General features: G+C 44.8%; 4 protein-coding genes across 6 annotated transcripts in view; 1 reads left to right on the top strand and 3 right to left on the bottom strand.

The window, feature by feature from the left end:
* The window catches only part of LOC123994590 (lipase maturation factor 2-like), a 14,115-nt gene extending 5,246 nt beyond the window's left edge, over positions 1-8,869 (top strand). For both annotated transcript variants that reach the window (XM_046297369.1, XM_046297370.1), the window contains 11 exons: positions 1-94; positions 1,752-1,930; positions 2,463-2,601; positions 3,163-3,288; positions 5,099-5,204; positions 5,379-5,475; positions 5,722-5,904; positions 6,116-6,284; positions 6,731-6,842; positions 7,141-7,249; positions 7,547-8,869. The exon at positions 1-94 is cut by the window's left edge and continues 97 nt beyond it. In XM_046297369.1, the coding sequence (XP_046153325.1) occupies positions 1-94; positions 1,752-1,930; positions 2,463-2,601; positions 3,163-3,288; positions 5,099-5,204; positions 5,379-5,475; positions 5,722-5,904; positions 6,116-6,284; positions 6,731-6,842; positions 7,141-7,249; positions 7,547-7,870 (1,638 nt within the window). In that variant the 3' untranslated portion in view covers positions 7,871-8,869. The remainder of the gene's footprint in view (positions 95-1,751; positions 1,931-2,462; positions 2,602-3,162; positions 3,289-5,098; positions 5,205-5,378; positions 5,476-5,721; positions 5,905-6,115; positions 6,285-6,730; positions 6,843-7,140; positions 7,250-7,546) is intronic.
* A 16,359-nt stretch (positions 8,870-25,228) lies between these two features.
* LOC123995807 (protein Wnt-16-like) lies at positions 25,229-35,543 on the bottom strand. The gene is made up of 4 exons (XM_046299487.1): positions 35,047-35,543; positions 34,674-34,900; positions 32,494-32,783; positions 25,229-26,482 (listed from the first exon to the last, which is right to left on the bottom strand). The coding sequence occupies exons 1-4, from the start codon at positions 35,139-35,141 to the stop codon at positions 26,018-26,020; spliced, it is 1,077 nt and encodes a 358-aa protein (XP_046155443.1). The 5' UTR covers positions 35,142-35,543; the 3' UTR covers positions 25,229-26,017.
* Positions 35,544-37,944: 2,401 nt separating this feature from the next.
* Positions 37,945-137,274, bottom strand: LOC123994589 (cadherin-like and PC-esterase domain-containing protein 1). Of its 2 annotated transcripts, none has more exons than XM_046297366.1 (21): positions 135,946-137,274; positions 119,238-119,409; positions 115,650-115,747; positions 114,922-115,003; positions 110,242-110,296; positions 109,907-110,063; positions 104,287-104,417; positions 104,122-104,197; positions 102,367-102,531; positions 102,121-102,225; positions 100,124-100,278; positions 98,851-98,921; positions 96,279-96,465; positions 95,332-95,503; positions 46,983-47,103; positions 45,907-46,043; positions 42,292-42,512; positions 41,606-41,707; positions 41,391-41,478; positions 40,745-40,891; positions 37,945-39,536 (listed from the first exon to the last, which is right to left on the bottom strand). In XM_046297366.1, the coding sequence occupies exons 1-21, from the start codon at positions 136,240-136,242 to the stop codon at positions 39,294-39,296; spliced, it is 2,982 nt and encodes a 993-aa protein (XP_046153322.1). In that variant the 5' UTR covers positions 136,243-137,274; the 3' UTR covers positions 37,945-39,293. The 2 variants fall into 2 exon arrangements, with proteins under 2 accessions (XP_046153322.1, XP_046153323.1); XM_046297367.1 differs by having other exon boundaries at positions 46,983-47,100.
* A 2,882-nt stretch (positions 137,275-140,156) lies between these two features.
* LOC123994588 (inhibitor of growth protein 3-like) overlaps positions 140,157-144,179 on the bottom strand; it is a 5,845-nt gene continuing 1,822 nt past the window's right edge. Inside the window, exons 5-11 of the mRNA XM_046297365.1 lie at positions 143,773-143,869; positions 142,822-142,893; positions 142,376-142,659; positions 141,870-142,078; positions 141,370-141,562; positions 141,241-141,279; positions 140,157-141,113 (exon numbers count right to left, since the gene is read on the bottom strand). Coding sequence (XP_046153321.1) covers positions 140,997-141,113; positions 141,241-141,279; positions 141,370-141,562; positions 141,870-142,078; positions 142,376-142,659; positions 142,822-142,893; positions 143,773-143,869 — 1,011 coding nt within the window. The 3' untranslated portion in view covers positions 140,157-140,996. The remainder of the gene's footprint in view (positions 141,114-141,240; positions 141,280-141,369; positions 141,563-141,869; positions 142,079-142,375; positions 142,660-142,821; positions 142,894-143,772; positions 143,870-144,179) is intronic.

Raw genomic sequence — 144,179 nt, 5'->3', positions numbered from 1 at the left:
TTCTGGCTGGCCCGCTGGCTCCTGTTCCGCCTCACCTTTGGCTCCGGGGTCGCCAAACTGGCCAGCCACTGCCCCAGCTGGTGGGGGCTCACCGGTGAGACAGGGGAACCTCTTATGACGCAAAACTGTACTGTTCAATGTACACGGAACAAAAATATAAACGCAACCATTTCAATTAGGTTACTGAGTTACAGTTTATATTAGGAATTCAGTTGATTGAAATGAATTCATTAGGCCCGAATCTATGGATTTCACATGACTCGGCAATGGGTGGTCCTGGGAGGTCATAGGGGAGTGTGGAGGAACTTGGGAGCCAGTGTGAGGGGAAAAATGATGTGTTGACCTTATTGGTTTGAGATTAATAGTTGACAATACATACTTGAATAGTCCTATTAATGTTGTGGTTTTTATGGTCTCCACTCTAGCTTCCTGCAGGTAGTCTGGGAGTTGGGGACATGGGTTTTTACTAGAGATAGCTTGAAGCTGACAATTGATTGATGGCTTGGTGATTTTTTAAAATTTATTTTTTAAAGCAGCCACATTCCAGCCTATCATTAGGGGTGCTTGTGAGACATATGTCTCAGTTCTAACTGGGCCTGCCTTCTATAGATATAGAGACCCTGAAGGAATAGAAGAAACATTTCAGTAGAATACCCCACTGCAGTTTTAGGTTTGGTATTTAAAGACCTGGTATTCTCTGTATGATTCAAGCACTCGGTCCGACAGTCAAGACTGTTGGATTGACGGCTTCTTTATTGCAATAATTAAGCAATATTGAATAAAGATGATTGTTTGAGGAAATGACCGTCTCTCTCACTTGAATAGAATTTTCAGCACAGGAGCCAGGCCCAGCCAGTCAGTGAGTTTTTTTCCCCACAAAATGTCTTTATTACAGACAGAAATACTCCTCAGTTTCGATCCCGCAGGTGAAGAAGCCACGTGTGGAGGTCCTGGACTGGTGTGGTTTCACGTGGTCTGCAGTTGTGAGGCCAGGTGGAGTACTGCCAATTCTCTAAAATGACATTAGAGGTGGCGTATGGTAGAGAAATGAACATGAAAGTCTCGGCAACAGCTCTGGTGGACATTTTTTTTTGTGGTCTTCTTTTGTCCCCAGCACAATGTGCACCTGTGTAATGATCATGCTGTTTAATCAGTTTCTTGATATGCCACACCTGTCAGGTGGATGGATTATCTTGGCAAAGGAGAAATGCTCACTAACAGGGATGTAAACAAATTTGTGCACAAAATTTGGTACAAAACATTTTGTGTGTCTGGAAAATGTCTGGGATCTTTCATTTGAGCTCATGAAACATGTTGCGTTTATATTTTTGTTGAGTATAGCTTCGGGACCACAACTAAATGGGAGTCTGTAGTGACATTGGGCTGAAATTGGGACTCCTGATCCCAATGTCAGACCAGTTTCCCAACAGACTCTCAATTAGTTGTCGGTGCAGAAGCTATGTTCAATGGTATGAGAAATGTTGCTGTACAAAGACTGGTTGAGTAATGATAACATTGGCTATGATTGTGCATCATGTAATGGGTATGTTCCTCGCCCAGCGGCAGTATGCGCATTCGCTTCCATGATGATGATCATGATGATGCCTGGAGCCTCACTACACATCAGTATTCAGGAAAAGTGTAAAACATGTGATCTCAAAAAAGGTGTGCAGTATTATGGGTCAATCTATACTCATCCATGTCTCATACCCTTCCCTCTGTCACCCCATCAACCCCCTCCCTCTTCCCAGCGGTGAACCACATGTTTGAGGCCCAAGGCATCCCCCTGCCCTGGTCCTGGTTCATCCAGCAGCTGCCAGACTGGTACCTGAAGCTGGGGACTGTCGGTCTGTTGGTGACAGAGATCGCTGTGCCCCCCCTCTACTTTTCCCCCATCCGCAGCCTCCGACTGGCAGCCTTCTACATTCAGGTGTGTGTGTGGTTACACCAGCAGCTGCTAAACATGGGCATGGAAAATGTCGGTTGAAGGCTTGAACACGCAGAAATATAGGCTTCCAGTTTGTTTCACAGTTTCCACCGTCCGCCTAAATCGCCATCAAGTGTTGAGGTCTGGTTGAGAGAGGGGAGGTTCAGAAAGACACGTGAATAACCAACTACCTACAGTACAATTGATCTAGTCTGTTATCATCCAGGGAATCGCCAGACCACGATGCTGCTATAAGGCTCGTGTGTGTGTGTGTGTGTGTGTGTGTGTGTGTGTGTGTGTGTGTGTGTGTGTGTGTGTGTGTGTGTGTGTGTGTGTGTGTGTGTGTGTGTGTGTGTGTGTGTGTGTGTGTGTGTGTGTGTGTGTGTGTGTCTTTTGTATGTTTGACACCTAACTATACACACGTCTTAAGGGATTTTGAATGTTGCAGGGTTGCGACCCCACACGTGTAATTTGCATGATGCCTTTTATCTAACTATATCTACTGTACCTACTTCTCTCTGTAACTGATAACCAGGCAACATACCAGGTGAAGTTGATGTTCTTGGGGAACTATGGCTTCCTCCCCTTCCTCTCCCTGGCTCTGACTTTCTCCCTGTTGGACGACGACCATATCAGCTACTGGCTGGGCCACGGCAAGAAGAAGAGAACCAAGAGTATGACCTCATTCTCTTCTTATGCAACCTTCAACTCTCACATTTAACACCAGAGTAGACGTTCAGGCCAGCTTTCTCCCTAATACAGCATTATCCACACCCGGTATGGTGTTTTAAGCTGGTGGAAGGTACTAGAAAACATAAAGGCTGTTACAGTAATGATCAGCTTCCTTTCTTCTCCTATTCTGCCTCTCCAGTTGGCCAACATTGACATTACAAAGTGAGGGGTGCATTGTTGAGTGCCTGCCAGCAGAACACTGGGTCAGTTCCGATGGGTGTCCTTGTGTCTTGATGGTAGGGAGAGGGAAAAAAGAGAGGGGGGGGGATTTGTTTTATTCTCGGGCAGAGTGGTCTGATCTGGCAGGATGTCAGGTGTTGTCTTGTTTAAACAAAAGACATCACAGAAGTACTTAACTGCAGTTAACATTCCTAATGTCCTAAAAGGTAACCCCTTAACTTAATTTACAAAGTACGTTTTTAGTAGCTGGACAAAAACAAATGATGGGCTCTGTTTGTGATACTAAGAGTACCTAATCTAATTATTATTATATTTTTTTGCAGCCTGGCCCCAAACCATAATGTCATTGCTGGTTGTACTGGCTGTATTTGCTGTCATCATCTATGGAACTAAAGTGCTCTTCACACTGGAGATGGACTGGGATGCCAGGACTATAACCTCCAAAACCGGTAGGTTATCATCGAAATACAGTGCATTCGGAAAGCATTCAGACCCCTTTAACTTTTTCCACATTTTGTTACGTTACAGCCTTATTCTGTTTTTAATTGCTCAATCTACATACAATACCCCATAATGACAAAGCAAAAACAGGTTTTTAGATTTTTTTTTGTGCAATTATTTTATTTTTTAAAGATCATATTTACAGAAGTAGGTTTTCATCAAGGATCACTCAGCACTAAGGTCTGTTCATATTTGTCTTGATCCTGACTATTCTCCCAGTCCCCCCTGATGAAAAACATCCCCACAGCATGATGCTGCCACCACCATGCGTCACCTTAGGGATGGTGACAGGTTTCCTCCAGACGTGACGCTTGGCCTTCAGGCCGGAGTTCAATCTTGTTTCATCAGAACAGAGAATCTTGTTTCTCGTAGGTGCCTTTAGGCAATCTCCAAGAGGGCTGTCATGTGTCTTTTACTGAGGAGTGCTGCAGAGATGGTTGTCCTTCTGGAAGGTTCTCCCATCTCCACAGACGAACTCTGGAGCTCTGTCAGAGTGACCATCTGGTTCTTGGTCTCATCACTTACCAAGGCCCTTCTCCACCAATTGCTCAGTTTGACCGGGTGGCCAGCTCTAGGAAGAGTCTTGGTGGTTCCAAATCATTCCCATTTAAGGATGATGGAGGCCACTGTGTTCTTTGGGACCTTCAATGCTGCAGACATTTTTTTGGTGTCCTTCCCCAGATCTGTGCCTCGACACAATCCTGTCTTGGAGCTCTACAGACCATTCGTTCGACCTCATGGCTTACTTTTTGCTAAGACATGCACTGTCAACTGTGTGACCTTATATAGACAGGTGTGTGCCTTTCCAAATAATTTGAATTTACCACAGGTGGACTCCAATCAAGTTGTAGAAACATCTCAAGGATGATCAATGGAAACAGGATGCACCTAAGCTCAATTTCGAGTCTCATAGGAAAGGGTCTGAATACTTAATAAGGTATTTCTGTTTTTTAATAGATTTGCAAAAAAATCTAAACCTCTTTTTGCTTTGTCATTTTGGGGTATTGTGTGTAGATTGCTGAGGAGTTTTTATTTATTTGATCCATTTTAGAATAAGGCTGCAATGTAACAAAATAAGGAAAAAGTCAAGGGGTCTGAATACTTAACGACGGCACTGTAAAACAGTATACCTAGTGACTCTGTAGGTTAACATCTACAGTGCCTTGCGAAAGTATTCGGCCCCCTTGAACTTTGCAACCTTTTGCCACATTTCAGGCTTCAAACATAAAGATATAAAACTGTATTTTTTTGTGACGAATCAACAACAAGTGGGACACAATCATGAAGTGGAACGACATTTATTGGATATTTCAAACTTTTTTAACAAATCAAAAACTGAAAAATTGGGCGTGCAAAATTATTCCGCCCCTTTACTTTCAGTGCAGCAAACTCTCTCCAGAAGTTCAGTGAGGATCTCTGAATGATCCAATGTTGACCTTGATGACTAATGATGATAAATACAATCCACCTGTGTGTAATCAAGTCTCCGTATAAATGCACCTGCACTGTGATAGTCTCAGAGGTCCGTTAAAAGCGCAGAGAGCATCATGAAGAACAAGGAACACACCAGGCAGGTCCGAGATACTGTTGTGAAGAAGTTTAAAGCCGGATTTGGATACAAAAAGATTTCCCAAGCTTTAAACATCCCAAGGAGCACGGTGCAAGTGATAATCTTGAAATGGAAGGAGTATCAGACTACATTATTGATACATTATGTTCATGGTTAAGTGATTGTCATGTATTTGTCCTGTTTTGTAGCCTTCACCCAGCAGCAGTTTGGCAATTTGTTGAAGCTTGTGACAGGACCCACTATCTGGGTAGGAGTTCTCTCTCTCACCTGGGAGGTGGTGGCAGCCATGCTGGGGTGAGTAGCCTATTTCATACTAAAACTGTATCTGGAATTCAAAGACTGTGGTAGATCTAGTTCCTTTTCGTTGCATTTTCTGACCCCAGAACAGTGGTCTGCCCGATGCGGTGTGAGTCATCCTTGTTTTGCGTTAATGTCCACTGATCTCAGATCTGTGTTTACTCCCGCTAGGTGTGTGTGTGTTAGAGGGTGCCTCTGGAAGCTCTGGGGCCTCATCCAATGGGCTGTCTTTGCCTCTGCTGCAGTCGCCGTGTTTGCTATCAGTGTGGTGAGTCACACCTGTCAATCACACGGGGAAGCCTTCTGATTGGTTAACTTTTTCTTTCGTACTTGCATTCATCTACTGAGTGAAACCCATCTAATTACTTTAAGTCTGTGTTTTGTGTAATAGTGAATCACTAATGAAGACGGCATACATCTACCGAATTGGTCTGTTGCAGTTACTATTGGTCTAGTAGATAGAATCTTATAAAAAGTGCTCTCTGATTGGTCATGGTGTTTTCTTCATCCCCAGGTGCCCTACTCTTCCATGGAACAGGTGTACAGCAGTAAGATTTTACCGGAGGTGAGACAGGCCTACAACCTAGTGGAGCGCTACAGACTGGTCAGTGCCTACAGCCTGGACAGCAGGATGACAGGGGTGGCTGGGAGGTCAGAGGTCATCCTAGAGGGCAGCATGGACAAGAACACCTGGACGGTAAGAGAGTGGGGACCAAAATAATAGTTATGGATGAAAAGTTTTCAGTTTATTTTATTTTTTCTAATTTCAAAATGTTAGATAGGGAATGTCCTCAATCATGTTATCTTCCTCAACTACATGACTTTCTTCAAGTAAAACAATCGGGTATATAGTTCTGCAAAAGGTGTATGGTGTGTTTCAATGAACCTTTTCCCATTGGCCCTCTTAGGAGATAGAGTTCATGTACAAGCCGGGGAACGTGGGCGTGGCCCCTCCAGTGGTGGCCCCCCACCAGCCACGGTTAGACTGGCAGATGAGCCAGGCAGCCCAGGGACTGGCCGAACAGAGCCCCTGGTTTACAGGCCTAGTGCACTGCCTACTGCAGGGCAATAAGGATGGTATGTACTGCCCTCTGACTTCTATTTTTCAATTAAAGTATAAGAGCACATACGTCTTTGTTTTCATGAGGAAAGGTTGCATCTGGCAGACTACTTGTATTTTGGCTCTTGGTGGGGGGTTTTAGGCCTGTGGTCTTTACTAGGATCAGCCCCCCCCCCCCCCCCCGTCTATTTAATCTTATTGATTATGGTCTTAAAGGAAAAACTGATCCTAGATCAGCACTCCTACTCTGAGACGCTTTATGAATACGGGCCCAGAAGTTGACTGGTATGCGCCTGCCGTGTAAAACCGCTAGTCAGTGTGAGGTGGGCGTGATTTACTCACACATTGTAGATCATTAACCGTCCAACAAAGAGGAAATATCAGCACTCACTCAGATGACCACATACCTGCATGCTGCACTATGTCGCTCACACATGACTCTGTATCTCTCCCTGTGTCCCAGTGGTGAGACTGATCCAGGCAGACTCAGCCCAATACCCATTCAGCCAGGCCCCCCCGGTCTACCTCCGAGCCAGCCTCTACCGGTACTGGTTCACCCAGACCACACAGGACGGGTGAGCAGCCTACGATATCCACTACAACAGTGGGTGTGCTGGGGAGAGTGTTAATGGGTTAACCCGTGAATTTCTAAGATCATTCATTCATAAAATCAGTTAAGATATACAAGTGAACTTACATATTCGCTATATTAAGTAATGTTGTTCAGAATGCCCACAATGTGCAGTATGGTATACTTACAGTATGCTAATTGTCAGAATTCGTTAAAGCCACTTGATACAGCTATTCAACCAGAAACAAATCAAATCATTTTCCTATGGTATTGAGTGGTGTATTGGTTGTCTTCCCTGTCAGGTCTGGTCCTAATGAATGGTGGAGGAGAGACTATGCAGAGGAGTTCTATCCTGCAGTGCAGCTGGGTGACCCTACCCTGGAGGACATGCTCAACCAGCACGGACTCAAGGTAGCTAAGCCTTTTTGCTCAACTGGGTTATGTTGTAACTTTGTATTGTGCTAATAATATCAGCACTGTGGCTTGTGGTGATAGCCCCTCAATTTCAGATGTGGTGCCACATGGCGTGCATCTGTCACATGGCGTGCATCTGTCACATGGCGTGCATCTGTCACATGGCGTGTGTGCATGTGGTGTATGGCCAGGTGCCCCAAATCTGATTTCTCAGACACGCATACCAACAACACTCCCACTCCTACGCGTCTTTGTTGTGTATGTACATGTGCTTACATATTATCTTATGTGCAGGAGAAGTTCCCGATCCAGCCCAGTCCTGACTCTCCTCTGGCCCAGGTTCTGAGGCAGGTGCGGGGCCACGTTCAGACTCTACCTGGCCACCTGGTGCTCTGGTCCCTCCTGGCCACTGTCGCCACCATCTGGCTCCTCAAAACCCTGCTCTCCGGGGTCCTGGGGGGCCGAAAGGCTAAACCCACCCCAGCCGAACCCAAGGCCAAGAAGGCTAAGGACCAGCCAGCAGAGAAGAGTGCCTCGGCCTCCAGTCTCAAAGCAGGGAGGGAGAACTCTGAGGAGAGTAGACGGGATGCTGACAAGAGCCCTAAGAAGAGGAAGTGATGCGGGACTGCTGCCATGGGACTTCCTGTTACGTTCTTGTTGTTGCCCCTTGTCTCGGGATGGAGGGCGGAGAGAAGGGGTGTTACCTACATGTAAATCTCAGGTGTATCTACAGTAACTGCCAATCCGACCAGCTCTGTGACTCGGAGACCACCACTGTGGCCTTGTATTCAGTCGGTTCTCATCTGTCTCTCACACACACACACACACGCGCGCGCACGCACGCGTGCGTATACTGTACATACACAAGCAAAAACCGTCTATCTTCTCTGTGCCTCCTTCCGTCACCATATTCTCAGGTCCGCCTATGGATGAGTCTTCAGACATGCCAAGGTGAGTCCCTGACATTACAGTTCAGTGGTGCTTTTACATGAGCTGTTTTTGTGCTTTGCCATGTTCTTCAGGGAACACTTTATCTGAATTCTGGGAATGCATTGATCCATTTTAACGGTTGTTGTCCAACAGCTGTTTAATCTTGTGCGCTCTGTCTTTTGATGTGATATTCAGCGTCCACAGTCGTGCTGAGTGCAGTTATTGTACCTCAGTGAACCCTTTTCGTGGACCGCTGAGATCAGTTTTACTGTATCAGGCAGACTTTTTTTTTTTTTTTTGTCAAGTGGTTCCATCTTTTGATATCAATACCCGGGCCCTCTATCCCGACCACGAGAAACTGTATAGCGACATCGTCACGAATACTGTATTCTGAGAGCTTTGTCCTGCTAAACCCTTTGCCTTAAAAAATCTGCGGATTGCTTTTCTTAACTTTCAAAAACCCTTTTGTCGCATTCTTGAACAGCTTAAAATGCATAACTGCTACTAACAAATCTCTACATTCCACATCTGTGTATATTTGAGACGTAGTATTACTTAAGCTTTGTGTATTAGGTTAAAGCACTACTGCAGAATGACTGGGCTTTAAGGAGAAATTCCAAGCCCTATGGCGCTATTCAGTCTGTATCGCCGAGTCATTACACATTGCGTGATAAAAATGGAAAGATACTTTTTGCTGGTCAGTGTTTTTTATTCTTTTATTCTTGGCTGTATGTTGAAACTGAACACTTAGATTTGACAAATAAACTACAGATGAAAAAGACTGAAACATTCTGTGTTTGTCAGAAACCTGACTTTCTATCTAGTTGAGAGGTGTGCTTGTGTCCAATACCATACTAACAGGTCTGTATGTTATGTGACGGAGTCTGTGGCTTGGAGCTTCAATCCTTTATAGTGATTCCACCCGGGCTGATTGTTCCAATGACCAACAGGTGGTGCTCTTTGTGTTTCTGCATTTCTTCATGACAAATGTACAGAGACATGTTCAGTGTGAAATAGCCAGTGACTCTCTGGTAAGGATCTCACCAATGAAGTATGGGGTTGTAGGGTCAGCTCCTGAGTGTGGCTGTGTTGGTAGATGTCATGGGGGTGAATTGCTGGGGTCACCTATAAAGAGTAGTCAGTTATTGGGAAAAAAAACCTAGGGGGATAAAGCGGGTACTTTGTTTTAAAAATATATTCTCATTTAAACAAAGTGCTTAATTACGGTAGTTTCCCCTCTATAACCACTGCTATTTGCTGTCTGTGAGTCACGGGGGTAACCCCAAGAATTTCCCCTGTCTGCTTATGTTATCACACCCTTCAGCCAATGCCACCTTTATGAGGAAGCCACTCCAAGTGGCCTTGACTCACTGACCTGCAGAGTCCTCAGTAGGCAACAATGCCCCAGAGTTCAAACCTACAAACCCATGCTAATGGGGCGAGATCATGACACCAGAGCCGGACTCATTCATGCTTGTGCTTTGCTTCATAATTTGACACAGAGTTTGGTTGATATGTATATTTGGCTGTGGTTAAACATTTTGTTGAGTGTGTAGGTTGGATGAACGGGAAGGTTTGCTCAAGCTTTGCTTCAAATGTTTTATCAACAAAGACGGTTGCATCTGGTTATCTCCGTTTCATACTATTAAAGATTTGAAATTGTGGGTAAGTCCTTTTTGACAGACACTTCAAATACTTTCTTTGGTTAATTTAACATACAAAAGATACATCCCATTTAAAGATCGGTGTAAGATTTCTTTCACGATTATGCCACAGGTAGACTGGTAACATTACTAGACAAGGCACTGAGATTGAGTCCATAATGAGGTTGTTTTGTGGGAGACTGAGTCCCGTTTGTCCTTCCTAAGGCACTGTCCAACTCAGAGGAGAAGAGTCCAAATGAGGTTGTTTTGTGGGAGACTGAGTCCTGTTTGTCCATCCTAAGGCACTGTCCAACTCAGAGGAGAAGAGTCCATAATGAGGTTGTTTTGTGGGAGACTGAGTCCTGTTTATCTCTTCCAAAGATGGAAGTCTTCGGGCTCGATTCAAGCTGTTTATCTCTTGAGATGTGACGGTAATGATCCTGCATTCATGGTAAATGCTTCTGATATTGGCGCAATCGGAAATGACCTTTTACTTTGCAATATTGCCGAACTTCCGCGATGCTGATTAAATTGAGCTCTTGATAGTCCCACAGTGCTGCCCTCCACTGGTCAACACGTGTACAACATGCAGCAGCATTGAGGGCTGTGACGTGTGTGTGTCTCTCTCAGCAGTCCTGGAGCAGGTCATACGGGACTCTCCACCTGGTGTTTGTCCTCCTGTTAAAACACATGTCATCTGGAGTTATGGTATCACCCCCTATAGAGCAAAGGTGCTACTACAACACGTATAGTTCAGGGGCATTCATATTCATGCACATATTTTCTCTCCAGTAATTGGTAGACAAAGAAAATGGGGTGGAGTCACTTACAGGAAGCTCAGATGGAACTGGTTCACTTATGGCAGGGGCGGAGACACAAGTGGGGTTAACTATGCTAGGGTAGCAGTCTGGAGGTGTCTCGTCCTCATACAAGTGGGGTTAACTATGCTAGGGTTGCAGTCTGGAGGTGTATACTAACTATGCTAGGGTAGCAGTCTGGAGGTGTCTCGTCCTCATACAAGTGGGGTTAACTATGCTAGGGTAGCAGTCTGGAGGTGTCACGTCCTCATACAAGTGGGGTTAACTATGCTAGGGTAGCAGTCTGGAGGTGTCACGTCCTCATACAAGTGGGGTTAACTATGCTAGGGTAGCAGTCTGGAGGTGTCTGGAGGTGTCCTCATACAAGTGGGGTTAACTATGCTAGGGTAGCAGTCTGGAGGTGTCACGTCCTCATACAAGTGGGGTTAACTATGCTAGGGTAGCAGTCTGGAGGTGTCTCGTCCTCATCCTGCAAAAGACGGCAAAGGTCAATTATCAAGTTTGAGGTCCCCCTCATCCTGCAAAAGACGGCAAAGGTCAATTATCAAGTTTGAGGTCCCCCACGTTTTATTGTACATTGCTTCTGAACAAACAGAATAGCAGTACACAGCTGATTGCCTGCAATGAGACAAAGGCTCATTGTTGAATGATGTCGGAATGTTGTACAACAAACACACATTAAAGTAGTGGAACTGGAATGGTTTGTTCTTGTGGGAGTAGAAGTGGTAGGCTAGGAACCTAGCCCTAGCCATCAGCATGATCAGTAGCACAACTCCAATCCCCATCCCTGCCTTATGACCCATGTGGAGCTGAGGGACCAGTCACAGATAGGGTCAGAGGTCAGACAGGAGTCTACCAATACCTGACCATACCAACTGATTTAGGATCAGTTCTCACAATTTGAGTCAGTCCTAATCTTAACCATAAACATCTCGTCAGAGATGGAGAGAAACTAAACAGAAAATTACGTAATAATCTCACCACTAACCAAGGGGGTGGGGCTTTGAGGGATCCCTGCAGCACATGGATGATCCCATTGGATGCCAGGATTTAAGAGTCGACGATGAAGCGGCCGTTGATATAAGGGGAGGAACTCTACAGAGAGAGACCAGGCTGGGACACGTTTGAGCTCACTGAGACTACAATCATGAAGTCAAACTTTATTTTCAGTGGTAATCTCTGTTCTATAAAATACATATATGTGGTCTATGAGGCTGATTAAGTAGCAAATTTTCACATTTTTGCAAACATTTTAGTCCAATCTAGGAGACCCGGTTAAGCAGAGCAACATATAATACATTCACATAACAGGGGAAACGGCTGCCGTTGGTCAGGTCCTTCAGGGCCAAGGCCCGGCCCTCTGAGAGATGGTACTCCATGCCCCTGTGGGTCAGTGTCTGGATAATACAACACAGGACAGTGTGTATGAGTGGGTGTACATATTTATACATAAACATACAGTGGGGAGAACAAGTATTTGATACACTGCCGATTTTGCAGGTTTTCCTACTTACAAATCATGTAGTCTGTAATTTTTATCATAGGTTCACTCACAACTGTGACAGACGGAATCTAAAACAAAAATCCAGAAAATCACATTGTATGATTTTTAAGTAATTAATTTGCATTTTATTGCATGACAAGTATTTGATAACCTACCAACCAGTAAAAATTCCAGATCTCACAGACCTGTTAATTTTTCTTAAAGAAGCCCTCCTGTTCTCCACTCATTACCTGTATTAACTGCACCTGTTTGAACTCGTTACCTGTATAAAAGACACCTGTCCACACACTCAATCAAACAGACTCCAACCTTTCCACAATGGCCAAGACCAGAGAGCTGTGTAAGGACATCAGGGATAAAATTGTAGACCTGCACTGTACCAGAACCAGGTACAAGAACACACACTATGCACAACTGGTGAGTCTCAATCAGTACATTTAGCAATCACTTGCTTTTCTAAAGTCTATCAACTCTACCATGTTTTATTTATTTTTATTTTACTAGGCAAGTCAGTTAAGAACAAATTATTATTTTCAATGACTGCATAGGAACAGTGGGTTAACTGCCTGTTCAGGGGCAGAACGACAGATTTCTACTTGTCAGCTCGGGGATTTGAACTTGCAACCTTCCGGTTACTAGTCCAACACTCTAACCACTAGGCTACCCTGCCACCCCAAGATAATTAGACAAGCTAGCTACTCAAGGTTGCTGGAAATTGGTGATATCATACGCGTTGATCCAGAGCATCCCAAACATGCTCAATGGGTGACATATCTGGTTGGTATGCAGGCAATTGAAGAACTGGGACATTTTCAGCTTCCAGGAATTGTGTACAGATCCTTGCGACATGTGACTGTGCATAATCATGCTGAAACATGAGGTGATGGTGGCGGATGAATGGCATGACAATGGGCCTCAGGATCTCGTCACGGTATCTCTGTGCATTCAAATTGCCATCTATAAAATGCAATTGTGTTCATTGTCCATAGCTTATGCCTGCCCATACCATAACTCCACCGCCACCATGGGGCACTCTGCACACAATGTTGACATGAGCAAACCACTCGCCCACACGACGAGAGCACACTTCTCCAGCATGCCAGTGGCCATCAAAAGGTGATCATTGGCCCACTGAAGTCGGTTATGACGCCAAACTGCAGTCATGTCAAGACCCTGGTGAGGATGACAAGTACTCAGATGAGCTTCCCTGAGACTGTTTCTGACAGTTTGTGCAGAAATGTTTTGGTTGTGCAAACCCACAGTTTCATCAGCTGTCCAGGTGACTGGTGTCAGACGATCCCGCAGGTGAGCCGGATGCGGAGGTCCTGGGCTGACGTGTTCTGCGGTTGTGAGGCCGGTTAGACATACTGCCTTATTTTCTAAATAACATTTTTATTTTATTATTATTTTGTATATTTAAACAGGACAAATCTGACAAATCTCTATGGGCATGATGCCTCTTGTGGTAATGAATGTACAGAGCTGTATGTGACCAGCTGTGTGAGACAGTGCCTGCATATGTCCGGTGGTAATGTACAGAGCTGTGTGTGAGCAGCTGTGTGAGACAGTGCATAAATATGTCCGGTGGTAATGTACAGAGCTGTATGTGAGCAGCTGTGTGAGACAGTGCATAAATATGTCCGGAGGTAATGTACAGAGCTGTGTGTGAGCAGCTGTGTGAGACAGTGCATAAATATGTCCGGTTGTGCATAATGCACGTCAGTGTGTGTTCTTGTACCTGGTTCTGGTACAGTCCAGTATTATCAGGTATAAACAGAGCGGACTGGATGGTCAGGTTACTGAGGCGCTTCACAAACTGGTTTCCTGACTCTGACATCTGGGAGTATTCAGGATTTGCTTGCAGATAAAAACAACACTGGATCAGTAACAAACCATTGTGAGTGAACATACCGTAAATCAAAACCTGACTATAATGATATATCTTTCCACTCTTCCTCTCTGAGGATGGATATGAGCACTTTCCTCCTGGTTGTTGTTGTTGTCACACAGCACTCAGCACTGGGATCCAGTGGCAGTAGCAGCCAAGTACAGTGCCTTGCGAAAGTATTCGGCCCCCTTGAACTTTGCGACCTTTTGCCACATTTCAGGCTTCAAACATAAAGATATAAAACTGTATTTTTTTGTGACGAATCAACAACAAGTGGGACACAATCATGAAGTGGAACGACATTTATTGGATATTTCAAACTTTTTTTAACAAATCAAAAACTGAAAAATTGGGCGTGCAAAATTATTCAGCCCCTTCACTTTCAGTGCAGCAAACTCTCTCCAGAAGTTCAGTGAGGATCTCTGAATGATCCAATGGTGACCTAAATGACTAATGATGATAAATACAATCCACCTGTGTGTAATCAAGTCTCTGTATAAATGCACCTGCACTGTGATAGTCTCAGAGGTCCGTTAAAAGCGCAGAGAGCATCATGAAGAACAAGGAACACACCAGGCAGGTCCGAGATACTGTTGTGAAGAAGTTTAAAGCCGGATTTGGATACAAAAAGATTTCCCAAGCTTTAAACATCCCAAGGAGCACTGTGCAAGCGATAATATTGAAATGGAATGAGTATCAGACCACTGCAAATCTACCAAGACCTGGCCATCCCTCTAAACTTTCAGCTCATACAAGGAGAAGACTGATCAGAGATGCAGCCAAGAGGCCCATGATCACTCTGGATGAACTGCAGAGATCTACAGCTGAGGTGGGACACTGTCCATAGGACAACAATCAGTCGTATATTGCACAAATCTGGCCTTTATGGAAGAGTGGCAAGAAGAAAGCCATTTCTTAAAGATATCCATAAAAAGTGTCGTTTTAAGTTTGCCACAAGCCACCTGGGAGACACACCAAACATGTGGAAGAAGGTGCTCTGGTCAGATGAAACCAAAATTGAACTTTTTGGCAACAATGCAAAACATTATGTTTGGCGTAAAAGCAACACAGCTCATCACCCTGAACACACCATCCCCACTGTCAAACATGGTGGTGGCAGCATCATGGTTTGGGCCTGCTTTTCTTCAGCAGGGACAGGGAAGATGGTTAAAATTGATGGGAAGATGGATGGAGCCAAATACAGGACCATTCTGGAAGAAAACCTGATGGAGTCTGCAAAAGACCTGAGACTGGGACGGAGATTTGTCTTCCAACAAGACAATGATCCAAAACATAAAGCAAAATCTACAATGGAATGGTTCAAAAATAAACATATCCAGGTGTTAGAATGGCCAAGTCAAAGTCCAGACCTGAATCCAATCGAGAATCTGTGGAAAGAACTGAAAACTGCTGTTCACTAATGCTCTCCATCCAACCTCACTGAGCTCGAGCTGTTTTGCAAGGAGGAATGGGAAAAAAATTTAGTCTCTCGATGTGCAAAACTGATAGAGACACACCTCAAGCGACTTACAGCTGTAAACGCAGCAAAAGGTGGTGCAACAAAGTATTAACTTAAGGGGGCTGAATAATTTTGCACGCCCAATTTTTCAGTTTTTGATTTGTTAAAAAAGTTTGAAATATCAAATAAATGTCGTTCCACTTCATGACTGTGTCCCACTTGTTGTTGATTCTTCACAAAAAAATACAGTTGTATTTTTTTATGTTTGAAGCCTGAAATGTAGCAAAATGTCGCAAAGTTCAAGGGGGCCGAATACTTTCGCAAGGCACTGTACATGTCTGAACTCGTCATATCAAGACTTTCCCTCAGTCCCCACAGCTTACTGTGTCACGGCACCACCAAAACACGAGCACATACGAGAACCCTCTGTTCCATAGCAAGCCTTTAAAAAGAGAGCATCTGGGGGTAAAATAGGGATTTCAGTAATGATGTTACCACCACCAAAATGGTTTGTCTTTTCATCTGGTGTTGCTTTCCTCATCAACGAGGCTTGATGACTCATCGATGAGCAGCAGTGAGGGATTGCAGTTATTGGATGCAGTGTGTTGTTTTACTCACCGATGCAATCTGGTCCCCCAGGACCTGGACAGCAGTGGGGCTCAACCACCTCCTTATAACACTCATGAGAACAGCCCTTGATAGACAACACCGGACTAGCCATGGGACTCACACTGTACCAACAGAGAGAGGGATAACATATTGCTAGGAGATACCTGCTGTAGGGTACGGTGCTACAGAGGTCACAATGCTCTGTACAACATATCTGGTTGTGTCATATGTTAAAGCAGAGACATTAGATGTTACGTAGATACTACTAAGAAATAGCCCCTTCATCTATTCTATTTCTCCCTCACTCCCTTCCCTATTCTGTCCCCTTCTCCCCCCCATATCCCTCTTCACCCTCATTTACGTCCCATCACTCTTTTCTCTGTCTCTCTCCATCTCGGTCTCCTTCAGTTCCGTGATTGTGCTCTGTAGCTCATGTCCTGTGGCCACTACGGTCCCCCGTCTTTGCCGATACAGATGACACCGGTCCAATGGTAATTGGCTGCAGACGTCGTGGAAACATTCTGCCAACACCAATGTATGATCTTCATTTGAGCCAGTTTGCTATAGCAGGAATAATCCTGCAGCAACAGGAATTGTGAATTGAATGAACTGTTATTTTTGTAGGGGTTGATATATTTTTCGTAAGGGAAAATCAATGACATTTTTTTACGTGGAAATTACAAACTTCAGAAGCCTTTTTAAACTTCATGTTAAACTACATGTTAAAATATCTTAATGTAATGTTTAAAATACATCTGTGACTGTCATCGTGGACAGACCCATTGTTCAATCTCCACTGGAACAGATATACACTAAAGCCAGAGGACACCATACATAGTTTTAAAGTTCTACAATATTATTACCTGACATGACTTGGACATCTGCTGTGTGTATAAGCCTTTACAGACACTATTTTAATCGAATTTGACAGCAAACAAATGATAAGCTTCCAGTCGTTTCAGGAAATGGTAAGCTTGTTTGACCCTTAACCTCCTTCCAACCCCTTCAACCCATAACATTTTATCCATGTATGTCATCTGGCTCTCAGCGGCTGCAAAGGTCAAGGCTCAAAAAGCATTTCTGAAAAAGAAACCACTCTGTCCTACTCCTTTGTCACCAGATTTGCTGAGATTACTTCCTGATTAGTCATCCCAGTAAGAGCATCTATCATCCTCAATACAGGATTAGGCGTTTCTGAATAACAGCAACATCTTTAAAAAGAGGATTTCTTATTTGATTTAGTGGATTGCCCCTGGTAAATATGGGGGCATGTTCATTAATTTTCTCTAGCAGGTCTGTCTTTGGCCACATTATCATGCAATGCCTGCATTTGAACTCAAGAGGGCAGCAGAGAGTACAGAAGGAGAGCAGTGCTGTAAGGACCTGTTGAAATAATAGACTATAAATGCACTGCTCATCATTGGAGGCTGGTGGGAGGAGCTATAGGAGGACAGGATCATTATAACGGCTGGAATGGAATAAATTGAATGGTATCAAACATATGGAAACCAAATCATTTTCTCCGTTCCATTTGTTCCAGTTCAGACAGTTGAATGAGCCCATCCTCAAATAGCTCCTCCCACCAGCCTCCACTGCAGCTCATTTTATAATAAGAAAGATAGTGAGTGAGATATATCTGGAAGAAATGCAGAGAAAGAGTGGAAAGAGAGAGGAAAAATAAAGAGAAAGGGAGAGAGATTGAAAGAGAGGGGATACCACTCATTAGGCAGAAATAGGAATCAAGTCGAAAGTCGAGGAGAGGGAAGAGTGAGTGTTGTGTTGAGAATCTTAAGAGTGATGATGTATCCTCTGGATGCCTGCCTTAGGGTTAAATGTCACTGGCACCAAAAATGCTCCGTCCAGCCAAACTCCTAAGGGTTGAACCCATGCCGGCTGGCAGGGGTTGCGATGGACGCCACTGTGAGATTCCGGACAAATGAGAACACACAGTCGAGGAAAGACACAGTCTGAAAAGAACATGAAACTTGGCTCAGTCTACTAGTATGTCAAATCCAAACAGAGACAAAACAGGACTTATGGTCCACATGTGAATGCGTCCAATTCTGTGGGGATGGATGGAGCACATCAGCTTCAAACAAAAGACAGCGTCACTGGGTTTTCACTGGGTGCCAATGCATTTTATTAAGCAGATATTACTATGCTGTCGGGGCTCTCATAGCGCCTTTGAAGCAAATCCTCACCCCCTCTGTGATTGGCTAAGAAATAACACTCAGAGAAAAACTAGTCTGGAGTTGACTTGTTTTCAGCTGTGGATCTCCTGTTGAATCAACCCAGAACATTATCCATTCATATTCACTCTGTTTTTCATTATATCGTATATAAACAGATCCCCAAGGCTAAGATATGAGAAAGGAATGAGTGTTGACCTACAATATGAATCGATTGTCATGTTGACTGAGGCATAGACATACAAGGACACAATTAAGACTGAGAAGTTCAGAAAGATTAGATACATGAGAAATAATTTCTAAATAACTTTTATACCGGATATAATATCCCTGTGTGCAATCCCATGTGGCTTAGATGGTACATCATGGTGCTTGCAACACCAGGATTGTGGGTTCAATTCCCACAAGGGACCAATGCAAAACTGTATGCACTCACTAAATTGAATCAAATGGATTTATAAAGCCGTTCGTACATCAGCTGATATCTCAAAGTGCTGTACAGCCTAAAACCCCAAACAGAAAGCAATGCAGGCGTAGAAGCATGGTGGCTAGGAAAAACTCCCTAGAAAGGCCAAAACCTAGGAAGAAACCTAGAGAGGAACCAGGCTATGAGGGGTGGCATGTCCTCCTCTGGCTGTGCCGGGTGGAGATTATGAGATTAAGATGCTGTTCTTCCACTAACCTCATTGCAACTCCCCTCCAAGTCTCCGACCACTACCTTGTATCCTTTTCCCTCTCGCTCTCATCCAACACCTCCCACACTGCCCCTACTTGGATGGTATCGCGCCGTCCCAACCTTCGCTCTCTCTCCCCCGCTACTCTCTCCTCTTCCATCCTATCATCTCTTCCCTCCGCTCAAACCTTCTCCAACCTATCTCCTGATTCTGCCTCCTCAACCCTCCTCTCCTCCCTCTCTGCATCTTTTGACTCTCTATGTCCCCTATCCTCCAGGCCGGCTCGGTCCTCCCCTCCCGCTCCGTGGCTCGATGACTCATTGCGAGCTCACAGAACAGGGCTCCGGGCAGCCGAGCGGAAATGGAGGAAAACTCGCCTCCCTGCGGACCTGGCATCCTTTCACTCCCTCCTCTCTACATTTTCCTCCTCTGTCTCTGCTGCTAAAGCCACTTTCTACCACGCTAAATTCCAAGCATCTGCCTCTAACCCTAGGAAGCTCTTTGCCACCTTCTCCTCCCTCCTGAATCCTCCTCCCCCTCCCCCCTCCTCCCTCTCTGCAGATGACTTCGTCAACCATTTTGAAAAGAAGGTCGACGACATCCGATCCTCGTTTGCTAAGTCAAACGACACCGCTGGTTCTGCTCACACTGCCCTACCCTGTGCTCTGACCTCTTTCTCCCCTCTCTCTCCAGATGAAATCTCGCGTCTTGTGACGGCCGGCCGCCCAACAACCTGCCTGCTTGACCCTATCCCCTCCTCTCTTCTCCAGACCATTTCCGGAGACCTTCTCCCTTACCTCACCTCGCTCATCAACTCATCCCTGACCGCTGGCTACGTCCCTTCCGTCTTCAAGAGAGCGAGAGTTGCACCCCTTCTGAAAAAACCTACACTCGATCCCTCCGATGTCAACAATTACAGACCAGTATCCCTTCTTTATTTTCTCTCAAACTCTTGAACGTGCCGTCCTTGGCCAGCTCTCCCGCTATCTCTCTCTGAATGACCTTCTTGATCCAAATCAGTCAGGTTTCAAGACTAGTCATTCAACTGAGACTGCTCTCCTCTGTATCACGGAGGCGCTCCGCACTGCTAAAGCTAACTCTCTCTCCTCTGCTCTCATCCTTCTAGACCTATCGGCTTCCTTCGATACTGTGAACCATCAGATCCTCCTCTCCACCCTCTCCGAGTTGGGCATTTCCGGCGCGGCCCACGCTTGGATTGCGTCCTACCTGACAGGCCGCTCCTACCAGGTGGCGTGGCGAGAATCTGTCTCCTCACCACGCGCTCTCACCACTGGTGTCCCCCAGGGCTCTGTTCTTGGCCCTCTCCTATTCTCGCTATACACCAAGTCACTTGGCTCTGTCATAACCTCACATGGTCTCTCCTATCATTGCTATGCAGACGACACACAATTAATCTTCTCCTTTCCCCCTTCTGACGACCAGGTGGCAAATCGCATCTCTGCATGTCTGGCAGACATATCAGTGTGGATGACGGATCACCACCTCAAGCTGAACCTCGGCAAGACGGAGCTGCTCTTCCTCCCGGGGAAGGACTGCCCGTTCCATGATCTCGCCATCACGGTTGACAACTCCATTGTGTCCTCCTCCCAGAGCGCCAAGAACCGTGGCGTGATCCTGGACAACACCCTGTCGTTCTCAACCAACATCAAGGCGGTGGCCCGTTCCTGTAGGTTCATGCTCTACAACATCCGCAGAGTACGACCCTGCCTCACACAGGAAGCGGCGCAGGTCCTAATCCAGGCACTTGTCATCTCCCGTCTGGATTACTGCAACTCGCTGTTGGCTGGGCTCCCTGCCTGTGCCATTAAACCCCTTCAACTCATCCAGAACGCCGCAGCCCGTCTGGTGTTCAACCTTCCCAAGTTCTCTCACGTCACCCCGCTCCTCCGTTCTCTCCACTGGCTTCCAGTTGAAGCTCGCATCCGCTACAAGACCATGGTGCTTGCCTACGGAGCTGTGAGGGGAACGGCACCTCAGTACCTCCAGGCTCTGATCAGGCCCTACACCCAAACAAGGGCACTGCGTTCATCCACCTCTGGCCTGCTCGCCTCCCTACCACTGAGGAAGTACAGCTCCCGCTCAGCCCAGTCAAAACTGTTCGCTGCGCTGGCCCCCAATGGTGGAACAAACTCCCTCACGACGCCAGGACAGCGGAGTCAATCACCACCTTCCGGAGACACCTGAAACCCCACCTCTTTAAGGAATACCTAGGATAGGATAAGTAATCCCTCTCACCCCCCCCTTTTAAGATTTAGATGCACTATTGTAAAGTGACTGTTCCACTGGATGTCATAAGGTGAATGCACCAATTTGTAAGTCGCTCTGGATAAGAGCGTCTGCTAAATGACTTAAATGTAAATGTAAATGTAATTATAACAGAACATGGCCAAGATGTTCAAATGTTCATAGATGACCAGCAGGGTCAAATAGTAATAATCGCAGTGGTTGTCGAGGGTGCAACAGGTCAGCAGCTCAGGTGTAAATGTCAGTTGGCTTTTCATAGCCGATCATATAGAGTATCTCTACCGCACCTGCTGTCTCTAGAGTGTTGAAAACCGCAGGTCTGGGACAGGTAGCAATTCTGGTGAACAGGTCAGGGTTCCATAGCCGCAGGCAGAACAGTTGAAACTGGAGCAGCAGCAGGGCCAGGTGGACTGGGGACAGCAAGGAGTCATAAGGCCAGGTAGTCCTGAGGCATGGTCCTAGGGCTTAGGTCCTCCTCCGAGAGAGAGATAATACTTAAATTCACACCGGATAAGACAGGAGAAATTCTACAGATATAACAGACTGACCCTAGCCCCCCGACACATGAACTACTGCAGAATAAATACTGGAGGCTGAGACAGGAAGGGTCGGGAGACACTGTGGTCCCATCTGACGATACCCCCGGACAGGGCCATCCAGGCAGGATATATGGAAATAAAGTATTTGGTCACCTACAAACAAGCAAGATTTCTGGCTCTCACAGACCTGTAACTTCTTCTTTAAGAGGCTCCTCTGTCCTCCACTCGATGTACCACACCTGTTACCTGTATTAATGGCACCTGTTTGAACTTGTTATCAGTATAAAAGACACCTGTTCACAACCTCAAACAGTCACACTCCAAACTCCACTATGGCCAAAACCAAAGAGCTGTCAAAGGACACCAAAAACACAATTGTAGACCTGCACCAGGCTGGGAAGACTGAATCTGCAATAGGTAAGCAGCTTAGTTTGAAGAAATCAACTGTGGGAGCAATTATTAGGAAATGGAAGACATACAAGACCACTGATAATCTCCCTCGATCTGGGGCTCCACGCAAGATCTCACCCAGTGGGGTCAAAATGATCACAAGAACGGTGAGCAAAAATCCCAGAACCACACTGGGGGATCTAGTGAATGACCTACAGAGAGCTGGGACTAAAGTAACAAAGCCTACCATCAGTAACACACTACACCTCCAGGGACTCAAATCCTTCAGTGCCAGACATGTCCCCCTGCTTAAGCCAGTACATGTCCAGGCCCATCTGAAGTTTGCTAGAGAGAATTTGGATGATCCAGAAGAAGATTGGGAGAAGGTCATATGGTCAGATGAAACCAAAATAGAACGTTTTGGTACAAAACTCAACTCGTTGTGTTTGGAGGACAAAGAATGCTGAGTTGCATCCAAAGAACACCATACCTACTGTGAAGCATGGGGGTGGAAACATCATGCTTTGGGGCTGTTTATCTGCAAAGGGACCAGGACGACTGATCCGTGTAAAGGAAACAATGAATTGGGCCATGTATCGTGAGATTTTGAGTGAACCTCCTTCCATCAGCAAGGGCATTGAAGGTGAAACGTGGCTGGGTCTTTCAGCATGACAATGATCCCAAACACACCGCCCGGGCAACGAAGGAGTGGCTTCGTAAGAAGCATTTCAAGGTCCTGGAGTGGCCTAGCCAGTCTCCAGATCTAAAGCCCATAGAAAATCTTTGGAAAAGGTCTGTGTTGCCCAGCAATAGCCCCAAAACATCACTGCTCTAGAGGAGATCTGCATGAAGGAATGGGCCAAAATACCAGCAACAGTGTGTGAAAACCTTGTGAAGACTTACAGAAAACGTTTGACCTCTGTCATTGGCAACAAAGGGTATATAACAAAGTATTGAGATAAACTTTTGTTATTGACCAAATAATTATTTTCCACCATAATTTGCAAATAAATTCATTAAAAATCCTACAATGTGACGTTCTGGATTTTTTTTTCTAATTTTGTCTGTCATAGTTGAAGTGTACCTATGATGAAAATTTACAGGCCTCTCATCTTTTCAAGTGGGAGAACTTGCACAATTGGTGGCTGACTAAATACTTTTTTGCCCAACTGTAACCCCATCCACTTTGCCAAATCACAGCCCTCACACCACGAGACATATTTCTTCAACCACCAACTTACCATCCTGAGACAAGGCCGAATACAGCCCACAAAGATCTCCACCACGGCACAACCCAAGGGGGGGGCGCCAACCCAGACAGGAAGATCACGTCAGTGACTCAATCCACTCAAGTGACGCACCCCTCCTAGGGACGGCATGGTAGAGCACCAGTAAGCCAGTGACTCAGCTCCTGTAATAGGGTTAGAGGCAGAGAATCCCAGTGGAAAGAGGGGAACCGGCCAGGCAGAGACAACAAGGGCAGTTCGTTGCTCCAGTGCCTTTCCGCTCACCTTCACACTCCTGGGCCAGACTACACTCATTCATATGACCTACTGAAGAGGTGATTCTTCAGTAAAGACTTAAAGGTTGAGACCGAGTCTGCGTCTCTCACATGGGTAGGCAGACCTTTCCATAAAAATGGAGCTCTATAGGAGAATCCCTGCCTCCAGCTGTTTGCTTACAAATTCTAGGGACAGTTAGGAGGCCTGCGTCTTGTGACCACAGCGTACGTGTAGGTATGTTCGCCAGGACCAAATCGGAAAGATGGGTAGGAGCAAGCCCATGTAATGCTTTGTAGGTTAGCTGTAAAACCTTGAAATCAGCCCTAGCCTTAACAGGAAGCCAGTGTAGGGAGGCTAGCACTGGAGTAATATAATCAACGTTTTTGGTTCTAGTCAAGATTCTAGCAGCCGTGTTTAGCACTAACTAAAGTTTATTTAGTGCTTTATCCAGGTAGCCGGAAAGTAGAGCATTGCAGTAGTCTAACCTAGAAGTGACAAAAGCATGGCTAAATTATTCTGCATCACTACTGTAAATTGCTCTGGATAAGAGTGTCTACTAAAATGTAATTGTGTCCTTAGTATCTCACTTTAATGGACTAATTCAACTGAAAAAGGACAGCGAGATGTAATCCTCCATTTATTTTGTAACTGGAGCATCTGATTCCTGAAAGCAGTCCTCAAAACAAAAACATGACTGAAAAGCCTCGAGGTCAGAGCGCTTCGGGCACACGTCAACTGCTCTCCTCCATCTCGTCCCACTTTCTTTAGGTCTGGGTTTCCCCCCTCTCCTCTCACCAACAAGTCATAGTGCTGGACGCTTCAGGGAAATTTAAGGATCAGTATCGCTAGACTTATAAAGGCTCTTTAAGAGAAAGCACTCGCGGTATTTCGCATAGCATCGTCACTTCTCACATAGCACAGCCTCTCATTCAGGAGAGAGAGAGAGAACAAGAGAGGGAGAATGAAAGCGAGAGAGAGAGAGAGAGAGAGAGAGAGAGGTGGACAGGGGTAAAGGAATAGAGAGACTGAAAATGGGAAGAGAGTGAGAGGGGAAACGAAAGGACTGCGAGGAAGAGACTGAATAGGCTTAAATTCTTAGAGACAGCAAGAGGAATGCTCCGAAACCAAGTCAAGCATCTCCACGGTCCTGCTGTCAGTGGGTCTACTGAGAACAAGCTGCTCCGTTCCATTGATGCATTCCTTCATTTATAACTGGTTTCGGATCCAAACACAAACACAGGAAAGAGAAAAGGTTGATCGGACAGCAAAAGGATAACAAAGGACCAACACATTAAGTGGTACAGCTTGACAAACACATGCTGTATGTCTGAGAGCATTGGATGGGCTTGAATCTTAAGACACTCATCGTGTGACGCAGCATCCTTTAATATTTACTAAATGTAAACCATTTACAAAAATATTACGTCATCTGACATATTCTCAGTCAAAGTACCCGGCACTTTACCCTGCCCTGACTTGTGCAATCTGAATAGAACAAAACAAATATTGTAGATTTCAAGAAACCTTTCCAAAATATCTCAAATAAAAATGTCATGGTACCATATATTTTTGAAGTCATTCGCAGTTTATTCCAAAAATACAAAGCATTTGAATGATTATTTCAAGACTTATTTCTATGCATTGATACTGCAAGCTTTCCAACAAGAATACGTCTAACCTATCCACCATCAATCACCATAAAGCCATGGGTCTGTCCTTACTCCCTAGCCTGGAAGAGTGCCCCAGAAATGACACAAAAGATGGCAACCTCTGACGGTTTCCCAATCCCTGTACTGTCTATAGCTCTAGCCTGCAGTTGTCTATATGAGACTTCGTTCTGATCTGGAAATGTAATGACACTGTTGCGGCTCAGCAGGACTGGGTTGCCGCCCCCCTACAGGCACTTTTTGGTCCCTTTGTTCTCCTCTTACACATCATTCACCGGGTCCATTTGAAGACTTGAAGAGGTGAGGTTTTAACTTTCATCAAAGTTCGGTTTGTTTTTATCATTGAGTTTTGTGGCTCATTTCTACTCTTGAGTAAATCATGAAGATGTCCATGTTTGGTAGTCAGAGTGTGTGGATCCTCAAGCCTCTGAAACACTGTGGAACTCCTGTCCCATTGGATAGCCTCCTACAAGGCTGGGCCCTGATAGGCCAATCAAAGTCAACTATTTTCCACTGTCTTTGTCCACCTCTGATGGTGTGGTGTATAAATACCGTCTTCCTGAGAGTTGAGATGGAGGGTTGCCCCCCCCCCCCTTGTCCATGGGAGAGAGGAATGATGGGGGGAGTCTTTTAGTCTCTCATTGGGGACGGTGTGAGTGTGTGTGTGCCATCACCTGCCTCCCCCTCCCTATTTACACGTGTGCATGTCATTCATGCTCTCACACTTCTGACACCTCACATAGCAACACCACACAAACTTACACTCGCACCTCTCTACGTGGCGAACCACGTGTGTATTATACCCTCGACCGCAGCAGAGCAGGTTACACCCGTCGGGGCCGGCCGAGGTGCGGTTACACCGGCGCCCTCTAGTGCCCGCCACGCCCCAGCGCCGGTCCTCCAGACAGTAGTTAGGAGACTTGTTGAGGAAGATAAGTTCTTCCTTCCCAATGGGCACGCGTCGCTGGTCCTTCTCCTTCCTCCTCACCTTCCTCTTGGAGCGGTCCAGCACCTGCACGCTTCCCTCGTAGCGCTCCTTCAGGAAGTTGCCCACGCGCTCGAACGACGCCATGGTGCGCCAGCACGTCTTGACGGCACACGAGCCCGACACGCCGTGGCAACGGCAGTCGGTGGCCATCGTCTTGGCGACAGCCTGAAAAGGCAAACAATGGAGAGGATGGTGTTAGGAATTACAACAGACTTACAACACTAAGAATTACAACATTGTAAATGCTACGACGGACTCGATGACAGAACTCTGTTTGATAGAGACTCTGCCTTTTGTTTACACAAACGCTGTGGGAATGTTTTGAGCAAAATCACAATCTATTGTTCTGAATGCTGGATCTTGGACTGGGACTGTAACATTAGTCCTGAGGTTTGTGCATTCTACTTCTAACTCTGACACAATAGACTCCCTGGGCACTGTGTACAACTGGAACAAAAAGCTAAACTGTCCTTCACAGTTTAAACTGAGAGATTGAGGAGACATTTTCTTATGACCACAAACCCCAGGGCTCATTGGATTTAGGATGACCCCAGAAGAGCCAACAAATTTCACCTCTTTTTCACCTCTTCTCCCTCTTCCCTGTCGGTTCAGTTTAGTTGGAAAGGCAGTGTGTGTGTGTGTGTGTGTGTGTGTGTGTGTGTGTGTGTGTGTGTGTGTGTGTGTGTGTGTGTGTGTGTGTGTGTGTGTGTGTGTGTGTGTGTGTGTGTGTGTGTGTGCAAAAGTATGTGTTTCAGTAAACAGATACACTGCTACCATTGTGTCCACATCCCTCTCTAGTAGTGAAGCCCTCTCCTCTTGACAGTGGCTAGTAGATAAGAGAGGGACCCAGTAAGCGTGTCTTAGTGAATACCATTGAACGGTAACGCGCATGCCCCGCCCACCTGAGGATCTTTTTCAGCCATCTATTTCCTGTGTTTGATGGGTGCAAAACGTCCCCCCCCCCACCCCCGTTAACGTTACGACGGCGGAAATGGTTGAAATGACCTGTAAAACACACTCCGGTCATGGCTGAAATGGGCTCAATGGCAGTAGCATAAAGTACTGAAGGAGTACTCGTTACATTTGAAATGCTTAGCAGGACAGGAAAATGGTCCAATTCACATACTAATCAAGACAATACGTGGTCATCCCTACTGCCTCTGATCTGGCTGTCTCACTGAACACAAATGCATCGTCTATCACAGTGCAATCCGTTTTGTCACCAAAGCCCCATATACTACCCACCATTGCGACCTGTACGCTCTTGTTGGCTGGCCCTCGCTTCATACTCGTCGCCAAACCCACTGGCTCCATGTCATCTACAAGACCCTGCTAGGTAAAGTCCCCCTTATCTCAGCTCGCTGGTCACCATAGCATCACCCACCTGTAGCACACGCTCCAGCAGGTATATCTCTCTAGTCACCCCAAAAACCAATTCTTTCTTTGGACGCCTCTCCTTCCAGTTCTCTGCTGCCAATGACTGGAACGAACTACAAAAATCTCTGAAACTGGAAACACTTATCTCCCTCACTAGCTTTAAGCACCAACTGTCAGAGCAGCTCACAGATTACTGCACCTGTACATAGCCCACCTATAATTTAGCCCAAACAACTACCTCTTTCCCTACTGTATTTAATTAATTTATTTGATCCTTTGCACCCCATTATTATAATTTCTACTTTGCACATTCTTCCATTGCAAAACTACCATTCAAGTGTTTTACTTGCTATATTGTATTTACTTTGCCACCATGGCCTTTTTTGCCTTTACCTCCCTTCTCACCTCATTTGCTCACATTGTATATAGACTTGTTTATGCTGTATTATTGACTGTATGTTTGTTTTACTCCATGTGTAACTCTGTGTCGTTGTATCTGTCGTACTGCTTTGCTTTATCTTGGCCAGGTCGCAATTGTAAATGAGAACTTGTTCTCAACTTGCCTACCTGGTTAAATAAAGGTGAAATAAATAAAAAATAAAAAAAGTTTAAATTAGGTCTGAGTGTTGGAGTGTGCCCCTGGCTATCCGTACATTTTCAAACCAAGAAAATGGTGCTGTATGCTTTGCATAATTTAAGGAATATGAAATGATTTATACTTTTACTCTTAATACATAGGAATATTTGATCAATTACATGTACTTTTGATACTTAAGTATATTTAGGACCAAATACTTTGACTTTGACTATAGTATGTTTTTTACTGGATGACTTTCACTTTTCCTTGAGTAACTTTCTATTAAAGTATCTATACTTTTACTCAAGTATGAAATTGGGTACTTTTTCCACCACTGCTCAATGGAGTACATTGTCTTACCGTTGAATATATAACAACACTAATGCTTTGTCTGGGATTTAACGCACGTCTCGACACGTACTGTACACGACAAGAAAGACAGCTTTATTTTGATGGCTGTTCATTTTTTGTGGAATTCAAAAAAATGAATAATTTAATACGGTTGAAATGTTTACAAAATAGATGCGCTGAAATGAAAGCAAGTCCCGAATATTATTTATATATATATATATACTCGGATTATAGTGATATGTCTGATCTCACAAACCATGTAAAGTACGTTTAAGATAGGCATAATCTAGAGCCAAGCGGGGTTTTTTTAAATCTGTGGGTATCCTGCACACTTGTTGAATTATGCAAGAGTATGTGACATTAACAGTCATTAATTAGGCAGTCTAGACAGCGCAGGTGGGTGCAGGTAGGGTATACAGAGAAAGTGTTGGGTGGTTACAGCCCTCTTCCACTCCATTATGTTAATGTATTCATCTATACAGCCTGTGTATTTATATTTAAAAATACCTGATACACTAATAGAATGTATACAGTGCCGTCAGAAAGTATTCAGACCCTTGACTTTTTCCACATTTGGTTTTGTTACAGCCTTAATTTAAAATTGATACAATTTAGATTTTTTTGTCACTGATACACACATAATACCCTTTAATTTGACTAATTAATTTTAAAAAATGAGAAGCTGAAATGTCTTGAGTCAATAAGTATTCAACCCCTTCCTTATGGCAAGCCTAAACATTTCAGAGGATAAGTTGCATTGACTAACTCTGTGTGCAAGAATGGTGTTCCAACATTATTTTGTAATGACTACCCCATCTCTGTACCCCATACATTCAATTATCTGTAAGGTCCCTCAATCAAGCAGGGAATTTCAAGCACAGACTCAACGACAAAGAGAAGGGATGTTTTCCAATGCCTCGCAAAGAAGAGCACCTATTGGTAGATAATAAAATAAAGATAATTAAAGCTCACATTGAATATCCCTTTGACATGGTGAAGTTATTCATTACACTTGGGTGGTGTATCAATACACCCAGTCACTACCTTCCTAACTCTGTTGCCGGAGAGGAATGAAACCGCGCAGGGGTTTCACCTTGAGGCCAATTGTGATTTTTAAACCAGTTACAAAATGAAATGTGGGAAATAAATACATCTTCTGTCCTGAATAGAAGGCATTATGTTTGGCGGGGGTCATGTTATGGGTATGCTTGTCATTGGCAAGGACTAGGGAGTTTTTTAGGATAAAAAGGAAAGGAATAAAGCTAAGCACAGGCAAAGTCCTAGAGGAAAAGCTGGTTCAGGCTGCTTTCCAACAGACACAAATCCACCTTACAGCAGGACAATAACCTAAAACGCAAGGCCAAATATACACTGGAGTTACTGGACAACATTGAACGTTCCTGAGTGGCCTATACCTAAATCTCCCACCAAAATCCCTGAACTCCATTCATTATTTGTCTGTGCCAGTAAAATGTTTTATTTGCTGTCTCTGCCTGGCCGGTTCCCCTCTTTCCACTGGCTCAGTCATTGGCTTACTGGTGCTCTTCCACGCCGTCCCTAGGAGGTGTGCGTCACTTGAGCGGGTTGAGTCACTGATGTGATCTTCCTGTCTGGGTTGGCGCCCCCTCTTGGGTTGTGCCGTGGCGGAGATCTTTGTGGGCTATACTCGGCCTTGTCTCAGGATGGTAAGTTGGTGGTTGAAGATATCCCTCTAGTGGTGTGGGGGCTGTGCTTTGGAAAAGTGGGTGGGGTTATACCCCAGGACAGGGCCAAACAGGAAGGATATCATCGGATGGGGCCACAGTGCCTCCTGACCCCTCCTGTCTCAGCCTCCAGTATTTATGCTGCAGTAGTTTATGTGTCGGGGGGGCAAGGGTCAGTTTGTTAAGTCTGGAGTACTTCTCCTGTCTTAACTGGTGTCCTGTGTGAATTTAAGTATGCTCTCTCTAATTCTCTCTTTCTTTCTCTCTCTCGGAGGACCTGAGCCCTAGAACCATGCCTCAGGACTACCTGGCACGATGACTCCTTGCTGTCCCCAGTCCACCTGGCCGTGCTGCTGATCCAGTTTCAACTGTTCTGACTGTGATTATTATTATTTGACCATGCTGGTCATTTATGAACATTTGAACATCTTGGCCATGTTCTGTTACAATCTCCGCCCGGCACAGCCAGAAGACGACTGGCCACCCCTCATAGCCTGGTTCCTCTCTAGGTTTCTTCCTAGGTTTTGGCCTTTTCTAGGGAGTTTTTACTAGCCACTGTGCTTCGACACCTGCATTGCTTGCTGTTTGGGGTTTTTGGCTGGGTTTCTGTACAGCACTTTGAGATATCAGCTGATGTACGAAGGGCTATATAAATACATGCGATTTGATATGCTATAATTAAGTCAATGTCTGATGGATTACAACATTTCAAAAAGTTTGGAGTATCTTCATCCATTGTCCAACTGTTGCATCTATTAGAATTGTTTTTAAAACTTTTTAACAATTTTGATGACCGTTGCTACAATTTAGATGGCCTGGTGTCTGCTTGAACATTCATTAGTCACGCTGTCACGCCTCACCCATTAACTCACATCATCGAGGATGTTACACTTTCTTTCCCCTCTCTCCTTCTGTCCCGTCTGAGTATCTCCCTCTCACACTGACCTTCTTATTCTCCCTTCCCTCTACTCTGTTTCCTACAATCGTTCTGCTTTTCTCTGAATATGGTTCCCGCTCTCTCTAGCACACACGCACGCGCACACACACACACACACACACACACACACACACACACACACACACACACACACACACACACACACACACACACACACACACACACACACACACACACACACACACACACACACACACACACACACACACACACACACACACACACACACACACACACACACACACACACTTCCTGGAACGTCTCCTGAGAGTATTTTTAACAGTGTGTGATAAAACCTATTACCCACTGAATGGTTTGGTCCTCACTCCTCTCCAACCCCATATGGTGAACGAAACTCAACTATAATAGTTACAGTAGGATTGCTTTCATGGTGCTAGATTAGTACTGTCATATCAGTCATTCATTCAGACACAATGAACCCTACACCTGCTAGTCTTGACAACTTGAGTTATAGCTCCCATGAGCCCTATTCATATTGCCCAGAGTACCCTTAACAACTGTGTTCACGAGGCCTCCCGGGTGGCGCAGTGGTTAAGGGCGCTGTACTGCAGCACCAGCTGTGCCATCAGAGTCCCTGGGTTTGTGCCCAGGCTCTGTCGTAACCGGCCGCGACCGGGAGGTCCGTGGGGCGACGCACAATTGGCCTAGCGTCGTCCGGGTTAGGGAGGGCTTGGTTGGTAGGGATGTCCTTGTCTCATCGCGCTCATCTCAGCCCTCCTGTGGCGGGCTGGGCACAGTGAGCGCTAACCAAGGTTGCCAGGTGCACGGTGTTTCCTCCGACACATTGGTGCGGCTGGCTTCCCGGTTGGATACGCGCTGTGTTAAGAAGCAGTACAGCTGGTTGGGTTGTGTATCGGAGGACGCATGACTTTCAACCTTTGTCTCTCGCCCGTACGGAAGTTGTAGCGATGAGACAAGATAGTAGCTACTACAACAAATGGATACCATGAAATTGGGGAGAAAAAAACAATAAAAAAATAAACTGTGTTCATAAAATTCTCTCTAGCTAGGTTGTGGATGTGTGTGTTTTGTTATAGGGTGTATTGTGTCTAATCTGACATCAAACTTCATTGCTGTGATGTTTTTTGTTCTGTACACTGTCTGGTCTGTGTGTTGTACATGCTCTGTAAGTGTTCTTCGCCCTCAATGAGTGGGTGTGTGGGTTGGGTCTGTGTGTGTCGCGTCTCACCTGTCTCCCGGCTTCACTGTTGTGCTGGTTCATGGTGAGCAGTGCATCCCCTCCCCTGGCTGAGGACATATTCTTCACTGAATTATCTATGAACTTCCTGCTGAACCATGTACCGTACTGGATATGGTCTGAGCAACCGCCCCAGTGCCACCCTTCGCTGGGCGAGCCTGTGCCCTGCAGACTGATGTCACAGCCGCACTCTGTCATATTGCCCGCACTGCAGGAGCGCGTCACTGCCTGGACCAGCCCAGCCGCCATCACCGCGTGGATAAACGCCGTCTCCTTTGTCCCTGTCAGAGTCAATGAAAAGAGTTTGTCGGAAGGGCAAATGTACGCATGGATTATCGTGTAACAGTGGCTGTGGAGCTCTAACAGTGGCTGTGGACCTCTAAAGCAGGCATTGGGTGGATTCTGAAAAGATTCCACTGCCACAACTTTCAGCCAATAACACCTCAGACAGAGGAAAATGGCACAAGTCTAGCATTAGAACTTCCGTGCATCTCAGTAGCACAGGCCTAGATATCCATACAACTTCCATGTGTCTCAGTAGCACAGGCCTAGATATCCATACAACTTCCATGTGTCTCAGTAGCACAGGCCTAGATATCCATACACTTCACAGGTTAGGGGCCACAGTAGACCCTGAGTGAGGACAGACAGAGAGACTTAGAACATGTAAGGCCATCTGGAAATCTGACCGCCGGACAGAAACATTTGATTATGTCCTGTAATGAACGAAGGCTGAAAAAAATGTAAACCCAAGTGCATGTTTAATGGGTAGACTACTAAGATGTACAGCTTATGGAAAGGGCTTGATAGACAAACCTCTAAAATATGCAGAATCGTCTGGATGGAACAGAAACATAATGACACCTGGTGACATCACTTGTAATGATTCAGAGAGTGCAGCTTCTAAGAATGACATGGTGTTTAAAAGGTCATACATAGTCTATCTTTGCTGTCAATCAAGGTTCAAACGTAAATTAGAGGTCCAAGCCACAGGTTGACCCAAAAGCCTTTCCTCCATGGAACAACAAGAAATCACCACTTCAAATTTGAGTTTGGCACTATGAAGGTTTGATCCTTCAAACAAATGACAATTGCAGTTATTTAGGTTATCTGTGCTGCATTATATTATAAACCTTTCTTGCTGCGCCCTAACCCAATAAGAACATTGTCTCCGAGTCCGATTAGATCAAGTTCCCATTTTTAGAACACGAAGACAAGACATCCGTGGTCAAACAGCAGAGCATACGTTTTTACAGTTGATGGTACGAGTCCGGACATAGGCTACATCTATGCATTTCCATCCCATTGTATTATGCATAGGCCAAAATCAGCATAATCGATATGGTCAGTTTTTCTTCCGATGTTTTTCGTCTGGGTTGAGTGAAGAAAGTTGATAGATGGGATGTGACAGGGTGCAACAAGGATAGAGAGGAATTTAGAAGAATGAGCTTCATGTGAAACTAAAATGTTGATAGCTAAAACATGCGCTGACTCTTAACCATCTTTGAAATCTGCATGGAAACAGATTTCTGGAACGCTATCTCTAAAAACAAAGAAACGGTGGGTGCTCTTATGTTACATGTCGACCATGAATCTCCTAATTAGGATAATCCTGGCTGGTTTCTGCACCAGAGGGGAGTAGGGGTTCTCTGTTCAAAGACCACACTTGACCGTGGATAAATGCTGTGTTTGGACGGTTAAACCGAAACAGATGTGCGCACATGTTCTTTCTCTCTCTCGCCCCATAGGGCATACAGCTGCACGACTGGGCAAATCAAATCACGTCCCCTCCCTGGCCAACATTAAACATTTTCATGACTCAAACCATTTTCATGACTCAAACCGAATAAAGAGTTATGGAAAATGGAAGACGTGCTTCTTTTTGAGGCACTATCAAATAGAAAGACAATTTAGGGACTGTTTTTATATAGCAATTGCCTTAAACGGTCAAATACCAAATGATGTGGGCACACATATTAAATATCGGATTATGGAATACGACCATTACAATAGATGCACCCAAAATATAGTCTAATTTTCCAAATTAAACCCAATCAAAAATAACATTATCAATAGCACATAAAAGTGCTCGCGAATTTTTGCCAGCGGGGCACAAAGCACCCTATTGTTTTATGTCTATTAAAACGAGTATTTAAACCGCCTGTCCTTACCACTGGTTAGCTCGTAGCCGAACACAGATAGCTCTTTGGCAGTAGAACAGTTCCAACGCTCGTGCTCGAACTGCGTCTGGCACTCCGCGATGCCGATGCGCGCGCCGTCCTTGATGCTTGGCAGGAGATGGGGCTTTCTCTTGCACAGGTCCTTCTGCTTGTGCGTCAGCGGGAGATTGGCGCAGCCCAGCTTCTCTGGTACTCCCACGGAGGTTATTCCCAACCACCTGAGACACAAAGCAAGCAGAGGAGAAAGTACGTTACTTTCTAAACCCCATTCAGCCCCAAACGGAATCGTATTTCATGCATAAACAAAATGGTGCAATTTCACCAAAAAGCCAAGCTTAAATCACAAGCAATGAAATATACTTACATCCAACTGGCTCGACAGCAGACAGGATACAGTGAAAACAGTAAGAGAAACAGAAAGCAGATCTGATGTACTCCACAGCCGCTTCTTCTCTCCATGGCCACCTCATTTACAGAAGCTGACTGGCCTCCCGGGCACTGGGGAAGGGTATGTCCATGGAGCGCTGGGTCGGTGCTGGGCTCTGTCTCATGCTAGCCCCACAGCATAGGACCCTAACAGAAATAATCCTCAATCCGTGGTTATCTCGAGCAATTCAGTAAAACAAAAACATCCACGGGGAGAGAGAGATGGTGATTCTAATCTAATGTGGCTCGGCGGCTAGTAGCCTACAGTTGGATGGGTGATAAAATAAGTTCCCGACGGTGTTCCCCAAAACGCAGACAAACAGTTTTATCCTGGACTGGGAGAACCCACACAGAGCGTCTCTGAAAAGCGCGCTCCCAGGCTCGGATTGGCGCACCCGTGTATTAATATTCAGCAGACGCGCATATCCTACGCGCTAATTGGACGGACGCGCAAAGAAAAACGCAGATGGCACTGACAGGAACTAAGCAAAACGTTTGGCATGAGAGGTGGGGTTCCACTAGATAGCACATCCAGAGTCCAAATTGGCTGTAGCCCATGGTAAATATGTATGAAAACCAAATGTACATTTTGGTCTTAATTTGGGGTTAGGGTTAGGAATAATGTTATCAATGTGATTAAGGTTAAGGTTAGATTTAGAATCAAAAGTTAAGAAGATCAATTGTAGAAATAGGCGGGGTTTATGACTTTGTGACCGTGGTAACTAGTAATGACCGAGAAGGTGGAAGGAAGAACAAAAGTCAGCAGAACACTGCTTTATAATGGTCACTTCACTCAAGCGCTGTAAACCTAATCATGTCAGGCGAATATCATTTTTCACCGAAAAATTCCTTGATACGAAACCTTGAGTGACGTGAGTGCATGAGATATTTATAATACAATAGATTATCTCATACACAACAATTATTTCATGTTAAACAAGGCCTGGTTTTGAATTTAATACCAATGTCATTCCAACTAATCCTTATGACAAACGAATTTATATATTTGATCTATATTCATATTTATTGATTGCAATGGTTTCCTTTTTTAAGATTCATATAAATCTACAGTTAGAGAAAATGTCCTCATGATTTCAACACATCGAAATCATCCTCCGACTCAAACATTTTTTTTCCCGTGCTCGTGAATTGTGTAATATTCGTTAGGTTTAGAATGTTTATAATCTAATTTTTCCATTTAAATGTATAGTTTAAATGATCAAAGCCTTGATTCAAATGCAACGACAATCACAACCACATTGCCCATTGAGTAACCAATTATGTTTGAGTAAATATTTTCAGTCACTGTTGAGTTCTTTGCCTTTTCCTGAATAATAAACATCACATGTACAGTCAGCGAGCATTTTCGACATTTTAAGGACATTTTTAAAAGGGTTGACTGACCAGCTTTCTGTTTAGTATATTAGACGGGGCTGTATGAGGCAGACGAGGTGAGGTCTACTCAGCCCCCAGAAAAGTCACAACCCTCCCAAGCCTTTCAAATTCCCCGACTAAAACAGTGCAGAGTGAATGGTCTGCCTGAAATTTGACATCAGAGTTCGGAATGAATCGCAGTGCGAGTCCATCATTCCTCCTTGGCGCGACAACAACCCAGGCGGCAGGTCCACCGTCTTCAGGGCGGTTACATGTGCCCCAAAGACAAGCCTTTGTTTATAACATTTTACATTAACCTTCATTTTGATCGAGACTTGTTGCATCTACCTTATTCTATCCCTCGCCCACTCAACGCTGTTATTTAGCCAAATGTCGCACAAGACCATTCAATTTGAAACACTTTAGGCATCCACTTCACTTTGTATGCGTTCCCTTTATTTGATCTAGAAACTATAAAACAAATATGGATATATTTTCAATATATCGCTACATTGTATTACATTTTTATGCGGTCATATAACCGTGTTTATAAAGTTCTTTAGACAGGCATTGGCTACATATTTGAACACACCATTGTCAGTGTAAGTAGGCCTAAATAAAATAGACTAATAACTCTCTGGAATAAGGCCCTAACAGTACGTCGACCTCAAACACGAGTTAGGCCTGCATTTAAATCAACATTAGTTTGACTTCTCGATCCTGCTGCTCGATCTCTGCCCAGATCACGCCGTGGGTAGGATGATTGGATGTGTCGGATTAGCGGCACATGACTGCAAAGGGGAGTCAGACTGGGCTCGTTACGCGCCAGACGGAGTTAAACCACATTACACTGATATTCATTTTATTATAGCACAGTTATAGCCTAATTGAAAATGTGTCTCCCTAATTATTAATGGCTCCGGTCTGGCGCAGCGGTCTACGGCACTGCATCTCAGTGCTGGGGCGTCAAAGACCCTGGTTCGATTCCAGGCTATATACCAACCGAAAGTGATTGGGAGTCCCATAGGGCAGCGCACAGCGTCGTCCGGGTTAGGCCGTTATTATAAATAATAATTGGTTCTTAACGGACTTTCCTAGTTAAATAGAGGTACAAAGAGGTGTTCTTCTAAACCAGCTGATAGAGATGATGATCAGGTCTTGGTGGCACGAAGGAAATTACAAAGCGCAGAAGGAAAACAAAAGAGAGCCTCTGCCCACCTTCCTCAGAGCATCACACGGCTTCATACCCCTGCATGGTTGAATTGTGATGATGCCTGTTATTAAAGGATTTGTCTAATAGTGTGCGCAAACAGCATGCACAGGCTTATCCTCATATGGTGCACTACTTAAAGGGGAAATATGCGAGGCCAACATCCTAATTGTTTACAAGCTAGTGCTTTGTGGAACTTTCAAAACACAGTTTCATGCTTTCAGAAAATAGTTTCTGGACACAAAGTTAAGTTAAGAAAATATATACTTTAATGTTGTAATGGAATAACTTATATATACCATCTGGAAGCACAAAGCTGAAGTTAGTGCCATTTGAAGATAGTTATTTAAAAATAAATGAATAGTGTTGATAATATTTAGCATTAAGCAAATATGTCTTTCTGTTTTCCTTCAAAATCACTGAATCAAATGATTAGGTTTGCTATCAATGTTCCATAGGACCCCTAAGCAGAGGTAAGCAGGTAGTCTCCACTCCTGTGTGTGTTACAATTACCTTCATCTTCACCAGCTCAGTTCCCTCCATACAAATGATCAGAGGACAGATCAGACAATATATATATAGATCCATAGCATACATTACACCAGTCCTTCATTAGCATGTAAACAATATGCTGTGTGTAAAACATTATACACTGGTTATCAACATTATAGGCACGAATAAACATCTGTAGAAAAATATATAGAAATATAAGAAAATCATACATAAGACATTCACTTGAAGAATAGCTCAGCTTTCGTCATATCTTTGGCATAGAATAGAATACGTTGTGGTGTCCACAGAACACACGGATGGATGAGGTACGGTATATGAGGAGGAATAGCTGGATACCCAGAAGTCCCTCCAATGGCGAGAGATCGGCATTCCTGATGCACAAAGGCATCAAAGGCACACATCAAAAATCTTGAACCTCCCCTCGGAGACCCCCAGACGTTTCCCAATGTTGTTGTGGCCCTCAACTAGCTCACCTGATTAGTTGACCAGTTGAATCTGAATCAGGTGTGCCAGCACTGGAATACATCAAACACATGGAATTGCCGTGGGGTACCCGAGGAAAGGATTGGGAAACAATGCTGTACAACATTTCAACAACTATAAAACTATACAATTGTAAAGGTCTGTGCTGGAGCGTTGAGGGAGCATTGTCGGTTGGTGGGAGAGCAAGGCTTACATTTGGGATGTGCACATGACACACTCCTTTGACAGTCACTCTCGCTCTCCTCTTTTGTCTTTCTCCAGCTGCGTCCCTCGTCTTTTGGCGGTCGGCCAGCGATCGTCCTCTTCGACCATCTGGAAAACTTTACCTAGCAGAGATAGCAGTCACATGACGGACGGACGGACGGGACGGAGGGCAGTGTGTGGGCCAATCAGAGGAGGTCTGTGTGACAGACAGTGGTGATGTCTGTCTCACGGCTGACCAGTCAGTACTCTCCTGTTACTTCAGCACTTCCTGGATGGGATGAGCTCTCATTCATTAGAGAGACGTGGTATGGATACGAGCACACACACACACACACGCACATTAGTAAGAAAGGACACAAGCACGCAGGCACACACACAGTCTGTGGTGGTGAGGGCTGGGTCTAGTTTCCCGTGTCTCTCACACACAGTCTGCTCAGCAGAATCTGCGAGTACACCTGGTTCACCGCTCCTCTCACATGATAGGTGGAGGAGTTAGACCCCCCCCACTGGTCCTGGTGCTGCAGGGTAGGCTGATCACTGTACCCGGTTCCAGTCCCACTGGTTCCAGTCCCAGGTTCCTCGCCGTGTCGAAGGAGCTTCATCTTCCTGTGCAGGGGAGCCTTGGAGAACGGCAGCTTTTCAACCTTCAAGGAACACAGCGAGGAGAACCATGTCAACACCTCACCTCTAACACAACATCTACATACTGATATTATACTGTAACTAGGTAACTAGACCATGGCCAGAACTGACTTCTACTACCGGAGGCTAGCTAACGTTGCCTGGGGTTTCACGGAACAGAACAGAAGCGGAAACCCATCGTCACAGTCTGGGGTTCCTCTAATATAAATCACACAGGAACAATCCAAGCCTAACCTAAATCCTGACATAACAGAAACCCTGTCCATCCCCGCAGGGTTTGGGTTAGACATTACTCCATTCATGTATCCCATTCTTCCTTCTGGCTTCCTTTTGGGAAATTCTGTTGCCACTTAAAGACCCATATGAACTGGGAGGAGATGGGCGGGGGTATGTAGGGGCAGGGGAGGCACATGTACATATGCCCGAAACCACTTCACAAGTGCCCTGGGGCCCAGCTGCTACCAACGTGGTGCTTTACTGCCCAATAAAACCCGGCCTAACGGCTAATTACTGATTAACCGATCCATGGACAATTTTATAGCTGAATTAAAACAAGTGACTGTTCTTTTTACAGGGAGGTGGAGAGGGGGGAGAAGGGGAGTGCGTGTGTATGTGTGTTACAGCAGGATTTCCTTCTAGAAAGCTCCCTGACATGGATGGGGATTGTTCAATCAAGAGGACATAAGAACCGATTTCCTCTGGGCCCAGAAAATGCTGTTCGCTATTTGTATCCTCCATAGGGCCAAAGCCCAGGATTATTTAAGCCCAAAGATTCCCTCCTGGAAAATTGGCGTGTGCGCGAACATAAATAGCAAGTATCCATAATGAAGTTATTTCAGATATTACAGTCGGAGAGGGAGTGGGAGTCCTCGGGGAAAGAGTTTGCTGTGGATCTAGCTGTGCTCCCTGGCCACTGAGGTTTAGACAAACCATTAGTTATAATTGGTATCAATTACTGTATCCAGAGAGAGACATACGATACCTGTGTTATAGTGTTGATGACATTGTGCTGTGATTTGAATAACTGACTGGTAGATAAGCAAATACTGAGAATTAATATAAACTATGATAAACAAAATGAACATGCTGAATTAGGACGTTCAAGGTGATACACACTGTTTCAATCAGGGTGGGGCGAGAACTTAGGGTACTGTCGTTTTTTAGACAAGGGTCATGGCGGGTTGAGGGGGGGGGGTGGTGGTGGCGTTACCTCATGAAAATGGCAGGCGCACTGTCCCTGCAGGAACTCTTTGTAGCGGCCCATGGTGACGCTGAAAGTGTCTATGACCTCATACCCATGGTGCTTTGCGGCGGTGATGATGTTGCTGTTCTCTCTGTACAGCTCCTGTACTCCTCTCTGGGCAAGTTAAAGTAAGACAGCAAAGAAGTAATCGCATATCGTAGCCATAACATTTTTGTACAGTTCACTGAGGCCCCTATTGCAACACATCTGAAGTATAACTTCACTTTGAATTGAATGAGTTGTATTGCTGTCGAACAGGTGCCATTGCTGATGTTGGACCAGTCAGCATGTTGGAAGCCATGGACTATTAGCCAATAATGTTTTAGATAAATACACACAGCACGGGTAAAGGGCTATCCACCAGGTGACTAAGCAGTGCCTTTTAAACAATTTAACAGATAAGCAGTAAAATTAACAGCGTGGAAAAATAATTTGAGTGAAGAGAGAAGCTGAGGGGGAAAGAGAGAGAGAGAGAAGAGAGAGAGGAAGAACGAGAGAGAGTGAGAAAGAGAGAGATTCAGAGAAAGAACCAGAGCAGTCAAACAGAGAAAAGAGTTGAGGAGGAGACACCAAGAGGGAAACTGAATGCACACAAAGAGGAGGATGGACCTACCAGTGAGAGAGAGCGGATGCCATCCACAGGGAGATGGAAGCCCATGCCCAGAGACTTCACCACCACCATGATATCCTGTAGCCCTTCCCTGGAGGAGAGAGGTGGGTAATGAGGTCTATTCTTGGCCAGTGAATAGATTTAATTGAGCAGTTGCTAATTCCTGAACGGTGTCAGGAAGGGCGTTTGCCACAGAGTGTATGCAACAGTGAGCTTACCTCACCAGCACTTCTTTCATGATCCTCAGGTGGTTGGTGTTGAGCCACTGGACACCTCCTGCCACCAGCACAGTCTGACGGGAGTTCTCCAGGGGTCGTGATCTTCGGGGAGGATCAAAGGTCAAAAAGACATCAGCTCGGCGGCAGTAGGACTATATCTATTGAACAGGCATAGGCACACATGCTGACAACGTGCTTCTGCTTTCACACACACACACACACACACACACACACGCACGCACGCACGCACGCACGCACGCACGCACGCACGCACGCACGCACGCACACACACACACACACACACACACACACACACACACACACACACACACACACACACAAAACCTGGAATGTAGTGATTTTAGGGGCAAGAGAGAGTCGTGGATGGGAGACCTGCTGTGTTAAATTACACTGTGACACGACTCCTAACACATGACTCTTAAACGCAGCCCCCGGCCCTTTGATCACAGCAACTGATTAAGGCTTCCTCTCCATATGGGGGGACAGGGCTTCAAGTGTCAATGGGAGCTAAGAGCCAAAATGGCTTCTGCATAGATATGGTTTCTTGATGCCAATCTAACAGCTGATGAGTAGACTGCAGTGATTACAGGACATACTTTAGTGCAGCAGGAGCACTAACGCCAACCCTCACCCATCCACCCACACAGACTCCCCCTCTCCTTCACCTCAGTATGAGCTGCTCCAGGGCCCTCTGGAAGGTGGGTCTGTGGCTCTGCTCCAGCCAGAACTGTGGGTAGTAGGAGTAGGAGACGTGTGTGTGTCCCTTATTGACGTTGCGATAGATCAGGCTGTCGTGGGCCTTGCCCCAGTCCTCCAGACTAGAGTTGACCCGCTCCATCAGGAAGTACATCATCCCCCGGTTAGTGGAGTCACCTATGAACATTACCTGAGTGACAAGAATAATGGTTTTGACATGAAAGGATCGAGAACACCTGGGTTGTATTCATTAGGGCACACCGTATAAAAACGCACCAAATTGTTTTGGAGCAGAGAACGAAAATTGAAATTTCTTATTGGAGAAGTTCATTTAGGCCCTCCCTGTTTCAGCCCATTTCTTTGGTTTGCTGCCTAATGAATATGGCCCAGTTTTCATTGAATTTTGCACTTCAAAATGATTTCACTGTAGTTGACTGGCATGTACTTAAATAATACAACGGCTGACCTTTATAACTGCAACATCGCCAAAATGTGAACACATGAAAGGCAAATCCCACTAGACACACACTCGTTGAATCAGCGCTGTTTCCACGTCATTTCAATGTTGAATTGACATCCGTGCCCAGTGGGATGCTTCTATTACGACAAATCCACAGAACACAATATGACAAATCAAAAGTGATATGACAGTGTCCAAGTCCAGTTTCCAGCTAAGCCAATCAGAGTGTGTGAAAGAGCCTTTTCAAACACAGAACAGAGCCAAAAACAGATGGACTGTAGTTCAGAGTGAGAGGTGGCAAACATCTCATCTTTGTGAAAAGCTTCTTGATTGTTCAAATCTGTTGATGAGAAAATGGGGAAGTCCAGAGAAACGTAACAAACACGACATCTGGAGCAAACTGACGTAACTCGTACCTCATGCATCACTATTGATACAGATCCATATTAAAGTAAGGGGTAGACTGGGTAGGTGAGGACAGGAAGTTGAGAGGCTTTATTAGAATTAGCTGCAATGTGAGCTAAAGTGGCTAAAGTCCAACTTCAATCACACGTTCACACTGACCTCTGACCTGGAAGTAACTGGCAACTCTTTCACAAACCACTAGCCACATTCACCAGAGACAGCTAAACCACTATCCACATTCCCTAGAGAGATTTGACCAAGCCTATAGAAAGCCCTAGGACTGTAAATGCCTTCTGTGGCTCTAAGGCATTGGTATTCAAAGTAGGGGTCGCAAACTGCAGTGGGACAAAATGTTTGTTTTTTTAGGTACAAAAATTAAAAGTACAGATTATTGTATGGGGCAATACACAAACATTTTTGAGATAGATAATTTGAAAGATACAATTTTATTGCGTAAATGTTTCAAACACAGAACAGAGCCAAAACAGATGGACTATAGTTTAGAGTGAGAGGTGGCCAACATATCATCTTTGTGAAAGCTTGTTTTGGTTTCTTTCCATTTTGATAAAATATGAACATGCAATGAATTGAAGGTTATTTGTTGATGTAAAAATCTAAATTGACTGATTTTAAGGTTGTGTCATTAGATTTGGGGTGGGATTGCAAATAAATTCATGAGAAAAAATGGGGTCCCCCAGAAATTCTGGCGAACAAAATGGGGTCTCCTCTGAAAAACTTTGAATACCACTCCTCTAAGGTGTATGTGTATGTACCTATTATACTTGATATATTTCCTGGGTTGATTTAACGGCTTTACGTCCCTGAGGGCCGCTCCGTACTGTGACACCAGTGCAGCGAACTACATGCCCTCCCATTAGCATTGCTGGAGTATATGAGGCAAAGGCTAAGACTTTAGTTTATACATTATACTGCTTCTCAGCTCTGCCAACCCCTGCTGGGTTTACAGACCTATTCATACAGCGTCACATAAACCCCACTCTCTCACCTCAGAGGCATCATACCATAGCCTACCTCATCTACCCTCTCCACCTGGCTTCAATGAGACGGAGAGAGGGAGAGAGAAAAAGAAAACAGAGATGTTTGAGGGATGGCTCAGCCCTCAAATGAACTCACGAGGGAAACATGCTAGACACTGCCTGTCTTGTTATCCTTACATGATCATCTCTGCTCCATCGTTAGACCAGATGCATGCTGGTTAGCGTAGTCTTAACACACATCGGCCAACACCTTTCTCACACCCAGTGCTGACCAAGCATACGCTGAAGTGCCTGACCAATACAGCTGGCTTCCATATCATTCTGTTATCCCCTGTGCAATATCTCTCACACACATAGAAATTGTGTGTGTGTGTGTGTGTGTGTGTGTGTGTGTGTGTGTGTGTGTGTGTGTGTGTGTGTGTGTGTGTGTGTGTGTGTGTGTGTGTGTGTGTGTGTGTGTGTGTGTGTGTGTGTGTGTGTGTGTGTCTCTGTGTGTCTGTGTGTCTGTGTGTGTGTGTCTCTGTGTGTCTGTGTGTCTGTGTGTGTGTGTCTGTGTGTGTGTGTGTGTGTGTGTGTGTGTGTGTGTGTGTGTGTGTGTGTGTGTGTGTGTGTGTGTGTGTGTGTGTGTGTGTGTGTGTGTGTGTGTGTGTGTGTGTGTGTGTGTGTGTGTGTGTGTGCACAAGTCTTATGCATGTGGAAAATATTATCACTCTCACTGAATCTGTCAGCGCTGCTGTCTGTCTGGATCCATGTGTCGTCTTTTATGACTCAGCTGGAAGGCCTTGTTAGCGCCTAGTTAGCACCCAGTTAGGGCCCACTGCTAACCTGCTCCAACTACCCCCCTCTTTTGCGGAACAAGCTCATTTCTAATCTGTACTGTTAGTAGATTGTGGGACAGTAACCTGAGTAGAGAGCTAGCTAGGAACATGAGAGCAGTGCCTGAACTCAGGTCATGGACTTTGGACATACACTGCTTGTCAAAACATCTCATTCCAAAATCATGGGTATTAATATGGACTTGGTCCCCCTTTGCTGCTATAACAGCCTCCACTCTTCTGGGAAGGTTTTCCACTAGATGTTGGAACATTGCTGCGGGAACTCGCTTCCATTCAGCCACGAGAGCATTAGTGAGGTTGGGCACTGATGTTTGGCGATTACGCCTGGCTCGCAGTCGGCGTTCCAATTCATTCCAAAGGTGTTCGATGGGGTTGAGGACAGGGTTCTGTGCAGGCCAGTCAAGTTCTTTGACACCGATTCGGACAAACCATTCTGTATGAACCTAGTTTTGTGCATGGGGGCATTGTTATGCTGAAACAGGAAAGGGCCTTCTCCAAATTGTTGCCACAATGTTGGAATCACAGAATGGTCTAAAATGTCATCGTACCCTGTAGCGAGAACCGAGAACAAGTTTTCACTGCTCCAGAGTCGAATGGCGGCGAGCTTTACACCACTCCAGTCGACGCTTGTCGTTGCGCATGGTGATCTTAGACTTAGGCCATGGAGTGTTGTACTTTTGTGCATGTTGAGTATGTGATTGTGTCTCAGTGTAAACAAGGTATGACATGATTGTTATTTTCGTATAAAATCTATTTTTGGACTTAGCTGTGGTTAATGTGCAGAATAAAAATAATTATAATTATGTTCCGGCCCCACGACCATCCACTTCGACAAAAATCACCCCACTGATGAATTGAGTTGCCTTCCCCTGCATTAGGGCTTACCTTCCTATACATCATGCAGTCCTGCAGCTGGGGGAGGTCCAGCAAGGGGTGGTAACAGCCCTCGGGTTGCCAGGCAACCTCTCTCCAGTCACAGGTCCGGTTGTCGGCACAGCTGAGACAAGGAACCACCCAACGACCTGGGGAGAGAAAAACATAGACAGATGTCTCACCCGCAAAGCTTTACATTGTGCAAGTTATAATTCTCCACACACACTTCACATTGTGCAAGTTATAATTCTCCACACACATTTCACATTGTGCAATTTATAATTCTCCACACACACTTCACATTGTGCAAGTTATAATTCTCCACACACACTTCACATTGTGCAAGTTAGAATTCTCCACACACACTTCACATTGTGCAAGTTATAATTCTCCACACACACTTCACATTGTGCAAGTTATAATTCTCCACACACACTTCACATTGTGCAAGTTATAATTCTCCACACACACTTCACATTGTGCAATTTATAATTCTCCACACACACTTCACATTGTGCAAGTTCTAATTCTCCACACACACTTCACATTGTGCAAGTTATAATTCTCCACACACACTTCACATTGTGCAAGTTATAATTCTCCACACACACTTCACATTGTGCAAGTTATAATTCTCCACACACACTTCACATTGTGCAAGTTATAATTCTCCACACACACTTCACATTGGGCAAGTTATAATTCTCCACACACACTTCACATTGTGCAAGTTATAATTCTCCACACACTTCACATTGCTCTCCCTGCTGACATTTATTATCTGCCCTGCAGGGTAGGATATTGGGTTTTAATAGCTGAGTTTAACCTCTGACCCTTTGCACTTAAATCAAAGGGCAGAGTGTGTTGGCCACTTAAATCGGCCTTGCACAGATACACACACAGCAGGGTTTCATATGGACATCTGGGCATGTGTGCAGTACATTTCAAAGCCATGAGAATTATTTCTAAGTAGAACATTTCTGAGGAGCGATTATTTTTTTGACAGTAATTCATAAAGCCTTTCAGCTATGTATGAAATGTTATCTATGAAAACAATGTGAAGTGATATCTTTAGGGAGGAAACAGACCTGGTACATCCCCGGAGGTGCAGGGCCGCTTTGGGGAATGGGGCTCGCCTGGAGAGAGTGGCCCAGGAAGGGGCTCCAAACCACAGGGCTGATCTGGTTGCACCACCAGGCCACAGTCCTGCTTAGACACAGGGAGAAATATATTAGATTTTGAGGGATGGTCCATCATACTGGGATGCTGAGGGAACTTTATCATGTTGAGTTCATGTTGAAAACTAGTATTCAGTAGTATTGTTCAAGTATCTATTCAGTGCTATTGGTGCAGTATCCAATCAGTGCTATTGCTCTAGTACCCACTCAGTGCTATTGCTCTAGTATCCACTCAGTGCTATTGTTCTAGTATCCACTCAGTGCTATTGTTCTAGTATCCACTCAGTGCTATTGTTCTAGTATCCACTCAGTGCTATTGTTCTAGTATCCACTCAGTGCTATTGTTCTAGTATCCACTCAGTGCTATTGTTCTAGTATCCACTCAGTGCTATTGTTCTAGTATCCACTCAGTGCTATTGTTCTAGTATCCACTCAGTGCTATTGTTCTAGTATCCACTCAGTGCTATTGTTCTAGTATCCACTCAGTGCTATTGTTCTAGTATCCACTCAGTGCTATTGTTCTAGTATCCACTCAGTGCTATTGTTCTAGTATCCACTCAGTGCTATTGTTCTAGTATCCACTCAGTGCTATTGTTCTAGTATCCACTCAGTGCTATTGGTGCAGTATCCACTCAGTGCTATTGTTCTAGTATCCACTCAGTGCTATTGTTCTAGTATCCACTCAGTGCTATTGTTCTAGTATCCACTCAGTGCTATTGTTCTAGTATCCACTCAGTGCTATTGTTCTAGTATCCACTCAGTGCTATTGTTCTAGTATCCACTCAGTGCTATTGTTCTAGTATCCACTCAGTGCTATTGTTCTAGTATCCACTCAGTGCTATTGTTCTAGTGCAGTATCCACTCAGTGCTATTGTTCTAGTATCCACTCAGTGCTATTGTTCTAGTATCCACTCAGTGCTATTGTTCTAGTATCCACTCAGTGCTATTGTTCTAGTATCCACTCAGTGCTATTGTTCTAGTATCCACTCAGTGCTATTGTTCTAGTATCCACTCAGTGCTATTGTTCTAGTATCCACTCAGTGCTATTGTTCTAGTATCCACTCAGTGCTATTGTTCTAGTATCCACTCAGTGCTATTGTTCTAGTATCCACTCAGTGCTATTGTTCTAGTATCCACTCAGTGCTATTGTTCTAGTATCCACTCAGTGCTATTGTTCTAGTATCCACTCAGTGCTATTGTTCTAGTATCCACTCAGTGCTATTGTTCTAGTATCCACTCAGTGCTATTGTTCTAGTATCCACTCAGTGCTATTGTTCTAGTATCCACTCAGTGCTATTGTTCTAGTATCCACTCAGTGCTATTGTTCTAGTATCCACTCAGTGCTATTGTTCTAGTATCCACTCAGTGCTATTGTTCTAGTATCCACTCAGTGCTATTGTTCTAGTATCCACTCAGTGCTATTGTTCTAGTATCCACTCAGTGCTATTGTTCTAGTATCCACTCAGTGCTATTGTTCTAGTATCCACTCAGTGCTATTGTTCTAGTATCCACTCAGTGCTATTGTTCTAGTATCCACTCAGTGCTATTGTTCTAGTATCCACTCAGTGCTATTGTTCTAGTATCCACTCAGTGCTATTGTTCTAGTATCCATTCAGTGCTATTGTTCTAGTATCCACTCAGTGCTATTGGTGCAGTATCCACTCAGTGCTATTGTTCTAGTATCCATTCAGTGCTATTGTTCTAGTATCCACTCAGTGCTATTGGTGCAGTATCCACTCAGTGCTATTGTTCTAGTATCCACTCAGTGCTATTGTTCTAGTATCCACTCAGTGCTATTGTTCTAGTATCCACTCAGTGCTATTGTTCTAGTATCCACTCAGTGCTATTGTTCTAGTATCCATTCAGTGCTATTGTTCTAGTATCCACTCAGTGCTATTGATGCAGTATCCACTCAGTGCTATTGTTCTAGTATCCATTCAGTGCTATTGTTCTAGTATCCACTCAGTGCTATTGATGCAGTATCCACTCAGTGCTATTGTTCTAGTATCCACTCAGTGCTATTGTTCTAGTATCCACTCAGTGCTATTGTTCTAGTATCCACTCAGTGCTATTGTTCTAGTATCCATTCAGTGCTATTGTTCTAGTATTCATTCAGTGCTATTGTTCTAGTATTCATTCAGTGCTATTGTTCTAGTATTCATTCAGTGCTATTGATGCAGTATCCACTCAGTGCTATTGTTCTAGTATCCATTCAGTGCTATTGTTCTAGTATCCACTCAGTGCTATTGTTCTAGTATCCACTCAGTGCTATTGTTCTAGTATCCACTCAGTGCTATTGTTCTAGTATCCACTCAGTGCTATTGTTCTAGTATCCACTCAGTGCTATTGTTCTAGTATCCACTCAGTGCTATTGTTCTAGTATCCACTCAGTGCTATTGTTCAGTATCCACTCAGTGCTATTGTTCTAGTATCCACTCAGTGCTATTGTTCTAGTATCCACTCAGTGCTATTGTTCTAGTATCCACTCAGTGCTATTGTTCTAGTATCCACTCAGTGCTATTGTTCTAGTATCCACTCAGTGCTATTGTTCTAGTATCCACTCAGTGCTATTGTTCTAGTATCCACTCAGTGCTATTGTTCTAGTATCCACTCAGTGCTATTGTTCTAGTATCCACTCAGTGCTATTGTTCTAGTATCCACTCAGTGCTATTGGTGCAGTATCCACTCAGTGCTATTGTTCTAGTATCCACTCAGTGCTATTGTTCTAGTATCCACTCAGTGCTATTGTTCTAGTATCCACTCAGTGCTATTGTTCTAGTATCCACTCAGTGCTATTGTTCTAGTATCCACTCAGTGCTATTGTTCTAGTCTAGTATCCACTCAGTGCTATTGTTCTAGTATCCACTCAGTGCTATTGTTCTAGTATCCACTCAGTGCTATTGTTCTAGTATCCACTCAGTGCTATTGTTCTAGTATCCACTCAGTGCTATTGTTCTAGTATCCACTCAGTGCTATTGGTGCAGTATCCACTCAGTGCTATTGTTCTAGTATCCACTCAGTGCTATTGTTCTAGTATCCACTCAGTGCTATTGTTCTAGTATCCACTCAGTGCTATTGTTCTAGTATCCACTCAGTGCTATTGTTCTAGTATCCACTCAGTGCTATTGTTCTAGTATCCACTATTGTTCAGTATCCACTCAGCTATTGGTGCAGTATCCACTCAGTGCTATTGTTCCACTCAGTGCTAGTATCCACTCAGTGCTATTGTTCTAGTATCCACTCAGTGCTATTGTTCTAGTATCCACTCAGTGCTATTGTTCTAGTATCCACTCAGTGCTATTGTTCAGTATCCACTCAGTGCTATTGTTCTAGTATCCACTCAGTGCTATTGTTCTAGTATCCACTCAGTGCTATTGTTCTAGTATCCACTCAGTGCTATTGGTGCAGTATCCACTCAGTGCTATTGTTCTAGTATCCACTCAGTGCTATTGTTCTAGTATCCACTCAGTGCTATTGTTCTAGTATCCACTCAGTGCTATTGTTCTAGTATCCACTCAGTGCTATTGTTCTAGTATCCACTCAGTGCTATTGTTCTAGTATCCACTCAGTGCTCCATTGTTTGTTAGTATCCACTCAGTGCTATTGTTCTAGTATCCACTCAGTGCTATTGTTCTAGTATCCACTCAGTGCTATTGGTGCAGTATCCACTCAGTGCTATTGTTCTAGTATCCATTCAGTGCTATTGTTCTAGTATCCACTCAGTGCTATTGGTGCAGTATCCACTCCAGTGCTATTGTTCTAGTATCCACTCAGTGCTATTGTTCTAGTATCCACTCAGTGCTATTGTTCTAGTATCCACTCAGTGCTATTGTTCTAGTATCCACTCAGTGCTATTGTTCTAGTATCCACTCAGTGCTATTGTTCTAGTATCCACTCAGTGCTATTGTTCTAGTATCCACTCAGTGCTATTGTTCTAGTATCCACTCAGTGCTATTGTTCTATCCACTCAGTGCTAGTATCCACTCAGTGCTATTGTTGCTAGTATCCACTCAGTGCTATTGTTCTAGTATCCATTCAGTGCTATTGTTCTAGTATCCACTCAGTGCTATTGATGCAGTATCCACTCAGTGCTATTGTTCTAGTATCCACTCAGTGCTATTGTTCTAGTATCCACTCAGTGCTATTGTTCTAGTATCCACTCAGTGCTATTGTTCTAGTATCCACTCAGTGCTATTGTTCTAGTATCCACTCAGTGCTATTGTTCTAGTATCCATTCAGTGCTATTGTTCTAGTATTCATTCAGTGCTATTGATGCAGTATCCACTCAGTGCTATTGTTCTAGTATCCATTCAGTGCTATTGTTCTAGTATCCACTCAGTGCTATTGTTCTAGTATCAGTGCATTGTTCAGTATCCACTATTGTTCTAGTATCCACTCAGTGCTATTGTTCTAGTATTCATTCAGTGCTATTGGTGCAGTATCCACTCAGTGCTATTGTTCTAGTATCCATTCAGTGCTATTGTTCTAGTATCCATTCAGTGCTATTGTTCTAGTATCCACTCAGTGCTATTGTTCTAGTATCCATTCAGTGCTATTGTTCTAGTATCCACTCAGTGCTATTGTTCTAGTATCCACTCAGTGCTATTGTTCTAGTATCCATTCAGTGCTATTGTTCTAGTATCCATTCAGTGCTATTGTTCTAGTATCCACTCAGTGCTATTGTTCTAGTATCCACTCAGTGCTATTGTTCTAGTATCCACTCAGTGCTATTGTTCTAGTATCCACTCAGTGCTATTGTTCTAGTATCCATTCAGTGCTATTGTTCTAGTTCAGTATCCATTCAGTGCTATTGTTCTAGTATCCACTCAGTGCTATTGTTCTAGTATCCACTCAGTGCTATTGTTCTAGTATCCACTCAGTGCTATTGTTCTAGTATCCATTCAGTGCTATTGTTCTAGTATCCACTCAGTGCTATTGTTCTAGTATCCACTCAGTGCTATTGTTCTAGTATCCACTCAGTGCTATTGTTCTAGTATCCATTCAGTGCTATTGTTCTAGTATCCACTCAGTGCTATTGTTCTAGTATCCACTCAGTGCTATTGTTCTAGTATCCACTCAGTGCTATTGTTCTAGTATCCATTCAGTGCTATTGTTCTAGTATCCACTCAGTGCTATTGTTCTAGTATCCATTCAGTGCTATTGTTCTAGTATCCACTCAGTGCTATTGTTCTAGTATCCATTCAGTGCTATTGTTCTAGTATCCACTCAGTGCTATTGTTCTAGTATCCATTCAGTGCTATTGGTGCAGTATCCATTCAGTGCTATTGGTGCAGTATCCACTCAGTGCTATTGTTCTAGTATCCACTCAGTGCTATTGTTCTAGTATCCACTCAGTGCTATTGTTCTAGTATCCACTCAGTGCTATTGTTCTAGTATCCATTCAGTGCTATTGTTCTAGTATCCATTCAGTGCTATTGTTCTAGTATCCATTCAGTGCTATTGTTCTAGTATCCACTCAGTGCTATTGTTCTAGTATCCACTCAGTGCTATTGTTCTAGTATCCACTCAGTGCTATTGTTCTAGTATCCATTCAGTGCTATTGTTCTAGTATCCACTCAGTGCTATTGTTCTAGTATCCACTCAGTGCTATTGTTCTAGTATCCACTCAGTGCTATTGTTCTAGTATCCACTCAGTGCTATTGTTCTAGTATCCACTCAGTGCTATTGTTCTAGTATCCATTCAGTGCTATTGTTCTATATCCACTCAGTGCTATTGTTCTAGTATCCACTCAGTGCTATTGTTCTAGTATCCACTCAGTGCTATTGTTCTAGTATTCATTCAGTGCTATTGTTCTAGTATCCACTCAGTGCTATTGTTCTAGTATTCATTCAGTGCTATTGTTCTAGTATCCACTCAGTGCTATTGTTCTAGTATCCATTCAGTGCTATTGTTCTAGTATCCACTCAGTGCTATTGTTCTAGTATTCATTCAGTGCTATTGTTCTAGTATCCACTCAGTGCTATTGTTCTAGTATCCATTCAGTGCTATTGTTCTAGTATCCACTCAGTGCTATTGTTCTAGTATCCACTCAGTGCTATTGTTCTAGTATCCACTCAGTGCTATTGTTCTAGTATCCACTCAGTGCTATTGTTCTAGTATCCACTCAGTGCTATTGTTCTAGTATTCATTCAGTGCTATTGTTCTAGTATCCACTCAGTGCTATTGTTCTAGTATTCATTCAGTGCTATTGTTCTAGTATCCACTCAGTGCTATTGTTCTAGTATCCACTCAGTGCTATTGTTCTAGTATTCATTCAGTGCTATTGTTCTAGTATCCACTCAGTGCTATTGTTCTAGTATTCATTCAGTGCTATTGTTCTAGTATCCACTCAGTGCTATTGTTCTAGTATCCATTCAGTGCTATTGTTCTAGTATCCACTCAGTGCTATTGTTCTAGTATCCATTCAGTGCTATTGTTCTAGTATCCACTCAGTGCTATTGTTCTAGTATTCATTCAGTGCTATTGTTCTAGTATCCACTCAGTGCTATTGTTCTAGTATCCACTCAGTGCTATTGTTCTAGTATTCATTCAGTGCTATTGGTGCAGTATCCACTCAGTGCTATTGTTCTAGTATCCACTCAGTGCTATTGGTGCAGTATCCACTCAGTGCTATTGTTCTAGTATCCACTCAGTGCTATTGTTCTAGTATCCACTCAGTGCTATTGTTCTAGTATCCACTCAGTGCTATTGTTCTAGTATCCACTCAGTGCTATTGTTCTAGTATCCACTCAGTGCTATTGTTCTAGTATCCACTCAGTGCTATTGTTCTAGTATCCACTCAGTGCTATTGTTCTAGTATCCACTCAGTGCTATTGTTCTAGTATCCACTCAGTGCTATTGTTCTAGTATCCACTCAGTGCTATTGGTGCAGTATCCACTCAGTGCTATTGTTCTAGTATTCATTCAGTGCTATTGTTCTAGTATCCACTCAGTGCTATTGTTCTAGTATCCACTCAGTGCTATTGTTCTAGTATTCATTCAGTGCTATTGTTCTAGTATCCACTCAGTGCTATTGTTCTAGTATCCACTCAGTGCTATTGTTCTAGTATCCACTCAGTGCTATTGTTCTAGTATCCACTCAGTGCTATTGTTCTAGTATCCATTCAGTGCTATTGTTCTAGTATTCATTCAGTGCTATTGTTCTAGTATCCACTCAGTGCTATTGTTCTAGTATTCATTCAGTGCTATTGTTCTAGTATCCACTCAGTGCTATTGTTCTAGTATCCACTCAGTGCTATTGTTCTAGTATTCATTCAGTGCTATTGGTGCAGTATCCACTCAGTGCTATTGTTCTAGTATCTCAGTATTGTTCCCACTCAGTGCTATTGGTGCAGTATCCACTCAGTGCTATTGCTCTAGTACCCACTCAGTGCTATTGCTCTAGTACCCACTCAGTGCTATTGTTCTAGTACCCACTCAGTGCTATTGCTCTAGTATCCACTCAGTGCTATTGTTCTAGTATCCACTCAGTGCTATTGTTCTAGTATCCACTCAGTGCTATTGTTCTAGTATCCACTCAGTGCTATTGTTCTAGTATCCACTCAGTGCTATTGTTCTAGTATCCACTCAGTGCTATTGTTCTAGTATCCACTCAGTGCTATTGTTCTGCAGTATCCACTCAGTGCTATTGTTCTAGTATCCACTCAGTGCTATTGTTCTAGTATCCACTCAGTGCTATTGTTCTAGTATCCACTCAGTGCTATTGTTCTAGTATCCACTCAGTGCTATTGTTCTAGTATCCACTCAGTGCTATTGTTCTAGTATCCACTCAGTGCTATTGGTGCAGTATCCACTCAGTGCTATTGTTCTAGTATCCACTCAGTGCTATTGTTCTAGTATCCACTCAGTGCTATTGTTCTAGTATCCACTCAGTGCTATTGTTCTAGTATCCACTCAGTGCTATTGTTCTAGTATCCACTCAGTGCTATTGTTCTAGTATCCACTCAGTGCTATTGTTCTAGTATCCACTCAGTGCTATTGTTCTAGTATCCACTCAGTGCTATTGTTCTAGTATCCACTCAGTGCTATTGGTCAGTATCCACTCAGTGCTATTGTTCTAGTATCCACTCAGTGCTATTGTTCTAGTATCCACTCAGTGCTATTGTTCTAGTATCCACTCAGTGCTATTGTTCTAGTATCCACTCAGTGCTATTGTTCTAGTATCCACTCAGTGCTATTGTTCTAGTATCCACTCAGTGCTATTGTTCTAGTATCCACTCAGTGCTATTGTTCTAGTATCCATTCAGTGCTATTGTTCTAGTATCCACTCAGTGCTATTGTTCTAGTATCCACTCAGTGCTATTGTTCTAGTATCCACTCAGTGCTATTGTTCTAGTATCCAGTGCTATTGTGCTATTGTTCTAGTATCCACTCAGTGCTATTGTTCTAGTATCCACTCAGTGCTATTGTTCTAGTATTCATTCAGTGCTATTGTTCTAGTATCCACTCAGTGCTATTGTTCTAGTATCCACTCAGTGCTATTGTTCTAGTATCCACTCAGTGCTATTGTTCTAGTATCCATAGTGCTATTGTTCAGTATCCACTCAGTGCTATTGTTCTAGTATCCACTCAGTGCTATTGTTCTAGTATCCACTCAGTGCTATTGTTCTAGTATCCACTCAGTGCTATTGTTCTAGTATCCACTCAGTGCTATTGTTCTAGTATCCACTCAGTGCTATTGTTCTAGTATCCATTCAGTGCTATTGTTCTAGTATCCACTCAGTGCTATTGTTCTAGTATCCATTCAGTGCTATTGTTCTAGTATCCACTCAGTGCTATTGTTCTAGTATCCACTCAGTGCTATTGTTCTAGTATCCATTCAGTGCTATTGTTCTAGTATCCATTCAGTGCTATTGTTCTAGTATCCATTCAGTGCTATTGTTCTAGTATCCACTCAGTGCTATTGTTCTAGTATCCACTCAGTGCTATTGTTCTAGTATCCATTCAGTGCTATTGTTCTAGTATCCATTCAGTGCTATTGTGCTATTGTGCTATTGGTGCTAGTATCCACTCAGTGCTATTGTTCTAGTATCCACTCAGTGCTATTGGTGCAGTATCCACTCAGTGCTATTGTTCTAGTATCCACTCAGTGCTATTGTTCTAGTATCCATTCAGTGCTATTGTTCTAGTATCCACTCAGTGCTATTGTTCTAGTATCCATTCAGTGCTATTGTTCTAGTATCCACTCAGTGCTATTGTTCTAGTATCCATTCAGTGCTATTGTTCTAGTATCCACTCAGTGCTATTGTTCTAGTATCCATTCAGTGCTATTGTTCTAGTATCCATTCAGTGCTATTGTTCTAGTATCCACTCAGTGCTATTGTTCTAGTATCCATTCAGTGCTATTGTTCTAGTATCCACTCAGTGCTATTGTTCTAGTATCCACTCAGTGCTATTGTTCTAGTATCCACTCAGTGCTATTGTTCTAGTATCCACTCAGTGCTATTGTTCTAGTATCCACTCAGTGCTATTGTTCTAGTATCCACTCAGTGCTATTGTTCTAGTATCCATTCAGTGCTATTGTTCTAGTATCCACTCAGTGCTATTGTTCTAGTATCCACTCAGTGCTATTGTTCTAGTATCCACTCAGTGCTATTGTTCTAGTATTCATTCAGTGCTATTGTTCTAGTATCCACTCAGTGCTATTGTTCTAGTATCCATTCAGTGCTATTGTTCTAGTATCCATTCAGTGCTATTGTTCTAGTATCCACTCAGTGCTATTGTTCTAGTATCCACTCAGTGCTATTGTTCTAGTATCCACTCAGTGCTATTGTTCTAGTATCCACTCAGTGCTATTGTTCTAGTATCCACTCAGTGCTATTGTTCTAGTATCCATTCAGTGCTATTGTTCTAGTATCCACTCAGTGCTATTGTTCTAGTATCCATTCAGTGCTATTGTTCTAGTATCCACTCAGTGCTATTGTTCTAGTATCCACTCAGTGCTATTGTTCTAGTATCCACTCAGTGCTATTGTTCTAGTATCCATTCAGTGCTATTGGTGCAGTATCCACTCAGTGCTATTGTTCTAGTATCCACTCAGTGCTATTGTTCTAGTATCCACTCAGTGCTATTGGTGCAGTATCCACTCAGTGCTATTGTTCTAGTATCCACTCAGTGCTATTGTTCTAGTATCCATTCAGTGCTATTGTTCTAGTATCCATTCAGTGCTATTGTTCTAGTATCCACTCAGTGCTATTGTTCTAGTATCCACTCAGTGCTATTGTTCTAGTATCCACTCAGTGCTATTGTTGCAGTATCCACTCAGTGCTATTGTTCTAGTATCCACTCAGTGCTATTGTTCTAGTATCCATTCAGTGCTATTGTTCTAGTATCCATTCAGTGCTATTGTTCTAGTAGTATCCACTCAGTGCTATTGTTCTAGTATCCATTCAGTGCTATTGTTCTAGTATCCACTCAGTGCTATTGTTCTAGTATCCATTCAGTGCTATTGTTCTAGTATCCACTCAGTGCTATTGTTCTAGTATCCATTCAGTGCTATTGTTCTAGTATCCACTCAGTGCTATTGTTCTAGTATCCACTCAGTGCTATTGTTCTAGTATCCACTCAGTGCTATTGTTCTAGTATCCACTCAGTGCTATTGTTCTAGTATCCACTCAGTGCTATTGTTCTAGTATCCACTCAGTGCTATTGTTCTAGTATCCACTCAGTGCTATTGGTGCAGTATCCACTCAGTGCTATTGTTCTAGTATCCACTCAGTGCTATTGTTCTAGTATCCATTCAGTGCTATTGTTCTAGTATCCACTCAGTGCTATTGTTCTAGTATCCATTCAGTGCTATTGTTCTAGTATCCACTCAGTGCTATTGTTCTAGTATCCACTCAGTGCTATTGTTCTAGTATCCACTCAGTGCTATTGTTCTAGTATCCACTCAGTGCTATTGTTCTAGTATCCACTCAGTGCTATTGTTCTAGTATCCACTCAGTGCTATTGTTCTAGTATCCACTCAGTGCTATTGGTGCAGTATCCACTCAGTGCTATTGTTCTAGTATCCATTCAGTGCTATTGTTCTAGTATCCACTCAGTGCTATTGTTCTAGTATCCATTCAGTGCTATTGTTCTAGTATCCACTCAGTGCTATTGTTCTAGTATCCATTCAGTGCTATTGTTCTAGTATCCATTCAGTGCTATTGTTCTAGTATCCACTCAGTGCTATTGTTCTAGTATCCACTCAGTGCTATTGTTCTAGTATCCACTCAGTGCTATTGTTCTAGTATCCACTCAGTGCTATTGTTCTAGTATCCACTCAGTGCTATTGTTCTAGTATCCACTCAGTGCTATTGTTCTAGTATCCACTCAGTGCTATTGTTCTAGTATCCACTCAGTGCTATTGTTCTAGTATCCACTCAGTGCTATTGTTCTAGTATCCACTCAGTGCTATTGTTCTAGTATCCACTCAGTGCTATTGTTCTAGTATCCACTCAGTGCTATTGTTCTAGTATCCACTCAGTGCTATTGTTCTAGTATCCACTCAGTGCTATTGTTCTAGTATCCACTCAGTGCTATTGTTCTAGTATCCACTCAGTGCTATTGTTCTAGTATCCACTCAGTGCTATTGTTCTAGTATCCACTCAGTGCTATTGGTGCAGTATCCACTCAGTGCTATTGTTCTAGTATCCACTCAGTGCTATTGGTGCAGTATCCACTCAGTGCTATTGTTCTAGTATCCACTCAGTGCTATTGGTGCAGTATCCACTCAGTGCTATTGTTCTAGTATCCACTCAGTGCTATTGTTCTAGTATCCACTCAGTGCTATTGTTCTAGTATCCACTCAGTGCTATTGGTGCAGTATCCACTCAGTGCTATTGTTCTAGTATCCACTCAGTGCTATTGTTCTAGTATCCACTCAGTGCTATTGTTCTAGTATCCACTCAGTGCTATTGTTCTAGTATCCACTCAGTGCTATTGTTCTAGTATCCACTCAGTGCTATTGTTCTAGTATCCACTCAGTGCTATTGTTCTAGTATCCACTCAGTGCTATTGTTCTAGTATCCACTCAGTGCTATTGTTCTAGTATCCACTCAGTGCTATTGTTCTAGTATCCACTCAGTGCTATTGTTCTAGTATCCACTCAGTGCTATTGTTCTAGTATCCACTCAGTGCTATTGTTCTAGTATCCACTCAGTGCTATTGTTCTAGTATCCACTCAGTGCTATTGTTCAGTATCCACTCAGTGCTATTGTTCTAGTATCCACTCAGTGCTATTGTTCTAGTATCCACTCAGTGCTATTGTTCTAGTATCCACTCAGTGCTATTGTTCTAGTATCCACTCAGTGCTATTGTTCTAGTATCCACTCAGTGCTATTGGTGCAGTATCCACTCAGTGCTATTGTTCTAGTATCCACTCAGTGCTATTGTTCTAGTATCCACTCAGTGCTATTGTTCTAGTATCCACTCAGTGCTATTGTTCTAGTATCCACTCAGTGCTATTGTTCTAGTATCCATTCAGTGCTATTGTTCTAGTATCCACTCAGTGCTATTGGTGCAGTATCCACTCAGTGCTATTGTTCTAGTATCCACTCAGTGCTATTGTTCTAGTATCCACTCAGTGCTATTGTTCTAGTATCCACTCAGTGCTATTGGTGCAGTATCCACTCAGTGCTATTGTTCTAGTATCCACTCAGTGCTATTGTTCTAGTATCCATTCAGTGCTATTGGTGCAGTATCCACTCAGTGCTATTGTTCTAGTATCCACTCAGTGCTATTGTGCTATCCACTCAGTGCTATTGTTCTAGTATCCACTCAGTGCTATTGTTCTAGTATCCACTCAGTGCTATTGTTCTAGTATCCACTCAGTGCTATTGTTCTAGTATCCACTCAGTGCTATTGTTCTAGTATCCACTCAGTGCTATTGTTCTAGTATCCACTCAGTGCTATTGTTCTAGTATCCATTCAGTGCTATTGGTGCAGTATCCACTCAGTGCTATTGTTCTAGTATCCACTCAGTGCTATTGTTCTAGTATCCACTCAGTGCTATTGTTCTAGTATCCACTCAGTGCTATTGTTCTAGTATCCACTCAGTGCTATTGTTCTAGTATCCACTCAGTGCTATTGTTCTAGTATCCACTCAGTGCTATTGTTCTAGTATCCACTCAGTGCTATTGTTCTAGTATCCACTCAGTGCTATTGTTCTAGTATCCACTCAGTGCTATTGTTCTAGTATCCACTCAGTGCTATTGTTGCTAGTATCCACTCAGTGCTATTGTTCTAGTATCCACTCAGTGCTATTGTTGCAGTATCCACTCAGTGCTATTGTTCTAGTATCCACTCAGTGCTATTGTTCTAGTATCCACTCAGTGCTATTGTTCTAGTATCCACTCAGTGCTATTGGTGCAGTATCCACTCAGTGCTATTGTTCTAGTATCCACTCAGTGCTATTGTTCTAGTATCCACTCAGTGCTATTGTTCTAGTATCCACTCAGTGCTATTGTTCTAGTATCCACTCAGTGCTATTGTTCTAGTATCCACTCAGTGCTATTGTTGCAGTATCCACTCAGTGCTATTGTTCTAGTATCCACTCAGTGCTATTGTTCTAGTATCCACTCAGTGCTATTGTTCTAGTATCCACTCAGTGCTATTGTTCTAGTATCCACTCAGTGCTATTGTTCTAGTATCCACTCAGTGCTATTGTTCTAGTATCCACTCAGTGCTATTGTTCTAGTATCCACTCAGTGCTATTGTTCTAGTATCCACTCAGTGCTATTGTTCTAGTATCCACTCAGTGCTATTGGTGCAGTATCCACTCAGTGCTATTGTTCTAGTATCCACTCAGTGCTATTGTTCTAGTATCCACTCAGTGCTATTGGTGCAGTATCCACTCAGTGCTATTGTTCTAGTATCCACTCAGTGCTATTGTTCTAGTATCCACTCAGTGCTATTGTTCTAGTATCCACTCAGTGCTATTGTTCTAGTATCCACTCAGTGCTATTGTTCTAGTATCCACTCAGTGCTATTGTTCTAGTATCCACTCAGTGCTATTGTTCTAGTATCCACTCAGTGCTATTGTTCTAGTATCCACTCAGTGCTATTGTTCTAGTATCCACTCAGTGCTATTGTTCTAGTATCCACTCAGTGCTATTGTTCTAGTATCCACTCAGTGCTATTGTTCTAGTATCCACTCAGTGCTATTGTTCTAGTATCCACTCAGTGCTATTGTTCTAGTATCCACTCAGTGCTATTGTTCTAGTATCCACTCAGTGCTATTGTTCTAGTATCCACTCAGTGCTATTGTTCTAGTATCCACTCAGTGCTATTGTTCTAGTATCCACTCAGTGCTATTGTTCTAGTATCCACTCAGTGCTATTGTTCTAGTATCCACTCAGTGCTATTGTTCTAGTATCCACTCAGTGCTATTGTTCTAGTATCCACTCAGTGCTATTGTTCTAGTATCCACTCAGTGCTATTGTTCTAGTATCCACTCAGTGCTATTGTTCTAGTATCCACTCAGTGCTATTGTTCTAGTATCCACTCAGTGCTATTGTTCTAGTATCCACTCAGTGCTATTGTTCTAGTATCCACTCAGTGCTATTGTTCTAGTATCCACTCAGTGCTATTGTTCTAGTATCCACTCAGTGCTATTGTTCTAGTATCCACTCAGTGCTATTGTTCTAGTATCCACTCAGTGCTATTGTTCTAGTATCCACTCAGTGCTATTGTTCTAGTATCCACTCAGTGCTATTGGTGCAGTATCCACTCAGTGCTATTGTTCTAGTATCCACTCAGTGCTATTGGTGCAGTATCCACTCAGTGCTATTGTTCTAGTATCCACTCAGTGCTATTGTTCTAGTATCCACTCAGTGCTATTGTTCTAGTATCCACTCAGTGCTATTGTTCTAGTATCCACTCAGTGCTATTGTTCTAGTATCCACTCAGTGCTATTGTTCTAGTATCCACTCAGTGCTATTGTTGCTAGTATCCACTCAGTGCTATTGTTCTAGTATCCACTCAGTGCTATTGTTCTAGTATCCACTCAGTGCTATTGTTCTAGTATCCACTCAGTGCTATTGTTCTAGTATCCACTCAGTGCTATTGTTCTAGTATCCACTCAGTGCTATTGTTCTAGTATCCACTCAGTGCTATTGTTCTAGTATCCACTCAGTGCTATTGTTCTAGTATCCACTCAGTGCTATTGTTCTAGTATCCACTCAGTGCTATTGGTGCAGTATCCACTCAGTGCTATTGTTCTAGTATCCACTCAGTGCTATTGTTCTAGTATCCACTCAGTGCTATTGTTCTAGTATCCACTCAGTGCTATTGGTGCAGTATCCACTCAGTGCTATTGTTCTAGTATCCACTCAGTGCTATTGTTCTAGTATCCACTCAGTGCTATTGTTCTAGTATCCACTCAGTGCTATTGTTCTAGTATCCACTCAGTGCTATTGTTCTAGTATCCACTCAGTGCTATTGTTCTAGTATCCACTCAGTGCTATTGTTCTAGTATCCACTCAGTGCTATTGTTCTAGTATCCACTCAGTGCTATTGTTCTAGTATCCACTCAGTGCTATTGTTCTAGTATCCACTCAGTGCTATTGTTCTAGTATCCACTCAGTGCTATTGTTCTAGTATCCACTCAGTGCTATTGTTCTAGTATCCACTCAGTGCTATTGTTCTAGTATCCACTCAGTGCTATTGTTCTAGTATCCACTCAGTGCTATTGTTCTAGTATCCACTCAGTGCTATTGTTCTAGTATCCACTCAGTGCTATTGGTGCAGTATCCACTCAGTGCTATTGTTCTAGTATCCACTCAGTGCTATTGTTCTAGTATCCACTCAGTGCTATTGTTCTAGTATCCACTCAGTGCTATTGTTCTAGTATCCACTCAGTGCTATTGGTGCAGTATCCACTCAGTGCTATTGTTCTAGTATCCACTCAGTGCTATTGTTCTAGTATCCACTCAGTGCTATTGTTCTAGTATCCACTCAGTGCTATTGTTCTAGTATCCACTCAGTGCTATTGTTCTAGTATCCACTCAGTGCTATTGTTCTAGTATCCACTCAGTGCTATTGTTCTAGTATCCACTCAGTGCTATTGTTCTAGTATCCACTCAGTGCTATTGTTCTAGTATCCACTCAGTGCTATTGTTCTAGTATCCACTCAGTGCTATTGTTGCAGTATCCACTCAGTGCTATTGTTCTAGTATCCACTCAGTGCTATTGGTGCAGTATCCACTCAGTGCTATTGTTCTAGTATCCATTCAGTGCTATTGTTCTAGTATTCATTCAGTGCTATTGGTGCAGTATCCACTCAGTGCTATTGTTCTAGTATCCACTCAGTGCTATTGGTGCAGTATCCACTCAGTGCTATTGTTCTAGTATCCACTCAGTGCTATTGTTCTAGTATCCACTCAGTGCTATTGTTCTAGTATCCACTCAGTGCTATTGTTCTAGTATCCACTCAGTGCTATTGTTCTAGTATCCACTCAGTGCTATTGTTCTAGTATCCACTCAGTGCTATTGTTCTAGTATCCACTCAGTGCTATTGTTCTAGTATCCACTCAGTGCTATTGTTCTAGTATCCACTCAGTGCTATTGTTCTAGTATCCACTCAGTGCTATTGTTCTAGTATTCATTCAGTGCTATTGTTCTAGTATCCACTCAGTGCTATTGTTCTAGTATCCACTCAGTGCTATTGTTCTAGTATCCACTCAGTGCTATTGTTCTAGTATCCACTCAGTGCTATTGTTCTAGTATCCACTCAGTGCTATTGTTCTAGTATCCACTCAGTGCTATTGTTCTAGTATCCACTCAGTGCTATTGTTCTAGTATCCACTCAGTGCTATTGGTGCAGTATCCACTCAGTGCTATTGTTCTAGTATCCACTCAGTGCTATTGTTCTAGTATCCACTCAGTGCTATTGTTCTAGTATTCATTCAGTGCTATTGGTGCAGTATCCACTCAGTGCTATTGTTCTAGTATCCACTCAGTGCTATTGTTCTAGTATCCACTCAGTGCTATTGTTCTAGTATCCACTCAGTGCTATTGTTCTAGTATCCATTCAGTGCTATTGTTCTAGTATCCACTCAGTGCTATTGTTCTAGTATCCACTCAGTGCTATTGGTGCAGTATCCACTCAGTGCTATTGTTCTAGTATCCACTCAGTGCTATTGTTCTAGTATCCACTCAGTGCTATTGTTCTAGTATCCACTCAGTGCTATTGTTCTAGTATCCACTCAGTGCTATTGCTATTGTTCTAGTATCCACTCAGTGCTATTGTTCTAGTATCCATTCAGTGCTATTGTTCAGTATCCACTCAGTGCTATTGTTCTAGTATCCACTCAGTGCTATTGTTCTAGTATCCACTCAGTGCTATTGTTCTAGTATCCACTCAGTGCTATTGTTCTAGTATTCATTCAGTGCTATTGTTCTAGTATCCACTCAGTGCTATTGTTCTAGTATCCACTCAGTGCTATTGTTCTAGTATTCATTCAGTGCTATTGTTCTAGTATCCACTCAGTGCTATTGTTCTAGTATCCACTCAGTGCTATTGTTCTAGTATCATTCAGTGCTATTGTGCAGTATCCACTCAGTGCTATTGTTCTAGTATCCATTCAGTGCTATTGTTGCTAGTATCCACTCAGTGCTATTGTTCTAGTATCCACTCAGTGCTATTGTTCTAGTATCCACTCAGTGCTATTGTTCTAGTATCCACTCAGTGCTATTGGTGCAGTATCCACTCAGTGCTATTGTTCTAGTATCCACTCAGTGCTATTGTTCTAGTATCCACTCAGTGCTATTGTTCTAGTATCCACTCAGTGCTATTGTTCTAGTATCCACTCAGTGCTATTGTTCTAGTATCCACTCAGTGCTATTGTTCTAGTATCCACTCAGTGCTATTGTTCTAGTATCCACTCAGTGCTATTGTTCTAGTATCCACTCAGTGCTATTGTTCTAGTATCCACTCAGTGCTATTGTTCTAGTATCCACTCAGTGCTATTGTTCTAGTATCCACTCAGTGCTATTGTTCTAGTATCCACTCAGTGCTATTGTTCTAGTATCCATTCAGTGCTATTGTTCTAGTATCCACTCAGTGCTATTGTTCTAGTATCCACTCAGTGCTATTGTTCTAGTATCCACTCAGTGCTATTGTTCTAGTATCCACTCAGTGCTATTGTTCTAGTATCCACTCAGTGCTATTGTTCTAGTATCCACTCAGTGCTATTGTTCTAGTATTCATTCAGTGCTATTGGTGCAGTATCCACTCAGTGCTATTGTTCTAGTATCCACTCAGTGCTATTGTTCTAGTATCCACTCAGTGCTATTGTTCTAGTATTCATTCAGTGCTATTGTTCTAGTATCCACTCAGTGCTATTGTTCTAGTATCCACTCAGTGCTATTGTTCTAGTATCCACTCAGTGCTATTGTTCTAGTATCCACTCAGTGCTATTGTTCTAGTATCCACTCAGTGCTATTGTTGCTAGTATCCACTCAGTGCTATTGTTCTAGTATTCATTCAGTGCTATTGTTATCCACTCAGTGCTATTGTTCTAGTATCCACTCAGTGCTATTGTTCTAGTATCCACTCAGTGCTATTGGTGCAGTATCCACTCAGTGCTATTGTTCTAGTATCCATTCAGTGCTATTGTTCTAGTATCCACTCAGTGCTATTGTTCTAGTATCCACTCAGTGCTATTGTTCTAGTATCCATTCAGTGCTATTGTTCTAGTATCCACTCAGTGCTATTGTTCTAGTATCCACTCAGTGCTATTGTTCTAGTATCCACTCAGTGCTATTGTTCTAGTATCCACTCAGTGCTATTGTTCTAGTATCCACTCAGTGCTATTGTTCTAGTATCCACTCAGTGCTATTGTTCTAGTATCCACTCAGTGCTATTGTTCTAGTATCCACTCAGTGCTATTGTTCTAGTATCCACTCAGTGCTATTGTTCTAGTATCCACTCAGTGCTATTGTTCTAGTATCCACTCAGTGCTATTGTTCTAGTATCCACTCAGTGCTATTGTTCTAGTATCCACTCAGTGCTATTGTTCTAGTATCCACTCAGTGCTATTGTTCTAGTATCCACTCAGTGCTATTGTTCTAGTATCCACTCAGTGCTATTGTTCTAGTATCCACTCAGTGCTATTGTTCTAGTATCCACTCAGTGCTATTGTTCTAGTATCCACTCAGTGCTATTGTTCTAGTATCCACTCAGTGCTATTGTTCTAGTATCCACTCAGTGCTATTGTTCTAGTATCCACTCAGTGCTATTGTTCTAGTTCTAGTATCCACTCAGTGCTATTGTTCTAGTATCCACTCAGTGCTATTGTTCTAGTATCCACTCAGTGCTATTGTTCAGTATCCACTCAGTGCTATTGTTCTAGTATCCATTCAGTGCTATTGTTCTAGTATCCACTCAGTGCTATTGTTCTAGTATCCACTCAGTGCTATTGGTGCCAGTGCTATTGTTCTAGTATCCACTCAGTGCTATTGTTCTAGTATCCACTCAGTGCTATTGTTCTAGTATCCACTCAGTGCTATTGTTCTAGTATCCACTCAGTGCTATTGTTCTAGTATCCACTCAGTGCTATTGTTCTAGTATCCACTCAGTGCTATTGTTCTAGTATCCACTCAGTGCTATTGTTCTAGTATCCACTCAGTGCTATTGTTCAGTATCCACTCAGTGCTATTGTTCTAGTATCCACTCAGTGCTATTGTTCTAGTATTCATTCAGTGCTATTGTGCAGTATCCACTCAGTGCTATTGTTCTAGTATCCACTCAGTGCTATTGTTCCCACTCAGTGCTATTGTTCTAGTATCCACTCAGTGCTATTGTTCTAGTATCCACTCAGTGCTATTGTTCTAGTATCCATTCAGTGCTATTGTTCTAGTTCTAGTGCTATTGTTCAGTATCCAGTGCTATTGTTCTAGTATCCACTCAGTGCTATTGTTCTAGTATCCACTCAGTGCTATTGTTCTAGTATGCTCATTCAGTGCTATTGTTCTAGTATCCATTCAGTGCTATTGTTCTAGTATCCACTCAGTGCTATTGTTCTAGTATGTGCTATTGTTCTAGTATCCATTCAGTGCTATTGTTCTAGTATCCACTCAGTGCTATTGTTCTAGTATCCACTCAGTGCTATTGTTCTAGTATTCATTCAGTGCTATTGTTCTAGTATCCATTCAGTGCTATTGTTCTAGTATCCACTCAGTGCTATTGTTCTAGTATCCACTCATTCAGTGCTATTGTTCTAGTATCCACTCAGTGCTATTGTTCTAGTATCCATTCAGTGCTATTGTTCTAGTATCCATTCAGTGCTATTGTTCTAGTATCCACTCAGTGCTATTGTTCTAGTATCCACTCAGTGCTATTGTTCTAGTATCCACTCAGTGCTATTGGTTCAGTATCCACTCAGTGCTATTGTTCTAGTATCCACTCAGTGCTATTGTTCTAGTATCCACTCAGTGCTATTGTTCTAGTATCCACTCAGTGCTATTGTTCTAGTATCCACTCAGTGCTATTGTTCTAGTATCCATTCAGTGCTATTGGTCAGTATCCACTCAGTGCTATTGTTCTAGTATCCACTCAGTGCTATTGTTCTAGTATCCACTCAGTGCTATTGTTCTAGTATCCACTCAGTGCTATTGTTCTAGTATCCACTCAGTGCTATTGTTCTAGTATCCATTCAGTGCTATTGTTCTAGTATCCACTCAGTGCTATTGTTCTAGTATCCACTCAGTGCTATTGTTCTAGTATCCACTCAGTGCTATTGTTCTAGTATCCACTCAGTGCTATTGTTCTAGTATCCACTCAGTGCTATTGTTCTAGTATCCATTCAGTGCTATTGTTCTAGTATCCACTCAGTGCTATTGTTCTAGTATCCATTCAGTGCTATTGTTCTAGTATCCACTCAGTGCTATTGTTCTAGTATCCACTCAGTGCTATTGTTCTAGTATCCATTCAGTGCTATTGTTCTAGTATCCACTCAGTGCTATTGTTCTAGTATCCACTCAGTGCTATTGTTCTAGTATCCACTCAGTGCTATTGGTGCAGTATCCACTCAGTGCTATTGTTCTAGTATCCATTCAGTGCTATTGTTCTAGTATTCATTCAGTGCTATTGGTGCAGTATCCACTCAGTGCTATTGTTCTAGTATCCACTCAGTGCTATTGTTCTAGTATCCATTCAGTGCTATTGGTGCAGTATCCACTCAGTGCTATTGTTCTAGTATCCATTCAGTGCTATTGTTCTAGTATCCACTCAGTGCTATTGTTCTAGTATCCATTCAGTGCTATTGTTCTAGTATCCACTCAGTGCTATTGTTCTAGTATCCACTCAGTGCTATTGTTCTAGTATTCATTCAGTGCTATTGTTCTAGTATCCACTCAGTGCTATTGTTCTAGTATCCACTCAGTGCTATTGTTCTAGTATCCACTCAGTGCTATTGTTCTAGTATCCATTCAGTGCTATTGTTCTAGTATCCACTCAGTGCTATTGTTCTAGTATCCACTCAGTGCTATTGTTCTAGTATCCACTCAGTGCTATTGTTCTAGTATTCATTCAGTGCTATTTTTCTAGTATCCATTCAGTGCTATTGTTCTAGTATCCATTCAGTGCTATTGTTCTAGTATCCATTCAGTGCTATTGTTCTAGTATCCACTCAGTGCTATTGTTCTAGTATCCATTCAGTGCTATTGTTCTAGTATCCATTCAGTGCTATTGTTCTAGTATCCATTCAGTGCTATTGTTCTAGTATCCATTCAGTGCTATTGTTCTAGTATTCATTCAGTGCTATTGTTCTAGTATCCATTCAGTGCTATTGTTCTAGTATCCATTCAGTGCTATTGTTCTAGTATCCATTCAGTGCTATTGTTCTAGTATCCATTCAGTGCTATTGTTCTAGTATCCATTCAGTGCTATTGTTCTAGTATTCATTCAGTGCTATTGTTCTAGTATTCATTCAGTGCTATTGTTCTAGTATTCATTCAGTGCTATTGTTCTAGTATCCATTCAGTGCTATTGTTCTAGTATCCATTCAGTGCTATTGTTCTAGTATCCATTCAGTGCTATTGTTCTAGTATTCATTCAGTGCTATTGTTCTAGTATCCACTCAGTGCTATTGTTCTAGTATCCACTCAGTGCTATTGGTGCAGTATCCACTCAGTGCTATTGTTCTAGTATTCATTCAGTGCTATTGTTCTAGTATCCACTCAGTGCTATTGTTCTAGTATCCACTCAGTGCTATTGTTCTAGTATTCATTCAGTGCTATTGTTCTAGTATCCACTCAGTGCTATTGTTCTAGTATCCACTCAGTGCTATTGTTCTAGTATCCACTCAGTGCTATTGTTCTAGTATTCATTCAGTGCTATTGTTCTAGTATCCACTCAGTGCTATTGTTCTAGTATCCACTCAGTGCTATTGTTCTAGTATCCACTCAGTGCTATTGTTCTAGTATCCACTCAGTGCTATTGTTCTAGTATCCACTCAGTGCTATTGTTCTAGTATCCACTCAGTGCTATTGTTCTAGTATTCATTCAGTGCTATTGGTGCAGTATCCACTCAGTGCTATTGTTCTAGTATCCACTCAGTGCTATTGTTCTAGTATCCACTCAGTGCTATTGGTGCAGTATCCACTCAGTGCTATTGTTCTAGTATTCATTCAGTGCTATTGTTCTAGTATCCACTCAGTGCTATTGTTCTAGTATCCACTCAGTGCTATTGTTCTAGTATCCACTCAGTGCTATTGTTCTAGTATCCACTCAGTGCTATTGTTCTAGTATCCACTCAGTGCTATTGTTCTAGTATCCACTCAGTGCTATTGTTCTAGTATCCACTCAGTGCTATTGTTCTAGTATCCACTCAGTGCTATTGTTCTAGTATCCACTCAGTGCTATTGTTCTAGTATCCACTCAGTGCTATTGTTCTAGTATCCACTCAGTGCTATTGTTCTAGTATCCACTCAGTGCTATTGTTCTAGTATCCACTCAGTGCTATTGTTCTAGTATTCATTCAGTGCTATTGTTCTAGTATCCACTCAGTGCTATTGTTCTAGTATCCACTCAGTGCTATTGTTCTAGTATCCACTCAGTGCTATTGTTCTAGTATCCACTCAGTGCTATTGTTCTAGTATCCACTCAGTGCTATTGTTCTAGTATCCACTCAGTGCTATTGGTGCAGTATCCACTCAGTGCTATTGTTCTAGTATCCACTCAGTGCTATTGTTCTAGTATCCACTCAGTGCTATTGTTCTAGTATCCACTCAGTGCTATTGTTCTAGTATCCACTCAGTGCTATTGTTCTAGTATCCACTCAGTGCTATTGTTCTAGTATCCATTCAGTGCTATTGTTCTAGTATCCACTCAGTGCTATTGTTCTAGTATCCACTCAGTGCTATTGTTCTAGTATCCACTCAGTGCTATTGTTCTAGTATCCACTCAGTGCTATTGTTCTAGTATCCACTCAGTGCTATTGTTCTAGTATCCATCAGTGCTATTGTTCTAGTATCCATTCAGTGCTATTGTTCTAGTATCCACTCAGTGCTATTGTTCTAGTATCCACTCAGTGCTATTGTTCTAGTATCCATTCAGTGCTATTGTTCTAGTATCCATTCAGTGCTATTGTTCTAGTATCCATTCAGTGCTATTGTTCTATATGTGCTATTGTTCTAGTATCCATTCAGTGCTATTGTTCTAGTATCCACTCAGTGCTATTGTTCTAGTATCCATTCAGTGCTATTGTTCTAGTATCCACTTCAGTGCTATTGTTCTAGTATCCACTCAGTGCTATTGTTCTAGTATTCATTCAGTGCTATTGGTGCAGTATCCACTCAGTGCTATTGTTCTAGTATCCATTCAGTGCTATTGTTCTAGTATTCATTCAGTGCTATTGGTGCAGTTTCCACTCAGTGCTATTGTTCTAGTATCCACTCAGTGCTATTGTTCTAGTATCCATTCAGTGCTATTGGTGCAGTATCCACTCAGTGCTATTGTTCTAGTATCCATTCAGTGCTATTGTTCTAGTATCCACTCAGTGCTATTGTTCTAGTATCCATTCAGTGCTATTGTTCTAGTATCCACTCAGTGCTATTGTTCTAGTATCCATTCAGTGCTATTGTTCTAGTATCCACTCAGTGCTATTGTTCTAGTATCCACTCAGTGCTATTGGTGCAGTATCCACTCAGTGCTATTGTTCTTGTATCCATTCAGTGCTATTGTTCTAGTATCCACTCAGTGCTATTGTTCTAGTATCCACTCAGTGCTATTGTTCTAGTATCCACTCAGTGCTATTGTTCTAGTATCCACTCAGTGCTATTGTTCTAGTATCCACTCAGTGCTATTGTTCTAGTATCCACTCAGTGCTATTGTTCTAGTATCCATTCAGTGCTATTGTTCTAGTATCCATTCAGTGCTATTGTTCTAGTATCCACTCAGTGCTATTGCTCTAGTATCCATTCAGTGCTATTGTTCTAGTATCCATTCAGTGCTATTGTTCTAGTATCCATTCAGTGCTATTGCTCTAGTATTCATTCAGTGCTATTGTTCTAGTATCCACTCAGTGCTATTGTTCTAGTATCCACTCAGTGCTATTGTTCTAGTATCCATTCAGTGCTATTGTTCTAGTATCCATTCAGTGCTATTGTTCTAGTATCCACTCAGTGCTATTGTTCTAGTATTCATTCAGTGCTATTGGTGCAGTATCCACTCAGTGCTATTGTTCTAGTATCCACTCAGTGCTATTGTTCTAGTATCCATTCAGTGCTATTGTTCTAGTATTCATTCAGTGCTATTGGTGCAGTTTCCACTCAGTGCTATTGTTCTAGTATCCATTCAGTGCTATTGTTCTAGTATCCATTCAGTGCTATTGGTGCAGTATCCACTCAGTGCTATTGTTCTAGTATCCATTCAGTGCTATTGTTCTAGTATCCACTCAGTGCTATTGTTCTAGTATCCATTCAGTGCTATTGTTCTAGTATCCACTCAGTGCTATTGTTCTAGTATCCACTCAGTGCTATTGTTCTAGTATCCACTCAGTGCTATTGTTCTAGTATCCACTCAGTGCTATTGGTGCAGTATCCACTCAGTGCTATTGTTCTAGTATCCATTCAGTGCTATTGTTCTAGTATCCACTCAGTGCTATTGTTCTAGTATCCACTCAGTGCTATTGTTCTAGTATCCATTCAGTGCTATTGTTCTAGTATCCACTCAGTGCTATTGTTCTAGTATCCACTCAGTGCTATTGTTCTAGTATCCATTCAGTGCTATTGTTCTAGTATCCATTCAGTGCTATTGTTCTAGTATCCATTCAGTGCTATTGTTCTAGTATCCATTCAGTGCTATTGCTCTAGTATCCATTCAGTGCTATTGTTCTAGTATCCATTCAGTGCTATTGTTCTAGTATCCATTCAGTGCTATTGTTCTAGTATCCATTCAGTGCTATTGTTCTAGTATCCACTCAGTGCTATTGTTCTAGTATCCACTCAGTGCTATTGTTCTAGTATCCATTCAGTGCTATTGTTCTAGTATCCACTCAGTGCTATTGTTCTAGTATCCACTCAGTGCTATTGTTCTAGTATCCATTCAGTGCTATTGTTCTAGTATTCATTCAGTGCTATTTTCTACTATCCATTCAGTGCTATTGTTCCAGTATCCATTCAGTGCTATTGTTCTACTATCCATTCAGTGCTATTGTTCTACTATCCATTCAGTGTTATTGTTCAAGTTGTTGTCACGATGAAACACAGTAATGCAAATGGCAGGTTGGGGTAGATTTATGACCATATTAATTTATTTAACAATTCAACTCATCTGAGCATTTCTACAACCATATAGGTGATGGAAATGTCCATTTTCAAAGGCTTTCATAGCTGTAGTGTACTGATAGGAATGATCATGTTTTCCCCTCTCTGTTTGAGTTATGGGAGGCAGTTACTGTGGTCACTGACCACTGACTCATTACCTATGTCTCAATTTTGATTTGATTTAACCCTTATTTTACCAGGTAATGGTAATGACCTTTCTGCCATTCCCTCGCCCACCGTGTTTCCATCTCTCTTTTGGGCCCTCTCTATTCTCACAATCTTTCACTTCTTTACTCATCTCATTTCCCTCCATCTCCCTCTCAGCCTTCTTTGTCTCTTCTCTTCGGTATCAGGAGCTTGGCGGTGGGTGCCGTGTCCCACTCTTTGAGGTTGGTGGTGGTGGGGGGTCAAATGGTTGGAGGTGAGTGGTCAGAGGTCAGACAAACCTAACCAGATGAATGACAGCGGCTGGGAAGCTACGTATCCCAGGGGGCCCGTGGGAGCCGACCGACCGTCTAGTACTGAGTACAGAGAAACCGCCAGGCACCTCCCCTTACCATCGGGCTTGCGGCGCGACTGAACCTCACACACACTAACATAGATGCTCTTCACACACACACACACACACACACACACACACACACACACACACACACACACACACACACACACACACACACACACACACACACACACACACACACACACACACACACACACACACACACACACACACACACACACACCTAGATACACGTACACTTTCCTTTTCAAGCGGGCCATGAAGGAACTGAACCTCACACACCCACCCACCCACCCACCCACCCACCCACCCACACACACCCACCTCCCACCCAACCTCCCTCCCTCCCTCCCTCCCTCCCTCCCTCCCTCCCTCCCTCCCTCCCTCCCTCCCTCCCTCCCTCTGAGGGTCTTCAGTTCACACGTCCACACCACATTCCCCACGGCTCCGGCGCAGCTCTCAACAAAGTGCCACAAGACAACTTAACAGGGATTTTCTTGTTCGTACCTGTGCACAGTGTACATGCCACAAACACAGAGAACCCTGGGGTCTGAGGGAGCCGCCTGGGGCCACGGCCCAACCGCCGTTATGGAGGAAACGAACTGCAGCTGCCTTTCATCCTTCCCTCCATCCCTCTTCTTAAAACGGACCGGAGAGTCTCGCTGCCACGTAAAAAAGATCTGTATATATAGTATACAGTATATATATATATATATATATATATATATATATATATAGAGAGAGAGAGAGAGAGAGAGAGAGAGAGAGAGAGAGAGAGAGAGAGAGAGAGAGAGCTCAATCGCAGGCCAAGATCATCTGTATTTTTCTCTCTGCCCTTTCTCCATCTTTTCCCTCTCTTTCTCTCAACCTCCCTCTTCTTTTACAGTGGCAGGTGCGCACATATACCAGCGTTTTATCTGTCAAGTTCTCTTCCCCCTCCTTAAAATGAATTATAGAACAGGGAGCAATAATAGCATCCCTCTGACATCAGCCCTCAGTGAAAACCTCTGATTCATAGACCATCAATTCTCAGCCAGGCTCCCCAATAGGACTCTCCTAACAACACATTTGGTTAATAAATTGCTGAAAACCAAGAGATGGTTTGAGGCCACCTAGGGACTAGAGAGCCGTACTTCAGAGGAGAATGTAGTGTGCGTGCGTGCGTGCGTGTGTGTGTGTGTGTGTGTGTGCGTGTGGGGTGACTTGGTTATAAGGTTCTGAGTTCAACACTACCGTAATCTGCATTGATCAAAGAGCTATGCTAACCAACCTCGAAAAAGGGAGTGCTAATCCCCGACACACACACACACACACACACACACACACACACACACACACACACACACACACACACACACACACACACACACACACACACACACACACACACACACACACACACACACACACACACACACACACACACACACACACACACACACACACAGCTAATCCGGCCGTGAACTCCATTAGATCATAGCTGCTTGTCTCTGTGCCAAGAGGCTTTGTTAAGACACAACTACCTGCTTTTGTTGGAGCAGACACAAAGCCTGGTCAATCTACCCATCAGACTCCAATCCTCCAGGACCAAACGGACCCTACTCATTAGAGAAGCCAGCTTAGTAGGGAGACCAGGAGCCTCCGTTCACCTCAAGTAGGGGTTGAGATCGGAACAAAAAGTTAATTGGGGGAAAAAGGAATAACACACTAATTAATACATATTTGGGGGTATAATAAATATTTGGGGAATTCTATGTCTCAAAAGGGTATCAAGTAGTAGCACAAGGGAAACACACCCAGGCATAGGAGTGTACAAACACCCACTCCAAAAATCACTCCTCTGAAGATAGGCTCGGTCTAATCCTGCCTGAATAAAACAATACAACTGTATAAAACAATAAAGCTATTGGAGATCTCTTTCACCTCAGTCTTCATGCTGGGTCTCGCAGGGGTTGTTGGCTGCTGTTGAGACGACAGGCCAATCCCTAGAAAGACTGCTGAAATACACTGTAAATTCTGACTACAAGGCAACAGAGTTCTAGAGTTCCTTCAGGGCAGTTCTGCTGTGAAGCGCTGGATTCCTCTCCTCAGAAAGTCAATTTCATGGTTACAGGAGAGCCGCTGATTCCCAAAGAACACAGTGGAAATAAAATATGACCCTGGTTCCCCCTAATGGGTGGTGAGGTGGCCAGTGACCCTGGTTCCCCCTAATGGGTGGTGAGGTGGCCAGTGACCCTGGTTCCCCCAAATGGGTGGTGAGGTGGCCAGTGACCCTGGTTCCCCCTAATGGGTGGTGAGGTGGCCAGTGACCCTGGTTCCCCCTAATGGGTGGTGAGGTGGCCAGTGACCCTGGTTCCCCCTAATGGGTGGTGAGGTGGCCAGTGACCCTGGTTCCCCCTAATGCGGATTCCATCTGTAGCCCTTTATACTCATACCCATATACAGGTTGAAAATGGCAGATTTGGGCACTGAGAAGCGCCTAAATTGGAACATTGTGGCTGTACATGACGTCAGACCTCAGGTTCAGTCCTTCACAGCTCTGTATGGGTTTTGATTGACAGCCATTCTGAACTTGAGCACCTCCCGTGATAAGACGTTGCACCTGTCCCTCCTACTAATTGGGCAACTTTTTCAAATATTTTGTTGTCTGAGTGAGGGAAATGCTGTAAGATAAGAGGACTCATTGTATTTTGAAAGACGTTGAGGATTATAATAAATAACGATTTGATGTCATACAAGCAAGCCAAACACCTGTGAGTCTAAATGTGCTCTTCACATTTCCATGTCATAAAACTCATGTCGATGTACCAAATCATGTGATTGTAATGACAGGGAAAATTGCTGTGGGACATGCTGTCTGAGATCAACGTCACAGTGCCTGCTCTCTCTCTCTCTCTCTCTCTCTCTCTCTCTCTCTCTCTCTCTCTCTCTCTCTCTCTCTCTCTCTCTCTCTCTCTCTCTCTCTCTCTCTCTCTCTCTCTCTCTCTCTCTCTCTCTCTCTCTCTCTCTCTCTCTCTCTCTCTCTCTCTCTCGCACGCACGCACGCACGCACGCACGCACGCACGCACACACACACACACACACACACACACACACACACACACACACACACACACACACACACACACACACACACACACACACACACACACACACACACACACACACAAACAAATATCAAATCAAATCAAATCAAATGTTATTTGTCACATACACATGGTTAGCAGATGTTAATGCGGGTGTAGCGAAATGCTTGTGCTTCTAGTTCCGACAATGCAGTGATAACCAACAAGTAATCTAACTAACAATTCCAAAACTACTGTCTTATACACAGTGTAAGGGGATAAAGAATATGTGCATAAGGATATATGAATGAGTGATGGTACAGAGCAGCATACAGTAGATGGTATCGAGTACAGTATATACATATGAGATGAGTATGTAGACAAAGTAAACAAAGTGGCATAGTTAAAGTGGCTAGTGATACATGTATTACATAAGGATGCAGTCGATGATGTAGAGTACAGTATATACGTATGCATATGAGATGAATAATGTAGGGTAAGTAACATTATATAAGGTAGCATTGTTTAGAGTGGCTAGTGATATATTTACATCATTTCCCATCAATCCCATTATTAAAGTGGCTGTAGTTGGGTCAGTGTCAATGACAGTGTGTTGGCAGCGGCCAGTCAATGTTAGTGGTGGCTGTTTAACAGTCTGATGGCCTTGAGATAGAAGCTGTTTTTCAGTCTCTCGGTCCCAGCTTTGATGCACCTGTACTGACCTCGCCTTCTGGATGATAGCGGGGTGAACAGGCAGTGGTTCGGGTGGTTGATGTCCTTGATGATCTTTATGGCCTTCCTGTAACATCGGGTGGTATAGGTGTCCTGGAGGGCAGGTAGTTTGCCCCCGGTGATGCGTTGTGCAGACCTCACTACCCTCTGGAGAGCCTTACGGTTGAGGGCGGAGCAGTTGCCGTACCAGGCGGTGATACAGCCCCCCAGGATGCTCTCGATTGTGCATCTGTAGAAGTTTGTGAGTGCTTTTGGTGACAAGCCAAATTTCTTCAGCCTCCTGAGGTTGAAGAGGCGTTGCTGCGCCTTCTTCACGACGCTGTCAGTGTGAGTGGACCAATTCAGTTTGTCTGTGATGTGTATGCCGAGGAACTTAAAACTTGCTACCCTCTCCACTACTGTTCCATCGATGTGGATAGGGGGGTGTTCCCTCTGCTGTTTCCTGAAGTCCACAATCATCTCCTTAGTTTTGTTGACGTTGAGTGTGAGGTTATTTTCCTGACACCACACTCCGAGGGCCCTCATCTCCTCCCTGTAGGCCGTCTCGTTGTTGTTGGTAATCAAGCCTACCACTGTTGTGTCGTCCGCAAACTTGATGATTGAGTTGGAGGCGTGCGTGGCCATGCAGTCGTGGGTGAACAGGGAGTACAGGAGAGGGCTCAGAACGCACCCTTGTGGGGCCCCCGTGTTGAGGATCAGCGGGGAGGAGATGTTGTTGCCTACCCTCACCACCTGGGGGCGGCCCGTCAGGAAGTCCGGTACCCGGTTGCACAGGGCGGGGTCGAGACCCAGGGTCTCAAGCTTGATGACGAGCTTGGAGGGTACTATGGTGTTGAATGCCGAGCTGTCGTCGATGAACAGCATTCTCACATAGGTATTCCTCTTGTCCAGGTGGGTTAGGGCAGTGTGCAGTGTGGTTGAGATTGCATCGTCTGTGGACCTATTTGGGCGGTAAGCAAATTGGAGTGGGTCTAGGGTGTCAGGTAGGGTGGAGGTGATATGGTCCTTGACTAGTCTCTCAAAGCACTTCATGATGACGGAAGTGAGTGCTACGGGGAGGTAGTCGTTTAGCTCAGTTACCTTAGCTTTCTTGGGAACAGGAACAATGGTGGCCCTCTTGAAGCATGTGGGAACAGCAGACTGGTATAGGGATTGATTGAATATGTTCGTAAACACACCGGCCAGCTGGTCTGCGCATGCTCTGAGGGCGCGGCTGGGGATGCCGTCTGGGCCTGCAGCCTTGCGAGGGTTAACACGTTTAAATGTCTTACTCACCTCAGCTGCAGTGAAGGAGAGACCGCATGTTTTCATTGCAGGCCGTGTCAGTGGCACTGTATTGTCCTCAAAGTGGGCAAAAAAGTTATTTAGTCTGCCTGGGAGCAGGACATCCTGGTCCGTGACTGGGCTGGGTTTCTTCTTGTAGTCTGTGATTGACTGTAGACCCTGCCACATGCCTCTTGTGTCTGAGCCATTGAAATTGAGATTCCACTTTGTCTCTGTACTGACGCTTAGCTTGTTTAATAGCCTTGCGGAGGGAATAGCTACACTGTTTGTATTCGGTCATGTTGCCAGACACCTTGCCCTGATTAAAAGCAGTGGTTCGCGCTTTCAGTTTCACACGAATGCTGCCATCAATCCACGGTTTCTGGTTAGGGAATGTTTTTATCGTTGCTATGGGAACGACATCTTCGACGCACGTTCTAATGAACTCGCACACCGAATCAGCGTATTCGTCAATATTTTTATCTGACGCAATACCAAACATGTCCCAGTCCACGTGATGGAAGCAGTCTTGGAGTGTGGAGTCAGCTTGGTCTGACCACCGTTGGACAGACCTCAGCGTGGGAGCCTCTTGTTTGAGTTTCTGCCTGTAGGCAGGGATCAGCAAAATGGAGTCGTGGTCAGGTTTTCCGAAAGGGGGGCGGGGGCAGGGCCTTATATGTGTCGCGGAAGTTAGAGTAACAATGATCCAAGGTTTTACCACCCCTGGTTGCGCAATCGATATGCTGATAAAATTTAGGGAGTCTTGTTTTCAGATTAGCTTTGTTAAAATCCCCAGCTACAATGAATGCAGCCTCCGGATAAATGGTTTCCAGTTTGCAAAGAGTTAAATAAAGTTCGTTCAGAGCCATCGATGTGTCTGCTTGGGGGGGGATATATACGGCTGTGATTATAATCGAAGAGAATTCTCTTGGAAGATAATGCGGTCTACATTTGATTGTGAGGAATTCTAAATCAGGTGAACAGAAGGATTTGAGTTCCAGTATGTTTCCTTCATCACACCATGTCTCGTTAGTCATGAGGCATACGCCCCCGACACTCTTCTTACCAGAAAGATGTTTGTTTCTGTCGGTGCGATGCGTGGAGAAACCCGTTGGCTGCACCGCATCGGATAGCGTCTTCCCAGTGAGCCATGTTTCCGTGAAGCAGAGAACGTTGCAGTCTGTGATGTCCCTCTGGAATGCCACCCTTGCTCGGATTTCGTCAACCTTGTTGTCAAGAGACTGGACATTGGCAAGAAGAATGCTGGGGAGTGGTGCGCGATGTGCCCTTGTTCGGAGTCTGACCAGAAGACCGCCTTGTTTCCCTCTTTTTCGGAGTCATTTTCTTCGGTCGCTGCATGCGATCCATTCCGTTGTCCTGTTTGTAAGGCAGAACAAAGGATCCGCGTCGCGGAAAACATATTCTTGGTCGTACTGATGGTGAGTTGACGCTGATCTTATATTCAGTAGTTCTTCTCGACTGTATGTAATGAAACCTAAGATGACCTGGGGTACTAATGTAAGAAATAACACGTAAAAAAAAACAAAAAACTGCATAGTTTCCTAGGAACGCGAAGCGAGGCGGCCATCTCTGTCGGCGCCGGAACTAGGACACACACACACACACACACACACACACACACACACACACACACACACACACACACACACACACACACACACACACACACACACACACACACACACACACACACACACACACACACACACACACACACACACACACACACACACACACAGAGTTCTCCTCTCACGTAAAACCTGTACAATGCATCACACTGGAATGTATGAACAAGCGTATACAACAAAATCATTCTAAACACATGAAGACCTATTGGTAGGATGTCATTTGATGGCACTATGAAGTACATGAGACAGAGTGCCAAGTCAAAAGGGGAAAGAAACCCAGCCAGATCCCAGAGGAAGCAATGGTCAGCCAATCTGGAATGGTCTACCACACAGCGATATCCACACTGCCAAATCTTCAATCACTTGCAACTCATAACGACTTTTCCCAGCCTCTCAGCGCAGCCAGTGTAAGATATGTACACAGATTCCTAGAAGTACAATCACAATTGCGCAAGAATATTGCGGATTTAAATTCGGGAAATTTCAAGGGGGATAAAAAACTGTTTCAATTCCAAACTGTTTCAAATTCCATGCCTTCTGTTTCTATGGGAAAACAATGACTTCCTCAACTAGGTTATTAATCTATATCAATTCCAAACTCTCAGCCTGAAAGCTCTCTGCTCATACAGGAAATCTGAACCATCAGAGCCACCATACGGCCATCAGGAGACTTTACTACCAATCACATAAATTAATACATCTTCTAATAATGATTGTGTGGTCATTTAAAGTCAATTCTAACAAGTACATTTTAACCATACACTCCTTCCTCCACATCCACAACAACAACCATGATGTAACCTGGCAACAGAGTGACCTTGGGAAACCACAGGCTGAGAGGACCAGTCCCTATGACTGTGTAAAGATCATCAGAGCATGAGTAGCTAAAGTTAACATGAGCGTTAGCCGCAAGCACTGGCCCGTACTAAGTGAAAGGGAGCCATGCGAGCTTTGAGGACCAAAACTGGAGAACCTGGGAAACCAAGAGTCCAGGACTAAGTCATCCCAACCCAGAGGTTCAACAAGGGTTTGTTTGTGTCAGGTATTAAACATCATCTGGTATTGTACTGGTTTTCAGGGACTCAGATCTGGCCAATGGAATGTTAGGTGGTCCAGTTCTTCTGGGCAGCCCATTGCAATCTTTGTTGTGGTTAGGAGCGTGCAGATGAAAGACACAGAGAGACGAAGAGAGGAACAAAGAGACATAGAAATTGAGGTGGAGAGACAGGAATAAAGACAGAGAGAAAGAGGGTTGACGTGAGAGAGAGAAGTCTTGGTAATTCTTTGTGAGCCATTCAGTCAGTAGTAGGCAGCCCAAACTCAGAGAAGGACATTCAAATCGGTGCGTTATAATGGCGGGAGAACCAAATGAACAGTGGCTGGTGTGGATAGTGTGGATAATGGTACAGTTATTTCAACATGCATCCATAATTGGGCTGCCCCTACCACAAACGAGAGACGAAGGGTCGTGATTAGGAGTCCCATAGGGCGGCCCGGGGTAGGCCGTCATTGTAAATAAGAATTTGTTCTTAACTGACTTGCCAAGTTAAAGGTTAAATAAAAAAATTGATTTAAAAAAAATAACTTAAATGAAACCCCTGATTGGGAGCGAGCGTAGAGCTGCATTTACTAGATCATACACCCCCTTTCTCTTAAACAGAGTCCGCTACTAATGCCAGCAGCCGGATAAAGTCCCAACCACATCTGTAAAGGTTTAACAGCAGTAGGATTCTATGTTTTGAGTGATGATTATTTCCCATAAGGTTGAGTTACTACACTGATTGAGTGGTGATTAAAGGTGGAAACAGAGACTTGTGGAGAATTGGAGGGAATATGTAGCGCTGCTATTCATATTTGGGTGATCCTTGGTGTGATTGCCAGGGCTATGCCTGCTGCTGAACAGTATTCCACAGTCCACACCGCCACATTGGACATGCTTGTCATTACCATAGCGACGGGTAAAAGCAAAAGAGCGATATTTACGCTTTGGTGAGAGGGAGGATTTTCTTGGCACAGGCAGAGCCTAAACACTCCATCACTGTCTAAGACCTCAGATATTTCATTATAAGCAAAAGTTCTGAAATGTGTGCTGTTACTTTCTGTGATTAAAATGGTATTTTTCCAAAGTGAGATAATTCATACGTAAGTTATTGACTAGTTAAATTAGGTTGTCATGGGCTCCATTTACATTGGGATAGAACACACAGAAACAAATGCACACATTTCCGATAACCAATTTAAAACATGGTTTATTGGGCCTTTGGAGGAACCGCAGAACCCCGCTCCGGGGGGATGGGGTGGAGGGGGGGGGGACACAGAGAGGACGGAAAGCCCACACATCCGCCCTCTGATCAGAACAACAGTACACAACTCATTACCAGTTTACAATACCACCCAGAAACGATGCATAATGAGGAAACAGACACATACAGGAACATATTCAGAGGTGTGTGTGCTCAGTGTGAATGAGAGAGAGCGGGAGAGAGGCAGACAGAATCCCAGAGAAACAAGGGGGAGTCAGATGGAGAGAGAGGGGGTTAGCAGAAAGAGAGAGAGTGAGATGGATGCTGAATAAGAGGCTAGAGGCAAATTGAAGAGGGTATGAAGTAAAGACTGAGAGTCTGTGAGTGTTGTCAGCTAATGTACAAGTGACCTCAAGTACTACTGTATAATCAAACTGCAAGGTAAAACAAAATGCATAGCACAGCTGGAAAACCAATCCTGTGATAGCCTACTCTCGCGCGTGTGCGTGTTCCCACATTTGTGTACGGACATACATGCATGCGTGTTTATATGCTTGTTAATGTGCCTTAAAACTCAAGTGTGTTTTCCTATGTGATAATGTGCGTTAAACTGTACAAGTCACTCTCCCTGCCAAAACAATCCACACACATATCTTATCATTATGGTTTCCCTCCACTAAGAGCCGGCCTCGCTTCTTCTCAGACGACATTCCCATTTCCCTGAGCCAGGAACGCTGCCGGGGACACCACCAGGAATAACAGAGCTCTGAGGATAAGTTCATTAGAGTTAGAGTTACCAGCCCAAATAAATGATTCACAGAGTTCAAGTAACAGACACATCTCAACATCAACTGTTCAGAGGAGACCGCGTGAATCAGGCCTTTATGGTCAAATTTCTTTAAGGAAACCACTACTAAACGACACAAATAAGAAAAAGAGACTTGCTTGGGCCAAGAGCCATGAGCAATGGACATTGTACCAGTGGAAATCTGTCCTTTGGTCTGATGAGTCCACATTTTTGATTTTTGGTTCCAAACTATGTGTCTTTGTGAGACGCAGAGTAGGTGAACAGATTATCTCTGCATGTGTGGTTCCCTCCGTGAAGCATGGAGGAGGAGGTGTGATGGTGCTTTGCTGGTGACACTGTGATTTATTTAGAATTCAAGGTACACTTAAACAGCATGACTAGCACAGCATTCTGCAGCGATATGCCATCCCGTCTGGTTTGCGGATAGTGGGACTATCATTTGTTTTTCAACTGGACAATGACCCAATCCACCACCAGGCTGTGTAAGGGCTATTTGACCAATAAAGAGAGTGATGGAGTGCTGCATCAGATGACCTGGCCTCCACAATCACCCGACAGTTTGGGATGAGTTGGACCGCAGAATGAAGGGAAACAGCTCAGCATATGTGGGAACTCCTTCAAGACTGTTGGAAAAAACATGCCAGGTGAAGCTGGTTGAGTGAATGCCAAGAGTGAGCAAAGCTGTCATCAAGGCAAAGGGTACAATGTAGAAAATAGTAAAAAATAATGAAAAACCCTTGAATGAGTAGGTGTGTCCAAACGTTTGACTGGTACTGTACGTCTAGTTGCTTCAATCTTTCTCTGTATCTCCTAAATATTTTTACATACTAATAGGTTAGAGCAGCTGTAGGGCTCTATGAGGGGATGACCGTGGGTGTTGAACCCTCGCCCTGAATCACAGACCCCTAAATCCTCCCACCCAGAATGGCCCTGTCAACGGCAACGAATTACAGCCCTGACACACACACACACACACACACACACACACACACACACACACACACACACACACACACACACACACACACACACACACACACACACACACACACACACACACACACACACACACACACACACACACACACACACACACATAAACCCACAAACACACACACACAGAGAGAGAGGGAAGCTAGAAAGGCAAGTGGTAGAGACAGAGAGGAGGGTTTCTACATACACAGGGTAACAGGGGGCAAGAGTGGGGGGGTCCTCTACCCCAACAAAGTTATTTATCCCCTAAATGATAAAAGGACCAAACCATTTAATGAATGTTTCTTTGAATGTCTATCACCCCTCACCCCTCACCCTCTCTGACTGATCAAAACAGATCAAACACTGCAGCAGTGATTATTTTTATTGGACTGAGAGGAACCAACAGGAGTTTTAATGAGAAGACCCGTCTCCCCCTCTTCCCTCCGTCTTCCCCCTCCCTCCCTCCGCTCCCGTATGATAACACGGCGGGGCGCATAAAGTCAGCCATTGTCTGAGTGAAGTGGCACACTCCTGGGCTGAGTGAGGGAGGAGAAGGGGTGGAGGGGGGGTAACAGAGCCAGCTTCTGTGGATCAGCCCTGGGACTGGGCCTCGGTGGAATTCACAGCTGCAGCACATCAAAGAGCCAGACTCCCACCAAGACCCCCTGACAACAACACCAGGAAATCAATGCTTAGTTTCCCTCTATGAGAAGGGATACGGATAGGTGTGGAGACCAGGGTTGGGAAACTGGGACAGAGCCGTGATCTCACCAGTGTTGATAGAATGGGAAGTGGAGGGTTGAATGAGACGGTAATGGAATAAACTGAACACGTGTCCAGCCATAACAGTGGACATGTAAAAATATAAAACTATGTGTGGAAGGGCAGTCCTCCTTCTGTAGTAACAGAAAGTGCTCCTGGTTGGACTTTCTCACTGGTGAGTGTACCAGTCCTCATAAGTGAGGCATGGCTGGTCATAGAACATCAGCTTTGTGAAGTCAATACAGACGGAGGATAGGATACGAGACAAGGAAGCTACTCTAGACTATTGAGTTCCACCCTCAGCCAGTTTCCCATTCCCACCTGTGGCTATCAACATAGCGAGATAACCGAGCAGCATCAGATAGCCAGACAGCCTGCTGATATGAACACTGAAGCTCCGAGCCTTCACATGATAGCACTTCAAAAGCCCCACATGCCGCATCAATGGAGGCCCTGTTCTAGGGCCCAATTCTTCTGCCCCCCGTGTAGGATGAGTGGACACTTTCTCTCTCATTCTCTCTCACTCTGACCCACGGAGGAAGAGAGTGAACGACTAGGATTTGAGCGGAAGGCTGGAGCAGATGAGATAGTAGTTGTTATCAGAGCGTGGTTGTCAGTGACATGGAAAGGGAAAGGGCGATACCTAGTCAGTTGTCCAACTGAACGCATTCAACTGAAATGTGTCATCAGCACCGCATTTAACCCAGAGAGGTACGGGGGGGGGGGGGGGCTGCCCTTATCGACATTCATGTCTTCGGTGCCCGGCGAACAGTGGGTTAACTGCCTTGCTCATGGGCAGAACGACCAAATTTTTACCTTGTCACCTCGGGATTGGACACTGGCCAACGCTCTAATGCACGGCAGATGGATGGACAGGGCAGGTTGCAGAGCAGAGAGACCGGAGGTCGGAGGTCAACGAAAACACCATCACCTCAGAGAAAGTGTCAAATCCAAAAAGGCAGATCAAAACAGCAGGACGAGACAAAGTACAACATTGCACCAAGCAGAGAACCACACATCGGTCTTTCGGAGTTCCACACACGTTGATGGGTGGAACACGTAAATGTGGGGACTCGTGGTACGGCGAGGGAGTTTATACTGGGTTTGCCCTGGGGTCACATTGCTAACGACGACACCAGGCTCTCTCACCAATTAGCCCTCGTTATTCCCAAATCACGACATAAGGCTTTGTCCGATGCAATTTAAATAATGGTTTTGTACGTTTGACACTTAATACATTCCATCACTGTCTTCATGATATACCCACTTTAAATCATCTATTTTATAAGAGCAACATCAAGCAAGAACCAAAACCCTCCTCAATATGGTGGACATATTGCAGAATCCTGAAGGCCCTTTACTCACTGCTGTGCCTCAGCTGGTCTAATTGACAGGTGATGCATTCAGGTCACTTTGATTTGGAAAGTCCCTAACCTATGTTTCAAAATAAATAAAAAGAGGGGCTGTATGGGGATATTAAAGAAGGTGGGGCCAGGGGGACTGGGAGAGAATGAGGGAAATGGGAACGTGCTCCGGCATTAAAATAACTCTCCTTTGCTACTCTCCTCTCCGATCCCTTAATGGTTTCCACATCATGGCTCACATGGGGTATGGTGGTGGTGTGAACCTGCCTGATTTGTGAATATATGTCTGAGCATGAACGTGTGTGTGTGTGTGTGTGTGTGTGTGTGTGTGTGTGTGTGTGTGTGTGTGTGTGTGTGTGTGTGTGTGTGTGTGTGTGTGTGTGTGTGTGTGTGTGTGTGTGTGTGTGTGTGTGTGTGTGTGTGTGTGTGTGTGTGTGTGTGTGTGTGTGTGTGTGTGTGTGTGTGTGTGTGTGTGTGTGTGTGTGTGAGTGAGAGTGCATGTGACAATTAGTTTCCTTCACTAAACTGCAAATAAATGAATTCTCACTAAGCCAAGTGGATCAGGATCAGGAGGAGCAATGAAAATTTGCGTTTCAGATCAAACTTGGAAAAACTATTTGCTGTCCTAGACAGGCCCTGAAATGTGGTTATGTCTGCGTGTCACATTCATGCACCAAGAATGCCCATCAAATGCTGTGGAAATATAATTATTTCAGACTGTACTTCAAGGGGGAGATGGTATCGCTTTCTAAAGTCCCTCTGGCATAGCATGAGCTTGTAGTGGCATTACAGTAAAGGGAGTCAAGAGCAGAAGTAAGTTGAGTTGTGAGTGAGTGAGTGAGTGAGTGAGTGAGTGAGTGAGTGAGTGAGTGAGTGAGTGAGTGAGTGAGTGAGTGAGTGAGTGAGTGAGTGAGTGAGTGAGTGAGTGAGGAGAGAGAGAGAGAGAGAGAGAGAGAGAGAGAGAGAGAGAGAGAGAGAGAGAGAGAGAGAGAGAGAGAGAGAGAGAGAGAGAGAGAGAGAGAGATAGATAGAGGAGAAAACAATAGAAAAGGCTGGGGTACTAGCTGTCTTGATATAGTGAGGCAAATCAAACCATCCTAACACAGATAAACAGAGGTCTTAAGTCACACAGACAGATCAAGCGGTCTGCCCAGGAAGGATGCTGAGAAGACTCCATCACATGAAGGATGAGAGGAATGGAGGGATGAGGGAGGAAGAGAGGTGATCCAGGGAGGAAGGGGTTCTAGGAACCTCTGAATATCCAAATGGGGTGTGTCCTATATGACAGAGAGAGGGAACTTACTGTAGCTCACCTTCCATGCATATACAGTCACCTCCTAAATTATTGCCACCCTTGATAAAGATGAGCAAAAAATAAATAATATAAAATACGGAGCTATATTATATGTTTGGGAAAAAAATGGCACACATGTTGACCCACACCCTTCGTCCTCCTTTCAGCTCAGTGCAAGGTGATACAGCTGGGTGTAGGAGTATGATGGTTTGGGGTCAAAGGGTTGGATGTGTGATGTGTGTCAGCAGCATTCCATTGGTTCATACACCCTGTCCCAAATCAGCCTCTAGCATGTCTGAGAGTAACCCCTCCTGACTGGTGGCTGATGGATGAGACAGAGGAATAGGACGGTGGTTGTGATTCCCTTTAGGCTCGGAGTCAAAACAGATTACATTCATTACAATGATGATGATTCATCATTAACTAATGGCACTGGCGCATGTAGACACAACCCGGTCCCCGTAAAGCACCTGGACCCCTGCAGAACGCATGTCCAAGGCTGAGAAATAGGGGCAGGCGGATTATCTAATGTGGATATCACAGTCACCTCAAAAATGATTGGCACTCTTGATAAAGACGATCAAAAACAATAATGCATCAAATAAATAATACAAATACTGAGCTATATTGAATGCTAAAAAACACACACTTAGGAAAATTAGAGAGGAATATTATTTTACACTAATCCAATTGCTCAGGGTAAATCTCATTATATGAGTCATTAAAACTCATTTTTCAACCACTCCACAAAATTATTGTTAATTAACAAACTATAGTTTTGCCAAATCGGTTAGGACATCTAATTTGTGCATGACACAAGACATTTGTCAAACAATTGTTTACAGACAGATTATTTCACTTATATTTCACTGTATCACAATTCCAGTAGGTCAGAAGTTTACATACACTAAGTTGACTGTGCCTTTAAACAGCTTGGAAAATTCCAGAAAATGGTGTCATGGCTTTAGAAGCTTCTGATAGGCTAATTGACATCATTTGAGTCAATTGGAGGTGTACCTGTGGATGTATTTCAAGGCCTACATTCAAACTTAGTGCCTCTTTGCTTGACATCATTTGAATATCAAAAGAAATCAGCCAAGACCTCAGAAAAAAAATGGCAGACCTCCACAAGTCTGGTTCATCCTTGGGAGCAATTTCCAAATGCCTGAAGGTACCACATTCATCCGTACAAACAGTAGTACGCACGTATAAACACCATGGGACCTCTCAGCCATCATACCGCTCAGGAAAGAGATGTGTTCTGGCTCCTAGAGATGAATGTACGTTGGTGCAAAGAAGTGCAAATAAATCCCAGAACAGCAGCAAAGGACCTTGTGACCATGCTGGAGGAAACAGGTACAAAAGTATCTATATCCACAGTGAAACATCGACATAATCTGACAAGGCCGCTCAGCAAGGAAGAAGCCACTGCTCCAAAACCGCCATCAAAAAGCCAGACTACGGTTTGCAACTGCACATGGGGACAAAGATCGTACTTTTTGGAGAAATGTCCTCTGGTCTGATGAAACAAAAATAGAACTGTTTGATCATAATGACCCTCGTTATGTTTGGAGGAAAAAGGGGAATGCTTGCAAGCTGAAGAACACCATCTCAACCTTGAAGCACGGAGGTGGCAGCATCATGTTGTGAGGGTGCTTTGCTGCAGGAGGGACTGGTGCACTTCACAAAATAGATGGCATCATGAGGCAGAAAAAGTCTATATTGAAGCAACATCTCAAGACATCAGTCAGGAAAGCTTAAAGCTTGGTCTCAAATGGGTCTTCCAAATGGACAATGACCCCAAGCATACTTCCAAAGTTGTTTCAAAATGGCCTAAGGACAACAAAGTCAAGGTATTGGAGTGGCCATCACAAAGCCCTGACCTCAATCCTATAGAAAATATGTGGGCAGAACTGAAAAAGCAAGTGCGAGCAAGGAGGCCTACAAACTTGACTCAGTTACACCAGCTCTGTCAGGAGGAATGGGCCAAAATTCACCCAACTTATTGTAGGAAGCTTGTGGAAGGCTACCCGACACGTTTGACCCAAGTTAAACAATTTGAAGGCAATGCTACCAAATACTAATTGAGTGTATGTAAACTTCTGACCCAGTGGGAATGTGATGAAAGAAATAAAAGCTGAAATAAATCATAATCTCTATTATCCTGACAGTTCACATTCTTAAAACAAAGTGGTGATCCTAACTGACCGAAGACAGGGAATCTTTACTAGGATTAAATGTCAGGAATTGTGAAAAGTTTAAATGTATTGAATTGTGAAAGTTTAAATGTATTTGGCTAAGGTGTATGTAAACTTCCGACTTCAACTGTATTTATTTACCACTGGAAATAAATACACTGGAAAGGAAGTGTTGCTCGCAACTTGGGGTAACCAAGTATCCAAATCCACAATTAGACTCATGTTTGCTAAACGGCATTGGCACCTTGATTGGAACCAGGTGCTATGGTCAGATGAGAAGACAATAGAGGTCTTTAGCCACGGAAACCAATGGCAATGCATATGCAGAAAATAACCTCATACCTACTGTAAAGTATGGTGGTGGATCGTTGATGTTATAGGGATATTTTGCCTCACTGGTCCTGGGGCATCTGTTAAGCATTATGAACTCTACCAAGTACCAGGACATTTTTGCAAAAAACCTGGTTGCCTCTGCCAGAAGGTTGAAACTTGGCCGTAAGTGGATTTTCAAAGAAAATCCACAAAGACAGGCTTAATTGACCACAAACTCAAAAATTTGCAATGTGTCCGGACTTGAACCCCATTGAAAGTCTGTGGCTTGAATTGACGAGTGCAGTCTATAAGCACAGACCGAAGAATATCAAGGGTCCAAGACGAATGGTCCAAGCTCCCTCCCAATGTGTTTCATAAACATTTAGAAAAAGTCTCAGTGCCGTTATCCTCGCAAGGGGAGGGTGAATAAAGCATTGAAAACAGGGGTGCTAATCATTTTGATATACCTTCCTTTTTAGAAGAAAAAAAGATTACTTGCAAAAAAATAATCTCTGAGTAATACTATAAAATAATTGTATTATTACTAAAAAATAATACTTTAAAATATCAATCCCAAATGTTTTTGAGCATTCAATATAGCTTTTATATATGGTATTAGACATAGTATTATTTGTTGATCTTTATCAATGGCGCAAATAATTTCAGAGATGACTGTAATATCCACATCAGATATGATAATAAGCGTCATTGTAATGAATGTCATATTTTTTTACTTTGCCTAAAGGGAATCACAACTACCATCCTATCAGCCAGGAGGGGTTACTCTCAGACGTACTAGAGGCTGATTTGGGACTGGGTGTATGGGCGAATGGATTTTCTCTCTCGCTCTCTCTCTCCACACACACACACACACACACACACACACACACACACACACACACACACACACACACACACACACACACACACACACACACACACACACACACACACACACACACACACACACACACACACACACACACACACACACACACACACACAACCCTGTGACTCCAACCCATCATACGCCTACACCCAGCAGTATCACCTTGCACTGAGATGAAAGGAGAACGAAGGGTATGTGTCTATTCCTCCGCAATGACCTTGTTCCCAAGACGAGTAAAACACCTGTAACCTTTACCCCCACCACCCACTGAAGGGGTTACCAGCTGCGTGGATGTGCTTATGTGTTTAAGTGAGTGTATCAGCTGTGGTGGGGTATGATCAATGAGTTAGAATGAGGTACAGTGGACAATGTAGAGCGGTTCACACAGTGTGTTTGGCCAGACCCAGACACCTTGTAGTAATCCTATATAATCCAGTGTGTTGATGTGCATGTGTCCATGAGAGAGAGAGAGAAAGAAAGAAAGAAGGAGAGATATAGAAAGAAAGAAAGAAAGAAAGAAAGAAGAGAGAAAGAAGAGAGAAAGAAAGAAAGAAATGAGAGAGAAAGAAATGAGAGAGAAAGAAAGAAAGGAGAGAGAAAAGAGAGAAAGAAAGGAGAGAAAGAAAGAAAGAAAGAAAGAGAAAAGAAAGAAAGAAAGAAAGAAAGAAAGAAAGAAAGAGAGAGAAAGAAAGAAAGAAAGAAAGGAGAGAGAAAGAAAGAAAAGAAGAGAAAGAAAGAAAGAAAGAAAGAAAGAAAGAAGAGAAAGAAAGAAAGAAAGAAAGAAAGAAAGAAAGAAAGAAGAAAGAAGAGAGAAAGAAAGAGAGAGAAAGAAAGAAGAGAAATGAGAGAGAAAGAAAGAAGAGAGAAAGAAAGAAGAGAAAGAAAGAAAGAAAGAGAAAGAAAGAGAGAGAAAGAAGAGAAAAGAAAGGAGAGAAAGAAAGAGAGAGAAAGAAAGAAAAGAAAGAAAGAAAGAAAGAAGAGAAAGAAGAGAGAAAGAAAGAGAGAAAGAAAGAAAGAAAGAAAGAGAGAAAGAAAGAAAGAAATGAGAGAGAAAAGAAAGAAAGAAAGAAAGGAGAGAAAGAAAGAAAGAAAGAAAGAAAGAAAGAAAGAAAGAAAGAAAGAAAGAAAGAGAGAAAGAAAGAGAGAGAAAGAAAGAAAGAAAGAAAGAGAGAAAGAAAGGAGAGAGAAAGAAAGAGAGAGAAAGAAGAAAGGAGAGAGAAGAGAAAAAGAAAGAAAGAAAGAAAGAGAAAGAAAGAAGAAAGAAAGAAAGAAAGAAAGGAGAGAGAAAGAAGAGAAAGAAAGGAGAGAGAAAGAAAAGAGAGAAAGAAAGAAAGAAAGAAAGAAAGAAATGAGAGAGAAAGAAAGGAGAGAGAAAGAAAGAAAGAAAGAAAGAAAGAAAGAAAGAGAGAGAGAAAGAAGAGAGAAAGAAAGGAGAGAAAGAAAGAAAGAAATGAGAGAGAAATAAAGGAGAGAAAGAAAGAAAGAAAGAAAGAAAGAAAGGAGAGAGAAAGAAGAGAGAAAGAAAGAAAGAAATGAGAGAGAAAGAAAGAAAGAAAGAAGAAAGAAAGAAAGGAGAAAGAAAGAAAAAGAAAGAAAGAAAGAAGAGAGAAAGAAGAGAGAAAGAAAGAAAGAAAGGAGAAAGAAAGAAAAAGAAAGAAAGAAAGAAAGAAAGAAAGAAAGAAAGAGAGAGAAAGAAAGAAAAGAAAGAAAGAAAGAGGAGAGAAAGAAAGAAAGAAAGAGAGAGAAATAAAGAGAAAGAAAGAAAGAAAGAAAGAAAGAAAGAAAGAAAAAGAAAGAAAGAAAGAAAAGAAAGAAAGAAAGGAGAGAGAAAGAAAGAAAGAAAGAAAGGAGAGAGAAAGAAAGAAAGAAAGAAAGAAAGAAAGAAAGAAAGAAAGAAAGAAAGAAAGAAAGAAAGAAAGAAAGAGAGAAAGAAAGAGAAAGAAAAAGAAGAGAGAAAGAAAGGAGAAAAGAAAGAAAGAAATGAGAGAGAAATAAAGAGAGAGAAAGAAAGAAAGAAAGAAAGAAAGAAAGAAAGAAAGAGAAAGAAAGAAAGAAAGAAAGAAAGAAAGAAAGGAGAAAAAGAAAGAAAGAAAGGAGAAAGAAAGAAAGAAAGAAAAAAAGGAGAAAGAAAGAAAGGAGAGAGAAAGGAGAGAAAGAAGAGAGAAAGAAAGGAGAGAAAGAAAGAAAGAAATGAGAGAGAAAGAAAGAAAGAAAGAAAGAAAGAAAGAAAGAAAAGAAAAGGAGAGAAGAAGATAAAAAACTGAGGGCTTCAGATGTTTACCAACACTCACGGGGAATTCGTGACAGTTAGACACATAATTAACATTAATCTCACAGGCTTACAGCAAATAGCACCAGGAAATTATTGGTGGCTGTGCTGTGTGAACAATTTGTCAAGGATTCAGTATGTTTCTCCTCTTTTCTCTCGTTCGCTTCTGATCAAAAACAGGACGACATGTTCTATGGGAGAGGATGGTTTATGCCTGCTGGGATGTGAGGACTGGTCGGTGACCACAATAACAATCTGGGAGGCAGTCAGCTCTTCCCAATGGACCATAATAACCACAGCCCTCACACTACCAGCAGGGGAGAACCATCAGGAGCTGTTATGTGTGTGTGTGTATTTATATAGTATGTGTGTGTCCATATGAGGCTCAGAAGTGGTTGCCCGTGTGTGTAAGTATGTATGCATGTTTGAAGCATCATAGGGGAGAGTGGGGTAAATTGAGCCAAAGGGGTAAGTTAAGCAACCCTTGTTTCTAGGAAACCATACACAAAATTAATAATTTCACCAAATATTTAGGAAGAGGTCATCATTTCATGGAGTCTGAAGGGAAAAACCACATGGAAAAAGAGGTGAGCAAGTTACCAGGTTAAAAAAATATATATATATATTTTCACCAAATCAAAATAATTTATCATGTTAGAAGTTCCATGATGCTTTTATTTAAGCCAAAGTAGATCATTTATAGATTGTTCTATACATCAGTTTGGGTCTCTATAAGCTTCAATATGAGGTCCTAAACCTAGCATGAAAGTGCATCCTTGTATATGTGTGGGCTAATATAGTCAAAATGTTTGCCTTGGGGTAAGATGAGCCAATGGCCATGGGGTCAGTTGAGCCAATGGTCGAGCCAATGGCAAGTAGAGCACATTTCCCTATTTTCTTGTAATGGAAGGCATCATCACTGGGATATGAGGTAACACCAGGGCCTATGTTAAACGTGTTTTTTAGGTGCGTTGAAAGATGTTTAAAATTATTAAAAGACAAAATGATTGTGATTCAGTACAGTGATCTTACCCCACTGTCTCCTACTGTTTCTATCACTATAATGTCCTCAAATCTGAAATCTCTAGAAATGCTCCTCCTTAACGGCTCATATCCCTGCATTGATTGGTCAGCTAAGGGTCCGCTCCATCAACCTTGCCCTGCCCCGGGACATTGCCCCATCGCCACCCTCATACCCAAGATGCGGCATCGGGGGATAGGGAGGGAGGTTTGGAGAAGAGTGTGTGTGTGGGGGGGTGTCAGGTGAGGGAGGGACAGAGCGTCCTGGACCACATCCCAAACCAAACTCTTACTGGGGTGTGAAAGCTCAAATATAGCCCCTGCCACAGGAACTCATGTGAACATCAGACCCTCTCAATCCCTTTACGGCCCCCGCCGACCCCGCTCCTCCACATTCCATCGGGGAATCTGGAAAATACCGGCTTGGAAATATCAACCAACCGTATCTCCACACGGCTGCTGCTCCACTGCCTCCCAATGCCATTCGCGGCCGTAACCGACACGAAACTTTACACAGACCAGCCACGAAAGCTCCCTCGGGCGAAACCCAACCGTCGACATGACAAATGCTGGAACCGCACTGTTCCTTCTCCACCGAAGGAATTGATTGTCCTTTGTTTACATGCTATGAAACTTGTGTTGGATGCCAGACCAACATTGCTCATAAAAGGAAACACTTCACATGCTCTGGGAATTGAAACCATGCCTCTGTAAAAGTCAATAGTGCCTCTCATTTGAATATGGTACGGGATAATAGGGAAATTGTATTTTGTGTTCCTCTGACGTGGTCCTCCAGTAAAGTCAGTGGACCCCAAACAGGAAGTCACTCCTGGTTAATTTGATGGGGAACGTGAAGTCCCACTAAACCTTACATTTTTACCTTGTTTTACTCATAATGGAGAAGAAAAGAAAACACATCTTAGAGTGTTGATCTAGGATCAGTTCCCCCCTATCCATATACAGTTATTCATGAGAATCTAAAACTAAACACTGATCCTCTATCAGCACTCCTACTCTGAGACCTTGTGAATACGGGCCCAGGTCTCTGACAGTGCTTGTCCATCTGTGAGTGTATGGTAGTGAGTTACAAGCGTGTAGAAACACCATGCCCGCACCACGTACCTGCACGAAGCCACACATCACATGCTCCCCAAACATGGGCAGGCTGGGACGGCTCTCGCGGTACATGTGTAGAGTGTATATTGTCATGACGACGGGCTCTGTGGCAGCCGACTCGTCCGTCACTAGGATGTTGATTATGCTGTTGCCCAGGCCAACCGGGTAGTTAGCCGTTCTGTGGAAAAACAGAAGCAGAGCTTCTCAGAAACAATGTCCAGAGAGGTCCAGGGAGACGAAACACACATAAGTACAAGCACACACACAGAGTGTAGAGATGAAAACACACACACAGGATGGTGAGAGAGAGGACAGGGGGCTGAGGGAGATTATAGAATCATTCCTAAATGTTATGTTTAGCGCTATGTGTGTGGCCGTCTTACGTGTGTGTGTGTGTGTGTGTGTGTGTGTGTGTGTGTGTGTGTGTGTGTGTGTGTGTGTGTGTGTGTGTGTGTGTGTGTGTGTGTGTGTGTGTGTGTGTGTGTGTGTGTGTGTGTGTGTGTGTGTGTGTGTGTGTGTGTGTGTGTGTGTGTGTGTGCTTCTGTCTGTCAGAGGTCAATCCTCTGACCCCAGTGCTACTGAGTCTAATGGGTGCTAATCAGGGATTGGCTGCCGAGATCAAAGCTGCAGACATAAGAAACAGAGTTCAACAATCACACAGAGTAGAACTCAGAATGGCATGGAAATATCCCCTGACAAAAACACTGGACTGAAAACACACATTCCCAGAATGCAGATGCTATAACTAACTTAAATCTATATTATAGACCTGAAGACTGGGCAGGTGTAAGCAATATAGGACAAGATCCATTTAACCATTTATTGAAGGGCTTGTTGGAGATCTAACTATATGACTGCTAACACCTTCCATCTCACTGAATGTGACCTAGGATACATTTGAAAGCCCAGCTTGTGACTCACAGGGTGAAAGGTCATGGCTGGGAGGGTCTCACCTAGGTCCTCTGTGCTCGTCCAGGTGTATGTGACAGGCTGGGCTGATGGGCTCAGGGCGGAGGCGTAGGGTCACCACGTCAAAGGGGACCTCAGCACGGTAGTCCTTCACCCAGGGACTGAAGGGGGGGCTGAGGGTCAGAGGGGGGTCTGTGTACAGTTGTCTGAGGTGGGGGTCCACACACCGCTCTGATACACACCGCAGGGAGAGAGAGAGAGAGCGGATTATGCACAGATAAAAAAGGCTTGTACACGTCACACCGTACGCGGATCTAGCAGTCATCTGCCGATCGTTCAGCGCGCTGTGTTTTAGGGACCACCCTCTGTATTTTTCATGTGACTGTACATGCAAAATTGGTGCGCACTCTAAATTACGTTCAGAGGTGTTAAGTACTCTCGGCCAGCAAACGTCATTGCTATGTCTGAGCCCAAAGATATTCAGGATACTGTTCATATTTATCCACCAGAAGGAGCATCAAAGAACAAAGATGGTTATCTAAAACATGCATGCTCAGTGTGTGTGTGTACGTGCTTATTAAAGTTAAAGACATTCACACCAACACACACACAATTATGTAATGGGAGGATAAAATGTTAATACACATAGAGGAATGTTAATAACAAGGTCCACACGTGTTGAGCACAAGCCCAGAGAATGCTCACTTTCTGTGGAGGCAATTGACTCTGGTGTGTGCCAATCTCAAGCAGTTTGCAGATTTAGGGGGCACATACCCACCCTACCAGCCCAAATTAATATTTCACCTCCAACACTGCAGCAGCTTAATATTTTACCTCGAACACTGCAGCAGAAGCGAGCTCCTTCTCTGCTCTGTTGTTTGCGTGAGGCTACATCAAGTTTCCCAGGGAAGCTGTGAAGCCAGGGTGAAGCTGTGAACCCAGCTGTAGCCAATTGCATGATTGTGTTTAAAGAGTCTGTTATTACAGAATGTGAAACAATGTTGTGTATGTTAACTATTGGTAACTATTGCATGATTGTGTTCATGAGGTGTATGTTTACTGCTTTTCATTAAATCATGTATGGCTAAGAATATTGTTATGGCCTGAAATACATGTTGATCATATGGGCAGAATATTGTAGCCTAGGCCTATATGAATTCGTTAATAAGGGTATATAAAGTGTGGTGTTTTGAAAACGCCTCAGCTACAGCATTAGTTTATCTGAAATGCCCCCACGAAAACTGTCAATCAAATTGTCTCGAGCTCCCTGCAAGCAGCCTGCCTCTCTGCTGACTGCACGCAGACCACTCACTCCTAAAAAGTACTTTGGAGTTCGTTAAATACAATGACTCTTAGTGGAAAGAAAACACATCTATCCTACCATTATCCTGCCATACCAAGCAAAAAGGCAGTAACTGCTCATTTGGTCGAAAATGAGTTCATGTCATTTTTTATACATGAAATACATGCATAATCATGGGGACAAGTAATACTGCCTCTATTGTATTGCGTTTGGTAGAAAATGGAGGTCATATTAGGAGCAACTGCATAAAGTTACTGTGAAACCATGGTAAATAAAATCATTTTTTCTTAGTTCCACGATATGCTAGGTAGGGCAGTATTGTTGTCAGGGAAACAATACCGAACATTCTATGCCCCAGGAACATTTTACTGCCTGAAAAGGTACAGATGCTTCCGATGCTGCACTGTTTTTTTTACATTGTCTGAAAGGTTATAAATTGTCGCGATCGACCCGTTACTGTAAAGGCGTCATATGTATGAAAATTGTTCGGTTAACTTGGAGATAATGCCGTCAGTGAGGGTTATGCGATATCGGCATTCGAAAGCATCATATTCCGTGCACTTCCAGAAAGACTTATTTTCGGTCTGTCGTTCCAGTTTGTTGGTGTAGCTTTCATGCGCCGGGATATTTTTTCCACGTACAGAGGATAACTTCAGGTTCCATTGCCTGTTCTGCTCCTCTGATAATATGAAAAATGAGGGTAGCAGTGAAATATTATTTTAAGAAGAATATTTTGATTATTAGCATAAGAAAGACTTGCAATTCGATTGCTGGACTGTCATAGCCATCCATCCAATCTTTTTTTAAATTGAAATGTCGGCCTTTTACGAGATCAATTTCTGCATTAAATGTTTTATTTTCATAACTGAACAAAATGAGTTATAACCTATAGATAACATTCTGCTCATATGAACACATTTATTTTAGGCCATATAAATAAAGCTATGCATGATGTAATGGCAAGGATCAAACAGAAACATTGTTTCACATTCTTTAATAAAAGACTCAAACAGAAATAGGCTATATAGTTGGCCAAACAGTTTCCCAGACAAATAGGCCTATAAGGAAACTAGATGTATATCGACAACGTTGAGTGAGCGAGAGGGTCTGTGTTCGGTGTTATACCTTCCACAAACGGTTTTGCTCTGCAAAAAGACACGTACGCCTCCCAGTGTGGAGCTCTGGTGAACTCAGAGCGTCACATTTCAAACCATTGAGATATACAGCATTCTAATTCCAATCCATTTCTCTGCATCCTGTTGGTGAGGTGCTCCAGAGCCAGCCAAGTAGCCGACACCTGAGTAGCGCCTCACCTCTGTCTCCAGGGAGGTCCTGGGAGCCTGAGTGTTGGTCCCACCCGGTCTGTGTCTCTGCCTCGTTGGTCCTATGGGAAACATGGAAGTCATTATTCAGAAAAGAAACACACACACACACACACACACACACACACACACACACACACACACACACACACACACACACACACACACACACACACACACACACACACACACACACACACACACACACACACACACACACACACACACACACACACACACACTTTCCTGGCCAGCGTCAAAATTCCAATTGGTTCCCTTTTGGCCTATATGAGGTCCAGAGGTGATTATCAACACTTGTTATAACCCTCACCCAATCAAAGTAAACTATACTGGCTGTTCTCCAGACACTCCCTCCTTTTTCTCTAGCCTGATAAATTCTCCCTTTTCTTCTTCTCTAGGCCGTCATTGTAAATAAGAATTTGTTCTTAAACTGACTTGCCTAGTTAAATAAAGGTTAAATAAAAAAATATATCCTCCACCCCTGTTTCCTCCATTTCCCACATCCAGCACCCTGTTCCCCCTTCCAGTCCTCTTCCAAACCCTTCCATCACCAATCCCTCGTCTACCCCTTAGCATCCCCATTCCTCTACTACCTCCCATTCTTTCTTCCCATCATCCTCATCATTTCGCCTGGTTCCCTGCCCGTGAGCGTGCTACATGCTCCTAGCTTCGTGCTCAGCACCAGAAGTCCACCCAGCCCGAGGGCAGAGGAAGGCTGTGTTCTGAGTTCCAGCAGCCCAGCTCCGTGCCACATCCATGGGAAGGATGGGAGGCCGGATGGGGCCTGCCAGTGGAGCCAGCACCCAGCCAAGCAGGGATTTAACCTAATTATGTTCCAGTCTGAGTGGAATGGGCATGAAGCTCCTCTCTCCTGCTACAGCCAGACTAACGTACATATGCCAGGGGCTAGTGAAGGGATGCTTAGGGGAGGTTGGGGAACGAAAAACATCCTTAAATTCAGCCAAGCTTTATTCCCCCAGCCCAGTAATTTGTCTGGTCAATTGTTTGGTCTATCCTTTCCAAATATACGGAGAGTAAGACAACACCAAGGGGGAAGAGCAAGGTAACAGAACCTCATGTGAACTGATTGATGTGTGTGTGTGTGTGTGTGTGTGTGTGTGTGTGTGTGTGTGTGTGTGTGTGTGTGTGTGTGTGTGTGTGTGTGTGTGTGTGTGTGTGTGTGTGTGTGTGTGTGTGTGTGTGTGTGTGTGTGTGTGTGTGTGTCGCGCACGCTTGTGCTCACCTGTAAGTCTGGTTCCTCTGCTCTGTATAATGAGAACAGATTCTGTCCAACAATGCTGAGAAACGTCGCCCACTCCCAGACTCCTCTGCTCTAGGGAACGATCTAAACAGAATGTCTTGGATAGGAGAGCGCTCTGGAGAAGCTGCAGGATAAAGCTGGATATAGACTGGTTTTCAGTTACTGGGAATACAGAAAATCTAAATAACATGATAACAATCTGGAACCACTGTACGTGTTCTGTAGCATTGACTACGTTATGCTTTACAATTAATCTGGTTATATTCTATACAGTGCATTCGGAAAGTACTCAGACCCCTGCCCCTTTTCCACATTTTATTACGTTACAGCCTTATTCCAAAATGGATTAAATCAATGTTTCCCCTCATCAATCTACACACAATACCTCATAATGACAAAGCGAAAACAGGTTTGTAGAAATGTTTACAAATGTATTACAAATTTAAAAAATGAGAAACCTTATTTACATAAGTATTTAGACCCTTTGCTATGAGACTCAAAATTGAGCTCAGGTGCATCCTGTTTCCATTGATCATCCTTGAGATGTTTCTACAACTTGATTGGAATCCACCTGTGGTAAATTCAATTGATTGGGCATGATACGTAGAATGTATGCACACATGACTGTAAGTCGCTTTGGATAAAAGTGTCTGCTAAATGGCATATATTATTTGGAAAGGCACACACAGATGTCTATGTAAGGTCCCACAGTTCCCAGTGCATATCAGAGCAAAAACCAAGCCATGAAGTCGAAGGAATTGTCTGCAGAGTTCCGAGACAGGATTGTGTCGAGGCACAGATCTGGGGAAGGGTGCCAAAACATGTCTGCATCATGGAAGGTCTTCAAGAACACAGTGGCCTACACCATTCTTTAATGGAATAAGTTTTGAACCACCAAGACTCTTCCTAGAGCTGGACACCTGGCTAAACTGAGCAATCAGGGGAGAAGGGCCTTGGTTAGGGAGGTGACCAAGAACCCGATGGTCACTCTGACAGAACTCTGGAGTTCCTCTGTGGAGATGGGATAACCTTCGAGAAGGACAAACATCTCTTCAGCACTCCACCAATCAGGCCTTTATGGTAGAGTGGCCAGACGGAAGCAACACCTCAGTAAAAGGCACATGACATCCCACTTGGAGATTGCCAAAAGGCACCTATAGGACTCTCGAACCATGAGAAATAAGATTCTCTGGTCTAATGAAACCAAGATTGAACTCTTTGGCATGAATGACAAGTGTTACATCTGGAGGAAACCAGGCACAGCTCATCACCTGGCCAATACCATCCCTACAGTGAAGCATGCTGGTGGCAGTATCATCCTGTGGGGATGTTTTTCAGCGGCAGGGACTGGGAGACTCGTCAGGATCGAGGGAAAGATGAACAAAGCAAAGTACAGAGAGATCCTTGATCAAAAAACCTGCTCCAAAGCGCTCAGACAATGACCCTAAGCACACAGCCAAGACAACGCAGGACTGGCTTTGGGACAAGCCTCTGAATGTCATTTGATTGGCCCAGCCAGAGCACGGACTTGAACCCGATCAAACATCTCTGGAAAGACCAGAAAATAGCTGTGTAGCGACGCTCCCCATCCAACCTGCCAGAGCTTGAGAGGATCTGCAGAGAAGAATGGGAGAAACTCACCAAATACAGGTGTGCTAAGATTTTAGCATCATACCCAAGAAGACTCGAGGCTGTAATCGCTGCCAAAGGTGCTTCAACAAAGTACTGAGTAAAGGGTTAGAATACTTCTGTAAATGTCATATTTCAGTTTTAAATGTTTAATACATTTGCACAAATTTCTAAAAACCTGTTTTTGCTTTGTCATTATGGGGTATTGTGTGTAGATTGACGAGGGGAAAACAACTATTTTTATACATTTGCGAATAAGGCTGTAACGTAACAAAATGTGGAAAAAGTGAAGGGGTCTGAATACTTTCCGAATGCACTGTAACAGAGAGTAATGTGGAATCGAGGTTTACCAGTTCAAATGGCCCTGGTGTCCTCAGCTGACGGAGGAACTGGAGGAGGAGGAGAGTCTGGTGTTCTGGCAGACAGAGACCGTGTGGCCCCCCACAGCCACCAAACTGACCAGAAACACACAACACAAATTGTGAAGGTTAATGGAATTATTATGTTAATTATGTTAATTATGTTTAAAGGAGTCCATCGTCATTGCCCTCATGGTATTGAGTGCTTTATTAAGTTAAAACACAGTTGTTTAGTACCCTCTGTCCATCGTCTCTCTCGGTGTGTGAAAGGCTCTTCCGTCTGGCCTGTCCACTGTGTGCTGGGAGCAGGAAGAGAAGAGCATCTTCCAGGATGAACTCTTTTGTGATCTGTCCGTCAAACCCTGGGTCCCTCAGCCCATCAAAGTGCAGGTCAGTCTCAGCCTTTCAGACAGGGATTAAGGGAACCTTTTAGCAATGGTTTTCATTAAGGGACTGTACGGAGAGTAAGCACGTTCTGCCACCCAGTGGATATATGAGTTCTCTTAATACCTTTGGAGACCTCTGCTCCCTTCCCTCTACCCTGACTCACATTTAGAGGTCTGAGCGTATTGGAGAGGTGTAAGCAATGAGGGGAATGAGGGGAATTCAAGGAAGGAGTTGGTCACATTGAACTGAGACATGTCGGTCTTCCTAAGATGAGTACATAGAACAGGCTATAGAGCCTACAGAAGGAAACATCATCATGTTTATTAGTGGCTCGGGTTATAGGCGTGGAGCCAATGGACACGTTGTTTGGAATCTGGAAAAGGGGGAAGGAATCTTTGGGTCAAACCAATTAAAATACTTCAAGGGAGGCCCTTTAAGTGTAATGGCTTTTATCACTGTGACTAGTTGTATCACTCAGCAGTGTGCATGCATGGGTATGTGCGTGTGTGAGTGCACATGTGTGTTTGTATGCAACCCATATGTATGCAGCACAACAGCTAAAATACGAACTCTCTCTTCCCTGCTCAACTCGAAAGTTACACTACATGACCAAACGTATGTGGATTACCTGCTCGTCGAACATCTCATTCCAAAATCATGGGCATTAATATCTAGTTGGTCCTCCCTTTGCTGCAATAACAGCCTCTTCTGTTCTGGGAAGGCTTTCCGCTAGATGTTGGAACATTGCTTCCATTCAGCCACAAGAGCATTTGTGAGGTCGGGCACTGATGTTGGGCGGCGTTCCAATTCATCTCAAAGGTGTTTGATGGGGTTGAGGTCAGGGCTTTGCGCATGCCAGTCAAGTTCTTCCACACCGATCTGAACAAACCATTTCTGCATTGACCTCACTTTGTGCACATTGTCATGCTGAAACAGGAAAGTGCTTTCCCCAAACCGTTGCCACAAAGTTAGAAGCACAGAATCATCTAGAATGTCATTGTTATCTGTTGCGTTAAGATTTCACTTCACTGGAACAAAGGGGCCTAACCCAAACCATGAAAAGCAGCCCCAGTCCATTATTCCTCCTCCACCAAACTTTACAGTTGGCACTATGCAATGGGGCATGTAGCGTTCTCCTGGCATCCGCCAAACCCAGATTTGTTCGTTGGACTGCCAGATGGTAAAGCGTGATTCATCACACCAATGGCGGCGAGCTTTACACCACCCAGCTGACGTGGTAAACTTAGGCTTGTGTTCTTCTGCTTGGCCATGGAAACCCATTTCATGAAGCTCCCGACGAACAGTTATTGTGCTGACGTTGTTTCCAGAGGCCGTTTGGAAGTAGTGAGTGTTGCAAATGAGGACAGACAATTTTTAAGTTGCATGCCTGTGTGCTCAACCTGTCAGCAACGGGTGTGGCTGAAATTGCCGAATATACTCATTTGAAGGGGTGTCTGTGTACCTTTTTATATACAGTGTATGTTGCTGTCTTTGAATGTTGTTAGTATCACAGTCTTATGGCGCCACCTAGTGACTACTCTAAAAAATATCAGTAGAGACCGGCTACAGTAGCAATGTGCCGACCCAGCAATAACCCCCTCTTACCTTCACAATGACAGGTAGAAGGGAACCACTGAACTGAAGAGTGAATGTCATCAGCTGGAAACACAGGAGACACCAGCTACAGGAGAAACAGTCACATAGATTAGTGACAAATCAGAATGATGCACAGAGATTAACAGTTGTGAGGTTAATCCAAGGCTGGCTAACCTGTGCCGAGAGCTAGGCTCCTCATTGGTCAATGCTGCCGCCCTCAACACCTGACCTATGACCTCCTTCACATGGTCCAATGCCTCATGGGACGCAACAGGACCCAGCTGCTGGAGAAGAAAGGGCTTGAGCTGAGAGAGAGAGATGAAGAGAAGGAGAAAGCAAGGGTGAAAAAAAGAAAGACAGAAAGAGTGAGAAAAAGAGAAAAAGCGATAGAGAAAGAGAGAGGGGGGATAAAGAAGATAGAAAAGTTTTGTCAGTGTTTTAAAAGTCTGAAGAAGTTCAAGTCTGTACCCTGCAGAGTTGGATAGAGTCCAACTTAATTATAACACCTCAATATCAGTAAAGGAAATAACTGATTTGCGCTCGTATGGAGAGATTCCATGTCAATGTAATATTTAAAAGGGATTGATCACTTGCTACGCAATGCTGCGGTAAAATAAACACGTAATACTCTGTTCCAAAAGGTGGCGGTAATAGTCCACATTCACTAATCCACAACCCCAGCTTTGATATGACAGAAGAAAAAGTCAACCACTCTCACTCTCAGTCCCATCACATATTACATCTCATGGAGCTAATCAGGTTAGATTACATTTCATCTGACAGAGACAGATTTCATTTGAGATAATGCCAATAGGGTGCCAGTGAGTGACGGATGGACAGGGTTGGGAATCAGGCATTGCTGTGCTCAAATCCGAAGCATGTGGTGTGGTTGGCTAGTCCACAATAACACATGCACTGGCATACACACACGCACGCACGAACAAACACACACACGGAACAATATGAACAGGGCCTTTTAACTTCTTATGGCTGCAGGGGCAGTATTGAGTAGCTTTGATGAAAGGTGCCCAGAGGTGCCCAGAGTAAATGGCCTGCTCCTCAGTCCCAGTTGCTAATATATGCATATTATTATTAGTATTGGATAGAAAACACTCTGCCGTTTCTAAAACTGTTTGAATGATGTCTGTGAGTATAACAGAACTCATATGGCAGGCAAAAACCTGAGAAGAAATCCAAACAGGAAGTGGGAAATATGAGGTTGGTCGATTTTCAATCCAGCCCCTATTGAATACACAGTGGGATATTGGTTATGTTGCACTTCCTAAGGCTTCCACTAGAAGCGACTTCCACTAGAGACAGCTTCCAACCATCTTTAGAAACTTGAATGAGCCTTCTACTGTGATGTGGGGCCAGATGGGAACTGTTTGAGTCAGTGGTCTGGCAGAGAGCCAGGTCCTGGTCACGCGCATTTCACATGATAGCGACCTGCGTTCCATGGCTTTTCTACAGACAATAGCATTCTCCAGTTGGAACGTTATTGAAGATTTATGATAACAACATCCTAAAGATTGATTCTATACTTACTTTGACAAGTTTCTTCGACCTGTAATATAACTTTTTAAAGTTTTCGTCCAATGTTCGGCTGGATCTGCACGAGCGTTTGGATCTGTGTACTAAACACCCTAACAAAAGTAGCTACTACAATGGACATTATCAAACAAATCATGCATTTGTTGTGGAACTGCGATTCCTGGGAGTGCATTCTGATGAAGATCATCAAAGGTAAGGGAATATTTATAATGTTATTTCTGATTTATGTTGACTCCAACAGAAATCATGGTTTGCTTTTTCCGTTACGTTTTTTTAAAATCTGACACAGCGGTTGCATTAAGGAGAGGTATATCTATATTTCCATGTCTAACAATTGTATTTTCATCTACATTTATAATGAATATTTCTGTAAAATGATGTGGCTCTCTGCAATATCACCGGATGTTTTTGGAACTAGTGAACGTAACGCGCCAATGTATACTGAGATTCTTTTATATAAATATGAACTACATGTATTGTGTAACATCAAGTCCTATGAATGTCATCTGATGTAGATCATCAAAGGTTAGTGATTAATTTTATCTCTATTTGTGCTTTTTGTGACTCCTCTCTTTGACTGGAAAATGGCTGTGTTTTTCTATGAGTTGGTGGTGACCTAACATAATCGTTTGTGGTGCTTTCGCTGTAAAGCCTATTTGAAATCGGACACTGTGGAGGGATTAACAACAAGATTACCTTTAAAATGGTATAAGATACATGTATGTTTGAGGAATTTTAATTATGAGATTTCTATTGTTTTGAATTTGGCGCCTTGCACTTTCACTGGCTGTTGTCATATCGATCCCGAACGGGTTTGCAGCTCTAAGAAGTTTTAAAAAGGGACTGGGAGTCTCCGGAGACAACAACATCATAAGGGCAGTAGGATCAGGATGTTCAGAGCTCCAGATATTTGGCATGGTTTTGGTCATCTGGTGACGCAGCTAGTGTGAGACACATAGGAGATGTCAACGAGAGGTTAACTAGTCAGAAGGGATATGAGATTGGATAACAGTAGGGCTTCCCGGGTGGTGCAGTGGTCTAAGGCACTGCATCACAGTGCTAGCTATGCCACCAGAGACTCTGGGTTTGAGCCCAGGCTCTGTCCTGGGAGGCCCATAGGGCGGCGCACAATTGGCCCAGCATTGTCCGGGTTAGGGAGGGTTTGACCGGCAGGGATATCCTTATCTCATCGCGCACTAGCGACTCCTGTTGGTGGGCCGGGCGCAGTACACGCTGACCAGGTGTATGGTGTTTCCTCCAACACATTGGTGCGGCTGACATCCGGAGTGGATGTGCATTGTGTCAAGAAGCAGTGCAGGTTTGCTTGTGTTTCGCAACATGGCTCTTGACCTTCACCTCTCCTGAGTCCGTACGGGATTTGCAGTGATGAGACAAGACTGTAACTACCAATTGGATACCATGAAATTGAGGAGAGAAAAAATAATAGTCAATAGTTGATTGGTATAACAGAGTGGAAAGTTGGGTTATTGGAAAGGAACAATGGTTGCACTGTGTTTCTGGCAGTAGTTTACAACCAAAGAAGCACAAAAACAACATTAGTTGTTAGAATGTAATTTTAAGAAATAACTGGAGAAAATCTATCCATTATACCACTTGGTTTGTTTGCAGCACAGTCTGAATTGAAAGCCCTAAGCTCAGTTAGGAGCAATATGCTAGGAACGCACTTAGCCAGCCTCACCACATGGAGAAAATACGCAGCGCAAACATTCTGGAACATTCTGGAGAGAAGGAAGCAAGCAAAACAAGAGTTTTCTAAGAGGCATAATGTGTAAAGTGTATAACTACTATGTTTACTGTAGGTCCAGCTTTATCAAGAACTCAGGGCTAATAAATAAAATAGGTTATATATACACTACCGTTCAAAATTTTAGGGTCACTTCGAAATGTCCTTGTTTTTGAAAGAAAGAAACCACATTTTTGGAAGAAGTATAGAGGTTCTGAGCATATAAACTATGTCTAAGATTCTGGTTGCTGGATCTGACTGGAAACAAACCTGCAAACTCTTTGCTCCATGTACAGGAGAAATGACTGCAATGCCACCTGGCATTATTGGTCATTGTGATATACACTACCATTCAAAGGTTTGGGGTCACTTGCTGGCCCTCTAGGCAGAGTTGCAAATTAAAAGCCATATCTCAGACTGGCCAATAAAACTAAAAGATTAAGATGGGCAAAAGAACACAGACACTAGACTCTGCCTAGAAGGCCAGCATCCCGGAGTCGCCTCTTCACTGTGATGTTGAGACTGGTGTTTTGCGGGTACTATTTAAGGAAGCTGCCAGTTGAGAGCTTGTCTGTTTCTCAAACTAGACACTCTAATGTACTTCTCCTCTTGCTCAGTTGTGCACTGAGCCTCCCACTCCTCTTTCTATTCTGGTTAGGGCCAGTTTGCGCTGTTCTGTGAAGGGAGTAGCACACAGCATTATACGAGATCTTCAGTTTCTTGGCAATTTCTCACATGGAATACCCTTCATTTCTCAGAACAAGAATAGACTGACGAGTTACTCAACTGGTCTAAAGAAGGCCAGTTGTATTGCTTCTTTAATCAGAACAACAGTTTTCAGTTGTGCTAACATAATTGCAAAATGATCAATTAGCCTTTTAAAATGATAAACTTGGATTAGCTAACACAATGTGACATTGGAACACAGGAGTGATGGTAGCTGTGATGGTAGCTGATAATGGGCCTATGTAGATATTCCAGCTACAATAGTACTTTGCAATATTAACAATGTCTACACTGTATTTCTAATCATTTTGATGTTATTTTAATGGACAAAAAAAGTTTGTTTTTCTTTTAAAAACAAGGACATTTTCTAAGTGACACCAAACTTTTGTATATGTATATAGTACCAGTCAAAAGTCTGGACACACCAACTCATTCAATGGTTTTTCTTTATTTGTACTATTTTCTACATTGTAGAATAACAGTGAAGACATCAAAACTATGAAATAACCCATCTGTTATCATGTAGCAACCAAAAACGTGATAAACCAATTCATCAAAGTAGCCACCCTTTGCCTTGATGACAGCTTTGCACACTCTTGGCATTCTCTCAACCAGCTTCATGAGGAATGCTTTATCCAACAGTCTTGAAGGAGTTCCCACATATGCTAAGCACTTGTTGGCTGCTTTTCCTTCATTTGGCGGTCCAAACAATCTCAATTGGGTTAAGGTTTGGTGATTGTGGAGGCCAGGTCATCTGATGCAGCACTCCATCACTCTCCTTGGTCAAATAGCTCTTACACAGCCTGGAGGTGTGTTTGGGTCAAAGTCTTGTTGAAAAACAAATGATATTCCCACTAAGTGCAAACCATATGGGATGGCATATCACTGCAGAATGCTGTGGTAGCCATGCTGGTTAAGTGTGCCTTGAATTCTAAATAAATCACACACAGTGTCACCAGCAAAGCACCCTCACACCATCCTCGCATCATCACACCTCCTCCATGCTTCACGGTGGGAGCCACACATGCGGAGATCATCCGTTTACCTACTCTGCGTCTCACAAAGACTTGGCGGTTGGAACCAAAAATCTCAAATTTGGACTCATCACCCCAAAGGACAGATTTCCACTGGTCTAATGTCCACTGATGATTCTTGGCCCAAGCAAGTCTCTTCTTATTATTGTTGTCGTTTAGTAGTGGTTAATTTGCACTGTCGTGGACTGTCGTTTCTCTTTGCTTATTTGAGCTGTTCATGCCATAATATGGACTTGTTTTTTTAAATCAAATTTGGCTATTACCACCCTTACCTTATCACAACACAACTGATTGTCTCAAACACATTAAGAAGGACAGAAATTCCATAAATTAACTTTTAATAAGGCACACCTGTTAATTAATGCATTTCGCATTCCAGGTGACAACCTCGTGAAGCTGGTTGAGAGTATGCCAAGAGTGTGCCAAGCTGTCATCAAGGCAAAAGGTGGCTACTTTGAAGAATCTCAAATTAAAAATATATATATTAAAAATGACAAATAAAAAATATATATATTTTGATTTGTTAACACTTTTTCAGTTACTACTGTAAATGATTCCATGTTTTATTTCATAGTTTTGATGTCTTCACTATTATTCTAGTAGTAAAAAACAAATGAGTAGGTGTGTCCAAACTTTTGACTGGTACTGTATATATATATATATATATCACACTGAATATAAGAAATCTATAACCCCAGATACCTGGTGAACAGATTAGATTGAATAGGGTCCTCAGTACCTGTGTGGTGTGGCTGTCCGTGTCTTCGCTTGTCCTGACCAGGCCCGTGTGATGAAGAAAGGCTGTGAGCGGCGTTACCGAGGTGACCAGGACATAAACTGTCACCGTGGCAACGAGGCCAGGGCTCACCAAATTAAGTGTGGGAATAGCTGGGTTCCTAAGGGAAGAGAAAACAACAACAACGATAACATTAGCTAAGACAATCAAACCCATTTATTTCAACGAGCGAATAGAGACACTTGAACATAATTGAGCTGTAAGTTTCGACTAAGGTAAACGTGTTGTTACTGGCAGAGTTGACTGACCAATCACCCTGTGCCACATCACAGACATACCCCAGCTTGGTGCGTGCCGATCCACAGGCAGATGGATTTATGTGTAATGCCAGCCCTGAAACAAAACAGAGAAACACAGAGAAACACACACACAAGTGATGACAGACATTAATCTGTAACTAGTGATGAGAGAGACGGTTTAATTTATCATCTATCCTATACGGTCACAGGGGGTTGACATCAAGGCCATTCTCCGAGGTGGAGTAAAGCCGTTTGCATCCCTTGTGTTGGTTACGAATTATGAAATAGCAGAGCAGCTGTGTGTGTGTGTCCTTGCCTAATAAGTGTCAACCCCTATAAATGCTTCACTTTGCATATCAACAGCCCACTGGGCACAGACAATTCAACGTCAAATCCATGTTGGTTCAACGTAATTTCATTTGAATGACCTGGAAACAACGTTGATTCAACCAGTGTGTGCCCAGTGAGAGGGAGTGAGAGTGTGTTGTCATTCTTTGGCACTGTACTGCTAATGAATTTCTCCACTGGTGGAGAGAGGGTGTGTGCTCTAAGGCTCAAATCACTATCAGTCCTGGGCTGGATCCCAACTCTTCTCCCATCCCCTGGAGTCAAATCACTGGCCAGAGAAGGATGAACAAAGCACTCAAATTCAAATCAGCTCTACTGGTAATCCACATCCCTCACTTACGATATCTGAATCACAATCTAACGTTCAATATTTCAGAGTTCTAATGGAGCTAGACTAAATCTGAAAGATGGAGAAAACCAAACCTCACAACACTGTATTCCCTGAAACCACACAAAACCCTGAATTAGGCCCAAACCAGGAAACAGGCCCCCCTGCCCCTCCTCTCCTCCTGTAACTGGAACATGACAGTGATTGTTGGTTGTGTCTGTGTCAGTCAGGTTCACTCTGCCTTTTCTAAGATAAATGATGTTCTCAAACAAAGGGTGGGCAGAGACCTGGGTCCTGGTCTAAGGAAGAGGGGTGGGCAGAGACCCGGGTCCTGGTCTAAGGAAGAGGGGTGGGCAGAGACCTGGGTCCTGGTCTAAGGAAGAGGGGTGGGCAGAGAGCTGGGTCCTGCTCTAAGGAAGGGGGGTGGGCAGAGACCTGGGTCCTGGTCTAAGGAAGAGGAGTGGGCAGAGACCTGGGTCCTGCTCTAAGGAAGAGGGGTGGGCAGAGACCTGGGTCCTGGTCTAAGGAAGAGGAGTGGGCAGAGACCTGGGTCCTGGTCTAAGGAAGAGGGGTGGGCAGAGACCCGGGTCCTGGTCTAAGGAAGAGGGGTGGGCAGAGACCTGGGTCCTGGTCTAAGGAAGAGGGGTGGGCAGAGACCTGGGTCCTGCTCTAAGGAAGAGGAGTGGGCAGAGACCTGGGTCCTGGTCTAAGGAAGAGGAGTGGGCAGAGACCTGGGTCCTGGTCTAAGGAAGAGGGGTGGGCAGAGACCTGGGTCCTGGTCTAAGGAAGAGGAGTGGGCAGAGACCTGGGTCCTGGTCTAAGGAAGAGGGGTGGGCAGAGACCCGGGTCCTGGTCTAAGGAAGAGGGGTGGGCAGAGACCTGGGTCCTGGTCTAAGGAAGAGGGGTGGGCAGAGACCTGGGTCCTGCTCTAAGGAAGGGGGGTGGGCAGAGACCTGGGTCCTGGTCTAAGGAAGAGGAGTGGGCAGAGACCTGGGTCCTGCTCTAAGGAAGGGGGGTGGGCAGAGACCTGGGTCCTGGTCTAAGGAAGAGGAGTGGGCAGAGACCTGGGTCCTGCTCTAAGGAAGAGGGGTGGGCAGAGACCTGGGTCCTGGTCTAAGGAAGAGGAGTGGGCAGAGACCTGGGTCCTGGTCTAAGGAAGAGGGGTGGGCAGAGACCCGGGTCCTGGTCTAAGGAAGAGGGGTGGGCAGAGACCTGGGTCCTGGTCTAAGGAAGAGGGGTGGGCAGAGACCTGGGTCCTGCTCTAAGGAAGAGGAGTGGGCAGAGACCTGGGTCCTGGTCTAAGGAAGAGGAGTGGGCAGAGACCTGGGTCCTGGTCTAAGGAAGAGGGGTGGGCAGAGACCTGGGTCCTGGTCTAAGGAAGAGGAGAGGGCAGAGACCTGGGTCCTGGTCTAAGGAAGAGGGGTGGGCAGAGACCCGGGTCCTGGTCTAAGGAAGAGGGGTGGGCAGAGACCTGGGTCCTGGTCTAAGGAAGAGGGGTGGGCAGAGACCTGGGTCCTGCTCTAAGGAAGGGGGGTGGGCAGAGACCTGGGTCCTGGTCTAAGGAAGAGGAGTGGGCAGAGACCTGGGTCCTGCTCTAAGGAAGAGGGGTGGGCAGAGACCTGGGTCCTGGTCTAAGGAAGAGGGGTGGGCAGAGACCTGGGTCCTGCTCTAAGGAAGAGGGGTGGGCAGAGACCTGGGTCCTGGTCTAAGGAAGAGGGGTGGGCAGAGACCTGGGTCCTGGTCTAAGGAAGAGGGGTGGGCAGAGACCTGGGTCCTGCTCTAAGGAAGGGGGTGGGCAGAGACCTGGGTCCTGGTCTAAGGAAGAGGGGTGGGCAGAGACCTGGATCCTGCTCTAAGGAAGAGGGGTGGGCAGAGACCTAGGTCCTGGTCTAAGGAAGGGGGATGGGCAGAGACCTGGGTCCTGGTCGAAGGAAGAGGGGGGGGGGCAGAGACCTGGGTCCTGGTCTAAGGAAGCGGGGTGGGCAGAGACCCGGGTCCTGGTCTAAGGAAGAGGGGTGGGCAGAGACCTGGGTCCTGGTCTAAGGAAGAGGAGTGGGCAGAGACCTGGGTCCTGGTCTAAGGAAGAGGGGAGGCAGAGACCTGGGTCCTGGTCTAAGGAAGAGGAGTGGGCAGAGACCTGGGTCCTGGTCTAAGGAAGAGGAGTGGGCAGAGACCTGGGTCCTGGTCTAAGGAAGAGGAGTGGGCAGAGACCTGGGTCCTGGTCTAAGGAAGAGGAGTGGGCAGAGACCTGGGTCATGGTCTAAGGAAGAGGAGTGGGCAGAGACCTGGGTCCTGGTCTAAGGAAGCGGGGTGGGCAGAGACCCGGGTCCTGGTCTAAGGAAGAGGGGTGGGCAGAGACCTGGGTCCTGGTCTAAGGAAGAGAAGTGGGCAGAGACATGGGTCCTGGTCTAAGGAAGAGGGGGGAGGGGGCAGAGACCTGGGTCCTGGTCTAAGGAAGAGGAGTGGGCAGAGACCTGGGTCCTGGTCTAAGGAAGAGGAGTGGGCAGAGACCTGGGTCCTGGTCTAAGGAAGAGGAGTGGGCAGAGACCTGGGTCCTGGTCTAAGGAAGAGGAGTGGGCAGAGACCTGGGTCCTGGTCTAAGGAAGCGGGGTGGGCAGAGACCCGGGTCCTGGTCTAAGGAAGAGGGGTGGGCAGAGACCTGGGTCCTGGTCTAAGGAAGAGGGGGGGGGCAGAGCCCTGGGCCCTGGTCTAAGGAAGAGGGGGGAGGGGGGAGGTGGGGAGGGCAGAGACCTGGGTCCTGGTCTAAGGAAGAGGGGTGGGCAGAAACCTGGGTCCTGGTCTAAGGAAGAGGGGGAGGGGGCAGAGACCTGGGTCCTGGTCTAAGGAAGAGGGGGGGGCAGAGCCCTGGGCCCTGGTCTAAGGAAGAGGGGGAGGGGGAGGGCAGAGACCTGGGTCCTGGTCTAAGGAAGAGGGGTGGGCAGAGACCTGGGTCCTGGTCTAAGGAAGAGGGGGAGGGGGAGGGCAGAGACCTGGGTCCTGGTCTAAGGAAGAGGGGTGGGCAGAGACCTGGGTCCTGGTCTAAGGAAGAGAGGTGGGCAGAGACCTGAGTCCTGGTCTAAGGAAGGGGGGGGCAGTCAAAAGGACCTGAAGAGGGGCTGTGGGGGGGTCTGCAGAACTTCAAGGTGAAAGGGGGCAATTGAGGAGGAGACACTAGCCTTCAACCGGGACTGCACCAATGTCAACATTTGTGTTGGAGACAAGCCAAAAAGGAAGGACAATATTGTTCTAGAAGTGGGAGACAATGTGTTCTGGAAGAGACCTCTAAACAAAGAGTAAAGAGGTAGAGGAGAACACACAGAGGAGCCTCAGTTACTATCTAAGTCAAGCCAATTGGTTGTCATCATCTTCCATCTGAGATATAATGAAGATAAGTGCCCATGACGCCAACCCAAAATATAGATTTATGCCCAAAGTCCCTCTCTCACTCACTCAATCCATCATCTTTCTTTTCATGTGGTTCGAACGGAGGACGAATATAAGCAGAGATGCATTGTGTCATTATTAAGAAACCCTGAACCGATCGTTACTGTGATTATAAAAGTGCTTTCTTTATTTAGGTCTTCTCAGAAGCCAAATTATAGAGAGAGAGCAGGTATGAAAGCCCTGCAACCCTTTGAACAAAACAAACCACGTATCTTCTCCAAAATTCATCCGCAGCTAATCATCTATGGTTTCCACAGATACAACTTTAATAGTACTATAAGTACTTCAATTTATACAAGTTCATACAATTTGTACAAGTTATACACGTCTAATTACGTATGGGTCATTTCCATAAAAACGCATCTGTATTTAAACGTCTGCGAGCAACGGCCCAAATCTCTATTTTTGAAAATTAAAGGTTTTCTGGAAACAGGTGATGACTCACCTAGGTCGTGTCCATTAGGGTACACTTCAGAAAATGTTTTCAACGTTTCTTATTGGACAAGTCTCCACCGTTTCAGTCAGTTGTCTTCAGTTTGGTGCATAATGAACACTGCCCAGATCTCGTGTATCACTCAGCGCTCCACCTGTAGACTCACCTGCTAGCCGGCTGTCTGTCTGGAAGCGACAGAGCCCATCCACATCAGAGAAGGCCCCCACCAGCCCAGGTATCATGTTGACCTGAGTAGATGACAGATTGGATACAGTGGATCCAAAAGGCAACGAATGAAAGTTATTGGACTTGTTTGAAGTTGAGGCAAGAGGACAGCCAGGTCCCAGATCTGTTTGTGCCGTCTTGCCGACTTCTATAGACCATAGTACTAGCAACAAGCAGACCTGGGACCAGGCTAAGGATGGTCCTATGCGGTCTGATGTTATGGGATGTTAGTGTTATAGGAGGGTGTGTAAAGGAGAGAGGGAGAATGGAATGTGATGTTTATTGTTGGAGGTTACTGTGTGTTTTCCTATCGTGTTTGAACTGAGATCCACCATCTCAGGACAGAGCCATTTTCACTGAATTCTTTCTTGGAAGCCGGCTTCCAAAAATATTAGTCCCAGCTTCCAAAAATATTTTCTAGAAGAATCTCTGGGTGGATCTGCTTATACATGGGATATTAGAAAGAAACTGGGGTTCGTTAGGGGATCAGGCTTCACTGCTGGGGCTTGAGGAGAGTGTTACACCAATATGAAAACTACACAACCATCATAGCCATGTTGACCAACATTCTGACATGGGGTAACATTCCCACATAAGTCACCAACGTTCCTGTATGAGACAACCTTCCAGTTGAGCATTCCCGTACAGTGTGTGTGTAGCTGGTCTCACCCTCTGATGGGGCTGCAGATGGGAGAAGGACACTCTCCTCAGACAACTCTTCTCTGAACCTCTCAGACACACCAACAAACTCCACTCCACACTGCCACCTGGGAGGGAGGGAGAGGGGAAAGGAGAGGGAACAAATAAGAGATCAGTAAGCATCTTGTACAAATAAATGAAGCTTTGAAACCATACCAAATACAGTGCTCCAACTGTGTGAGATAGAGAGAGAGAAATAGAAATAGACAGAGAGACGCAGAGAGAAATGGAAATAACAGAAATTGAGAAAGAGAGAGAGAGAGAGAGAGAGAGAGAGAGAGAGAGAGAGAGAGAGAGAGAGAGAGAGAGAGAGAGAGAGAGAGAGAGAGAGAGAGAGAGAGAGAGAAAAAAAACATCTGGTAGCGATTGTACAGCCAGTATTTGGAGAGGGGAGGAAACGTGGTGGTGCTTTTGGCCAGAACCATGGCTGTTTTGGTCTCAGTGTTCTGAAGCATTGAGAATAGGAGGAAGTGACTTAACAGCTATTATGGCAGCCTAGAGATGAATGGATAGCAAGAACTTAACCGTTGTGTGTGTGTGTCTGTGTGTGTATGTGTGTGTGTGTGTGTGTGTGTGTGTGTGTGTGTGTGTGTGTGTGTGTGTGTGTGTGTGTGTGTGTGTGTGTGTGTGTGTGTGTGTGTGTGTGTGTGTGTGTGTGTGTGTGTGTGTGTGTGTGTGTGTGTGTGTGTGTGTGTGTGTATATACACCTACCTCTGTGTCTGTATACAGAGAGAGCTTAAGTGTGTGTCGTGTTCTTTGTAACCTATAATCATTGCTTTCAAGTCCTGCAACAGGTCCCATATGTCTGAGTTGACCCTGATATTGCTCAGAGCCCCAGACCTTCAGAACAGCACGCACAAACACACACACACACACACACACACACACACACACACACACACACACACACACACACACACACACACACACACACACACACACACACACACACACACACACACACACACACACACACACACACACACACACACACAAAACCTGGAACTAGAAGCACAAGCATTTCGCTACACTCGCATTAACATCTGCTAACCATGTGTATGTGACAAATTAAATTTGATTTGATTTTAATTTAGTGATTTTAGCGGCAAGACCATTTGGCATTCAAGAGGTGCTCAATCTGCCAGGGCACCTAGGCCATCTGCTAGGGCACCTAAGCCATCTGCTAGGGCACCTAAGCCATCTGCTAGGGCACCTAAGCCATCTGCTAGGGCACCTAAAGCCATCTGCTCGGGCACCTAGGCCATTAACCAAAATAGCCAATGACATTTATTTAAAAAAAAGTGTATGTGTATGTCAATAAATAATTTGCCTACATGTGTAGGTGATAGCCTTTGATAAGAAGGACGCGCGCTGTTGCATCCGCAATTTGTCTGTCTTCACTTGTAGCCTACTTTGGATCTGTGATAACTGTGAGAAGGACCCTTTCACGGGCATTGACTAATAAGAATTTAGATATCTGAGAGTCATGTGAGTGATTGGTGCTTCTGAGTAGGCTATGGCGATTGGCAGCCGGGAGAAGGGAATTCTAATTATTATATTCAGCCCAAGGGCACAACGGCCACTTTGGCCACAAGGGATACATTTTCTGCCTAACAAAGGGGCATCAACAGCCATGGCCACCGATGCCATCGGGGAATTCAAGCCCTGACACACAAGCACGCACAGTCTGCTGGGAGACTGAAAAGGCCCTCAGAAAAAACACAGTAACAGTAAAAGCCAATGTCTGTCTCTCTGTTTGGGTTGGTTTGAGTAAACAGGAAATGATTGGCTCCCTCTAATCTGATGCATTCGACCCAATAACAGACTAATACAATTTGGGCTCATCAAATTAAAGATCTGGACTCTATCTTCCAGGAACCCTACACTTTTTTCCAGTACGCTCCAGTTTTTAAGCCCCGATGTAGATCGGACAAATCCATTATATGGGAGACTGGGCTGGAATTTTCTGTCACACAGATAGCCTACCTTGGCAATGACACAGGCAGTGTTCCAATATTGTTAAATTGCGCCATTCCTTGTCTCCTTTATAAGCAAAGGGAAAGGCATATCCCAATACTCTTAAACATTCCCCATTCCTTCTCTCCTCTTTCCATCATAAATACGCACACGTGCAAGGACTGAATATGACGCTTTCATGGGACACTTTTAGGACACTGTCCTAAAGACATTTACCAGGCCCATGCTATTCAGTTTCTGGGCTGGTAAAGTCATTAAGGGTGTTGCTGTTTACCTAACGACTTGCTGGGTTCTTTGATCATGATGACCAGGGCCCCCGTGTGGTCTACAGGCTGATCTGTCAATCATCACACTGATGGGGTGAGTGACAGCTGGGCGTTCTGACTCACAGAGCCTGACCCCTGGGACCTGGCAATACTCTCCTCTGGATAGTAAACCCCAGGAGACACACACACACACACACACACACACACACACACACACACACACACACACACACACACACACACACACACACACACACACACACACACACACACACACACACACACACACACACACACACACACACACACACACACACATACTTAGAGGCACGTGCACACACACTGAAACACAAATATGTGTACACACACACACACACACACACACACACACACACACACACACACACACACACACACACACACACACACACACACACACACACACACACACACACACACACACACACACACACACACACACACACACACACAGCTAATCCTTGGGACTATCCTTACTAGTAGAGCAGTGATTTATGACCCTGAATGACAAGGGTAGTTTAAACATCTGGTCTCCTATAAGTGTCCCCTCTCCATCGCTCTCTCCCCCTCTACCTTCCAGCTGAACTATTCACATGGCACTTCTGTGCTGAGCACCAAGGATTTTCCAGTAGCGTCCTTCACTGTGTCACTGGAATACCATTCTCATTTTCCTACTCAATAAACACACACACAGAGGGAGAGATTACAGAAAAATCCTGAAATAAAGCGAGAAGGAAATCTTGCCTTATTCCTCACAGTCTTTTTCTGCAATAAATCAACCTTATTTTGGCTGACTGAGATGGGTGTGTATAGTTGAAGGCGGTGTCGGCAGAAGGGAGGATAGTGAGCCCTACAAACAACTCCACCCTCCAGGACAGTAAACCCAGCAGGGGGTGCAGACCAGGCTTTATAGTTGTTAACCCTTTAACCTCTTCCCACCCACCTGCCTGGCCAGAGCAGCAGGGCTTTCTCAAACACACACCTCTGTTTTAACCCTGCTCTAATGCCTGTCTGTACTTCATCAGTGACTGGAATACGGCCGTGTGTGTGTACCTCTCTGGGACCCTTTCACCCATTCCTTGCCTCTCATCCCTCTCCTCGATCCCTCCCTCCCTCTCTGCTTCTCTCCACCCATCCTACCTTCCCCACTGCTTCCATCTAATCTGTAAAACCTGCTCACCTCTCTTCATTTGACCCTAATCTCTTCGTGCTCCCTCCCTCCCTCCATTCTCCCTCCCTCCCTCTCTCCCACCCTCTCTCCCTCCCTCCATCTCACCGTTGTCGTGTCTCAGGGCGGTGTTGGTCTCGGCGTATCGGGACAGGCTGACCTCGTAGCCTCGCTGCTCCAGGATCCGCTGGAACAGCTGGACCTCCGTATCCGCGGCTACGTGCTGACCCGTCAACACCACGGCTTGTGTGACCCGCCCAGCCTGGTTCTGAATGGACCCCTTGACCCGAGGAAGAGGAGGGAAAGATGGATGTCAACATCAATACATAGAGAGGTCACTTCAACCACCAAACAACATTGCTATATATTTCTAAGCAATACAAACAAAGACCGTACAGACAGTCCATGAAGCCAAGACGGATCATTTCCTGGCAATTCATATGGAACGTTTTCTCATTTCAATCCAATTTGTATTACAGGCACTTAAACAATGCCACCATAAATGATTGAAACATGCATCAAAACAGTGAACAGAACAGCCCTAGAGCACTAGGGAGTAGAGCCTGAGCCAAACACGCTTAAACCCTTAGCGAGCGAGAGAGAAACCAGTTGTGAAGGGTTAGGCTGACAGAGACACATGAAAGCTCTGTAGCTGCTCAGCTCGCTCTGTTTACACAACTCTGAGCTGGATACGCTGGATAAGGATAGCAGCAGGATCAAACCGTCATGGCTGGGGCAGGGGTGAAGGTAGGGAGGGGAGGGGAGGTGGAGGGTAGGAGAGAGGGAGAAAAAGTTAATCTCCTTTGGTAAGGAGAGGGAGGGCAGTTTTCACTATATCATTTCTGAAGTAGACAGACTTTTCTTTCAGAACTGTTCGCCCCTCCCTCTCCGTTGCCTGCTCATTCATTTGTATCTCTATCAAGTCTCTTCCTCTCTCTTATCCCTTGCTCCTTTTCATTTGAATCTCTCTCTTCAGTCTTTCTATCTCTCTTGCTCTCCATTTGTCCACCCCGCACTCTCTCTCTTCTCCCTTTAAATCACTCGCTCCAGTCTCTCTCTATACCATTCCTGTCCAGTCTCTCTATTTTCTCTCTTTCATTCCTCTCGTTCTTCCGAGGCCTGTGGTAGCGTGGCCTGTAAACGTTTCCATCTGAGAGCTGCAGGACACATCAGAGGGAATGTCACAAGACCCCCATAACTACAACCAGTCTTTCTCTCTCTCTCTCTCTCTCTCTCTCTCTCTCTCTCTCTCTCTCTCTCTCTCTCTCTCTCTCTCTCTCTCTCTCTCTCTCTCTCTCTCTCTCTCTCTCTCTCTCTCTCTCTCTCTCTCTCTCTCTCTCTCTCTCTCTCTCTCTCTCTCTCTCTCTCTCTCTTTCTCTCTCTCTCTCTCTCTCTCTCTCCCACTCCCATCCCCCTCCAACCAGCTACGCAGAATCCTTTCCACCCTCCAATACACCCACACCCACAGCGCCCTCCTCTCTCCACCCTCCAATACACCCACACCCACAGCGCCCTCCTCTCTCCACCCTCCAATACATACACACCCACAGTGCCCTCCTCTCTCCACCCTCCAATCAACACACACCCACAGCCCCCCTCCTCTCTCCACCCTCCAATACACACGCTCCCTCTTCCATCCTCTCTTCCCCCAGATACTAATCTCAAACATGCAATTATTCCACAGTGCTCATCCTGCTGCCTCCCTGCCTGCCAATCCGCCATGGCCCAGTTCAGACACAAACATTATTATTTCATTAGGAGATTCCACCAAATTGTTAGCCTACGCCTAGAACTAGACCTCTTTCTGTCCTCTTCAATTTTTCTTCCTCTCCCTCGCTCCCTTTCTCCCTGAGTAATAACAAATACACTCCATCACCCCTTCCTCTCCCCTCTTCTTCCTCTAGCAAGGGAAGGAGCGAGTTTACAGTTGGCCCATAACACAGAGTGAAATATTAGAATAATATTACCTTGATAAGCGGGGAATCGAATCAAGGTGTTTATACAACAGAGGCAATCCTCTGAACAGCGCACCTTCAATATAATCTGCAGCCGAGAGGGACTCATATTAAACACACTCATAAACAGTTTATTTGGCAGAGTGAGGGAGAACCACTGCTGGGGAAATTATGTTTGTATTGATTATATTGCTTTGGTATACACAGCACACAGCCATGAGCTCAGGTTATCCTAGGAAATTGCTTCCACTTTTTCATTTGGTTACTGATTTGATGAGCAAAGAAGTTTTTAATCAATACTGCATAATTCCTCTTTGCACGTACTGAAATAGTGTTGTGAATATAGACGATTGATGATGTATTAAAAGTTGAGTTCTCCAATGGTAAACAAACTATTTACTAATGGTTTATAATGAGTTTACAAGCAGCCCTTAAAATGAAGAGTTCTCCATGTTTTCTAAAATGACCTAATCTGCCAGTGCTGACATCACCAACGAGAAAAAAACCTGACCCCGCCCCTCATCCCCATAACGACCCTGTGACAGACAGTGGAGCACCTCCAGCTGTCAGAGGTGCAGTATGATTGAGTGTACAGTAGTTAGTATGTGTTGAATCCCAGTATCCCACATTTAGTCATATATTAATAGACATGCTATCTTTAACAGTCCTGGCTGACAGAGCCCGACCTATGATCCTTCCCAACAGGTCACGCTCTCTGGTCCTTCTAGTGGTTAGAGCGTTGGGCCAGTAACCGAAAGGTAAAAATCTGTCGTTCTGCCCCTGAGCAAGACAGTTAACCCACTGTTCCCCAGGCACCGAAGATGTGGATGTCAAAATTAGGCAGCCCCCCACACCTCTCTGATTCAGAGACACATTTCAGTTGAAGGCATTCAGTTGTACAACTGACTAGGTCTCCCTTCCAACCCATGGCAACCCCCAGGCCATAGCCGCGGGAAGTAGGGGTGCTGAGGGTGCTGCAGCACCCCCTGAAAAGTCAGAATTAAAACATTTGGCACCAAAATGGACAGCAACCCCTCCCTCAAACTGCTTCCAGTGGCTATGCCCCTGACACTCCCCTGGCAACCACTCTGATGCTAGCAGACATATAGTTATGGTGAACATCGTCACCTTAACCCCTCGCTCCAGTCCAGTTGATGAAGACCCATACACACAGTACGTGAACACACTACCAAACCAATTGTGCCGCTAAACTTGACCCCAGACCACAAGAATTCAACATCATCCACATCCTCCCCCAAATGCATTACTCAATACAGTTTATTGGCTTGAATATGACATACAGCCAGGTTATGGCCCACATTCTCTGCCACCACTGCTGAAATATGAACGCAACATGTGATGTCACAGCAGTGTTTGTGGAAGGTCACATGTGAACTGGGTGGTGCTCTGCTCTGTGTTGGTTTCCAGACATTTGAACCCCAACCTTCTACCACAATAGTAACTACACTGACACTATTAGTAAATATGGGGAAAGACAGCTTTCAATGGACTGAGAGTACTACAATAGTTATGAGTGATTCACATGATCTCGGCAGCCCGTGAAAAGTCAACCCACATAAATCTCCCCTGGGTTCACTTCACATGCCACATCCAGTGTGTGATAGTTAGCCCTCTCAGGTGGGGCGGTTAACCGTGTGCTATAATGACCATGTTTCCCTCCATCCGTGGAGAGAGATGAATACAGAGGGTTAATGGGCCTTGCACTCGTTGAGAAGGGAAATAAATGTGTGAAAGTTTAGCTGTCTGGGGAGAGGGAGGAGAGAGAGGGGGAGAGAGGAAGAGAGGGAGAGATGGGGAATTAGGGGACAGGAGGGCGAGCCAAAAGGAGAGAGGCCTGTTTGTGTGAGACTGTTGGGGAGTCTGGAGAGGCCGAGGCTGGCTGTATAAGCCCTGGTTCTGGCCCTGCCTCTGTTAGTATTCATCTGGGTCTGGTGGGCCTGTTTGGTCATGCACTACCATGCTGCTTCTCTCCTTAGTTACTGGTGAAGGATCTGCCAAGTAGGCTTTTCTTCTGTTCTCTACTTCTCTCTTTTATTCTCACAGTCATTCTCTCCCCGCCTCCATTTCTCATCCCTCACTATTTTCTTCATTCACCCCCTCTGACCCTCTGTCAAAATATCCATCTGAGCCCTTCTTCGACCCGCCTTTCTGGCTCTCTTTCCCACTCTCTCCTTCCATCCCTAACCTTCTCTCTCGGTGACAGGATGTGGCTTAGTCTTACCACTGGCTCCATGGGTAGAGTTCAGTGTGTCCGAGAGGCCCAGGGTTATAAATACTCCCATCTCAGCCATGCACACAGAGACAGACAGAGAAACAGATATACAGCCCACTGGCAATATATAGACACCCCTTCCATGACTCATATCACCCAGTCACATCCAAGGCCAAACACCCATATGCAGGTGGTCTGAAAAATGCATATCCCCCTATCCCATATAAGTCACATTCAGTACATTGAGTAAGACATCTTGTTCTAAGTTGAGAACAGTCAAAACAAATCAGAAAGTCATCATTCAATCACAACAAATGCACATTTTACATAAACAAATAAGTAGTTGAAACATAACCGAAAGCTACATGCATAATGAATCAATGTACCCACTTTAAACATGTATCCAGAGGCAACTTGAGCATACTTCCTTATTACCGCGTAACCTTGCAAACAATATCTCCTATTCTATACTCACAGTTTAAGTACCTAACCGACAAGGCAAATATAAACATAGACCTACACTGGCTGGCTACTAAACATCCAATTCCATAGAGTAGTGAAGAATGCAAGGATCAGACATTTACAATACAGACCTCGGACAAGAACTATGGGTACCCATTGGGGACATACTGTACATGCTCTTAAAACTGCCCTACTATACTGTAAAGTAATACACACATCAGGCAGGTGGGGCGAGCTGTCTAAAATAATCTCCAGACTTCCAAGTATTTGTCTCCATCTTTCCTCAGTACAGTTACTATGGTGCAGGTGTCTCCATCCTTCCTCAGTACAGTTAATATGGCGCAGGTGTCTCCATCTTTCCTCAGTACAGTTACTATGGTGCAGGTGTCTCCATCCTTCCTCAGTACAGTTAATATGGTGCAGGTGTCTCCATCCTTCCCCAGTACAGTTAATATGGTGCAGGTGTCTCCATCTTTCCTCAGTACAGTAATATGGTGCAGGTGTCTCCATCCTTCCTCAGTACAGTTAATATGGTGCAGGTGTCTCCATCTTTCCTCAGTACAGTAATATGGTGCAGGTGTCTCCATCCTTCCTCAGTACAGTAATATGGTGCAGGTGTCTCCATCTTTCCTCAGTACAGTAATATGGTGCAGGTGTCTCCATCCTTCCTCAGTACAGTAATATGGTGCAGGTGTCTCCATCCTTCCTCAGTACAGTAATATGGTGCAGGTGTCTCCATCCTTCCTCAGTACAGTTAATATGGTGCAGGAGTCTCCATCCTTCCTCAGTACAGTAATATGGTTCAGGTGTCTCCATCCTTCCTCAGTACAGTAATATGGTGCAGGTGTCTCCATCCTTCCTCAGTACAGTAATATGGTGCAGGTGTCTCCATCCTTCCTCAGTACAGTAATATGGTGCAGGTGTCTCCATCCTTCCTCAGTACAGTAATATGGTTCAGGTGTCTCCATCCTTCCTCAGTACAGTAATATGGTGCAGGTGTCTCCATCCTTCCTCAGTACAGTAATATGGTGCAGGTGTCTCCATCCTTCCTCAGTACAGTTAATATGGTGCAGGTGTCTCCATCCTTCCTCAGTACAGTAATATGGTGCAGGTGTCTCCATCCTTCCTCAGTACAGTTAATATGGTGCAGGTGTCTCCATCCTTCCTCAGTACAGTAATATGGTGCAGGTGTCTCCATCCTTCCTCAGTACAGTAATATGGTGCAGGTGTCTCCATCTTTCCTCAGTACAGTAATATGGTGCAGGTGTCTCCATCCTTCCTCAGTACAGTAATATGGTTCAGGTGCCTCCATCCTTCCTCAGTACAGTAATATGGTGCAGGTGTCTCCATCCTTCCTCAGTACAGTAATATGGTTCAGGTGCCTCCATCTTTCCTCAGTACAGTAATATGGTTCAGGTGTCTCCATCCTTCCTCAGTACAGTTAATATGGTGCAGGTGTCTCCATCTTTCCTCAGTACAGTAATATGGTTCAGGTGCCTCCATCCTTCCTCAGTACAGTAATATGGTGCAGGTGTCTCCATCCTTCCTCAGTACAGTAATATGGTTCAGGTGCCTCCATCCTTCCTCAGTACAGTAATATGGTGCAGGTGACTCCAAGCCTTCATCAACTGAGGAGTTTCCTTCATATGCTACCACTTGTATGGCTGCTAGCAGTCCATTCCATTTAGATTAGTGATCATTTAGAAAAGGTACCAAGTAGGGGAATAATTAACTGTATTGGGACCAAGCCATTAGAGTACACCAGGGGAGGCTCCTCAGAGGAGGAAGGGAATGACCATCCTCCTCAGTGAACTTCATAAAGATAAAAATTGTAAAACATTTTTTTAAGTATTTTTTTTTAGATAAAACTACACAAAATATAATCACATGTAACCAAATAATTGATTAAAACACTATTTTGTAATGGTCTTCAGTAGTCTCAACATCACTCTGTAGGGTAGCACCGTGGTGTAGCCGGCGGATAGCTGGCTTCCGTCCTCCTCTGGGTACTTTGACTTCAAAACAAAACCTAGGAGGCTCATGGTTCTCACCCCCTTCCATAGACTTACATAGTAAGTATGACAACTTCTGGAGGACGTCCTACAACCTATCAGAGATCTTGCAGCATGAACTGACATGTTGTCCACCCAATCAAAGGATCAGAGAATGAATCTAGTACTGAAAGCATAAGCTACAGCTAGCTAGCACTGCAGTGCATAAAATATGGTGAGTCGTTGCATCAAAGAGAGAGAAAGACAATAGTTGAACAGTTTCGAACAAATAAATTTCAACGTGGCTGCTATGAAAGTGAACTGTGTTTACATGACTCCCTGACCCTACCATCCCAGCACCCAAATTGACTCCCTGAACAACTTCCGGCGCCGACAGAGATGGCCGCCTCGCTTCGAGTTCCTAGGAAACTATGCAGTTTTTTGTTTTTTTACGTGTTATTTCTTACATTAGTACCCCAGGTCATCTTAGGTTTCATTACATACAGTCGAGAAGAACTACTGAATATAAGATCAGCGTCAACTCACCATCAGTACAACCAAGAATATGTTTTCCGCGACGCGGATCCTGTGTTCTGCCTTACAAACAGGACAACGGAATGGATCGCATGCAGCGACCCAAGAAAACGACTCCGAAAAAGAGGGAAACGTAGCGGTCTTCTGGTCAGACTCAGAACGAGGGCACATCGCGCACCACTCCCCAGCATTCTTCTTGCCAATGTCCAGCCTCTTGACAACAAGGTTGACGAAATCCGAGCAAGGGTAGCATTCCAGAGGGACATCAGAGACTGCAACGTTCTCTGCTTCACGGAAACATGGCTCACTGGGAAGACGCTATCCGATGCGATGCAACCAACGGGTTTCTCCACGCACCGCGCCGACAGAAACAAACATCTTTCTGGTAAGAAGAGGGGCGGGGGCGTATGCCTTATGACTAACGAGACATGGTGTGATGAAGGAAACATACAGGAACTCAAATCCTTCTGTTCACCTGATTTAGAATTCCTCACAATCAAATGTAGACCGCATTATCTTCCAAGAGAATTCTCTTCGATTATAATCACAGCCGTATATACCCCCCCCCCCCCCCCCAAGCAGACACATCGATGGCTCTGAACGAACTTGATTTAACTCTTTGCAAACTGGAAACCATTTATCTGGAGGCTGCATTCATTGTAGCTGGGGATTTTAACAAAGCTAATCTGAAAACAAGACTCCCTAAATTTTATCAGCATATCGATTGCGCAACCAGGGGTGGTAAAACCCTGGATCATTATTACTCTAACTTCCGCGACGCATATAAGGCCCTGCCCCGCCCCCCTTTCGGAAAAGCTGACCACGACTCCATTTTGTTGATCCCTGCCTACAGGCAGAAATTAAAACAAGAGGCTCCCACGCTGAGGTCTGTCCAACGCTGGTCAGACCAAGCTGACTCCACACTCCAAGACTGCTTCCAGCACGTGGACTTGAATATGTTTCGTATTGCGTCAGACAACGACATTGACGAATACGCTGATTCAGTGTGCGAGTTCATTAGAACGTGCGTCGAAGATGTCGTTCCCATAGCAACGATAAAAACATTCCCTAACCAGAAACCGTGGATTGATGGCAGCATTCGCGTGAAACTGAAAGCGCGAACCACTGCTTTTAATCAGGGCAAGGTGTCTGGCAACATGACTGAATACAAACAGTGCAGCTATTCCCTCCGCAAGGCTATTAAACAAGCTAAGCGTCAGTACAGAGACAAAGTGGAATCTCAATTCAACGGCTCAGACACAAGAGGCATGTGGCAGGGTCTACAGTCAATCACGGACTACAAGAAGAAACCCAGCCCAGTCACGGACCAGGATGTCTTGCTCCCAGACAGACTAAATAACTTTTTTGCCCGCTTTGAGGACAATACAGTGCCACTGACACGGCCTGCAACAAAAACATGTGGTCTCTCCTTCACTGCAGCCGAGGTGAGTAAGACATTTAAACGTGTTAACCCTCGCAAGGCTGCAGGCCCAGACGGCATCCCCAGCCGCGCCCTCAGAGCATGCGCAGACCAGCTGGCCGGTGTGTTTACGAACATATTCAATCAATCCCTATACCAGTCTGCTGTTCCCACATGCTTCAAGAGGGCCACCATTGTTCCTGTTCCCAAGAAAGCTAAGGTAACTGAGCTAAACGACTACCTCCCCGTAGCACTCACCTCCGTCATCATGAAGTGCTTTGAGAGACTAGTCAAGGACCATATCACCTCCACCCTACCTGACACCCTAGACCCACTCCAATTTGCTTACCGCCCAAATAGGTCCACAGACGATGCAATCTCAACCACACTGCACACTGCCCTAACCCACCTGGACAAGAGGAATACCTATGTGAGAATGCTGTTCATCGACGACAGCTCGGCATTCAACACCATAGTACCCTCCAAGCTCGTCATCAAGCTCGAGACCCTGGGTCTCGACCCCGCCCTGTGCAACTGGGTACTGGACTTCCTGACGGGCCGCCCCCAGGTGGTGAGGGTAGGCAACAACATCTCCTCCCCGCTGATCCTCAACACGGGGGCCCCACAAGGGTGCGTTCTGAGCCCTCTCCTGTACTCCCTGTTCACCCACGACTGCATGGCCATGCACGCCTCCAACTCAATCATCAAGTTTGCGGACGACACAACAGTGGTAGGCTTGATTACCAACAACGACGAGACGGCCTACAGGGAGGAGGTGAGGGCCCTCGGAGTGTGGTGTCAGGAAAATAACCTCACACTCAACGTCAACAAAACTAAGGAGATGATTGTGGACTTCAGGAAACAGCAGAGGGAACACCCCCCTATCCACATCGATGGAACAGTAGTGGAGAGGGTAGCAAGTTTTAAGTTCCTCGGCATACACATCACAGACAAACTGAATTGGTCCACTCACACTGACAGCGTCGTGAAGAAGGCGCAGCAACGCCTCTTCAACCTCAGGAGGCTGAAGAAATTTGGCTTGTCACCAAAAGCACTCACAAACTTCTACAGATGCACAATCGAGAGCATCCTGGCGGGCTGTATCACCGCCTGGTACGGCAACTGCTCCGCCCTCAACCGTAAGGCTCTCCAGAGGGTAGTGAGGTCTGCACAACGCATCACCGGGGCAAACTACCTGCCCTCCAGGACACCTACACCACCCGATGTTACAGGAAGGCCATAAAGATCATCAAGGACATCAACCACCCGAACCACTGCCTGTTCACCCCGCTATCATCCAGAAGGCGAGGTCAGTACAGGTGCATCAAAGCTGGGACCGAAAAACAGCTTCTATCTCAAGGCCATCAGACTGTTAAACAGCCACCACTAACATTGAGTGGCTGCTGCCAACACACTGTCATTGACACTGACCCAACTCCAGCCACTTTAATAATGGGAATTGATGGGAAATTATGTAAATATATCACTAGCCACTTTAAACAATGCTACCTTATATAATGTACTTACCCTACATTATTCATTTCATATGCATACGTATATACTGTACTCTACATCATCGACTGCATCCTTATGTAATACATGTATCACTAGCCACTTTAACTATGCCACTTTGTTTACTTTGTCTACATACTCATCTCATATGTATATACTGTACTCGATACCATCTACTGTATGCTGCTCTGTACCATCACTCATTCATATATCCTTATGTACATATTCTTTATCCCCTTACACTGTGTATAAGACAGTAGTTTTGGAATTGTTAGTTAGATTACTTGTTGGTTATCACTGCATTGTCGGAACTAGAAGCACAAGCATTTCGCTACACTCGCATTAACATCTGCTAACCATGTGTATAAATATAAATAAATATTTGATTTGATTTGACCCTAACATCCCAGCACCCTAACTGACTCCCTGACCCTACCATCCCAGCACCCTAACTGCCTCCCTGACCCTACCATCCCAGAACCCTAACTGACTCCCTGACCCTACCATCCCAGCACCCTAACTGCCTCCCTGACCCTACCATCCCAGCACCCTAACTGCCTCCCTGACCCTGCCATACCAGCATCCTAACTGACTCCCTGACCCTACCATCTCAGAACCCTAAATGCCTCCCTGACCCTACCATCCCAGAACCCTAACTGACTCCCTGACCCTACCATCCCTGCACCTTAACTGACTCCCTGACCCTACCATTCCGGAACCCTAACTGCCTACCTGACCCTACCATCCCAGCACCCTAACTGACTCCCTGACCCTACCATCCCAGCACCCTAACTGACACCCTGACCCTACCATCTCAGCACCCTAACTGACTCCCTGTCTCCCTGACCCTTCATCCCCAGCACCCTAACTGACTCCCTGACCCTACCATACCAGAACCCAAACTGACTCCCTGACCCAACCATCCCAGCACCCTAACTGACTCCCTGACCCTACCATCCCAGCACCCTAACTGACTCCATGACCCTACCATCCCAGCACCCTAACTGACCTTCCTGACCCTACCATCCCAGCACCCTAACTGACTCCCTCCCTGACCCTAACCATCCCAGCACCCTAACTGACTCCCTGTCTCCCTGACCCTTCATTCCCAGCACCCAAACTGACTCCCTGACCCTACCATCCCAGCACCCTAACTGACTCCCTGACCCTACCATCCCAGCACCCTATCTGACTCCCTGACCCTACCATCCGAGAACCCTAACTGACTCCCTGACCCTACCATCCCAGCACCCTAACTGCCTCCCTGACCCTACCATCCCAGCACCCTATCTGACTCCCTGACCCTGACCCTACCATCCCAGAACCCTAACTGCTTCCCTGGCCCTGACCCTACCATCCGAGAACCCTAACTGACTCCCTGACCCTACCATCCCAGCACCCTAACTGACTCCCTGACCCTACCATCCCAGCACCCTAACTGACTCCCTGACCCTACCATCCCAGCACCCTAACTGACTCCCTGACCCTTCATCCCCAGCACCCTAACTGACTCCCTGACCCTACCATCCCAGAACCCTAACTGACTCCCTGACCCTACCATCCCAGAACCCTAACTGACTCCCTGACCCTACCATCCCAGAACCCTAACTGACTCCCTGACCCTACCACCCCAGCACCCTAACTGACTCCCTGACCCTACCATCCCAGAACCCTAACTGCCTCCCTGACCCTACCATCCCAGCACCCTAACTGACTCTTTGACCCTACCATCCCAGTGCCCTAACTGACTCCCTGACCCTACCATCCCAGCGCCCTAACTGCCTCCGTGACCCTACCATCCCAGCACCCTAACTGACTCTTTGACCCTACCATCCCAGTGCCCTAACTGACTCCCTGACCCTACCATCTCAGCACCCTAACTGACTCCCTGACCCTACCATCCCAGTGCCCTAACTGCCTCCCTGACCCTACCATCCCAGCGCCCTAACTGCCTCCCTGACCCTACCATCCCAGCGCCCTAACTGACTCCCTGACCCTACCATCCCAGCGCCCTAACTGACTCCCTGACCCTACCATCCCAGCACCCTAACTGACTCCCTGACCCTACCATCCCAGTGCCCTAACTGCCTCCCTGACCCTACCATCCCAGTGCCCTAACTGACTCCCTGACCCTACCATCCCAGCGCCCTAACTGACTCCCTGACCCTACCATCCCAGCGCCCTAACTGACTCCCTGACCCTACCATCCCAGTGCCCTAACTGACTCCCTGACCCTACCATCCCAGCACCCTAACTGACTCCCTGACCCTACCATCCCAGCGCCCTAACTGACTCCCTGACCCTACCATCCCAGCGCCCTAACTGACTCCCTGACCCTACCATCCCAGCGCCCTAACTGCCTCCGTGACCCTACCATCCCAGCACCCTAACTGACTCTTTGACCCTACCATCCCAGTGCCCTAACTGACTCCCTGACCCTACCATCTCAGCACCCTAACTGACTCCCTGACCCTACCATCCCAGTGCCCTAACTGCCTCCCTGACCCTACCATCCCAGCGCCCTAACTGCCTCCCTGACCCTACCATCCCAGCGCCCTAACTGACTCCCTGAACCTACCATCCCAGCGCCCTAACTGACTCCCTGACCCTACCATCCCAGCACCCTAACTGACTCCCTGACCCTACCATCCCAGTGCCCTAACTGCCTCCCTGACCCTTCATCCCCAGCACCCTAACTGACTCCCTGACCCTACCATCCCAGAACCCAAACTGACTCCCTGACCTAACCATCCCAGCACCCTAACTGACTCCTTGACCCTACCATCCCAGCACCCTAACTGCCTCCCTGACCCTACCATCCCAGCACCCTAACTGACTCCCTGTCTCCCTGACCCTTCATTCCCAGCACCCAAACTGACTCCCTGACCCTACCATCCCAGCACCCTAACTGACTCCCTGACCCTACCATCCCAGCACCCTATCTGACTCCCTGACCCTACCATCCGAGAACCCTAACTGACTCCCTGACCCTACCATCCCAGCACCCTAACTGCCTCCCTGACCCTACCATCCCAGCACCCTATCTGACTCCCTGACCCTGACCCTACCATCCCAGAACCCTAACTGCTTCCCTGGCCCTGACCCTACCATCCGAGAACCCTAACTGACTCCCTGACCCTACCATCCCAGCACCCTAACTGACTCCCTGACCCTACCATCCCAGCACCCTAACTGACTCCCTGACCCTACCATCCCAGCACCCTAACTGACTCCCTGACCCTTCATCCCCAGCACCCTAACTGACTCCCTGACCCTACCATCCCAGAACCCTAACTGACTCCCTGACCCTACCATCCCAGAACCCTAACTGACTCCCTGACCCTACCATCCCAGAACCCTAACTGACTCCCTGACCCTACCACCCCAGCACCCTAACTGACTCCCTGACCCTACCATCCCAGAACCCTAACTGCCTCCCTGACCCTACCATCCCAGCACCCTAACTGACTCTTTGACCCTACCATCCCAGTGCCCTAACTGACTCCCTGACCCTACCATCCCAGCGCCCTAACTGCCTCCGTGACCCTACCATCCCAGCACCCTAACTGACTCTTTGACCCTACCATCCCAGTGCCCTAACTGACTCCCTGACCCTACCATCTCAGCACCCTAACTGACTCCCTGACCCTACCATCCCAGTGCCCTAACTGCCTCCCTGACCCTACCATCCCAGCGCCCTAACTGCCTCCCTGACCCTACCATCCCAGCGCCCTAACTGACTCCCTGACCCTACCATCCCAGCGCCCTAACTGACTCCCTGACCCTACCATCCCAGCACCCTAACTGACTCCCTGACCCTACCATCCCAGTGCCCTAACTGCCTCCCTGACCCTACCATCCCAGTGCCCTAACTGACTCCCTGACCCTACCATCCCAGCACCCTAACTGACTCCCTGACCCTACCATCCCAGCGCCCTAACTGACTCCCTGACCCTACCATCCCAGCGCCCTAACTGACTCCCTGACCCTACCATCCCAGTGCCCTAACTGACTCCCTGACCCTACCATCCCAGCACCCTAACTGACTCCCTGACCCTACCATCCCAGCGCCCTAACTGACTCCCTGACCCTACCATCCCAGCGCCCTAACTGACTCCCTGACCCTACCATCCCAGCACCCTAACTGACTCCCTGACCCTACCATCCCAGCGCCCTAACTGCCTCCCTGACCCTACCATCCCAGCGCCCTAACTGACTCCCTGACCCTAACTGTGACCTTCTCCAAGCTTAGAGAGTCTGGTTAGTGCCAGTGGTCAAATGATGGAACCTCCTCCCATACACACTTTCAGCCAATCAGTGTCAAAGAAGCAGACAAGCATCCAGATCTTTCTGGCAGGGGTTCCACTCTGAACACCACCAAACGTGCTCCACACATATGTGGGGAGTTTGAATGCCGCTCTGATGGGAGTAGCAGTGCCATTGAATCATAGCGTGTATGTGTGTGCGAGTGAGGCTGGGTTCCATGGCTTTCTGATCTCTGATTCTGCTCTGTTCCTGCCTCCTGCCCTGGGACTGAATGGGGCTGTCAGGGTCTGGAAGAAACTCAAAGGGAATCAAGTGCTGGAGGATCACATTCCGTATCGCTGATCTAACACTTCCTACTGGCCTACTGCTGGAGCACTCACCCCGCTAGCACCCCTGGAAAGCCTGGGACAGCCATACACAGGTGCTAACTGGATACACACGCATATGGACACACACTCACACACACATTGCAAACCTATAACACCAACACCCTTGCCAAAATGCCCCATCCCTAACAACTCTCCAGCAATTCCGATCACCATCCTGCCCCAGACACAAATACTGAACACCCCATACACACAGTGTGAAGCTAGTCAGTATGACATGCCACAGAGGGTAACAGGCACAAACACTACAGTGACAGGGCTTTTATAACGATGGCTCTAGACATGCCAACAATCAAACCGCCCCAGTCACACTCAATATCAACTATGACAGAGTCCTTTGATTATTATGAGAGGAGAAATAAAGGCAACATAATGGCTCAGACATCAAACTTCTGATTCACAATAAGTCCAACATTCAGAACTGTTAGGGTTGTTTCTAGAACTCAGAGTTGCACTCAACAGCTAAACTGAGGCAGTGTGTCTGTGGTGGATAACACATTTGGCTGTGACAGCTCGGTTTCTCTCTGTCAACCACATAGTCAACAAGTCCAACAGACTGCCTGTCTCTGTCTGTCTCCCTCTCAATATCTCTCTCAACACTATCCCTCCTCCCCCCCCCCTCTCCTTGTTTATTTATTATTTTCTTCCTCTCCAAGGGGCCATGACAACTGTTCCAGGAACCATTTCCAAATTTAACCCATAATGGTAAAAGTTAGAAGTGGGTAAGTAGAGCTGATCTAGAATCAGTTATTAGAGGTAGATGGTAACCAGAGAGCTGTGTGGTGACCTGAGGTACTAGCAGCTGATTTGTGATCTATGGCAGCGGTCAATCTTGTCTGAATACAACACACACTTCCTGAAAGACTGAAAAGCAAACACAGTAACTGTGGGATTACCAGAAAATACTCTCACAATTACAGAGCAGTCTGTCATCCAATTGTGTTACCCACATGCACCTATGACACACACACACACACACACACACACACACACACACACACACACACACACACACACACACACACACACACACACACACACACACACACACACACACACACACACACACACACACACACACACACACACACACACACACACACACACACACACACACACACACACACACACACATATGCACAAACACACACTGCTAGTCTTTGTCACACACTCATACACACGCTCTAGCTAGCCCAAACAATGTCAAGCAAAGCTATAATGGTCAAGGCATAGGCCACATTTGAGGCAGCTGGGTAATAAATACATTTAAATCCCTCATGTTTGGTTTACCTCAGATTATGTCAGCTGTCATTTTATGGATGCATGAGAGCTGTCAAAGGATGGCTTATCCAACTTGATTAATGGCAGAACTTTTAGGCTATATCAGGGAACACTTTCAGACAACGAATCATTTCAAATAACCCGGGAAATTGATATGCAACCTTGTTTTTCTAAAGGTTCATACAGGTGTCAATCATCTGTGTGGAGCGAAGAGCTCACAGTAAATAAATAAAGCTGCACCCGGGATACTTCTAGAGCACATGGCATGTCCAGCTGACCAATGGGCATTGAGCCTCGAGCTCCTAGCAAGCTCATCTAAATACCTCAACACTAATATCCATAGCAAAAAAACGGTTCACTATTCTTAAGCAGTTTACGATACTTGTTAGTTATATAGGCTAACAACTAAATTAAAATAGGCTCAACCTGCTAGTTATATAGGCCAAGCCAAGGAGTCAGCATCCAATAATTTTGTTGTTAGGTTTGAAGCTAAGGTTGTTGCTCTTTAAAGTTAATGAAACTGAGACGGTGTTTTGAGCCCAAAGACAAAACACAGGCTGCATAGGGAGGCATACAACCATTGCATGCAACTAACACAGCACGGTTTAAAGAAAGCCTATACCCATGTGTTTTGATGATGAAATGGCCTTTCCCATTGTGGGATGGAACAAAGCTTATCCTTGAATCTTCAATATTCAAGGTTCAAGTGGGCTACCTAAAGCACAGGACAAACATTGTACAATAGACAAGTGCAATTCTATCATAGGCCCACTTACATATCTGTCCCTCTCCAAAGCCTCCAGGGTAGAAATAAGCCTCGCAGGGTCCTGCAGAAGTTCATCAAATACTTCCAACGCTTCAGTCATCGTTGACTTGTTGCGTTCGTCAGCTGCAGGTGGGTCGCCTTTGAACCGACTCCGTGCCACCATCAGGGTCTGGTAGAAAAGACACACCGCGAACCCTAAGAGCAATAACCGTCCGGAGCAATACCTGCGGCGGAGCGTCCAGAGCCGCCGAAGAAACATTCCCGTTTCACTCCCAACTTTGCTGGCAGAAGAATAAAGGCATACCATGAGGGAAGATATTTAGCCTATTTCTTCTCCGCGTCCCACTCAGACCTCACACCACTCTGGCCGCTCTCCCGGCCGGATAGAAGGAACACAGAGCAGCGGCGCTATCTGTAGAAACAGGCACTTCAGGAATACACAAAGACCTGGAACATTGTGCCGCATTTTATCTTTTAAATATCACCTGGTTGGTATTTCAGAGGGGGGTCCACGGTGTCCAAGAATCGTCACTATGACAAACTCGAGTGATCATTTGTGAGCTGGCACAAACAAACAAAACCTTTTCCCCAACGTTGTTATTCCGTTATTCATGATAATTAAGTTAGATCAGTGAGCCACAGTCCAACTATCACATCCTTGAACACTGGAGTTCCGAGAGAGATGGGGAAAGTTTCCCCTCTCGCTTCCTCTGGGGAAGAGTGCCCCTCAGATCATTAAAAACATTCTCGAGAAGAAGAACATCATAGATCAGACTCTGCTACTGCGCGCTGTCAGAAAACTGCCATTCCCATCCACAACCAAAGGCACAACGCATGAAAACATCCCGTCAGACACAGATAGAGCCAAACTGAAGTTAGAAAAATGAAGAACTTCACCAAGACTTCAGACCCTGAAATAGGTTACAGACTACAAAGAGGGTTTCCACTATATCCGAGCGCTGGCCGCGCACCGGGGGGCGACTTCACCTGGTTTGGGTTAGGCTACTCTAAGAGGAAAAAGTCAACAGTAGCCGAACTTCCTTTCCGTGCGGACGGCTGGATTACAGTCTCACACATAGGGCTACTGGTTCCTAAAATTAAAACTCCCTCGGGTAAAAAAAAAAAAAAAACAAGTGGAGTTTATACCATTGATCCGTTTCAACTGGATAGTTGAGGAGCGTTCTTGTAAAGTAACGGTTTTGAAATTCCACGATGTACATGGAGCGGTCTAAATGCGCACACATGCCTCCTCGGTCGGGGTCGAGGTATGCTCCCCCTCATTCCAAATTGTGGTAAAAGACAGGGCTCACTCTTTGCTATTTGTGGCACACACACCAGTCCTCCCTTGGCTCATTATTTAGAGAAAGGAGTTGGAGCCCTGCTTTGTTTCAGTCAGATGTGGTGAGAGAGAGGCTATTGAAAAGGTTCCCTTTCAGAGCAAGGGCTGAAAACATGTTCCCTTTATTTGGTGAAGTTGTAAGTTCTCCAAGACACCTCAGGTACCTTCTAAAAAATATATAGCTATTATGGCAGTTTTGTATATAACAAAAAAGTGAATACAATCAATAACCAAATTTGGTACAACCAAATCCCCTTGTGTGTGAGGGCTGCAACACTGCTGGTTTTCATTACACTCCTCGAATCAGGGAATGATTAGACCTGGGACACCATCTAGGTGAGCTGACTCATGGTAAATCAGTGGCATTCATTAATACATTTCCTGCCAAATAAAGAAAAACAGCAGTACATCAGCCCTTGAGGACATGATTGAATAGCCTTGTTAGTACTGCATTTGTTGAGAGGTCAAATGCAATGATAATGGGGCGAGCAGGTCACCATTAAAACAAAGCGGTGTAATGGGTTAAAAGCTTACTTCATTATTTGATGTTTAAAAATAGAAAAACTCTACACCACCTTTACCCCACACACAGAGATGAATAATTTTGCATGCCCAATTTTTCAGTTTGTGATTTGTTAAAAAAGTTTGAAATATCCAATAAATGTCGTTCCGCTTCATGATTGTGTCCCACTTGTTGTTGATTCTTCACAAAAAAATACAGTTTTATATCTTTATGTTTGAAGCCTGAAATGTGGCAAAAGGTCGCAAAGTTCAAGAGCCGAATACGTTCGCAAGGCACTGTACGTACCCCAACCAGAAGCCATGTATTACAGGCAACATCCGGACTGAGCTAAAGGGTAGAGCTGCCGCTTTCAAGGAGCGGGACTCTAACCCGGACGCTTATAAGAAATCCCTCTATGCCCTCCGACGAACCATCAAACAGGCAAAGCGTAAACACAGGACTAACATTGAATCCTACTACACCGGCCCCGACGCTCATCCGATGTGGCAGGGCTTGCAAACTATTACGAACCACAAAGGGAAGCCCAGCCGCGAGCTGCTCAGTGACACAAGCGTACCAGACAAGCTAAATTACTTCTATTGCGCTTCGAGGCAAGCAACACTGAAGCATGCATGAGAGCACCAGCTGTTCCGGGTGAATGTGTGATCACGCTCACCGTAGCCAATGTGAGTAAGACCTTTAAACAGGTCAACCTTCCCAAGGCCACAGGGCCAGATGGATTACCAGGACGTGTACTGTGAGCATACGCTTTACTGACATGTTCAACCTGTCCCTGTCCGAGGCTGTAATACCTAAGTTATAAGCAGACCACAATAGTCCCTGTGCCCAAGAATACCAAGGTAACCTGCCTAAATGACAACCGACCCGTAGCACTCACGTCTGTAGCCATGAAGTGCTATGAAAGGCTGGTCATGGTGCACCTCAACACCATCATCCCAGAAACCCTATATTAATTTCAATTTGCATACCACCCCAACAGATCTACAGATGACGTAATCTTTATTGCACTCAACACCGCCCTTTCCCACATGGACAAAAGGAACACCTATGTGAGAATTCTGTTAATTGACTACAGCACAGCGTTCAACACCATAATACCCTCAAAGCTCATCACTAAGCTAAGGACCCTGGGACTAAACACCTCCATAGGCAACAACACATCTACCACGCTGATCCTCAACACAGGGGGCCTTCAGGTGTGCGTGCTTAGTCCCCTCCTGTACTCCCATGACTGCGTGGCCAAGCACCACTCTAACACCATCATTAAGTTTGGCGACGACACCATGATGAAAGGCCTGATCACAGACAACGATGAGAGAGCCTATAGTGAGGTCAGAGAGCTGGAAGTGTGGTGCCAGGACAACAACCTCTCCCTCAACGTGATAAAGACAAAGGGGATGATTGTGGACTACAGGAAATGGAGGGCCGAGCACGCCCCCATTCTCATCGATGGGGCTGTAGTGGAGCAGGTTGAGAGCTTCAAGTTCCTTCGTGTCCACATCACCAACAAACTATCATGGTCCAAACACACCAAGACAGTCGTGAAGAGGGCACAACACCTATTCCCCCTCAGGAGACTGAAAAGTTTTGGCATGGGTCTTCAGATCCTCAAAAAGTTACAGCTGTATCATCGAGAGCATGACTGCCTGCTATGGCAACTGCTCGGCCTCCGAGCGCAAGGCACTACAGAGGGTAGTGCGTACGGCCCAGTACGTCACTGGGGCCAAGCTTCCTGTCATCCGGAACCCCTATACCAGGCGGTGTCAGAGGAAGGCGCTAAACATTGTCAAAGACTCCAGCTACCCTAGTCACTGTTCTCTCTGCTAGTCTATGCTTCTACCCCCAAGCCATAAGACTGCTGAACAGCTAATCAAATGGCTACCCAGACTATTTTCATTGACCCACTCCCCCTTTTTTTGAATGCTGCTGCTACTCGATGTTTATTATCTTGCATAGTCACTTTACCACTACCTTCATGTACAGATTACCTAAACTATCTTGTACTCCTTGTATATAGTGTCATTATTGTTGCTGTTTTTAAATGTTTTTTTATTTAGTTAATTTAGTTTAAAAAAAATTAAATCTCCGTTGTTGGTTAAGGGCTTGCATTTTGTATTCGGCAGGAGCGACAATTAATTGGTAAATTTTGCAACAGTATAACATTTGTGTCGGTACAACACCTATAAAAACAATCAGTCCATATTGTAAGCCTACTGTGAATCAAAACATTGGTGATTCAACAGCTATCTACATTTTGATTGTGTAGTCAAATACAATGGATACCTAGAGCTATGAAGTGCAACAGTTTGATCAAGAAGAGAGGCCACCGTTGACAGATGAAGCCAGGAAACACGTGAAATACCAAAAGAACTTGATCACTTTATTGGATATTTTTCTCTCTACATCTCTGGAAACTTTTACACACCATCTCAGTACAGACTGACTAGACACATACACACGCACATACAGAAAAATTTACACTCAGACATACACGCTTCAGTTGACTGATCTTACACTGTACATTCCGAACTCTTCAGCTTTACAGGACTCAACGGTGGAGGGTCACTCATATTCATCCATACTTTACCTGAAATGACCACCATCCCAATCATCACCCCCATATTTTCAAAGTCATAGTTGCGTTTCATCAATTCGTTTAGAATTCAAATTAAAACTTGTAGAGGGGTTGGGTATTGTAATCCAATAAACACCCATGGACTACATTTCACAGTCTGTGTAATTTTACTGTAATGAGCACTTCTTGTTGCAGCCGTGCTTGGAAGCAGGAAGGGGGGGCCCTTCCTGTCACAAGGGGAAAGGCGAGGAATGTCTGATGAATGGGGGAGAGAAGGGGTGCACCGAGGCTCAACATTCAGGAGGGGGACAATGGACACCCAACCAGGGTGTGTGGTTTCAGGAAGTCTTGGCTCGTTTTGATTTTCCAGTCAGGTGTCTCATCCAAATTTTCACACAGGAGACTGACCCTGCAATGACAACCTTTGACCCCACCGTTTTGACCCCTGAGAGGTTACAGACAGGCAGGTGAATAAGAATACTGTGTGTGTGGCCACAACAGGTACACACACTTGTTTGGGAGGAACTAGTTGATATAGCATTGACAGTTGGTTTTGCGGGGTAAGGGTATGGAATGGGATAGGGGTGGTCCTGGATGAGGAGCAGGGTAGTAGAGGTGGGGTGTCTATTTGTGCCTGCTGCCTCTCCTCTTCATGGCAGTAGTACACTGGGGGCAGTACCACTTCCCCTTGGGGGCTTCTGTTAGGCCCACGCAGCCGTAGTGGAACCACTCGATGGGGCACTGCACAAACAGGGCACTCAGGTTAGCTCATACCTCATCTCTCATTTGACAAAGTCATATGTGAAAGTAATGTGGTAACAGTTGTAGAACATGAGAAAAGCACTCCCAAATGGAAATGGGTACTTACGTCTTGATTATCACAGCCCACCATTTCTCCATAAGACACCTTTAAGAAGAGAGAAGCCATTTTAGCTAACCTGTCAGCTGTAGTTGTGTGCTGTCCAGTGTGAGAGAGTGTCTCTGGATGTGTGTGTACCTGGTTGCAGATGCAGTAGCGGGGCTCATTGGGGTCGTAGGTCCAGTCCACCTGGTTGTTGGTCTCAGACTCTGGGAGGGCCGAGACCTGCTGCGACAGCTCCTGGGCCAGGGCTGAAGAAGAGGAGCACGACGACAGGGACGAAGACGACGAGGAGGACGACGACTGGTGGTTGGAAGACTTGGTGTTGCCCCTGTGGAGGGGGAGAAAAGAAAGAAACAGTTTAGACTAGATCTCCATGTTTCCTCTTCATTTATTTATTCATGCTGTAAGGGTGGAGCTGGAAAGCATGGCTGGCATAATGTGGCGTGACATCATGGGACTGGACACTGAAATGATGTCGCGTGATTTGACATCTGTTCATCCGATGTGGGGTGATGCAGGGTAGATTGCCACGGTTTAATAAAGCATGAAATGATGTGATATCACTGGAGAAGACCACCAGCTAGGGATTGTCAAGCGTACGGGGGCTGTGCGTGTGCATATAAGCTGTGTCGTACTTGGTCTTGCGTCCGCCGCGGGAGTCGGAGGCGATGGCTGAGCCGGCGGAGGTGAGGGTCTGGGTGAGGGTGTTGGCCAGGGCGGAGGTGGAGTAGGCCCCCGTGGTATCCCGGGAGGTCAGGGAGAACTCCCTCCCCAGCTGGAAGTCATTGTTCTTAATGGCCTCGTAGCTGGCCTTTAGACTGCTAGTCCTCCTGCCCTCCTTCATCTGACATGGAGGGGAGGGGAAAGAAGGCACAAACAGAGAAAGAAGATGGGAAAAGCAGGTAAAGAGAGAGAGACACAAATAGCCATGAACAGGGTTAGTTACAGTCATAGGACACACGTCAGTTACACATTCAAGGACATTTGTCCTAATCAGATAAGATAATCCTCAGAACAGACAGTCTGGGTCAAGATACTGATACCGATCCCCATCACTGCAGCACACATCTGAATAAATCAGAGGGCCATGGAGTTGGGTGTATGTCTGTGTGTGTGAGAAAGAGAATGTTTGTGTTAATACCTGTGCGGTGGCCTGTACAGCCTGCGCTGCAGCCATGGTGATGGCCCCTGCCCCAGCCCCGGGCCCAGGAGGCAGAGAGCTGAGGTTGTAGGAGGCCAGGGGCTGGGATGAGTTCACACTGTACACGTTGTTAGAGGCTGACGTCGTGCTGTTGGTGCGACAGCCCGGTGTGTTCTCCTTGGAGGCGTCTGACGTGAGTGTGGAGAGCAGGGCTTCAGATTTGAACTTCTTCTCTGGGACATGCTCTGTAGTGTGGTGGCTCGGCTGCGTGGTGTACTTCCTCTCTGTCACACACAAACACAATGTGAATTACTACCTTCATGACCTCGCATAGGAAAGCAGCAAATAATCTATACAAACAAAGCTCTTTAGTCAATATACATTTTTCTTCCGACATGCAACAACTTCAAAAGAAAGTCTGCCAAACAGCCAAGACTTGTACTTACTCTCCACGGTGGTGTGTGAGTGGACGTGGTGGTTATTGACAGGCTGAGAGGGGCTGTCCATCTCTAGGGATCCTGACAGAGGACAGAGAATGTTAGAGGTGGCTCTGTGACAACACTGACAGACAACAGTTGACTTAACAGGGTCATTTTTTTAAATACTGGCAGGGCTGTATCAAAGATTGATACCATCCCACTATCGGAACCGAAACAAGAATAGAAAAAAAGCAGCCCGTCAGCCCAACATTCTGACATTTACATTTAAGTCATTTAACAGACGCTCTTATCCAGAGCGACTTACAAATTGGTGCATTCACCTTATGACATCCCAGGGCCAAGAGAGTTAAAAGGCTGTCAAAACATGCAGACGAATACATCCTAATAGTACCGGTAAAGTTCGTCGAAACATGTCAAACGATGTTTATAATTAATCCTCAGGTTGTCTATTGTCTAAATAATCCAAATATTTCAATAGAAAGGAAAAACAACAAAGGGCGAGGAAACCAGCTCTGCTTTGATTTTACAGTCCACTGACAAAACAGTCTCATTCTTCTTCATTTTTCAGAAAACAAGCCTGAAACAATGTCTAAAGACTGTTGACATCTAGTGGAAGCCATAGGAACTGCAATCTGGGTCCTACCCATTTAGATATTCTATGGGCATTCAATTGAAAACTACCCACATCAAAAAAAATCCCACTTCCTGGGTGGATTTCATCTGCCATATCAGTTCTGTTATACTCACAGACATTATTGTAACAGTTTTAGAAACGTTAGTGTTTTCTATGCAAATCTAACAATTACATGCATATCCTAGCTTCTGGGCCTGAGTAAAAGGCAGTTTACTTTGGGCACACTTCTCATCCAGATGTCGAAATACTGCCCCAAAGTCAAAACAGGATAAGATGAAAGGGATGGGGCTTCTGTGGTGTTTTGATAGACAGATGTGACTCACGTCTCTCCAGAATCTCAGTGATGCCAGCATTGTCAGCCTCCAGCTCCATCTTGAACTTAGCAAGCTCCTGGTCCAGCTTCCTCAGGTGACGGTCCACCTGCAACACACACCCCATTATATACCATACTGTTCATACCCCACAATATAGATGTTGAACAAACACCCCAGTATTTTACACATTTGATATTGATATATTTCATAGTGAATATTCAATGACAAAAATGTCAATATCTAAACAAACATTAATAACACTTGAAGACTGACATTCTGGTGACTTCCAAATTATTCACATTGTTTGCCTGCCACCTAGTGGCACAAACCGCACAGTCCTGAACAGAACATTTTATATTTTAGTGGTGACATGCACCCACAAATCATCCTGAAAAAGGCTACCAGCGATAAAGACT

The sequence above is a fragment of the Oncorhynchus gorbuscha genome, linkage group LG14 (genome assembly GCF_021184085.1).
Source record: "Oncorhynchus gorbuscha isolate QuinsamMale2020 ecotype Even-year linkage group LG14, OgorEven_v1.0, whole genome shotgun sequence".
NCBI classification, from domain to species: domain Eukaryota; kingdom Metazoa; phylum Chordata; class Actinopteri; order Salmoniformes; family Salmonidae; genus Oncorhynchus; species Oncorhynchus gorbuscha.
Note: the sequence above shows the minus strand (reverse complement) of the source record. Positions and strands in the feature narration are given on the sequence as shown.

Bases quoted from the DNA above. Each gene is read 5' to 3' on its own strand.
- LOC123995807 (XM_046299487.1), bottom strand. From the start codon at position 35,141: ATGGAGAGAAGAAGCGGCTGTGGAGTACATCAGATCTGCTTTCTGTTT. The intron at 32,784-34,673 runs GTAAGGACAGGC...TGACTCTGACAG, and splicing joins CGGCTACGAGCTAACCAGTG to GGACAAAGGAGACGGCGTTT. The intron at 26,483-32,493 runs GTGAGACGCGAC...TTGCCTTTTCAG, and splicing joins ACAGTGAAGCCGGGAGACAG to GCTGTCGCCAAGACGATGGC.
- LOC123994589 (XM_046297366.1), bottom strand. From the start codon at position 136,242: ATGGTATGCCTTTATTCTTCTGCCAGCAAAGTTGGGAGTGAAACGGGA. The intron at 119,410-135,945 runs GTAAGTGGGCCT...CCTCGGGTCAAG, and splicing joins CTTTGGAGAGGGACAGATAT to GGGTCCATTCAGAACCAGGC. The intron at 102,226-102,366 runs GTACTAAACAAC...GTTTCTGGTCAG, and splicing joins AGAGAGACGATGGACAGAGG to TTTGGTGGCTGTGGGGGGCC.